Source organism: Enhydra lutris, unplaced genomic scaffold (genome assembly GCF_002288905.1).
Source record: "Enhydra lutris kenyoni isolate GAN:26980312 unplaced genomic scaffold, ASM228890v2 scaffoldscaffold59, whole genome shotgun sequence".
NCBI lineage: Eukaryota > Metazoa > Chordata > Mammalia > Carnivora > Mustelidae > Enhydra > Enhydra lutris.
Genome location: NW_019154143.1, coordinates 11,419,608 through 11,548,383, shown reverse-complemented (window position 1 = coordinate 11,548,383; position 128,776 = coordinate 11,419,608). Strand labels below are relative to the sequence as shown.

Sequence of the window (128,776 nt, the reverse complement as noted above, 5' to 3'; positions counted from 1 at the left end):
TCAAGAGTCCTTTATCTTTTAGAGATTTCCTTCCTTTGAGTTTGCCCAGAACCAGACCCTGAGGTAAAGATTTGAGAAGTAGTTCATTTGAGACATGCAAGAAACACCAGTAGGGGAGTGTTATGGACTGAATTTCCCCCCAAAATTCATATGCTAAAGTCTTAACCCCCAGTTCCTCAGAATGTGACTGTATTTGGAAATAGGGCCTTAAAACAGGTAATTAAGGTGAAAACGGGGGCACCTGGGTGGCTCAGTGGTTGGAGCCTCTGCCTTCGGCTCGGGTCATGATCCCAGGGTCCTGGGATTGAGCCCCGAATCGGGCTCTCTGCTCGGCGGGGAGCCTGCCTTCTCCTCTCTCTCTCTCTCTCTGCCTGCCTCTCTGCCTACTTGTGATCTGTCAAATAAATAAATAAAAATCTTTAAAAAAAAAAAAAAGGTGAAAACGAGGTTGTATATGTGGGCCCTACTCCAGCATGACTGGCATTCTTATAAGAAGAGGAAATTAAGATATGCGTGTGCGCGCACCTCTGCGCACGCAGGGGTGCGCACCCACACACAAAGACCGCGTGAAGACACAGGGAGAAGACAGTCATCTATCTATAAGCCAAGGAGAGAGGTTCAGAAGAGACCAACCCTGCTGACACCTTGAACTCTGACACCTTGATATCAGACATCTAGTTTCTACAATGATGAGAAAATAAATTATTTTAAGTCGCCCAGTCTGTGGTACTTTGTTATGGCAGCCCGGAAAAACTGATACAGGGAATGAGCAAATGGGACACAGAGATGATACAGATAATAAAGGGGGCATTATCACATCAGCTACTACTGTGGGCAAAGGGAATGTAATCTCATTGAGAAACTTAGGAAAAAGTGTGAAACGCATGCCTCGTAATCATCTCACAAGGGATGAAGGAGCTGAGATATCCATATCTTCATACCTGTTAGTCCTTGGTTATGATCTGTCCCTGTGGGGTCGGGGGTACACCAATGACACTGGCAATTCCAATCTACTATGAGCAGGACACAGTAGTTCTCCCCGCTTTTGAGGAAAGCCTTTAAGCAAAGAGATGCAGGCAATGAGAGCTAGAGTCAGTTCAGCCACACTGAAGTGAAAGAACAGGAGGAATATGGGCAGGGCACTGACAAGGACCCTGCAGAAACTCATCCTGAAATATTTATATGATTTATATATGATGTCTGGGATTTTTCTTTAAAATAATATAAGAAGGAGAGAAGTGAGTGGGGACACAGACAAAACAAGACTGGCCATGAGTTGAACATTTTCTAAGACCTGGAGATGGATACAGGGACATTTACATGACTATCCTGTTTATTTTTGTGTAAGTTTGAAATTTTCCGTAATAAAAAGTTTTTAGGGTGCTTGGGTGGTTCAGTCAGTTAAGTGGCTGCCTTCAGCTCAGGTCATGATCTCAGGGTCCTGGGATCCAGCCCCAGCCTGCTTCTCCCTTTCCTCCCTGCTCATGCTCTCTCTTGCTATCTCTCTCAAATAAATAAGTAAAATCTTAAAAAAAATTTATAAAAATTCGTTAGAGACTTCTGCTAGATGGAGCAGTAGGGACCAAGTTACCCTCCTGCCTAAAACAACAACAATAAACACCAAATATATGAAACAACAGTTTTCAAGACACTGGACAGCAGGTAATGGACAATTATCACATTCCATAAGAATTAAATAGATAGATAGATTAATTAAATCAGGCCCTCTTATTGGTCTAGCTTACTAGCTTAAGAAAGTTTCCAGATCAAAATATGGGAAGAGAAACCAAAGCAGACCTAGCAGATTCCCAGAGGGTAGAAGATGGGATCCAATGCTGGTTTGTAGGACTGAATATGGAGAGGAAAGAGCTGTACAATGAGGGAACCTTGGGATCTCTAGATGGTTCTCCTCAAATCTTCAGCAAGAACTGATCAGTTTCTACATGGGAAGAAACTGCCTGATGCCAAGAAAAGATTCGCCAAGAAGGAACAGTACCCGAAAGGCTGGGAATAGTGCCTGCTCTGATCAGCTAACCCAGGGCATTTCACAGATTTATAGGGCATTTTCTAGAGTTCTCAAAATTTTTTTGCCCCGACAATGGAGACTTAACAGTCCCAAATTAAATAAGGCTCTTAAACCCAATGAACAAATCTTAAAAGCAAGACCTAAAAGGTCAAATAGTTTCCAAGAAAGTGTGTCCAAGAACAGAACTTAAGGATATTTATAGGTATTATAAAAAATCTCCAGCACCCTAGAAGATCAAATCACAATGTTTGTCATCCTATTAAAAGTTACCAGGTAGGGGCACCTGGGTGGCTCAGTGGGTTGAGCCTCTGCCTTCAGCTCAGGTCATGGTCTCAGGGTCTTGGGATGGAGCCCCGCATCGGGCTCTCTGCTCGGCAGGGAGCCTGCTTCCCCCTCTCCCTCTGCCTGCCTCTCTGCCTACTTGTGATCTCTCTCTCTGTCAAATAAATAAATAAAATATTAAAAAGAAAAAAAGTTACCAGGTATGTGGGGTGCCTGGGTGGCTCAGTGGGTTAAGGCCTCCGCCATTGGCTCAGGTCATGGTCTCAGGGTCCTGGGATCGAGCCCTGCATTGGGCTCTCTTCTCACCAGAGAGCCTGCTTCCTCCTCTCTCTCTGCCTGCCTCTCTGCCAACTTGTGATCTCTGTCTGTCAAATAAATAAATAAAATGTTAAAAAAAAAAAAAGTTACCAGGTATGCAAAGAATCAGGAAAATATAAGACATAAGAAGAGGAAAAAAATTGAAACTGATCTAGAACTGACATGTCAAAATGAGCAGAAAAGAATATTAAAAATTATTGTAACTTTTTATTAAAGATTTTATCCATTTATTTGAGAGAGAGTGTGAGAGAGAGAGCACACAGCAGGGGCAGAAGAGAGGGAGAAGTGGACCTTCCTGCCAAGCAGGGAGCCCAATGCAGAACTCAGTCTCAGGACGCTGGGACCATGACCTAAACTGGAGGCAGACAACCAACCGACTGAGCCACCCAGGCTCCCCAAAAGTTATTGTAACTTAATTCCATATGTTCAAAAGTTAAGTAGAGACATGGAAAATAGAAAAAAGACCAAATTAAGTTTCTGGCAATGCAAAATACAATGCATGAGATAAAAAATATTCTGGATGGAATTAATGACAGATTGGCTACTGTAGAAGGAAACATTAGTGAACTTCAAGACATAGGAATAAAAACTAATCAAAATCTTAGAAAAGAAAAAAGAATGAAAAAATATTAAACATCAGTGAGCAGCGAGGATCAGTGTGTAGTCAAGTGGCCCAATATATGTGTAACTGGAATCCCAAAAGAAGGGAGGGTCAGAAAAAATTTTTGAATAAATAATGGCTGAAATTTTCTCAAACTTGATAAAAACTAAAAAATCACAGATCCAAGAAGATAATTAAAGGCAAACAGAAGAAATCCAAAGATTACACCAAAGCATATCATAAGCAAATGCATAAAATCAGTGATAAAGAAAAAGATTTTAAAAGCAAAGAAAAAGGGGGCACTTGGGTGGTTCAGTAAATTAAGTGGCGACTGTTGATTTTGGCTCAGGTCGTGATCTCAGGGTCCTGGGATCAAGCCCCACATCAGCCTCTGTACTCACTGAGTAGTCTGTTTGAGGATTCTATCTCTCCCTCTCCCTCTGCCTCTCCTTCTGATTGCACTCTCTCTGTCATTCTCTAAAATTAGTAAGTAAATCTTTTTTTTTTTAAGGAAAAAAAAAAAAAGAGGATGTGTTATATACCAAAAAACCCCCAAAGAGATAAGAATGACATAAATTTCTTGTCAGAAACAATACAAATAAGAAGACAATGGAGAAACATTTTTAGAAGTATTGAGAGAAAAATTTTTTTTCAATCTAGAAATCAATACTCAGCAGAAATACCTTTCAAAACAAATGAGAAACAGTCATTTTCAGGGACACCTGGGTGTCTCATTTGGTTAAATGTCTGCCTTCAGCTCAGGTTATGATCTCAGGGTCCTGGGATCAAGTCCCGCATTGGGCTCCTTGCTCAGTGATGAGCCTGCTTCTCCCTCTGCCTGCTGCTCCCTCTGCTTGTGTTCTCTCTCTCTCCGACAAATTAATAAATAAAACCTTTAAAAAAAAAGAATTGTTAAAAAAAAGTAGTCATTTTCAGATTTATAAAAGCCGAAGGAATTAATCATGAGAAGACCAGCCTTGAGAAGAAATGTCCAGAAGATGATTCTAGGTGGGAGACTGGATTCACACAAAGGAATAAAGAGCAGTGGAAATGGTAACAACATTATAAGATCTTATAATTGAAATATCTTTAAGAGATATTTTACTACTTAAACAAACATAATAACACTATTTTTGGGTTTATCACATGTGTGAAATAAAATCCATGCCTCAATAGCATAATGCCCAGGAGTGGAGAAGTGGAAATATACTATTATATGGTTTTTATACTATACATGATATATCACTTGAACAGAGACTGATAAGTTAAGTATATAACTATAAATCTTAAGATAATCACTAGAAGAACAAAAACTGATGGGAGGTGAAATGGAATTATAAAAAATATTTTATTATTCCAAAAGAAGGCAGAAAAAAATAGATAAAGGGAATAAAACACAGATAGGACAAATACAAAACAAATAGCAAGATGGTTGCTTGAAAATCAACCGTATCAATAATCATATTAGATGCCAGTGGTCTAATTAAGTAAAAGACAGCGACGTCAGATCGGTTGGGAAAAAAAAGAAAAACCTACTGTATGTTGCCTACATGGAAGGCACTTTAAATATAAAAATGCAAATAGGTTAAAATTGAAAAGCATGAAAAGTTGTATGAGAGGAAAGCTAGAATGACTATACTAACATCAGACAAAGTAGATTTCACAGCAGAGAATATTTTGAGGGATATAAGGAAGGTAATGTTATAATGTTAAAGGGATCACTTCATCTGAAGGAAACAATAATCCTATATACTTATGTACCTAATAACAGAGTTTAAAATGAGTGAAGGAAGAACTAGATGGAAATCTATAAACACCCATAATTATAGTCAACCCCAAAAGAAACCTTGAATCCATTAGCAGTCATTTTTTGTTCTCTCCTCTGCCAGCCCCAGGCAAACATTAATCTACTTACTGTCTCTATGGATTTGCCTGTTGTGGATATTTCACATAAATGGAATCACACAGTATGTGGTCCTTTGTGATTAGCTTCTTTCACTCAACTTATTTTCAGAGTTAATCCACATTGTATCATATATCAGTACATTATGGCTGAATAATCTTCCATGGTATAGATATCCCACATTTTGTTTATCCATTCGTCATCCACTGATGAGCATTCAGGTTGTTTCCACCTTTTGGTTATTATGAATAGCACTGCTATGAATATTTGTGTATAAAGTTACTGTGTGAACCTATTTTCACTTCTCTTGGATATACACCTAGGAATGCAACTGGTGGGGTAATGTAAATCTATATTTTAACTATTTGAGGAACTGCCAAGCTGTTTTTTAAAGCTGCTATAGTATTCTGTAATCTCATCAGCAATGTATGAGGGTTCCAATTTCTCCACATCCTTACCAACACTTTTCATTAACTGTCTTTCGGATTATAGCCATTCTAGTACCTGTGTGATGGTATGTTACCATTATTTCCTTTTTAAATATTTTATTTGTAAGTATTCTCTACACTCAGTGTGGGGCTTGAACTCACAACCCTGAGATCAAGAGTTGCATGCTCCACCAATGGAGCCAGCCAGGTGCCCCCTCACTGTGGTTTTGATTTACATTTTCCTAATGACTAATGATGTTGAATATGTTTTCATGTGTTCATTGGCTGTTATATATTTTCTTAGGAAAAGTATATATTCAAATCCTTTGCCCTTTTAAAAAGTGGGGTTTTTTCCCTTTTAAAAATTAGGTTATCTTTGTATTGTTGAGTTGTAAGAATTATTTATATTTCTAGATATAAGTCCCTTTTTATCCAGCCTAATGATCTCTGTCTTTTCAATTAGAATGTTTGTTTAATCCACTCACATTTAGTGAAGCACTTATCACTGGCTGAACAGGGAACACTGTGAATGCAGGGCAGACTTGTAAATTTCCTGAATTTGGGATATATTCTCCAAGCTGTAGACAGATCTATAAACAAATATTGTTTTATATATTTATATACATATTATATATATATAAACAAATACCTTTCTACAAAAGGTAGAGGCTTTATTGCCTCATGATGTTTAAGTACAGCAATGTTTAGTAATCTAAACCATGCTGACCCAGGGATGACATCCCTAAAAGCCAGACTTAAAAAATCTAAACAAGAATAACTTTTAAAAATTAACTAAGCAGAGGCATCAGTAGTCAAGCATTGGAGGAGAAACAGTCTATAGGATTAATTCAGGCAAGCCATTAAACAAATGAGAAAACACACAGTAATAACAACCACCTCTGGAAGGAGGAACAAATTAGAATCTATAGTTGCTGTTATATATAATCTGAAATATCCAGTTTCAACAAAAAATATGTGAAACATGCAAATGAACAAGTTAACTCATACACAGAAAAAAAAGTAGTCAGTAGGAATTGTCCCTGAAGAGGCCCAGATGACAGATTTGGTAGGCATTTTATTATTTTAAAAAGCATCTATTTATAAATATGTTCAAAGAACTAAAGAAAATTATGCTTAAAATTTTTAACTAGAGGGGCGCCTGGGTGGCTCAGTGAGTTAAAGCCTCTGCCTTCGGCTCAGGTCATGATCCCGGGATTCTGGGATGAGCCCCGCATTGGGCTCTCTGCTTGGCGGGGAGCCTGCTTCCCTTCCTCTCTCTCTCTCTGCCTGCTTGTGAATTCTTTCTGTCAAATGAATAAATAAAATCTTAAAAAAAATTTTTTTTTAAACTAGAAATCAAATAGAGAATACAAAGAAATACAAGTTATTAAAAGAAAAAGTGGCACATTTGGAGTTAAAAGTACAATTACTGAGGTGCACCTGGCTGGCCCAGCTGGTATAGCATGCAGCTCTTGATCTCGGAGTCGTGAGTTCAAGCCCCACACTGGGGGCAGAGTTAACATAAAAACAATTTTTTTTTAAAGGTACAATTACTGAGATGAAAAACTCTCCAGAAGGACTCAAGAGCAGATGTGAGCCAGCAGAAGAAAGAACAGGAGAATCTGAAGATAGATCAGTAGAGATACTCTAACATGAAGTATAGAAAGAAAAAGATTGGGAAAACTATGGATTTATGTAACAAGAAATGATTTTCTATCCTTGGAGAAACTATGTTAAAAGAAGCCATCAGGACTCGTGGAGTTTAAGTGGCAGTCTACATTCTCTTGAACTGCCCAGACCATTGTGGTATAATGGAACTTTGGTTTTCGAACTCCTGCAAATGGCCCTTTAATTTTAAGTTTGACAGGGCAGGGCCTGAGGGCCTGCTTCCAGCGAAAGCACGTGTTCTCTAGTTCTAAGGTTTGTTGGAGTCTAAACATCATCTGCGGGCTTGGCTTCAATAAAATGTGCAAGTCAGAGCATTCTGAGGAATATTTTTTAAAAGAAAGTATTCATCTAAAGCCCTGTGTTCCCTCCTCTAGACTGTTATTCAAGACAGCAAGGCTGTTCTTTGCAAATCCCAATGTCCAGAAAAAAGCCTTCTTCTCAGGGAATATTAGTAAATGGATGAATTGATTATATGTGGCCTCACAGGACTGTTGTTTGAAAACACTGCCTTGGTTAGAATTTATAACTGTGCAGTCTCAATAAGTCCACGAATTAATTTCATATTCTCGTGTCCTTAAAAGGTAGGAAGGGTTAATGTATAGAACAATCAAGTTGCTCTTTCAAGTATCTATACATGGAATCCCATTTCAGTAGAAGATGATGTACATGAAAATATTCTGAGGTAGTGGTCTTTGGGTTACAGCATCTAGAAATAATCATTACCCTTTATAAAAAAGGATTTTATTTATTTGACAGAGAGAGACACAGCAAGACAGAGAACACATGCTGGGGGAGTGGGAGAGGGAGAAGCAGGCTTCCCGCTGAGCAGGGAGCCCAATGCGGGGCTCAATCTCAGGACCCTGGGATCATGACCTGAGCCGAAGGCAGACGCTTAATGACTGAGCCACCCAGGCACTCCTAAACATTATTTATTTTTAAAGTTTTTGTTTTAAAGATTTTATTTATTTACTGGGGTAGGTGGAAAGGAGCAGAGGGAGGAGGGAGAGGGACAAATATGGTCTACACTGAGCGTGGAGCCCAACAATCCGAGGACACTGAGATCCCCACCTAAGCCGAAACCAAGTCCCACGCTTAATCAACTAAGCCACTCAGGCACCCCTCATTATATTTAAATATAATTAATTTAGGTAATTTAGACAGGCTTACATTAAACAGAGGGCAGTTTTACTTCTGTTCTGGGAGCTTTAAAAGAGAGGATAAAATCTACATGTAGAAACATCATGATTTACAGAAATGTTCATTAAAGAAAACAAAACTTCCCATTTTTTCATTTGTCACCTAAGGTAACTCCATGTCTTCAGAGAAGTTAAGTTGCTGTCATAGCTGGTTTATTTTTGGGTCCATTATTTTCCCATTGACTCAGCAGAAGTTCTCACTTGTTTTTGCCATTGACCAGGAGAAGTCACAAAGGTCCTGACTTTCATGAGTCAGGATTAGTCTGGCTACAGTCAATCTGACTTGCAAGATAAGAGACTGTGGTTTGGCCTGTTTCCTGAGCTGGAACTTCTGCTGGGTCTGGGGTCATGGAGGCAGAAGGAGAGTCCCTCCATCCTGGGAGGGCACTCAGACCCAACTCTGGTCCTACAATCTTGTCTAAAGGCCACTACTGCTTGCCAATACCCACACACGGGGATGGATGGGCACTGAGGCTCACCAGTAGTCAAATTCCAGGATGAGATGGATAGGAGAGGAACCGCTGGGCATCAGGGTATAGAGAGTTGCCTGCCTCTGAGCCCCGGAGTAATCTGGGGTGAGGGATGACAGCGAGTCTCCTTCACTCTGCCAACTTCCTCATCTCTGTGCATCCCTGGCAATGGTGAAATTCTTTTATTTTTGAGTTGGTGTCATCTTAGAGGGAGTTGATAACACATCAGGGAAAATATTTCTAAGATGACAACTGGTGAGTTTGTACAGCATAAAAAACAAAATTGGGAGAAGCTTCCATTTGGGAAAAGTCTCTAATAGACATAAAGTTCTTTCAAAGACCTTGCCTCCTTCCCTTCCTACAGAACCACCCAGGGGGTTGCAGGAGAAGGGATTGCGATTTGTGCTGTACACTTATGGAAACAAACTCGGGCTCCAGCAGGGCCAAGTGACCTGCCTAGACGGTCCAAGGAGCGTTCACATGACTGGTTCCTGTCCAGCGTCTGCCCCTGCCTGTGTGGCCCAGCTCAGGAGGCTCTTATCTTCACTTCTGCTTTCTACTTAGGAAAGGAAAAGAGAGGAAAGGAAGGACGTAGGGTGGGAGGAAGCAAGAAAAACCCTCCCAGGGCAGAGCTAGTCCCAACCTGTAGGTCACTAGTATTTCTGGTTATTTGTTTATTTCTCTTGCCCTCTTCCCCTCACCGAAGACAATGACCCAATTTGTTTCTGTTTTCTCTCCCCCCTTTTTGTCCATAAGAGCCACTTTACAAGAGTAGTTTGAGTTTTTACAAAAGGGAATTTAAAAGGCTATTTTCAGTTCATGTGCAGGAGTTTCCCAATGATGGCATTCTCCGAAACTTACTTCTTCCAGAACTTTCAAACATTTCTCAGTGAGATTTGAAATGTCGGAATAATGGTCGCGCATCTTCATTTCCCTCTGGGGATAAGGAAGTAGGGATGGGAAGGTGCTGCCCGTTGCATCCCATTTAATCAAGGGCCTGGTGCATCGCTGTGGGTTACGGACAAAGTGAGTTTCTCTGCTGTGTTTGTTGATGTCTCAAGAAAAGCCAGAAGCCATAGCTTGCTCACGTCTCCACGCTTTTCTGGAGCGGAACTGGTCCAGGCTTCTTGGCCCTTCTCAGGCCACACGGTAGAGACTGAGCAAACTGGACAGGATTTGGGGGGCCGTGGGCATTTGATGAGCTATTTATTATCTGTGTTTACACTGTACAATTATAGTCAGAAATAAAAAGCACAAAGTATATTAACTTAGGTATTTCATGTTAAATTTATATGAAACTTCCAAATAACAGTTTTTCAATTTATTTATCTTATGCATGTGAACATACCTTACTACAGTGGGTTTTTTTTGCTTGAACTAGCCACTCAGTTCCCCATCCAGGATTTAATGATGAACTATTCACATTCTTTTTTTTCCAGATTTTTATTTGTTTATTTTAAGAGAGAGAGAGAGAGAGAGACAGTGAGAGAGGGAACATATGCAGGCAGAGTAGGAGGGGGGAAGCAGGCTTCCCACTGAGCAGGGAGCCCAATGCGGGGCTCGATCCCAGGATCCTGGGATCATGACCTGAGCTGAAGGCAGACGCTTAACGACTGAACCACCCAGGCGCCCCAAACTATTCATATTCTTGATAGTCACCATCAATAAGAAATTTTGCACAAGTAGGTGATATAAAATTTTTTGTTGGATTTTTTCAACAACCATTCCAAAATTTCTAACAGCAGAAATTATCTATTATCTTTATAGGTTTTAACAGCCCCCCCCTTTTTTTTTTGCTTGTTCACTGATAAAATGTAATGCTAGCTTTTTCTACAATGCAGATCCTTTTCAAGCCCTCAGAACTTTCTTGTATGGAGCATTTCACAGCAACAGTGAAACGGGCTCCTGCTGGAGTCTGGGGCTCCTGGGTTGGCAGCCAAGACCAGGACCCAGGCTGTGGGGGCTACCCCTCTGGGCCCAGCGCCCACACAGATCCTCACAGCCTGCGGCGACTTGGGTGAGGTTGCTCCCAAGTGGGCAGCAACAGGCCCGAGGAATCAATGCTCACACTGCCGTCTATCTATTGCCTTCACCAGAAGAGTAAGTTAGGGTCTCCCTGCCTCAGCCTGCCCATCTGTGAAGTGGAGAGAACAGTAGTAGGTACCTGCTGGGGGTGTTATTAGGATGAAATGAGTGCTATGTGTGGCCACACAGTAAGTGCTACCTAGGTGTTTATTAGATACAATTAAAAGGTCAAGGGGCTCTGGAGCAAAGACCCGAATCATGTGCTGTACCAGCCAGAATCATATTACTTGGCTCTAGAATTCTGGCTGCACCGCTCCCTAGATGTGGCCCACAGCAGGTTACTCAGCGTCTCCAGCCTCGGATTCCTGGCCCATACGTGATGATGGCATCGGTACCCATGGTAGTGTTGTACAGATTAAATAGGGCAGTTCACGTAAAGTGCTCGAAACATAGCAAGTGCTCCAGGAACACTGGCTGCCAAGACACAGCAGAACCTGGATGTGAACTCAGAGGCACCGAGTTCCAAGCCGGGGTGGACCCTGTCCATGGCCCACGTCTACCTCCTACAAGTTGCGACTCTCCAACAGAAAAGCGCTCCACCTGTCCGACTCTCTTCTAACAAGTTATTTTAAATCTTTCCACCCAGATTGTACTTTTCCATATTTTTTGCTCTTCATCTTTGGACTCTGGAGTGGTTTTTCCATATCCTGATAGAACACTGCCAAGATCGGTCAAAGCGACTGCATAGAGGTCCAGGCATTAAAGGGAATTCCTTTTGCAAAGATACAGAGGCTGCTGGTCAGTGACCACTCTTTTTCCAAATAAGTACGACACATCCTTCCTCGTTCATATTTTATTAAGAAGTCCTATCAAAGAATTAATCAGTTATAAAACTTTAAATATTAAATAAATCATTCTTAGCAAATAGGTGATTCATGTAAGAATATCAGATTTTTCATAAGACCAGAAGCAAAGTCAAATACATCATTTCATTTTACCAATTATTTTTAACACTTAATGGTCATAAAAAAGAAAAGGACTTTAAAAAAATAACACTGACTCTGTGCTAATGTTAACACCAGGGAACAGCTGTAGAGATGAGGCTGTTAAAGTGTAAATTTTAGATCTGCAAGGGAAGCAACATGAAATAAGTCATCTTTTATTAAAATAGATCTTTTCTCTTTCCAGCATATACATATATACGTACTTTCTCTTTAAATAAATATATATTATGTATTTTTCACGATGACTTACTTGACAACATTCACCTGGTGCTTTAGGACCATGGCATTCAATTGGGAAAGGAAGACAGATTCCAAAAACATGGACTGTACAGGGATTCTCCCAAAGCAGAAGAAGAATTGCCTTGAGTTGGGAATGTCTCTCGGCTCTCCTCATATGAGGACTTCTGAGTCTTCTGAGGAGTTGTCGGCAAATAAAAGTCCATCTGGTGATGGGCTCCCCAAGGGCAGTGTGCTGGACTGGGACCAGGAGACTCCATTTTTTACAAGTCTGTCCTCTGGCAGAACACAGTTCTTTTCTGGGGCGGCAGAAGCCAGATCTCCCCATTCCTCATTGCCCCCGTTCAGGATGTACCTTTCCTCCTGAGGTCTGTTCTCGTGAACTTCTGCCGTCACGATGCTGACAGCCGCACTGGGAGTACAAGAACCAATAATAGAGTCAAGATCAATATTCATGTCTAGCTGAGCAAGGGCGGGGCCCTCTCCAGGGTCCTCACAGCTCTCGGGAAATTGTGTGTTGATATAAATGACATCAGCTTTGTCCTGAACTTCAGGCAAACTTTCCAAGAGCTTTTCTAGCTGCAGCCTCAACATGGAAAAGGTAGGTCGGTCCAAGGGCTCAGCTCTCCAGCAAGAATGCATTATTTCATACCTACAAGCATACAGAAGCGTGAGTTATTTCTCGGCCCAGCACCTGGAGCCCTGAGTGCAGTCCACACCTTGTTTTCACCTATTCTTTGATTCCGTCACATTTTAATCCACACTAATTCTACCTCTGGTAAATTTACTGTGGTTTGCTCATGGCAAAATATTTTTTCAGTTTTATAAATGTCCCACGGGTATGTAATAAGTGATTCTCTGGCCCCAGGAATATAGAACTTATGTGGCAATTATATCTAATGTTGTGAAACAGGACTATTTCAGGTCCTCCCTTCATGCTAGAGGTTGGCAAACCATATGGCCCACGGGCCAAGTCCAGCCCATTGTCTGTTTTGTAAATAAAGTTTTATTGGAACACAGCTACATTTATTTGTTGACATATTGTCTACAGCTGCTTCTGTTATCATGGCAGAGTCGAGTAGTTGTTACAGAACCACATGGGCTGCAAAACCAAAAATATGTATTATTTGGCACTTTATAGAGGAAGTATGCTGACCCCAGTTCTATACCATCAAACTGGGACTGCAGCCAGGAGAGCTGTGTTAGCTGGGCCCTGGGGCAGGGGCTAAAGTGGTGAAGGATGTCTACCTCACAGGGCTGGGCATTTTGTGTGTGTCACTACACTGAATCTTCTCAACAGCCCTGTCATTGTTATACTGCAGTGAAAATGAGAGCGGGCTCTGGGATGTTACAGATGCGACCACGGCTGTGTGGACGGTAGGGGAACCAGCCTCTGACTGGACAACTCCTACTCCCAGGAGCTCATGGCCCCTCTGCTGTGTTCTGTACAGACAACTGGCTCTTCCGGGTAGCTTCTTCATTCCCAGCGTCTGATAGAATTAAGAATTATGAGCACAACTGGGCGCCTGGGTGGCTCAGTGGGTTAAGCCTCTGCCTTCGGCTCAGGTCATGATCTCAGGATCCTGGGATCAAGCCCCGCATCAGGCTCTCTGCTCAGCAGGGAGCCTGCTTCCTCCTCTCTCCCTGTCTGCCTTTCTGCCTACTTGTAATCTCTGTCTGTCAAATAAATAAATAAAATCTTAAAAAAAAAAAAAAGGAATTATGAGCACAATAAAACAGATGGCCAAATTAGGAACTACTGGCCAGAGATGAAGAGTGAGTTATACCATCATTTCAGAAATTGATATTCGTGTCACTGGATATGAAAACAACCCAAATTTAAATCATCTGACACATGGAGTAGATGCGATCTTACGAACATAAATATGCAATTCCTGTATTTACACTGAACACGTCATGTAAATCCTTTGGCTAATTCTTTTTTTTTTTTTTTAAGATTTTATTTATTTATTTGACAGAGATCACAAGTAGGCAGAGAGCCAGGCAGAGGGAGAGGGGGAAGCAGGCTGCCCGCTGAGCAGAGAGCCTGATGCGGGGCTCAATCCCAGGACCCTGAGATCATGACCTGAGCAGAAGGCAGAGGATTAACCCACTGAGCCACTCAGTGGCTCCTTTGGCTAAAGAATAAAGCCCCCGCTTTGGCTAATTTTACTAGCATGTGGTCCTTCACACATGGGCAGATCTCATCTACGGACGTGTCTAACAATATTTTTTCACTTGTTTACTTTTGCAGCCTCTAACAATACTTGTGGATGCTTCTGGGAGGTGGAAATCTGCAAAGCACTATGCCTACAAAGGGGCCAGCCATGAAAACAGGACACTGAGGCACATTCCCCTGGCTGAGAACCCTGATTTTCCTTCACGGTGCTTTTGCCTCTCTCTGTCTTTATAAAACTTCAGTAGATGGCTACTTAGACTTGACAAACAGTTTTTGTTTCCATTTTCATGGTTTTTGTGGTATAAATCAATTTGCATGACTCCCCCCACCCCCCAACAAAGCCTTGACTGTTGGCATTCCGAGATGAGCTTTGAGGCATTCTGTCCTTAAGAGACACATTCTCCTTTCCATTACTTCATCAAGGGGCTGTGTTATCTAACTTACTTTCAATGTTTCCAGGTCTTAGGAGAAAGCATTTGAATAATCTATCATTTTTTTCATGTAGCAAAGTAGCAATATCATTTTGAAACTTATTTATTTTTGAGGATTTTAATTATTTGAGAGAGAGCTAGCGAGAGAGACAGCACAAATGGGGTGAGGGGCAGAGGGAGAAGCAGACTCCCTACTGAGCAGGAAGCCCAATGTGGGGCTTGATCATGGGACCCTGGGATCATGACCTGAGCCGAAGGCAGACACTTAACCGACTGAGCCATCCAGACACCCTGAAACTTACTTACAGTGCTTTGTGAAGTACTTAAAAATATGAACATGGGGGCACCTCAGTGTCTCGGTCATTAAGCGTCTGCCTTCAGCTCAGGTCAAGATCCCAGGGTCCTGGGATCAAGCCCTACCTCAGGCTCCCTGCTCAGTGAGGAGCCTGCCTCTCCCTCTCCTACTCTCCCTGCCTGTGTTCCCTCTCTCACTGTATCTCTCTCTGTCAAATAAATATAAAATTAAGGAAAAAAAAATAACACGGCTTTTACAGATGTGGGAGCATGTATATCATCTAAGCTGTTCCCCACAAAGGGCAATGCCACAGTAGTGGACCAAGAAGAGGAGCAAGAGGGCCTGGAGAGTAATGGGGGGCTGTGAGCTTTAGTAATTTCAGTTTTATGGGTGGAAAAAAAACAATAGGTTTGGTAGCTGCCCTTGTAAATGGTCATTTTTGTTTTTCTGTTAAGATTTTATAAGAGATAATCCAATCTTATCAGCTGCCAGGGGCTGAAGGCAGGAGAGGGGGAGCGTCTCATGGGTATAGATCTTCAGTTTCATAAGACGAATAGAGTCCTAGAGATGGAGGGTAGCGACAGTTGGATAACAAAGTGAAAGCCCTTAATGCTCCTGAACCTCACATTTACAAGCAGTTGTGTTACATCTCTTTTACCACTATTTTTTTTTTTAAAGATTTATTTATTTATTTGACAGACAGAGATCACAGGCAAGCAGAGAAGCAGGCAGAGAGAGGAGGAAGCAGGCTCCCCGCTGAGCAGAGAGCCTTATGCAGGGCTTGATCCCAGGGATCATGACCTGAGCCTAAGGCAGAGGCTTTAACCCACTGAGCCACCCAGGAGCCCCCTCTTTTACCACTATTTAAAAAGAGAATTTAGGGCGCCTGGGTGGCTCAGTGGGTTAAGCCTCTGCCTTCAGCTCAGGTCATGATCTCAGGGTCCCTGGATCGAGCCCTGCATCAGGCTCTCTGCTCAGCAGGGAGCCTGCTTCCCCCCCGCCCCCCGACTCTCTGCCTGCCTCTCTGCCTACTTGTGATCTCTCTCTCTGTGTCAAATAAGTAAAATAAAAATCTTGAAAAAAAAATAAAATAAAAAAAGAATTTAAAAAGATGCAATCATACGCAAGTACAACATTTATAAATGGATGAATTCACCCATATCTGTCAGGCACCTGCTTTGTCCCTGGCAAAGGAGTGTCTAACATCACGTACTTAGCCCTTCAGCCCCTCTGCCTGCCATGGGTCAGATCCCAGTGGTTTTGGGTTTTGCCCTATGGGCAATGGGGAGTATGTTTGGGGCATTCCATGATCAGACTAATTTCAGAAAGATCACTTTTGGTTGCCACCCAAAGGATGTGTTAGGAGCCTGGGGGCAAGGAGAAAAATGAGATGGGAGACAGAAGGGCCTGCGTTATTCCATGGGAAACAACAGTGACCCTGACCCGCTCATCACTCACATACACTGTGAGGTCACTGTGCCACTGTTTCCATATATGTGATGAGGAAGTGGAAGTCAATGGAAGTCAATGGCCCCAGGCCCCTCCAGGCCTGGGATTCCATGGTTTGAGGGTCCCAGGGGAGGGAATGGAGGGGAGGGGAACTCTGAAGGATATCTGCTGGCTGATAGCACTCAGCTGGATAAAGGAACAAGGTGGTTCCCTGGTGTCACACTGGACAATGAGGGCAATCAACACAAGTGCCGTGAACCACAGTGGCTGGGGTGGGTGGGGAGTCCTGAGGGCTGCAGCCAGGATGCCCTGAACTCAGCTAAGGAAACGTCCCACGTAGGTGACAGAGGCATCACAAAGCATGGCCTCTTGGGCAATGGGGAGCAGGGCACAGAGCGTTCTCTGCTCTTTACATTGTCATAGTGCTTAGAGTTGAGTTTAAAGAGACCAAAGGGCAACTCAACACAGGAATGAACTCATTTCGACTAAGTTTAGACAGCAGACATGGTGGGGAAGCTCAGAAGTATCTGTCTCACTTTTTAAAAGAAAATGCACAGATATGTAAACAGAGGCCTCTTTGGGATACACTGTTCTCCAGCATCCAGACTTAAGGGGAGATGTGGGAAGAGGGTCTGGTTCCCCAGAGCCCCTGTAAGCCCATAATGTGGGGACCACAGACCCGTCTGCTTTGCCTGACTTCCCCGACACACAGCATCTATATTGCTCTCACCTAAAACTTCTCACTGACTCAGCATTCCCTGCTTGGCTCTATGAGAAATATCTCAAAACCAGCGTGTGACACAGCTCAGACCTCACTAAAACCCCAGATAATCGCCAAATGCCAACTTCTGGAGCACAAGAGAAGCCAAGAAAGAAACGACAACAAAACTCTTCATTCAATATTGTTTGGCTGTAACTGCTTCCTCATTATCAGACGCAAACATGTCATTGACACGGTCCCTTTAAAAACTACCATAAAACCCCAAATCTAATCTAATTAGGATTTCATGATATTTTTAAGGACTTATGTTTTCTGTGTCTGTTCTTCATGTTATGTATTTACAACCACAATAACCACCACCAAACAGGGTGAGGCTCTGGTCAATAAAGTTTCCTTCTGCTTGGCTTGGACAGGATCTGGGAGGCCTGAATGCACACTGACCTAGGTCTTCTCACCCATGTGCAGAAGCAGGGCCAGAGAGAGAGAGAGAGAGAGAGAGAGAGAGAGTGTGTGTGTGTGTGTGTGTGTGTGTGTGTGTGTGTGTGTGTGTGTAGAGGGGTGTCCCCACGTGTGTCCTCATACCACAGCCCCATCATGGTGTTCCATGACAGCCACACAGGCCCACGATCCTAAAACGTTCTTGTTAAGCATGCTGAAAATGCCCTTTCCAAGCCCAAGACTCCCATGATTTCCATCAGGAAGGTTCAAATCACCAAGCTAGAGGCCAGTGCCACTAGAAATTTTTTTTTTAACATTAGCAAGGTATTGGGACGACATCGATCTGGAAGGATGCTACTAAACCCTGGTACCATTGTGTGACGTTCCCGCGAGCTGAGCATTCTACCTGTTCTCTTCTTTAACTTTTCTTCCCAAATCCATCTCTGAATACATGACTCTACTTTTTTGTGTGTGCCTAATAATGAGGCACAGAGAGGTCCAGTCAGTCGTGATGGCCTGTCTGATTGCAAGTCCTGGACCTCTTCCCGTACTGCCTGCCCCCAAGAGAGAGGGCCTGTGGCGACAGGTGTCCCTGTGGTCCGGCACGCTTGGAGCTGGGGGCTCTCATGCCTGGCTGAGCACCTGGTTGGTCTCCCAGGGAGGATTTTAATGCATACGTTTCTAGGCCCACTTTGGACCAACAGAGTGACAGTCTCTGCACAGGGCTGAGGAATCACGCTGTTAGAGTATCTCCCTAGCAATTCCGAGGACTGGGCTGACCTCAGTCACTGGCATAGACTTCCAGACTTCCTAACTGAGGGTATCATAGTGATTGGTCTGTCTGAAGTGTTGTATAGAAAAGGAACTATAGTGGTAAGAAGACAGGTAATCGTTCAAGACCTTCATGTACAAGAGAGTCAACCTGTTTGTCTATAGGGTAGGTCCCTAGAGGGGCTTACAGAACATCATGGCATGTGCCGGCTTGCTGGAGATGTGCACACACGAGCTCCCACACCAAGAAAGGCTCGTGGCCTGGGACGTCTACATGCCACCCTCCGCACATACCCATCTGGCTAAGCATGAGCCCTCCTGCTGAGCGGCCGTGCCTCCCCAGGTCTGTGCAGCCTGCCCCATGCAGAGCGCCCGGTGACACAGAGAAGCTCACTCACAGTTCATCCAGGCAGTCCTCGGGCTGCTTCAGCCTATGGCCGTGGAGAAGATAGTCATACATTTCGTGGTTCTGGACTCCCGGGTAGGGAGTCATTCCCCGCGTCGCTATCTCCCACATGGTCACACCAAAGGCCCACTGAGAACAAAGCAACAAGTTAGGACGCAAGTCTTTTCTGAAAGGCTGAATGGCCTTTTTCATGTAGAAAGGGCATTTCCTTAAAGCCCGAGGATGGTGCACAAAGCTGACAATTATGCCTGAGACATGCTGCTTTCCTAGCGCTGCAGTAACGCAAGGGTCAGAGAGCCACACTTCCCTGGTTGTACCAAGGCTGCTCTGGGAAATGTGGCAAAGGCGGAGAGCCCTCTCTCCGCACGTCAGTGCTCTGTGTAATGCTCTGTTCCCCTGCTGCTGGTACGTGTCTTTGTCTCCCAATCTCCGGGTAAGGGTTTAATTACACAGAATCTTGGATACAGAGCCACTAGACGAACTCATTCAATTTCATGTGAATATCTTAGGTGTGGGCAATAAGTCACTATATTGCAGAAAAAAAAAAGATGGGAATAAATTAAAGGCCTATGCAAAACAGATCTTCTGAATGTCAAGCGACGTCAACAGAATATAGTTTTCTACCTGATTTAAGGAATCTAGCACTAAACAAAAGGTGTGAACACGCTCCCAATCCTCAGTTTATCAGAGAGTAACATGTCTTAGAACACCAGCTCAAGTCAATGCTTCCTGCGCGCCGTCATCTTTGCAATGTGGGGCTCCGAATCAAAGCCCCGTACGTACCACATCACTTTTACTTGTGTACACTCGGTCCGCAAGACTCTCTATGGCGATCCACTTCACAGGCATCTTAGCGATGCGGCCTTGGCGGTAGTAATCACCACTGTAAATCTTTTTAGAGAGGCCGAAGTCTGCGACACAGACGGTCATATCATCTCGTAACCTGCAGAGGGCAAGTTCACGTCCTCAGCGACATTTAGAGGCAAAGCCTAAATCACAGGTCTGCATCAGACGCAGCTGGAAACATTCCTGGTAAGTGACTGAAAGAGATCCCAACAGCCTGTGAGGGTCCTGCTTTGGGACCGATGGCAGAGCAAGTGACAGGGAGTTATAACCTTGCACCCTGCGGTCCGTGTGGGGACGTGGAGCAACAAGGGCACCTGTGCACAGAGAGGAGAGCCACCTGGAGTGAAGGGATGCTTCACAGGAGGAGAAAGAGCAGTAGCCCAAATCCAGGGCCCTCCAGGGGACTCACCGAACGCCCAGCAGCCTTCCTGCCTGGTGTCTGCAAACAGCACTGGCTCCTGCCAGTTTGGGGGAGGTGAGGAAGTATAAGCTATGAGAGGGGGACCCTGGACTTCCCGTTACAATAGCCAGGGGGTACTTGAGGAATTAAGTGGAAAATGAAAGGGATACAACTGCATTTATAGCCCAGGCTGTTAAAGCAGATCCTAGACAAGAAGAAGGAGAGAGAAGGAGAAATGAGTGGTCTGGAGGTAGGATGACTGCTTTGTGCCTGTCTGACACTGGCTTTTAAAACCGCAAAGTCCCCCATCCTGGGAAATCCCTCAGTCCCAGGCAAAGTGGACAACTCGTCACCCTACCTGATGGGAAAAATATGAAGGAAAATATTCAGGGCAAAGAGAGGTGCCCTTTTCATGATTCTCCCTCCATGGTATAAAAATCACTTAAATAAACAAATAAGAGGTGCCTGGGTGGCTCAGTCGGCTAAGTGTCTGCCTTTGGCTCAGGTCATGATCCTGGGATCAGACCCACATCGGGCTCCCTGCTCAGGGGGAAGCCTGCTTCTCTCTCTCCCTCTGTCCCTCCCCCTGCTTATGCTCTCTCTCTCTCTGTCAAATAAAATAATAAAATCTTAAAAAAAAAAAAACAACAAACCACCACAACCACAACAACAACAAAAAAAACCATGAATAAGCAAACAAGACCCTTCTGGGTCTTAAAAATGTGGGACAAGTGGTAGGGGGCTGGTGGGAGGCTAGGTAAAGAATTGGGGGGGCAGACCCTATGGTCACATCCCCAACCAAGAAAAACAGTAACAATAATACATTTAAAGAATACTCTGTTTTCCTGGAATAATTAAACTTAAAAATCGAGAAACAGTTACTGTTTTTGAAGACTTAGAGCAGATAATGATGGTCCTACCGGAGCGGAATGCAGAGAGGGGGAAGCCTGAGGTCAGAATTCTTGTATAAGTCCTTGTCTCTCTGCTGCAAGAGGAAAGCCTCCATGTAGTTTCACAGCACATGTTCACAAGGCAGGATCTTGAAGCCTGACAGACAAAACCCTTACGATTTTCCTTACTGCCTCCATGAGTAGCTGGCTTACATAAAATTCTGGGTCCAAAGCGAGCCGATGGCAAAAGGGAAGGATCACAAAGGTCACACTCCAAGCTGAGAGGGTGAAAAAGTCACAGGAGAACATTCTGGAAACCAACCAGACTTGCAGAGGCAGACGTTGTGAAGAGACACAGTCATACGTACATCAGAGCCAGAGAAATCTCATCTCCAGAGCTAGCCAAACCTGCCTCTCTCCCATGTTTTAATAGCAACAGGCCAGCCCCCATTCCTACCCGGCCCCCCAATTATCTCACACGATGAGGTCTAGCCCTCCTGGGTTGGACCAGGACTCTTACATGCAATTTCTAGCAGCTAAATCCCGATGCAGAAAATTCCTGTTGCTCAGATACTCCATTCCCTGGGCGATGTCCACCATGAACTTCAGTAGTGTCTGCAGCGGAATATGCTGGGGAGAGGAGAAGCAAGAAGACAAAATATGTTTTAAAAGTTAAACTTATGGAGAGTTATTGCCGCCTGAGGGGAGAAAGAGAGTTTTTTTGTTTGTTTGTTTAGTGTTTGTATTTCTCAAAGGAAACAAACCTTTCACTTCCATATCACTCACCTCACAAATAAGTTTTTAAAAAAGGAATAAAAACAACAACAAACCACAAAATTTTTGGCAAATTTCACATTCTTCCTATCTTTAAAAATATTGATGGTGAGTATTTCTTTTTCCAAGTTACGAGGTCAAATGGGATCCTTTGTGTCCTTCAGAGTGGCAGGGGGACAGAACACCTGTGCCAGGAAAAGAGGGGAAAAGAAGGGCAGACTGCCTTCAATGGGGTACAGACAAAAAGCCCACTCAGCCCACTCCAGTCATACAAGAGTATGCAATCATCTTACTTTGAGACACTTGCAAAGATAAGTTTCTTTCAGACAGAAATTACGACCATCTTTGCCTCTTATCACAGGACCAAAGGACCACAAGGAGAGGTATTCAGGGATTTTGTTTTTGTTTCTCTAGAGTCCTCTGGGGAGTGTCAAGTCTACGCTGTACAGATCAGTCCAGAAGGCTCGGTGAGAAAACCTGTCCTGTCAGGACTGAAGATGAAGGTGATGACTGAGGAAGACCTCTGTGTAGTAACTAAACATCTTAGCACAACAAGGGCCCCGAGGAAGAGGGTTTACCACAAGTTCCTGGCAGTCATGAATGGGTCCATCCATGACAAACTCTCTTCAGGGCATTGGATTTGTCATGGCTTATTCTGTATGGAACATGAGTTTTCCAAAGTGGTGTTCATGAAGACACTGAATTTTTGAAGATATATATTTCCCAGCTAAGATATGTGTTAATTACATCCTGTCTATATAGCAAAATGCTTTAATTATCCTTTACCTTTATATACTGGAGTTGTTAAAAACAAGTAAACAAAAAAAAAGTAAACAAATCAGGCAGGAAATTCTTATGCTTCTCTTCTGTATAATTGAGGCATTTGAGTTTCCAGATGATAGTTTCCAGGAAAGGATTTGGGTGCTAAAGAATATGAAGTCCCGCTGGCATCATGAGTGTAGCACATATTAGGTACTAATCATTTGTGTTATTTTTCCCTAGAACACTTATGTTATTCTTGCAGACTGGGACCAAAAGTAATTTAAAAAGTAACTGTGTGGTAGAACTAAGAAATGAATTCAACAAGGTTCCAGGACATAAGATTGAGATACAAAAATTAGTTGTATTTGTATACACTAGCAATGATCGATCTGAAAATAAAATAGAAAATAATTTCATCCAAAAATAATTCAAAATAAAATACTTAAGAATAAATTTAACAGGAGAAATGCAAAACATACTCTGACAATGATGAAACCTTGACATTAAAGTAGATCAGAATAAATGGAAAGATATCCTATGTTCACAGATCAGAAGACTTAATATTATTATGATAGCAACACTCCCCAAATTGATCTACAGATTTAATATAAGCCCTATCAGAATCCCAGCTGGCTTCATTGTAGAAATTGACAAACTGATCCTAAAAGTCATATGAAAATTCAAGCACTCAGAATATCCAGAACAAGCTTGAGTAAGAAGACCAAAGTTGGAAACCTCACATTTACTGATTTCAAAATAAGAAAACAATGATAATCAAGATAACATGCTACTAGCGTAAGGACAGACTCACAGATTAATGAAACAGAATTGAGAGTCTGGAAATAAACCCACAAATCAATGTCAAATGACTTTGAACAGAGTGTCAAGATCATTCAGTGGGCGAAAGAACTGGACAAGAGAGTGGGATATGCAAGAGAATGAAACTGGACCCCAACCTGAACACATATACAAAATTAACTCAAAATGGATCAAAGACCTAATGTAAGAGCTCAAGTATAAAATTCTTAGAATTAGGGGCACCTGGGTGGCTCAGTGGGTTAAAGCCTCTGCCTTCGGCTCAGGTCATGGTCCCAGTGTCCTGGGATCGAGCCCCACATCGGGCTCTGTGCTCTGCGGGGAGCCTGCTTCCACCTCTCTCTATCTGTCTGCTTCTCTGCCTACTTGTGATCTCTGTCTGTCAAATAAATAAATAAAATCTTTGAAAAAAAAATTCTTAGAATTATTCCTGAAAGCCAAAAAGTGGAAACAACCCTAAGTCCATTAACAGATAAACAGACAAACGAAACATAATATAGCTAGACAATGGAGTATTATTTGGTCTCAAAAAGTACTGATAGAAGCTACAGTGTGGATGAACCCTGAAAACATGCTCTGGGAAGGAAGCCAGATATGAGAGACCACAGACTCTGATTCCATTGACCTGAAATATCTGAAATAGGTAACTAGAGAGAGACAGAAAGCAGGTTTCTGCTTCAACTGAGTGTTTCTGGAGGGGAGGTGGGTGGGGGGGATAGGGTAAGTGGGGGATGGGCATTAAGGAGGGCGCATGATGTGATGAGTACTGGGTGTCATCTAAGACTGATGAATCAATGACCTCTGAAACTAATAAAACACCATATGCTAACTAACTGAATTTAAATAAAATAAAATAAAATTTTTTTAAAAAGGTTGCTTAGAGTTGGGAACAAGGTGGGGAGGGGAGATCGGGAAGTGATTGCAAAAGAGTATGGGACTTTGTTAGGTGATGAAAATGCTCTACAATTATGCTACACAACTTGAGCATACCAAACACCTCTGAGTTGTACACTTTAAATGGCAGAAGTGTAGGGTGTTTGAATTATAGCTCAGTAAAGGTGTTATAAAAAAAAAAATTACTGTTCCAGGAGAAGAGAGGGAGGGGGAAGGGGAAAGAGAGCAGACTTCTCTTTTTGTCTCTGGAGGCTGGTGGGTGAGGACATCAGGCCTGGAGGAGCTGTCCCCATCAGAGACGTGGAGGGGCAGCTACAGCTGATACAGCTGAAAAAGCAGACAGGTCGAACAGTTGTGGACACGAGGTGATGTTGTTGAGGCAGAACTGACCAACACTGCAGCTGTCCTACCTCTGGGCTTCGCTGTGTGAGATCCCTCTGCTCCTGCTAGCGTGGACCAAGTTATGTAAATGAGCTCACCCTGCAGGGCTGGGGTGCTGGGCCCTATGTGCCACTCCATCTTCCATGGGAATAGTATGTCTGGAGGTGTGCAGGGCAGACAGGAGATGGCAGGACAGGACATGACCCTAGTTCTCATAGGGGTGGACACACCAAAGGGAGCAAGGACATCAAGCAGAGATAAAAGCAACCTGCTCTAGAACCTCAGCAAAGGGATTAATGCTCATGGAAAAATTTTAAAAATATTCTACACTGTCACTGTGACTATCCCCAAAAGAGGCGTAGGAGAAAATGGCAAATTAAGAGGAAGTACATGGCCACGATCAGAATGAGCAGACCTAGTGATCTGAGAGCACACATGTGTTTTAGGAAAAGGAGGCTGTCTCATGTGTCAAAAGCAAAGAGGCAGAGAGAATGGGGGTAATAAAACAGGAAAGATAAGTTGGAATCTGTAACAGATCAGATGGCTTCCTTTGTGTGTAGTATAAAGCCCAACTCAAATGCTCCAATGAAGCTATAGTATTCAAGACCATGTGGGAGGGGCGAAGAATGGGCACACAGTTTAACAGTACAGAATAGAGAACTCAGAAATAGACCCACACTAACACAGCCAATTCATTTCTGACAAAGATGCAAAAGCAATCAATTCAATAGCTTAATGATAGTCTTTTCACAAATGATACTGGTCATCTATATGAAAAATAAAAGCAAACCTTAAGCTAAATGTCATACCTTAGATAAAAATTAATTAAAAAAGGATCATAAACTTAAATGTAACACGTAAAATCACAAAGTTTTTAGAAGATAACATAGGAGAAAAATTTTTTATCTGGGTTTAGGCAAAGAGTTCTTAAACATGACAGCAAAAACATGATTGGCCAGCAAAAGTTAAATATTTTTACTCACATTAAGAGAATACAAAGACACACACAAAAAAGAGATAATACAAAGACAAGGTACCAACTAGGAGAATAATCTTTGCAAATTGCATATCCAAGAAAGGTACTATATCTAGAATATATAAAGAGCTCTGAAAACTCAACAATAAGAAAAACAACAACCCAGTTAAAAAATAAACAAAAGACATTAACAGACCCTCACCAAAGAGGATATAAAAATGGCATATAAACACAAGACAGGATGCTCAAGTCCTTAACCATTACAGAAATGTAAATAAAAGCCATGAGGAGATATCACTACCCATCTATCAGAGCAGCTAATAACCAAATCAAACCAAACCCGAAAACTACTGATAATACCAAGTGCTAACAAGAATGCAAAGCAAATGATCTCTCATACACTGCTGGTGGGAAAGTAAAAGTACAGCCACTCTGGAAAATCTAGAAGTTTCTTTTAAAATTAAACATACCCTTTCCTAGTATGACCTAGTATCTCACCTCTGGACTTTTTACCCTAGAGAAAAAAGAAGTTATGTTCACTCAAAAACCTGTACATGTTTTTTTTATAGCAACTTCGTTCATCCTTGCCCCCAACTGGGAACAACCCACGTGGGCCTCAACAGGTGAATGGATAAGCAAACTGGTCTGTCTATGCACTAGGAGATACACAGCAATCAAACAAGGAATGAACCACTGATCTCACTAACTTAAATGGATCTCGAAGGCATAATGCTGAGTAAAAGAAGCAAAAAATTACAGACTGTATGATTCCATTCTCAAAAAGACAAAACTATAGTCATGGAGAACAGATCAGTGGTTACCAGGAGTCCGCCATGGGCGCAGAGCATGACTACCAAGATGTCGCAGGAGGAGGTATTTTTGGGTTATGAAACTGTTCTGTATCTCAACTGTGATGACGGACACGTGAATCCATTTATGTGTTAACACTCAACAGAACTATACACCGGAAAGGGCAAAAGAGTCAATAACACTGTATGATAATTTAAAAAGGATTTTTATAAAGATTATAAATGATCCCTATCTCTTCCACAATGATTCAGGAAAAAAGTTCAGTAAGAGGCTACTCTATTTCCAAAGGGGCCATATGAGAGAGGAGGGTTGAATGTCACAAGTAAAAACAGACGACTGTTGGCCATCAAATAGCCCTGAATATGAGCCTGGATATTTCTACTGTAGAATTTACTCTTATGCAACATGAAATTCCCATGCCTCCAAAAATTATTAGAAAAATTCCACCACATACCAGAACACTGAATGGGAGTAAAATTGCTCATCAATGTGAAACGAAATCCATTCAAGGGGATGGCGTGTAGCCATTCACAGCCAACTGTCTGGAGGCTGCTCTGCCAGGGAGGGGTGCACACTGGGATGGGGCCATCAGAGAAGAGCCGAAAGCAGGGGCTCTGCAACCCGGGGGCCAGTCCTGCCTCCATCATTGCCCAATTTGTGTGTCAGTTTCCTCACCTGAGATTCTATTATTAGTAAGGACCTCCTATGGTTGCTGGGCCATTACTGCAACACTATATGCAAAATAAAGCCTCTGCAAAGCACTGGAGAAGAGTCAGCCCCGTGGATGGCCTGCGGGGAGGCACGTACCTCCTGAGCACCAGCCTGTGAAATATGGAGGCATGGAATGAACAGCTGGGATGGGAATGGCCGAAGATGCCAATGATTGGGTAAGATGTTGCCAATTGTTTTGTTTTGTTTTGTTTTGTTTGTTTTTCCTTTTCCAGGCTTCTTATAATGTTACATCTTTCTTTTGGGTGGAAAAAAGGAAGAAAGGGTGCCTGGGTGGCTCAGTTGGTTTAAGTGACTGCCTTCGGCACAGGTCACGATTCTAGAGTCCCAGGATCGAGTCCCGCATCGGGCTCCCTGCTTGGCGGGGAGTCTGTTTTTCCCTCTGACCCTCTCTCCTCTCATGCTCTCTTTCTCTCATTCACTCTATCAAATAAATAAATGAATAAAATCTTTAAAAACATAAAAATAAAACTAATAAGAAATAATAAAAACAAAAGAAAAAGAAAAAGGGAAGAGAAATATTCAGTCATGCTGAGTCCCCTATTTTGGATTAGGCCCTTCACCTCTTCGGAGAAGCCTCAGTGATTTTATAATAGTTATGAGATGTGGCTATAATTTCCTAACTCTGGCTAGTGACTGTGTGGGTGGAAGACTTAAAGAAGTCATGAGGAAGAGAACAAAAATCTGAGCATGAGACCAAGGGGAAGTGAAAGAAGAAAGATCACTTATACCTCCCTGGGAGTAATAAAACAAGTAAAAGAAAAAGAAAAGGAAGGCAAGAAATAACCTTTCACATCCATAACACACAGCGTCAGCAGGACATAGGACAGAAAGTTCCAGAATGTTTACCCTAAATTGGGTCTCAAGGTTTTGTTTGTTTTTCAAGTGCGTTGCCAAATTCAATAAATGGCTGTTCCTGCAGATCTGTCTGTCTCTTGGGATAATGACTTTCCTCATTATGCCCTGCAGTTGGGATGAGGACTTTCTCTCCCTTCTCGGGGACTCTGTGTGGGACCTGTGGCCACATGCCGGTGGGTATGGTGCCTCAGTTTAAGCTCCTGTTTCTGTCGCCTTCCCCTGTGCTGGGGATTCAGACAGTGTTTGCCTTGTGGGCTGGCAGCCCCTCTTAGGGGCAAGGTTGAAGGAAAGCATGCCAGCCTGCTGATTCACGACAGGCTTTCCAATCCGGAGGATGGAAGGGCTCTTGATAATCCAAAAGGTGGACGGGGTATATTCATGCTCAGTGTCTAGAAAAACAGCTCAGTGCAACTTCCTCTGGGAATGAAACGGATCCTGCTTCTAGTGATTTCAGAGTGAACGAGCTGGAAAGAGGAGACTTCAAAAGAAAGAGGCCACTCTGTCAGCATGTGGGGCCCACCCCTCTCCACAGCGATAAGGCTGGAGCCATGAGAACGAGCGCCCAGCTGGCTTCATCCCCCCATAAAATGGGAATTGTAAGACCTATGCACAGCCCTGCTGTGAGGACAAAAACCACATTTTAGCCCCAGGGTGCATAGCAAGCGCTGAACAGAGGCCACACGTCCTCTCCCTCCCTCCTTTATTTTCAGGGTTAGCTGCTGAGGTTTCCCAGGCCTTGTCACAGAAGCCTGGGGGCCGTTTAGAGGCAAGACGACTGAGTAATTACCTTGGGTCCTGTCTCCAGTCGGGAATAGAGTAAATACGTGTGCAGATCCCCATACTTCATGAAGGGTAAAATCACCATGGGCTTTGGGATGCCCTGAGAGCTCACTTCTATACATACACCTGAAATTAAAACCAGAGAAAGTTACAAAGAGCCCTTTGTTACCAGTAACCAGAAAAGCACGGCAGGAGCACAGGCCAAATTGAAACCATGTGCTCTCGAGCTAATAGTTAAAAACAAAATAAACATGGGGCGCCTCGGTGGCTCAGTCGGGTAAGCCTCTGACTCTTGATCTCGGTTCAGGTCTTGATCTCAGGGTCATGAGTTCAAGCCTGTGTTGGGGTCCATGCTGGGCATAGGGCCTCCTTAAAAAATTAACAAATGAACAAAATAAAATAAAATAAAAACCCATAAATCACAAACAAGCCGTATTAGAATGTGGAACACATGCTGGGTCCACTTCTTGGTAATTTTTTCTTTCTTTCAGATTAGTAACAATCTTTGCAGGAGAGGTCTCAAAAATTAATCAGTTAAGAAGCATAGTCATCTAGACACCTGTGGAGTTTTTGTTACACTGAGCCTAAGTGAGGGGTGACTGCGAAAGAATTCAAGGGCAAACTAGTTTCCTGGGATAGTTAATACCTGATCAGGTGAAAAAGCCTGGGGCCATCAAATGCTCACAACTATAAAAAGAATTTTGAGGGCCAGGAGGTAAAATTCACGTGTCTAAGTTTTAACAGTTATTCGCAGCCAACACCATTTATCCTTAAAAGTTGGAACTAGGGCCTGTCACCTGATGGCAGGCCGGCAAAGCTCTCCCACATCACAGCCCATCATCGCAAAGCACGATGGTTCTCAAAATGTAGCAAAAATCAATAGCTACAAAGGAGTAACAGTGGTTTCTTTGAAATGATTTGGTATCCAAGCATTATTTTTCATCTCTCTCTGCAGCTTCGATCGTAATAAAACTTTGAAAGTTCCCCAAAGAATTGAGCACGTATCCAGACACAGGAGAGAAAAAAAAGAAGTCAGCGGAATATTCAATTATTTTTAGGTCACTGTTCTGTCTCGGGATTGTAGCACCTATACAGCAAAGTCTTGATAGCTACAGGGCCACAAAACCAAATTCTATTAAATCATGTCCCGTGACGCTGGCAGTATTAGATCCCAGCAAACCATACTTGAAAATACGTTAAGAAATTGTTTCTCAAAGATTGATCTATGGAATTTGTCTACTTTGACAGGTTTACCCTACTGGTATTTGATTCACGGATAACTTTAAATCAATACAAATTATAACACAGTTTAACATAAGCTTTTGTCTTGCCTTGGAGTAAAGTGGGGGCCCCCGTTTTCACCCACAGTCACCTAGACCTCTGTGGACACTAAACGTTCCTGAGCCCTTGGGGTGGTCAAGACACGCAAGCCCATTTTTACCATCAGCCTCAGAAAATATAATTGTAAGAAGCCTTTGGGGTGAAAAACTCAATGTTATCAATTACTGTGGGGGTCATACAAAGTATAACCTTATCTGCCCCAAAGACTTTTCCTTTGGCGTGGAGTGGATTAGCCAAGCCCCGCTGCCCCCCAGTCCCACATTTCTCTGAGGTACCTAGGAGTCGGATGACATTGGGGTGGCTGAAGTCTTTCATGCATGCGGCCTCACTGAGGAACTCCTCAATCTCTCGCTGAGAAAAGTTGTCCACTAGGAGAGAGGATGGAAAATGGTAGACACCGATCATTTACTCAGTGAAGGAGAAGGAGGTAAGGGTAATTTTGTTCTATAAAAGTAAAATCAGGAAAAGGCAAAACTACAGTAACGATAAACAGATGAGCTGTTGTCACGCATGGATGGCTGGGGAGGCACAGAGAGAGGGCACACAGGAGAATGTAGGGCAGGGAAACTTGTGCATGGTATTGTAATGGTGCACACAGGATACCGTGTTTGTCAAAACCCAGAATGTTCGATACAAGGTGAAAGCTAACATAACCTATGGACCTTAGTTAATAATGTATCACATGGGTTACGGAAATTCAATTGTAAAAAATGCACCACAGGGATGCAAGATGTTACTGATAGGGAAGATTGTCAAGGGAGAAGGGCAGATGGCAACTCTGTATTTTCTGCCCAATTTTTCTAGAAACCTAAAACTGCTCTAAAAATTAAAGTATATTTGTTAAGACAAAAACAAAAAACAAAACAACCCAACAGGGGACGCCTGGGTGGCTCGGTGGGTTAAGCGTCTGCCTTTGGCTCAGGTCATGATCTCAGGGTCCTGGGATCGAGTCCCACACTGGGTTCCCAGCTTGGTAGGAAGCCTGCTTCCTGCTCTCTCTCTGCCTGCCTCTCTGCCTGCTTGTGATCTCTCTGTCAAATAAATAAATAAAATCTTAAAAAAAAAAAATAAAGCCAATAACCTTGAAAGTCAAATGCAACTGATCTGTTGCAATTATTTTTGCCATAAAGAAAGCCAGAATACATGCTTCTCTCTATCTTGCAAGGCTGATTGCTCAATCATGCCTTGTGCACTGGATACGCTGTCCTAACTTCCATGCCACACCATTTTGGGATTAAACCAACTCGAGAGAGACATCTTGAATTCTATATTATGTTAGGTGAAACAAGCCAGTCACAAGAGTGTAAGTACTGTGTGATTCCATTTTTACGAGGTAATTAGAGATGTCAAATTCACAGAGACAGAAAGGGGGATGGTGGTAGCCCAGGGCAAGTGGGGGCAGAGGAGATGGGAAGTTGACTGATGCCTATGGAGTTTCAGTTTTGCAAGATGAAAAAATTTTGGAGGTGGATGGGGGAGGGGATGGTTGCACAACAGTGTGAATGAACTCAATGCCACTGAATTATGCTCTTAAAAATGGTTAGGATTGGGGCGCCTGGGTGGCTCAGTCATTGGGTGTCTCCCTTCGGCTCAGGTCATGATCCCAGGACCCTGGGATCAAGCCCCGCACTGGACTCCCTGCTCAGCAGGGAGTCTGCTTCTCTCTCTCCCAATCCCCCTGCTGGTGTTCTCTCTCTCTCTCTTAAATAAATAAAATCTTTAAAAAAGAAAATGGTTAGGATGGTACATTTTATGTGATGTGTATTTTAAAAACAAAGAAATGAGAAAAACAAAGAAAAACAAACATAAGGCCGGGCATGCCTTAGGGAATTTGCTATAATACTAAGTCTAGACTGAAGTCATACATGCGTGTCGTGTCTCTAGCATAAGGTCTGGACATTCTATGGGCTTTGTATACATTAATCTTTTTCTTCTAAAATTAAGGCAAATTTAAGAAAAGTAAAAAAAAAAATTATAGAGATCTGCAAAATGTCTGCTACCTTTGCCCTCACCTATTACCTTTGCTAAGACAATGAGGTGGGTGGAACTGAAAGGATAGGATACACCTGCAAATGCCACCCATCCCACCCCTCCCCAAGGGACCAACATTCCCGGCAAATATGGGAGCCTGGGATGCAGAGGCCAGAGACCGTTCTTTCAATCTTTGGTAATTAGTACAGATGCAATTCTTATGCGAGTAATTCAAATCAGTCAAAGAAGAGCATAGCCAAGGCCAGAGAGGAAACAGGTTCCAGGCCTAGCCCCTTTTACAAGGTCCCCTACACCTTCCAGACCCTATGCTGGTAAATGGGGACAATGGAAAGAGCCTTCACATGGATCAGGTTCAAATAAAAACGCAAGGGGCAGGAACAGAGCTGAATGTGGCTCAGCCTCCTGACTTGGCCCTGTACTGGGTTCAGCTCCAAGGACCACTCTAACTTCATGCGTCTGGGTTTTCAGAGGGTAACACTTGAATCTACTTCTGAGTCATACTGATTTCCTCTTCCTGTCTTCCTGATGAAAGGTAAGAATGACTGCAACGTCCTTTGGCACACGGGGAGTATTCCATAAGTATTGGCCATTATTCTAGACATAAAAGGCTTTGGAAAGCAGAAAGCACCAGTCCATGTGGCTTGCTGGTTATTAGTGTTCCTTTTTGTCTCTGAAAGTAAAACTTCAGCCTCCAGTTCTGGTTAAAAAGTCAAGCTACATGCTTATAATCTAATTTGTGTTTTAAGGCCCAGGAGACAGTGAATTTAAATTTTAGGAAGGAACCGATTTTACTCCTTGATCCAAAATAATATTGAATGGATACAGGAAGTGAACAAGAAAGTAGTGTTAAAGACATTAACAAACGAAGCACCAAATAGTGTCTCTCCATATGAGTCGTGAGGACAACTGTGGGCAAAATGCCCCAAAATCACGGTCTATTCTGTGGGTGCTCAGCTGGACACCTGAAGAATAAAACACAATCCTGCCTCTCCAGGCCCTAGAAATGCCCTTCTTGGGAAAGGGCACGAGGGCAAATGCGGTCATGTTCAGCCATTGCAGCCTGGTCAACATGCGGTGATGAAAAGGTCCAGCACAACCTTCTCCCCTTCAAGCCATCTGACTTCGACAAGTCACCACATCTCTGAGCCTTGTTTTCTTATCGAGATCGGCATCTGCACAAATTCTGGAGCGCCCTAACTAGCATCTGTCTTTCCTTTTGTCAATGCTGTAATTCATTCTCCTCCACACTGCCACCAAAGTGAACTTTCTAGAATGTGATCTGCTTTTGTTCATTTGCTTAAGACTCTTACTGGTGTTCTGGTACTTGTAGGATAAAAGCAGATTGTTTGTGACCAGTTACAAGGCCCTTTCTGCAGGCTGCAGGCTCTCGTCCCAGCTTGTTTGGACGTTCCAGCTTGGGATCACTGCTCTTCATGTACCTTGATCCATAAATATCTATGCTCTCTTTGGGAAATGTCCCTTCCAGGCAGCCCACAACTTCCTGAGGACTGTGCAACCATCCTCAAGTGAGGAAGTGGTCCTGCCGAGCTGGCCAGATCAGCCAGACCAACCCCTGGGGTCAGAGGCTGCCACGAGATCAGCCTTGTCTTGGAAATCCATGCGTTATTTTATTTATTTATTTATTTATTTATTTATTTAAAGATTTTATTTATTTGACAGACAGAGATCACAAGTAGGCAGAGAGGCAGGCAGAGAGAGAGAGAGAGGAGGAAGTAAACTTCCTGCTGAGCAGAGAGCCCAATGCAGGGCTTGATCCCAGGACCCTGGGATCATTGACCTGAGCCGAAGGCAGAGGCTTTAACCCACTGAGCCCCCCAGGTGCCCCGAAATCCATGCTTTATTTTGGAGTCCTTCGCTCTACTGGGTGAGAGAGGGAGGAAGGGGGAGAGAGAGAGAGAACAAGACAGAGAGGAAGGCGTGGTGTAAATAACAAACATAACTTCTTTGAGTATAAAGTATATACCATGAAGATATGAAGAGCTCCTGACGGTCACTTTCCCTCTGTGACCACACAGTGTTCTGGACGGCCTCCGGACCCATCAGTGACTGAGAGCATGACACACGAACCCCCTCACTGGCCTTACACAGCACCAGGTTACTGCCCCAACTGCCCACACTGGCGGGAAGGTGTTTCATCAGAGGTAACTCACACTTCATGGTCTTCACGGCCACTTTCAGAGAGGTCCCATCTTGCTGCTTAAGATTTCCTTCCATCACAGACCCAAACTCTCCTGTGAAGACAGACGACATCTATACAGATCGTGGAGAATCTTCCCAGACCACAGAAACGCTACAGTTCTCCCGCTGCTGTTTTTACGTGACCGGACAGTGACCCATATGCGGCAGCCGGGCAGAGCCTGATGGGGTCACCCACACTCGCAAACCAGGGACACAGGCCATGCACAAGCTTGTCACAAGCCTGCTTGGCTCAGGCTTGGCTCAGCCCCTCATTTTATTAAGCATTATAACTGATCCAATGCACTTAGAGAACAATGTGGAAAATGTTACTGACATTTATAAAGTAGAAATTCTTAATACCATGATCATTCATCCTAGTATCAGTTTGACAAACTGACTACTATTTTCACTTTTGTTCCTATTTAACTAATTAGGAAAGTGCCCAAGACAGTAAACTTAAGAACCAGAGGTATTTAGAGTAAAGAGGAAACTGACCAATGAATTGCACGCTTTTTCAATGAAGGAAGGGAATTAATATTTTTCAAGGCCCTACTGTCTGTGCAAGGCACCGTAGAGGTCCTTTTCATACGCCTAATCTGAGTTTCAAAAACCACTATTTACTTTTTCATTTTAATAAATTATAAAATAGAACTATCTGCATTGTAAGTTAAAGTCACAAAATGGTGCTTTACATAATAAATATATATATAAAAAATACTGTAAATGGCTTATCCTCTTACCTCACATTTTAAAAGAAATTAACTGCTTACCTTCGCCCAGGATTTTTCCCAGAATTAACAGATTCCTGTCAATCACAACATCTTCTAGTTTATTTTGCAGTTCTTCGCTGACTCCCAAGCTACGCACTATAAAGGAGGGACAGAGTCTGTATTAAGAATTGTCAGTGTGCGCCCTTTCATTTGAACAGAATTAAAATGATATATACAGCCCTATCAAGGAGTTAAACATTTTCTTCATTTTGTACGCAGGGTTCTCCCCACAAAAAGCCTGTAATAAAACATCGCCCTTAATTCTGCTATGATTAAAGTGAGGAAAATGAATTCTTCAGGGCAAGATTAATTCTGAAGGATTACAAAAATCAGAATCATGTTTCTCTTCCCACCACACAGTAACGGCGGCCAGAAATCAGATTCGTGAGGGCATGGGGGGGTGGGGGAGGTGCCCTTGATTTAAAGGAGTAAGGAAGATAGTAGGTACTTTCTAGTGGAGTATTTGCTATTTTATCCCTAAGTACAGCATACAAAAGAGCCATTGGCTTACCTCCCCTGTCCTATGCCGGGGAAAGAGGCCCAGCAGCCATAAGAAACACTGACAGAACAAGCTACTGTTCTACCTATGGGATATGGAACCTCATTATAATGACATAAAAAGTACTAAACTGAGTACTTGCAAGAAAGTAGAGAATAAGATCTTCTACAATAAGGTATCAATATGCAGCACTGACAACAGGTGTTACTAATAAGACGAATTAAACAATTCAATAACATTGGCAAATGACTCAGTTTGTGCCATAGTTAAGAAAAGTAAAAAAATAAATAAAATAAAAATAGAAAATATTCTTCCTTGAACAAGTTTCTGTTTCAGAGCCCCCTTTTCTATCCTGCTTATATATTTGTTTTATTGTTTTTGCTTTTGGCAAGCATCCAGAAGCTCGAATTCGATAATATTTGCACCTACTTTCTACACTGTTTCTTAATTCATCAAGAACGCAGCTGTCCGTTTATTCTCACTCTTCAAACTAGAAGGCTCCATTGCGATTCAGCAAAACTCAAACCATAATTGTTATGAAGTATGTTGGCAAATTGTTCTCTGAATGGGTTGCCACAGAAAAGTGAGAAATAAACTCAGATATCATGTCAATTGCTTTGCTGTTTTCTTTAAAGCCCTGACCTCTGACCACATCTTCTCCTAACACTGTGGTGAGTTCCTGTTTGTGGTGTTAGGAGTCTTTAAACCCGGCCACTTTACCACAGGGCCCACTTGAGAGTTCCAGTAAACCGGGCAACAGTGGTGTACACAGCGACAACATCTGACTAGCTACTGCCGGTTTCTGGTTTCTGAAGACCTTTTGCATGTTAAAAATATCCATTCTTCGACTCCTTTGGCTTTTGTTAGAGATCTACTGATGAATTCGTTGTTCTTTCTTTGCTCTCAACTACTTTAACTTTTGCCAGAAAAGGGAAATGATGTTAACTTACAGGTGAGTTCGATGGCTCGCCGACAGAAGGATTTCTTTGCTATATAATTGACGACTAATTCTGAATCTTCCTCTGCAAAGGCGTTCCTGGGTGAACAGAAATGAAGACATCCCATATTGTAAGAAAAGGGCTCCCAGGACAGGGGCTGCTTTGACAAGGAAGTCATCAAGCCACTGCCTGTTCAAAATGCCTCTATAACAAAGACATTTCCCACTGGGAGAAAGAGGTTTCTTCCCATAGCTCTATTTCAGGTCTGTTTAGCAAAGTCAAAACAACTCTGTCCAAGGACCATCAACAACACAGAACAACTGAGAAGCTCCCAGTGGCCCAAGCTGTAACAGTCTGAGCAACAAAATAAAGTAGTATTAGATTATAATTCAAAGTATAAAATGAATACCCACAAGTCCATACTGGTATGTTTGTGACTGAATACATAAATGAGGTGTAGAGACAAACCTCTGCAGAAGAATTCCAGGTATTTTATGGAGATACTCTGCCCTTTAGAGGTGGAGGAAGTGTAACTCCTCATCCTGGTAAGCGTGAGCTGTGCACATTGACTTATTTCCAAAGAATATAGTAAGGGAAGGAAGAAAAATAACCACGTCTCATTTAAGTGACAGAATTAATGTTAGAACGCAAGCATCATGTCTTCTAGGGCAGTGCCTTCCTCTCCTTCCTCTCCATATGCCAGGCTCCTTGTCACCACAGGGCCTTTGCATGTGCTGCTATTGCTGGTTTTAACGATCCTTCCCTTTGTCTTTCACCAAATTAAGTCTTGTTCTTTCTTCATATTTTGGTTCAGGGATCACATCTGCAGGGAGGTCTTTTCTGACTTTTTTTTTTTTTTTTTTTAAAGATTTTATTTATTTATTTGTTAGAGAGAGAGAGAGAGAGAGCATGAGCACAGGCAGACAGAGTGGTAGGCAGAGGCAGAGGGAGAAGCAGGCTCCCCGCTGAGCAAGGAGCCCGATGTGGGACTCGATCCCAGGACGCTGGGATCATGACCTGAGCCGAAGGCAGCCGCTTAACCAACTGAGCCACCCAGGCGTCCCCTTTTCTGACTTTCTTAATGTAGTCAAATTCTCCCATTATACACTCTTACATATCCCTTTATATAGGATTTCACACAGTTGCCATTTTATATTTACTTGTGTGATTACTGCTTGATTCTCCATCATCTGTGAGCACCCATGAGGGCAGGAGCAATGCCTGTTTTTGTTCATTCTTGGAAAGCCCAGGTTCTCACCTACAAGGCCTTCACATATTACTGAGCTACTCTTAAAATTTCCGCAGAGGTTCTCTGCATCTGTTTCACAATGAGCTCACAAACAACGCCTAGACTCTGGGATGAATATCAGTCAATTACATGTTCAGGATTTAGATCAGAGTTCTTCATTTCTTTAAAATAGTCATTCTTGGGGGCGCCTGGGTGGCTCAGTGGGTTAAGCCTCTGCCTTCAGCTCAGGTCATGATCTCAGGATCCTGGGATCGAGCCCCACATCAGGCTCTCTGCTCGGGAGGGGGCCTGCTTCTCCCTTCTCACTGCCTGCCTCTCTGTCTACTTGTGATCTGTCCAAAAAAAAAAAAATTTAAAATAGTAATTCTTGGGACACCTGGGTGGCTCAGTGGGTTAAGCCTCTGCCTTTGGCTCAGGTCATGGCCTCAGGGTTCTGGGATGGAGCCCCGCATCCAGCTCTCTGCTCAGCGGGGAGCCTGCTTCCTCCTTTCTCTCTGCCTGCCTCTCTGCCTACTTGTGATCTCTCTCTGTCAAATAAATAAATAAAATCTTAAAAAAAAAATACAATAGTCATTCTTAGTGGGGCCTGGGTGCCTTTGTCAGTTAACCGTCTACCTTCTGGGCTCAACTCATGACCTCAGGGTCCCGGGATCAAGCCCTGCTCAGTGGGGAGTCTGTTTCTCTCTCTCCCTGTGCCCCTCCCACCTGGCTTGTGCTCTCTTTCTCTCACAAATAAAATTAAAAAAATTTTTAAATAGTCATTCTTAGAATTTACATACTAAGATATAATAATTATAAGGACAGAATTAATAAGTACTGAAGGATAGTATCCTGACTAGGATGGATACAAATAAAGGGCAGTTGAGCCTCTAGTCTCAAGCCCCCTCAAGCCAATGGAAAGGTTTGGAGTGGAATGTTCTAGGAGCATTGTTAAGATGCAGCAACGAACAAAGGTTGCTCAGCTCCCTTCAAAACACTCACCCTCCCTCACTATGTCCCATTCCAGGCTGTCAACAACCTGCCTCTTACAGAATACTTCCTCTGCTCCATGAGTGATAAACGGGATTTCATGGAAATCCAAACTCACTACAGAGGCACTGGAGTAGAAAACAGAGTCAGAAACAAATCTGCACACCTAGCCTTCTTCTCATAGGTTGCCCTAATATACCTGCCCAACTTTGCTGATACTTAACTACTGTTCTAAAAGTCAGATATATAGAAAATCAGAATAAGAGCCTCTTTTACACTTGAATGTGAAAATGTAAAGTTCTTCTCTCTTAGAAAAAATCACTGATCATTACAGAAAATGCATAAAATACAGCAAAAAAGGAAAACACAGAATCATCTTCACTTATACCATCCAGAATTGCTAATGCTTTGGTGAATTTCCTTCTGGTGTTTTTGCCTATACATACATTTCACTTGTTTTTAAAAAAATAACTAGGATTATTTTTAAGACTTCTAACAAAAATCCTCATTTTACAGCAATCAAGTTTGAGTACTGAAGGCCTAGTGATGCTCTTCTCCGTAAATGAGCCTCTTTCAAGGCTGGCTTCCATTGCTGGCTGCCTCTGTTGTACCAGCCTAAGCAAGGAAGCTGCCTGCCCCCAGGATGTACATAAGACAGGACCCCCAGCTGAGTACAGCGGTGAGGAGCTGAGCCAGCAGGAGAGGCATTATCCGTTGGCAGAACAAGCACATGATACCATCGAGCACAACATTTTAAACTGGGGAGACTTACCCAAACTTTGTCTCCTGGATTCTTTTTCTGATGATCAGAGAAATATATAAAACTGACCCGATAAAAACAAATCCACAAAAGCAACCAAGGATGATGAGCACAGGATCTGTGTTGCCAGGTGCTGGGGTTGATGAGGGAGCAAAATCTATCCAACCTAGTAAAAAACCAATAGGATCCATTGAAAACATCCCGTTGCGATCCAAAATATGTAAGAAACACCGGCTCGTAAAAGGGAAAGAAGATAGTCAAAACCTCTAGAACTTACTCCTTGCATATTCCGTGGTCTGCATACGTGGGTAGTCCTCACTCTGATGGTGAGAGAGGAGACCACACACAGCGATCTTAATAATTAAAGGGAGACTCTCACCATGTCAGTTTTTGAATGTGTAAGGAATTGGAAACAATGGTAAAACCCTTATTTATCTGGTCTACTGTAATTTAAAACACCAGAAATGTTGAGAATTCAAAGATTACATTTCTTTGTAGAAAAGCTTATCATGAGTAGTTTGAATAGTATCTCTCTTCTTCTGGTCCCATAACTAAGATATGGCAAGAGTATATTTTCTGCGCCCTGAAGAATTTTCATACTCCCTTCTGGGTTTGGGATCGTTCCCCACATCTTACCCTCAGTGCTTTCAAAGCTGTGAACTATCTCTGAGCATTCCTTTGTGTGAAGACTGTGGCTTGTATAACTTCCTTGGGGCCATCTTCCTCTTTTGGGTGCGGCCACTCGGCTCACGTCATAAAGTCACCTTCGCCGTATTCCCTGGCCACAGAGCTAGTCAGTCACATGGCAGCTGTGTCTGCATTCCCACAGCCAGCTGTGTCTTCCACGCTCCGCGTTCAATTCCAATTTCACTTCACACCGATACCCTTCCTTTCTTTTCCTCCCTTCGTCTTTGTTCACCGACTCCCTCTTTCAAGGACTTTTTTTTTTTTTTTAAAGATTTTATTTATTTATTTGACAGACAGAGATCACAAGCAGGCAGAGAGGCAGGCAGAGAGAGAGAGGGAAGCAGGCTCCCCGCTGAGCAGAGAGCCCAATGCAGGGCTCGATCCCAGGACCCTGGGATCATGACCCGAGCCGAAGGCAGAGGCCTTAACCCACTGAGCCACCCAGGCGCCCCTCAAGGACTTATTTTTATCAAATGTCAAGTGTCTTCCTAGATGCATGTGATTTGAATCATGGGAGTACAGTCTGCAACCACTGAGAGACTTTGAGACAAGTGACAAGACTGGTCATGATCATGATGCGCATCTGTTACTTATGTAGGGGTTTGTGGACAGGACAGCTGGCGGCGAAGTGCAGGCTTCGTGCAATTACAGAGACTACATGATGGTAACTCAAGTTCAGACCATGTCATTGGGGAACCAGTGTGATTTAACCCAACTGTGGTAGCTGAAATGCATGCATGTTGGAACTGTGCAAAGCAAGGACTGTCGGAAGGGCACAGCTTTGTAAGACGTTGGAGAGTTTCCCATGTATGAAGATAAGAGCTCTGTCCTCTTAAACTCTGATTTTTTTCAACCTATGCCCTTAGAATCAGAATCTCATTGTCTCTGAATTTCTACCAGGGAAACACACCTTGCTTGCCATCACCAGTTACTAATGTTCCCTAGATGCAGAGCCCATGGGCTGCAGAAACTGTAATATGGCTCCCTTTCAGCATGTTTGAGGGTCACCACAACACACATTCAGGAACTCAGGGGTCCACACACAAGTTCTATCTGCTGCGGGTACAAAGACCCAATTTGTAAATGTAAAAATCATATGGAAAGAGATGGCCGTGCATGAGCTTACGATAGCAGTTTAATATCAAGTGACCCATAGTAGTGAGAGTCAGAACAAAGGGGGCTCCCCTGGTCTAATGGAAACGTCTGGGGCCACACGGGGCAACACAGGGGCAGCTTGCCCAAGGGTTCTCCAACAACATGCAAGAGATGGCACACAGGCTGAGCATTCAGCTTGGTGAGCCCCATGCCGTGTAAGGACAGCTTCTGTAGGCAACGCTTTGTGTTCTGTACCGATCATGTCAGCAAGGCTTGGATAACCAGACTGCTTAAATAACACAGAAAATGAACACTAGCCCATAAACAAACAGTACCCATTATAGAGATCTAAGGACTGGCCATACTGCCTGTCCAACGACATCACTGAAACTAAACTCAACAGGGCAAGTCAAATTTGGTATTCCGAAAGGACTCCTCTCCTTCGTGACTAGTACTACCATCAGCAGTAATGGTACAGGGAGGACTCACAGGTAGCAGCACTCTGTGAAGTGTGTTAGCATATCTTTATACGATAAAACGATTTTTATCATTGACAACATTTCCTCCCATCTTTGTGTTTCATCCTTAAACCAGAGGCCCATCCCACATGTCAATCTCGCCATCTGTGCATCGCCGGGGCTGACACAGGCTATCAGCCGGCAAGGAACCTGGCTCTCACCGTGTGCAGGGATGAACATTTTCACTGGGTCACTGAAAGGCCCGACGCCCCCCCTGGTGATGGCGGCAATCTTCACTGTGCACGTGGCGTTGTGGACTTGAACAGAAATCTGAGCACGGCTGCCATTCCAGCCAACTTCTTCAGACAGCTCTTTCTGGGGACAGAAAAGGAAGGAAGGGGAATGAAATACTGAGGTGCCAGGGGCACGTCGCCAGCTTGCCCGCAGTTCCCCTCAGGGAAGTCATCCCACCTGCATCCCGGAGAGCAGTGGCCGTGTTTCCACCGCTTCCCTTCCTCATTCAGGCCACAGCTGATGGAACCAAAAGGTGGGTAGGGACCCAGAAGGGGCTGGCAGCAACCTCAGGGCTCGGGGCCTGAGTCAGCTAAGGCTGTGAGGGCATGGCACTTAGGATGGTCAGCAAAGAAGCCGCTGGACGGGAGGAGAATGTAGCAGAGGCAGCCGGATACCTCCTCGAGACCCCTGCCCTCAGAACCACCACAGCCTAACGCCCAAGAGCCACACTGTACCTTGACATTGACCTCCTGCCAACGTCCCTTGAGCCAGCATGAATGGGCTCCTGTTCTTGCAATTTTAAGTGTTCTGGCTAAAATCTACATTGAAGAGGCCACGGGCACTGTTTGCTTTTTTTTTTTCCCCCTCCAGTGTAATACATGCACAATTTTCTCAATTTTCAAAAATCTGGTTTCACTTTTACTTATTTTATTTTATAACCACTGCCACGCAACATGCGCCATGAAAACATAGGTAAAATGATTTTAGGGAAAAAAAAAAACCAAAAAACCAGACCTCAGTGCTTCTGTGACACTATCCCCTTTGTTTCCAAACCTGGACGATGCTGTTGTCCTCTGGCATAAGAAACTAATTTTAGGTTGGGGACTGGCTTTTCAAATGGGAACTGGAGGGCTGGTAAAGGCTGAAATGAGGCCCCAGGAACCGGTCTTTAATCTCTGCATTTTGGGAGATTTCTCTGATTTCACAGAGAGACCGAGAGAAATGTCACACCACGAGGGTGGGGTACAGATACCATGGGTCACAGAGAGCAGAGGCCTGGCTGGGGTGGCAGCTTTATTCCCTGGTCACCCTGTCTCATGCTAATCACTTTTTTTTTTCTTTTAAAGATTTTTATTTATTTATTAGAGAGAGAGAGAGATCACAAGTAGGCAGAGAGGCAGGTGGGGTGGGGGGAGCAGACTCTCTGCTGAGCAGAGAGCCCGATGTAGGGCTGGATCCCAGGGCCCTGAGATCTTGACCTGAGCCGAAGGCAGAGGCTTAACCCACTGAGCCACCCAGGTACCCCTCACGCTAATCACTTCTGACAGATGCAGGATGGGGATGGCTCAGCCCTTAGGGAGAGGGTAGTCCCAACACTGGCGAACAAGGGGGTACCTGGGTCAGCCACCCAGAGACTTGCTACATCTAAACAAGCAGTGTCCATCAGGACTCAGGAATAACCTCAGACAAGGGATGAAAGGGAAAAATAGAGCTTTAAGATATTTTTGTTTTTTCTACCCGCCAACCCCCAAGACTGGGTGCCAAGGAGATTTGTCATTGATTTTTTTTTTATTAATTAAGTAAACAAAATAATAAATTAACAATTTTTTTGGTATAATCAAGGAGTATTCCTTTTTTTTTTTTTTTAAAGATTTATTTATTTATTTGACAGACAGAGATCACAAGTAGGCAGAGAGGCAGGCAGAGAAAGAGGAAGGGAAACAGGCTCACTGCTTCACAGAGAGCCCGATGCGGGACTTGATCCCAGGACCCTGGGATCATGACCTGAGCCAAAAGCACAGGCTTTAACCCACTGAGCCACCCAGGCACCCCCCCCGCCTTTTTTTTTTAAAGAAACAGAGTGTTTTATTTATGGCAAACTCAGTTTTGCTTATGAGTCTGTTGGCATTCTCTATTGGGGGATGGAGATCATCAAATAGAACAACTCCATGGTCCAGACCCAAAGGCACAGAGCCCTGTAGTGAGTCCATCTAGCTGAGAAAAAAACATGTCTACTTCACTATTTATTACCTAACAGCTCCTGAAAGTGCAAAAAATGTCATGTCCAACGAGGGCCATCAGGCCTGCTTCCAGCTTCATGCTTTTCCATCTGCAAGGACTCAAATATATCTATTTGTGAGAATTATCTCAAAATTAGGGGACATGCATAACTATGAAAGAATTAAATCCCTAGAAGAGGAGAAATCCTAAATCAAAATTGTCCTTTTGGGGGGCGCCTGGGTGGCTCAGTGGGTTAAAGCCTCTGCCTTCGGCTCAGGTCATGATCCCAGGGTCCTGGGATCGAGCCCCACATCGGGCTCTCTGCTCAGCAGGGGGCCTGCTTACTCCTCTCTCTCTGCCTGCCTCTCTGCCTACTTGTGATCTCTGTCTGTCAAATAAATAAATAAAATCTTTTTTAAAAAATTGTCCTTTTGGAAATAAATGTAATAGTAGTTGATAATATCCATTTGCTAAGGGCCTACAACTCAAAATGAAAACCCAGAGAAGGAACTCTGAAATTTCCAGCTCCCGTTCCTTAAATGCATTAACAGTGGCAATCATCATGGTTGCTGCTTTGAAGATTCTGAATCGTGAAGTATGGAAATGATGCCAGCTACGCTTGCAGGTAATATATTTTGGAACTACATAAAGAATTTTCCCATTTTAGGGGTGGAGCTCTAATAAATGCTGGAGTAGTGATGAGAAAGATATATGATAAATATTTTAGTAGAGGTGTAACAATTTTCTCTAAGAATATCTTTAAACGATAGTTTAAAAATGCTCCATTTTTTAATTTTTTTTTTTGAGAGAGAGAGAGAGAGAGAAAGAGAGAGAGAACGAGAGTGTGTGCGTGTGTGTGCTTGAGTGGGACTGGGGAGGGAAGGAGCAGATGAAGAGAGAGAATCTCAAGCAGGTTCCACACTCAGCATGAAGCCCACGGTGGGGCTTGATCTCATGACCCTGAGATCATGACCTGAGCTGGAATCAAGAGTCAGATGCTTAACAGACTGAGCCACCCAGGCGCCCCAAAAATGATCTTTCTTAAAAATGCATGTAATTTATCCATATTCTATTGATGCCAAATATGTAAAGAGAGGTGTGACCATATACATATCCCCAAGTATTTATTTTGATTTTGATTTTGAAATCTAACAGAGAAATCCGTTTAAAATCACACATATAGGAGGCACCCCTGTGGGGATTATCTCTTTCACCATCAGAGTGCAGAAGGGGTGGCCATTTCCCTGGCATGAGGTGGTCCAGTTCTGGGGTACACGCCATGGGCTAACTGCACATTTCTCATTCCATGAGACTTCATCCTCACCCACAGAGCCCTGTATCCTTGAGGACTTAAAATCTAAGAGCCTTTTCAGGTAATAAATATGACACCTGATTACAACTACACAGAACACAAGTGGACCATGGCCGTTGGGGAAAGTGATAGCGTATCTTTGGAGACAATTTCTTTTTTTTCCCTGTGAGGCACTAGAGTCAGTCAGAGCTACTACAGTAAGTATTCGTTTCCAGTAATCCAAAGACTTTAATATCTCCCAACTCTGTAAGAATCCACAGCCCTGGAATTCATAACTGTAATTTAGAATAAGGGCCATCATGAGTGCCTGGGTGGCTCAGTCGGTTAAGGATCTGCCTTCAGCTCAGGTCATGATCCCAGGGTCCTGGGATCGAGTCCCACGTTGGGCTCCCTGCTCAGCGGGGAGACTGCTTCTCCCTCTCCCTCTCCTGCTCCCCCTGCTTGTGCTGTCCGTCATAAATAAATAAAATCTTTATTTAAAAAAAAAAAAAGGGGCCCGTCTTATTGCCTAAGAGAATAGTAACACTCAATGGGGGAGGAACCACTGGGTCAAAGCTTCTGTGCTGCTATGACAACAAAAGTGACTTGTTCAGCAGGCTTCCCGTTCACAGGTGTCCATGCAAAACTCAAATCTTACTCTTCAAACATGCTCTGTTCCTACTTCTTTTTGCTAAGAGGCAATGGAGTGGAATTTGAGTGAGACACACTATTATGTAGAAAGCCAAGGGCATGTGGGAAGGAATATTGGGCTCGGAAAAACACTGGCTCTGGAGTCAGTCCGGCCCGGGTTCTTACCCCACTGCTGCCAATTTCAAGCTCTGTGACTCTGCGTAAGTTACTCCACATCTCTGAGCTTCAGTTTCCTCAAATGAACATTGAAAGTAAGAGTATCTTTTTCACAGTGTTTTTGTAAGGAGTCAATGAATTCCTCTATGTGCCATAGTTAGCACACAGTCTGGCACACTGTAAGTAACCCATGGTGGTCATTATTACTCCTATATCACCTATGAGGTCCTATATGTGGATCATCTTTCCCTATAAATCGAAGGTCCTCTTACAGAAGTGACCTTCTGTAAGTATTTTCTTACTGCAAGATATCTTACTGCAAGATGCCTTGTAGTATCTTTCAAGTCTTGGTACATCAGAGAAAATAATCAAGGCTAGCTAGTCCCCCAAAAGAAGAAGTTTATTTGAACAATTCATGGAATTTACCACCATTGTCGGTTTCTTGTCCAGGCCACACGTACCATCCTGGATCAACCCTTGGGTTTTGTAAGTGTTCCAGACACCTGGCTGACCAATCCTACAAGAACCTCACCTATCCTCATACCTTCACAGGACATCGGCTCAAATGCTCTGCCCTCCTTTGACAGTGAGTGACAGGGAGCAATGAGGAAAGGAAGAGGCAGAGAGCACATGCCAGAATCCAGCCTGGCAGATTGTCAGGAAGCAGTGGTCTAGGCCTGAGGAAGGACTCCTTGAATGCACCGTGGCTCTTCTAGGTCTTTAAAAAGAAGTTGCTTCTATATGTCCTGTTCTCTCTAGGCCCCTCATAATCTGCTTTCAAACTCCCTTCTGATCTAATATCTCTACCCTTTCCAAACACAATTAAGCCAGCATTAGAGCCACAATCCCATAATAATGAGCTTTTTAAGAATAACACATATAAAAGTGAGCCTCTGTTTACCATATGGGCAATTCTGGGTCCAAGTTAAACAGACTTATTTACCATAAAACATCAAAGAGCCTTAAACTTGCCAGTACACACTGTGGATCTTCCAGAAAGGGGTATACTATGCAATATTTTATAAGCTTATTTGCTCGCTGAATTCTTTTCTCAGGGAAAAGAATGTTTTCTCGTGCTCTACTGACAATTTATAGGAGTGGGAATGGATGGGAAACACTAGTCCACACTCATCAAAAGGCTGTCCCATCAGAGAGAGAAACTCTCCAGCTGGTATAGGTGTCAGCCAGGTCTATGCCTCCAGCCCAGTGTCATAAATGCCTAGGAAACAAGTTCAAAGTCATCTGCTTAGATGGTACAAAGATGAGTGAGACGTGGACCCAACTTCAAGGAGACTAGATTGTACTTGCTCCTGACTTTTAGATTTTGAGCTTAGATTTGGAATGCAAGGGATGTAAAGAAAAACAGAACAAAAAAAGGTCGGTATCTTCATCCAGATCAAGTAACTGTGTACACAGTAAATATCAGGAGTTTCTTAGTCTGAAAGTGACATAACAGGTGGGATAACAAAGGTATAAACAATAACCCACCCAAGGATCACATCTTTTTTTTTTTTTAACATTTTAAAAATAAGATTGTATTTATTTATTTGTCAGAGAAAGAGAGAGAGAACAAGCAGGGAGAGTGGCAGACAGAGGCAGAGGGAGAAGCAGGCTCCCCGCTGAGCAGGGAGCCCAATGCAGGACTTGATCCCAGGACCCTGGGATCATGACCTGAGCCGAAGGCAGCTGCTTAGCCAACTGAGCCACCCAGGTGCCCCCCAAGGATCACTTCTAAGAAAGTTCTGAAATTGCATACAAAAAACCCACCCTTGTTAGAGTAAAACCTGGGAATACCTTCCAAAAATATCCGATTCCATTGTCTTGCATAGAGAAGATATACCTTTAGATAGAGTTTTCTAAAACTGGAAATGAAAGGACAATTTTGAGAGATGAAGTTGTGTCTAAGACTTGCCCTCCTGAAATGAAGGGAGTTCAGGAGACAGAGGTGACGGGGACAGAGGTCATTTCAAACTTCACTTCGGGCAGGGGTTTTTAGGGTCATCCCAGGGTTGGCTTTTCCCTCAGTGTTTTTCTTTGCTTCCAGTGGCGGCCCACAAGCCTGAAGCTAAGCTGCCATGGCTCAGTGGGTTAAGCCTCTACCTTTGGCTCAGGTCATGATCTCAAGGTCCTGGGATTGAGCCCTGCATTGGGCTCTCTGCTTGGCAGGGACCCTGCTTCCCCCTCACCCTCTGCCTGCCTCTCTGCCTACTTGTGATCTCTATCTGTCAAATGAATGAATAAATAAAATCTTAAAAAAAAAGAGAGAGAATGTCATCCTGAGGAAAGTGAGCCACTGAGTCTTTTGTATAGCTTGGGTACAATGCAAATGATGTTCTCACTGGGATGATCCAGCATCTCCCAGGAGGTAATGACTGGAAAGGTCACAGCCCTGACTGTGGCAGTATTGTTCTCACCACAGGGGGGACCATTCTGAATAAAGGGCAACAAGCATGAGCAGTGCAGCAGGCTGTGGGTGGCATTTAGGGGAGGCTCTCCACTGCGTCATCCACGAGGCTTCCTTCACTCTCGCCCTTCAGCACGCCTCAGCTCCAGACGTCCCCTCCAAACAAGCAGCCTTCACTCATGCCAGAAGTCAAAAGGATGACCTGCAGCTCTTTAAACAAAACTGTGTTTTTTTTTTTTTTTTTAGACCTCTCAAGTGTCTGCTGATAATGACTATCTTCTGCCAACCAGGGAAAAATAAAATCTTACTGAACCGAAATACAATGATTGGCCCTTCAGGGACTGTTCACAATTTAGCATTGTGAAAGGGGCTTATCTCTGAGAGAGGCACTTGATTCCCCTGATTCAGCCATTGTGGAAATACTGTTAATCAAAGAAGCACCCTGCACAGAGGTCTTAGGCCCAAAGACCAAGAGACGAGAGGCTTCTTTCGTGGCTGCAACACTCCCAACTTGTACAGACAACATTCTGTCATCACTCTGAGGCACAAAAAGTCATGGACTTCAAGCCTTCTTCTTTTTCCTATCTCCCATCATCTACTGCTTCCAAGAGTCTGCTTCCTGATAGGTAAACTGAGTCAGGAAAAGAAGGAGAAGAAGAAATTCCCACTGTGCTTTGGGGAAAGAACAGTTTCAGTAAAAGCTGGATGACGCATGGGGCGCCTGGGTGGCTCAGTGGGTTAAGCCTCTGCCTTCGGCTCAGGTCATGGTCTCAGGGTCTGGGATCGAGCCCCGCATCAGGCAGGGAGCCTGCTTCCTCCTCTCTCTCTGCCTACTTGTGATCTCTCCTCTCTCTCAAATAAATAAATAAAATCTTTAAAAAAAAATACTCTCTAAAGCTGGATGACGTGAGGTGGAAAATGACTGAAACAAAGCTTGGACGTCATCCGCGGGGACAGCTGTTGACTCTGTCCCTGTCTCCTGCTAAGCAGCCACAATACTTTCATGAGATGCCCCCCACAAGTGCCACAAGGATGCTAACATCTGCTCTATCTCCAGGACCAGGATGATCAGGCAAAAGTCGTCTTTGCATGATGGTGGTAAAGAGATGGTCCTGATGATGAAGTCAGTTCTTCTGCCTTTCCAAGGACACTGTGTCACAAAGAAGTCAGTGTCACCTCAATTCTCTTCATTTTCCCAAGTGGGAAGGGGGTCTGTCTGGGAGCTGCCTACCCACCCACATGCAGGCATCGTCCCTACTTCTGTGGAGCTGCATTAAGGCAGCCTGTTGCTGACTTAACCCTGTCCTCTGGAGTCTGGTTGCCCCTTGCCATTCTCTATGAGGCTGGGGCTCTTCCTTGACAATCTTCTTCAAAAAAGCATCTTCTGGAATTTCTAAGGGGCTATGAATGGCCGGACTGCTAAACCACACAGCTTTTTGACCTTCTACTACGGTTATCTGGGTGGTTCTCAACTATCTTCCTACAAGAGCCCAAGTTTCCAGAAGGCACGAACCAACTGATACAGAGATAGGTACTACACATATTTACTGAATACGTAAATGAATGGATGAGTGAGTGAGTGAGAAAAGCCCCAAATATTCCCTGGAATTTTATCTCTTCAGTGAAAGGTGGCCTCCTTCGATAATTCCTGGTCTTCTCACAACAGAATGAAAGCTTCTACAAGAGGATTAAATGAGGAAATCTAAGGAGACAAGTGAACTCCTTCAGAGTTCAGACTTACAGAAGTGTCTGCACTCTGCCACACGTGAGAGATCCGGTAGCCCAGCAGTTCCCCTTCCTGCCGCTTAATTGGAGGCTTGACCCATCTGACGTCCACCTTATGACTAGATTCATTCAGAAACATGGTGACATTCGAAGGTGCTGCTGAGGGGGCTACAAAAGAAAGAGAGAATAATGAGGGACCACAGAGAAAAGTACACAGAGGTACATTCTCTTCTTAGTTTCCAAATGTTTGGTTTTCAAATGTTCTATGGCAAGCATTCAAAATCTGAGATTAATAGCAGATTTTCACCCTCTTTTCACTTAAGAAGCATTGAATTACCACATGAGTTTTATTATTTTTTAAAGATCTATTTATTTATTATATATAGAAAGAGCACGGGAGAGTAAGTTGGGGGGAGGGCAGAGGGAGAGAGAAAATCCTACAGCAGATTCAGGGCTGAGTGTGGAGCCCAACACATGGCTGAATCCCAGGACCCCAAGATCATGACCTGAGCTGAAACCAACACTCAACCACTTAACCAACTGCACCACCCAGGTGCCCCTGAAATACCACAGAAGTTTTTAAAAAGTAAGCACTTTTCCAAACTAAAATCACAAAGACAAGGAACGGCAAGGAAGGAGGTTGTGGTGCTCCTGGTCTCCTCCTGGGGAAGCAACTTGAACAGGGTTCTCCAGTTCTCCACCTGTGAGGTGGAAGGTCAACCAGATGGACTGGAGATCAGTTCTGTGTCATGTGAGATGTACAAGGCAGGGAGCCACCATTTTAAAGTCCAAAGTTACTGATGGTCTGAGAACTGAGCTAATCGGTCAAAAAATTTAAAAAAAAAATGTGTGTGTGTGTGTGTATGTAAGACATCTCATTATTGAAGACCAGAAGATCAAATGGTAATGCCTGGATGTCAAAATATAAAATTTAACTCTGGTTTTCACTTTCTGGTTTATAGTAAGTTCTGCTTAAGTCACATACCCACTTATCTGTTATCTCTTGAGAGGATACAAGGATAAAAGTCATAGTGCTTAGGAAAAAAAGTATGTATTATATATATAATAGTAATTATATTTGGAAAAATTTGGAAAACAGGTCAAGGTCATTACCAGATTACTTTTTGGGAACAAGGAACTTGACTATTCTCTATTAAAACTGAAAATAACATGGGGCACCTGGGTGGCTCAGTTGGTTAAGTGTCTAACTCTTGGTTTCCCTTCAGGTCATGATCTCAGGGGTGTGAGACCAAGCCCTGCATAGAGCTCTGTGCTCAGTGCAGAGTCTGCTTCTGATTCTCTCCCTCTCCCTCCCTCTTACTCTCCCCATCCTTGTACTCGGTCTCTCTCTCTCTCAAATAAATAAATAATCTTTAGAAATAAATAATCTTAAAAAAAAAACCCCACCTGAAAATAATATGCTCTTTGACCATGTATTTTATTTAAAGGAATTTAATCTAAAAAATTCTCCTGTAGGAAGTATTATATTTACTGAAGCAAAACAATGAGAAAAAGGAATAAATGTAATGCTCAGTCAATAACTATGATGTAATAAATTTTGATACATTTTCCAATGGAATACTTGCTACCCAGCCACTGAAAAGAATTAGGTAGATCAGGTGTGTGGATATGAAAAAATATCTAATGGAGGGAAAAATCAAACTGAAAAAAGGTATGTAACAACAATCCACTATAGAAATAAAAAAATGTTTTATATAAATACAGAAAGAATAAAAATAACTGTAATACATGCCAAACCACTGCCTATAGTTGTATTTAGGGGAGATTAAGTTATATATTTCTGATATGCCTAAAAAGAAAACAAAAGGGTACTCTAACCTTTATTTCTACTTAGGAAATGTTATGTAGCTAAAGCTGTGTTATGAACTGAGTCATATAGTTTCAAATCAGCTGTAGAATTTCTGGATAAATGTGGCCAATTCAACATGTCATTTTTTTTTTTTAAGATTTTTTATTTGTTTATTTGACAGACAGAAAGAGAGCACACGCAGGAAGAGTAGCAGGGAGAGGGAGAGGGAGAGGCAGGCTTCCCTCAGAGCAGGGGGAGCCTGATGCAGGACTTGATCCCAGGACTCTGGGATCACGACCGGAACCGAAAGCAGTCTCCTAACCAGCTGAGCCACCCAGAGGCCCCTCAACATGTCTTTATGACTGCTCCTCATGAAACCCCTCTATGATGACAGTAAGGAATTTAAAACAGTATAAACTCATAAGGTACAGCAGAGTCAACAGTGGAAAAGAAACGTCAACATATACTTGAAAGCTGAAAAAGAGACATAGAAGGTGTAACTAATTCAGCAAGCCTGTACTCCCCAAAGGAAATGGAGAGGCTCAGACGCTGTGGGCCCCGGTACCAAAAGATTGAAAGTTTGACTGGGAAGTAGCTAGTCCTCAAGATGCCTCTAACCTACTCCCACACACCTGCCAGGGACTCCCTCCAAAGCCCCTGGAGACAGGAAGCTACCTTGGTCTCCAAACTGAAAAGCCTTTGGCCTTGGGGCACTGGCAGAATGAAGGCACAATGAGAGGCCAGACAGACAACTGGGGAAATAAGTGGAAGTTTGTACACTGAACAAGGAGGACTCTGCCTCACTCTTCTTCCTCACCCAGCTCCTAGAGCATCGGCAGCCATATTTACATTCCTAAGGTGGGAAACAGGGGACTTCTTTGCTAGAGAAAGTGAGTGGTCCCAGAGGGAAGAAAACCAATATTGACACTTTGGGGTATCCCAACCAAAACACTTGGATCACTGTGTGTTACACAGAAAGATACAAATAAATTAAAAATAAGGAGGAATTGGGGCACCTGGGTGGCTCAGTGGTTTAAGCCTCTGCCTTCGGCTTGGGTCATGATCTCAGGGTTCTGGGATCGAGCCCCGCATCGGGCTCTCTGCTCAGCAAGGAGCCTGCTTCCCTCTCTCTCTCTGCCTACTTGTGATCTCTCTCTGTCAAATAAATAAATTAAAAAAAAAAATAAGGAGGAATCAAAGATGTATCACATATTCAAAAGAAAGCTAAAATGGCTTACATTAATATCGAAGTAGATCTTACAGAAAATAATACTACCAAAGATAAAGGAAGCAATCTCATAATGAGAAGGTGGCCAATTATTAGGAGAGCATAGTAATATTAAACATCTATGCATAAAATAACAGAGCTTCAGAATGGTTGAGGCAAAACTGGCCAGAGTATCAAAAAGAAATGGATAAACCCAAAATTATAACTGTGGATTTCAATGTCTCTTTCTAAATAATTGATAGAAATGGGCAGAAAAGCGGTAAGAATGTAATTTGAAAAACGCTATCAACCAACTCAACCAAGCTGACATTTATGGACTATTCCATGTAATAAGAACGGAACACACATTCTCTCCAAGAGCACACCATACACTTATCAGGAAAGATGTGTTCTGGGCCATAGAAAGAGTCTCAATATATTTCAAAGTAAGTGATACAGATTATGTTCTTAAGCACCAGCAGAGTGAAATCAGAAATCAGGAATACAAAGATTTCGGGCAAAACCCCGAAATATTTGGAAACTAAGTTACATAGCTAAATAACTAATGGGTCAAAGAAGAAGTGGAAAGTATTTTTGAACTGAATGAAAATGAAACACAGCCTATAAAAACTGTTCTCAAAGGCTTTTCTTTATCATTTGAGACAAGAAGACATGTTATAATTTTGGCACCAGAGAGTCATTTTGTGCAAGGGTTACTGAAGATTTCTGATCTCGACCTGTCCACCCTCCTCCCCCATCTCTATTATGACTAGAGCACTGAGTAGGTGAGGCCCGAGTTAAGGGCAGGAAAGACGTTCTACAACCTAGAGCTCTAAATTGGGAAAGAACAGAAATTGTGGATCTTTATTTAACAGGAATACAATATTCATAGACGGTAACAAAAATCTCAGAAATCAAAAAAACAGCACAATGGGAAATTCTTTAAAGTTTAAAGATATAAATAAAATTTGCTATGAGCAAGACAACATAGAGAGAACCTACTTCATTGGGCTTCTCTGAGGAGCTAATAAAATAATTCATGCATAGCACCTAATGTGGGGCCGGGCACGTGGTGTTTGGTAAACATGAACCATCTTCACGTTCATTATTTCTTTTTTTTTTTTTTCTTTTTTAAAGATTTTGTTTATTTATTTGACAGAGAGAGATCACAAGTAGGCAGAGAAGCAAGCGGGGGTGGGGGGGGGGAAGCAGGCTCCCTGCTGAGCAGAGTACCCGATGAGGGACTCGATCCCAGGACCCTGAGATCATGACCTGAGCTGAAGGCAGAAGCTTAACCCACTGAGCCACCCAGGTGCCTCACGTTCGTTTTTTCTTGACCTTGACGCTACGATGAATAAGTTTTATATTATTATATTTTAACTTAAAATAATATATGCCATAAAGTGTGTTGTGATTATCTTCCTACGTAAAAGAACTTATTATCTGTTCATAGTAAGTGTAAGTTTTGTCACTAAAAAGAAGGAAATATCTTCTTCAGTGGCTACCGCAGTAAAATAAAATTGTCCAGAGACAAAGACCAAACAAAGCAAAGTTGAAACTCTAATTCAAGGCCACCGGGAAGGACTTGTTTAATCACATGCCGTTAGGGGCAATACTTATTCTGAACTCCAGGAATTACCTCCTTCGGTCGTGCTGGCCAGAATCCAAGGGCTCACTGCAGACCAGCCAATTTCATTCATGCAGGACACACCAATGCTGTAATTAGCCAGAGCTCGCAGCTGCTCGATTTGATACAGATGTGGTGAAGCCGAGGTGTTAAACATCATGACCGAGCCATTAGTCAGCGGATCAACTTCCTTGACCTAAGTGAGGAGTAAAAATGTGGACCAGGCATTAGTAAGGTGGTGGGAATGCGAGACCTGGAGCACTGCTGCATTCAGTGCACGTGGCCCTTCCTCTCCACTGAGGGGAAGTACCTGCTTCCTATCGGGCCACACACTAATTTCCCCACCAGCGTTACTGTGTGTTAGTCACGCTACTGGAGCACCCACCGAGGACATGTGTAAAACGCCTAAAACAAGCATTCTCACTGTGGCAGGTAACAGAGCAAATGACAACCTTTATAATATTATAATGATGGTAATATATAAGAGGAAATAAGATGAAATAGCCCTTCCTTTCTCAGGACCATCTCAGTTCTTGATTTCTTCTTCCAGCTGTTTCAGAGAACACACTGCAAAGACAACCGACATCCTGTGTGGGACCAAAACCTAAAATATTTACTATCTGGCCCTTTACAGAGAACATTTCCCAAATCCTACTTTAGGGGCTGGGATACAGGATTTCTGTTTTTATTTTGTATTTCTTTTTTTTTTTTTTAAAGATTTTATTTATTTATTTGACAGAGATATCACAAGTAGGCAGAGAGGCAGGCAGCGAGAGAGAGGGAAGCAGGCTCCCTGCTCAGCAGGGAGCCCGATGCGGGGCTTGATCCCAGGACCCTGGGATCATGACCTGAGCAGAAGGCAGAGGCTTTAACCCACTGAGCCACCCAGGCGCCCCATGTATTTCTTTTCATTATGCAACCTGATGAACTCTGCTCTTGCCTTGAGGTAAATTCTAGCATGTCCACTGTTTTTTTTTTAACCCCTACTCCAACCCCAATATAATTTCAAGTCCAAAAGCATATGCAGAGAATGTGCATTTTCTGACATTATTTGGTGCAAAGATATAGGGAAGGGCCATTTGCACCTCACCCAACAAACCTTTCTCCAGATCTCATTAAAGCATCTTAGCCCTTTCCTCTGAGTTATTTCCCTTCATCTTTCCCTCCGTAAGCTCTACCAGTCTCCCCGCATCCCTCTCCAGATGTCCTCTGTACACATAAGCAAAAAATCTAGGCCAAACTTCTACCTACCAAACTTCTACCTTAAGCATATTTCCTTTCTAGAAATGGGAATAAGTGAGAATGCTTTTTTTTTCCCCACTACATGTTTTTCAAAATCTCTACAATATATAAGTACTTATAAAATCAGAAAAGAGAAAATGATACTGAATAAAACACAAGTAACCAAAACTAACTGGGAGAAAAAAATCTTAAACCCTGTATATTCCTAATAATAATGGGCTTGCAGTCATGGGGCATGGATACACAAAGCTGTTATTTCAGGATATATGTGTTGAAATTTAGGCCAAGGGGCCATAAACAACATTTTGGAATTCTAAATCCCCTAGTGGATATTGTGAGGGGGGCCGTGGGGGCCAAGTCTCACCTCTGACTCAGACCCGCAGACTCCATTGGGTGACAAAAGTACCAGTTGGCCTGAGGAGCCACCAGAGGAGAAACAAAGAGTTACGTGCTTATCTTGGTGGTGGCCGCTGGCAGAACTTACTTTTTGTTTCTTCACTTTATAGAGTATGCACCTACTTCCTGGTGACCAACCCCTGAAACTAAGGTGGAGGAAACCTTTGGCTCTCCACCCCTGCCCCATTTCCGGAGCAATGCGTGGAGCATTTCCAAGCACAGCGATGCTCTTCCAGAACGCACTGCTGGAAGAAGACAGGGTTTTTGTAACAGTCCTTCTCAGTGGGTCCTAGGGGAAAAGAGGGCACGAAATAGCAAGAAGTACGTGGGAGAGTTAAAAATAGAAATGGTGTATGCAGCCCAAAAATGGGTGAAGAACGGAACTAACATCAGGACCAAAGGAAGTGAGAGGGTGTGTCTGCTAGTGCGCGGATCTGAATCTTGTCCAAAACATTCATTTGTTACCAAGTCAGAGTTTAAAATTGTAAGGGACTGGGGACATGCTACGAAACTATGCTTGGTTCCTTCAGAAATGGGAATACATTGTTAACGGGCAGAATAAAGAAGTCTCACTTCTACAGCCACTCCTGACTAACCCTGCTAGGACCGGTCAGAGAAAACAGGATAGCCAATTATATTTGAACTTCAGATAAACAACAAATAATTATATATACAGGTATGTCGCAACATCGCTCCTAGAATTAAACTTGTAAAATAACTGTATTCTTATGGGTGAAGGGAGATTGGTGGGAAAAAGACAGAATAACCATGTCTGGCACCACAGGATCCAAGGTGGGCAAGGACGGCCTGTAATGACCGGACTGGATGATCGTCCAGGGACTGGATGACTGTCGCTCATGCCGTGGCTGCCCAAAGCTGAGGCAAAAAGAGAGAAAGCAGATGTGTGTGACCATCTTCTACCTTCAGGGGTGACCTGATGTTTTCAGACCTTCCTACCACCCTACTCTACTTCCTGTCCACCCTGAGACCTACTCATTCAAGGCGGGGGCAGAAGTCGCCCTCAAAGTCTCCCCAAAGGCAACCATACTCATGTGAGCAGGAGCCTTGTGTCCTCTTGGACTCTTCATACAGCTCAGCAGCAGTTTTAGAAAGGGCTGGTCCATGCCTTGGTTATACATGTACAACTACAGATCTCTGGATCTCTAGATAGGTAGATAGTTATATCTATAGAGGGAAATTGGCCCTGGATGTTCCTAATAACAGAGCCCTGGAATACAAGAAGCAAAAACTGATGAGATTGAAGGGAGAAAGGCAACTCAAAAACAACAGCTGAGACCCTAATTCCCCAGTTTCAATAACAGATAAAACCACTTGATGGAGGATCAACAAGGAAATAGAAGAAGGAAACAAGACTATAAACTAACTAGATCTACAAGACGTATAAAACATTCTACCCAAACACAGCCAAATATACCTCCCCCTACACACGGAACATTCTCCAGGGCAGAACGAATGCTAGGCCATAAAACAAACTGTAGTTAATGTAAAAGACTGAAAATCAGTATAGCCTCCAAACGTGATGGAATAACATTAGAAATAAGCAAAAGAAGACGACTTGAGAAATTCACAAGTATGTGAAAATTAAACACAGTCCTGAATAACCAATAGAAAAAGAAAGAAAGAAAGAAAGAAATCACAAGGAAAATAACCAAAAAACTTGAGATGAATGGGAAAAAAAGCCCCAAATACCAAAACCTATGTGATGCAGCTAACACAGTGCTTAGAAGGAAATGTATGGTATAAATGCTTATATATATATTTTTTTTTTAAAGATTTTTTTTTTATTATTTGGCAGAGAGAGACGCAGAGAGACACAGTGAGAGAGGAAACACAAGCAGGGGAAGAGGGAGAAGCAGGCTTCCCACTGAGCAGGGAGCCTGATGCAGAGCTCGATCGCAGGACCCTGGGATCATGACCTGAGCCGAAGGCAGACACTTAACAACTGAGCCACCCAGGTGCCCCTATAAAAGCTTATATTAAAGAAGAAGAAATTTCAAATAAATTACCTAGCCTTCTACCTTAAGAAACTAAATAAATAAATAAATAAATAAATAAGGAGAGCAAATTAACTCAATGCACACAGAAGAAAAGAAGGGAAAACCCGTATTAAAATCAGGAATGAAAGGGGACATTACTACTAACCTCAAAGAAATAAAAAAGCTTATAATGGAATATTATAAGCAATTATACACCAACAAATTAGATAACCCAGAAGAAATGGACACACTCCTAGAAACACATAAACTATCAAAACTGACTCAGGAAGAAATAGAAAATCTAAGTAGATGCGTACCAAGTAAAAAGACTGAGTTAGTATTCAAAAAACTCTCCACAAAGAAAACCTCAGGACCAGACAGCTTCACTGGTGATTTCGACCAAATATTTAAGGAATTCACATCAATCTTCCACAAACTCTTCCAAGAAACAGAAGTCGAGGGAACACCTCCCAACTGATTCTGTAAGACGAGTATCACCCTGACACCAAAACCAGAAAAAGCGAACACAAGAAAACTATAGAATAGCTTTTATGAATATAGACACAATTAGACAATGGTGATGGCCGCACATTATACACTTTATTTTTTAAAGTGTATTTAAGTAATCTCTACACCCAACATGGGGCTCAAACTCACGACCCCAAAATCAAGATTGCATGCTCTTCCGACTGAACTGCACAGGCACCTCAACATTATACCCTTTAAATGGGTGAATATTATGGTCTGTGAAATAGATCTCAGAAAAAGCTGCCCAGAAAAAATGGATATCCCTGGTGAGGACTTTGTAGACACAATAATTCCTAACACTTACCAGCTCTTAGGAGGTTTACACATAAAATGGGGCAAGAATTAAGCAAAGCTAGAGCTGGTGAGGTGAGGGCGGAGGCTATTTCGGGGATAATAGAATGTTTTCACTTTCCAGAGAAGGAACAGCTGTTAGACAAGAGTGGGAGGCAGTAAAAACAGAGAAACTAATTCTGTTTGGTATTAAAAACATCTGGTTGTCAACATATAAAATTCTTCAGAAGTCACTGCTTCAAGTTGAGCTAGCATGAATGGCAGGTGTCAGGTTAACATGTTTTCAGCTAGTAAGGCCAGACATTTATGAAACTAAGAACAATTTCTGACCCTACTGTGTGACAACATGCAGGGCAGAAGACATTGATGTTTTCAGTGGACAATCCACACATGTTTGACTGCCTGCTCCCAGAAATAACATCTCTTCTAAGACATGGAAGAAGGGATGGTTTTGAGCACTGTTTTTTGCATCAGAACTTTCTGGCTTTGAATTCTGGCTTTGCCACTCATGGGTTCTGTGAGCATTCCGAGCCTGCAGTGCTGGTGTGGGTTTTAAGTAAGATAATGTCTGCAAAGTCCCTGGTTATCGTGAGCACTCAGTAAATGGTAGTGTTACTGCTACCCTTTCCATTTTGATGAAATTAACACTCAAAGCAGGGCCTACATCATGGCAAGGTACCATTTTAGGATGGCTGGCCTGTATTTCTTACAGCATTCTTTCACACCAATTTTGGGTAGTGGTTAAAAAAGGGGAAAGACTTTGCAAGGCCTGTAATGCCCAGGTTGTCCTGGGAGCCAGGGGCCAAGGTGCTACATTTGACAGCAAAAATGACCCATCTCATGCTTGCCTGTCCTTCACAGTCACTGGCCCAGGAGGAGTCAGGATGAGGAGTTCTTGGCCTCCCGGAACTCCTGATCACAAGCCAGTCCTAATTTAGGGATGTGTTTTTATATGTTAAAAATTAATTCCCCCTGGTCTCATGTTGTTCTATCCTGGAAACCTGTTTCCCTTCTGGTTGGGCCCTGCACCATGAGTAGAAGGGAAACAGCATCCTGGGGCAGAACACCACAAAATGGGGCGTGCGTGGCAGACACTGAGTGGGGAAGGGGTCAATGGACTTCTGAACAGAGGTGTTGGAGACCTCGGCACTAAGAAAGGCCAAGGAGGAAGAAAGATCAAGTAGAAAGGAGGAAGAAAGATCAAGTAGACCCTCAGAGCACCAAACAGCCAGTTCTTTCTTCGTCCTGCTGGTTTACCTGAACGCTGCAATTCTTGAATGGGGAGTATCCATCAAAACCCGGGACCCAGGAGATTAGCATGCTGTGTGCGGTGCTGTTGTAGACACTGACTTCAGTTGGTGGGGAGGGAATTGCTACACAGAAATAAAGACACACATACAAACACAGTTATAAACCACAGGTGGCCACAGCTACCAAGCAAACAAAATATCATGCTTGTTTCCATTTCTTAAAATTAGGAAAATTTGACCCAAGTTTGAAAAAGAAGCTGCATTAGGCCTGAGACTAAGCATATTAGCTTATAGACAGGTGTTCTGGTGATGGGACAGTGCTGCCTGGGCCAGAGGAGTGGAGCACAGACCTGCTTTCCTGCCCCCTGATGAAGTGAGACCTTAGCTGGAAAAGGATGAAGAGATGTCTGTTTCCTTCACTGAGCTCGTGGTCACTGCCCTCCTGCATGCGGGCACACTGCTGGGTGCTGGAGCTCTACATCCATCCCCCCCACTCTCCCAATCAGAGCCATGGCCCTATTCTTGTGCAGCTTTTGCTTGAGGAGTGGAGACCCACATTACCTGACAATGAGAGCCCCATGCCGGGACTAGAAGGGTGCTATGGGAGCATGAGTGTGGGTGTGTGGCAGAGCAGGGAGCAGCTATCCAGGCCAAGGAAACAGGTGAGAAATCCGTTCAAGCAAAAGAGCCAACTGTAACTGTTGGGACTGGAGGCATAAAGTGTGCAACGACTTTGGCCACGTGTGGGATGTGGCCACGTGTGGGACATGGTTACGTATCTTAATTTGAATCTAAGAAGGATCTGGAGTTTGGGGATCTTATTTTGGGCTAATTTTACTTCTCAATTAAGAGTCATAATCACATTCATAAGCAAAAATGATGACTGCTGTTTTCACATGCTTACAATGGGTCAGCCCGTTATGGACTTCGCTTTGTATCGTCATCACTAAAACCCTGTCAGAGAGGTGGTCTCACAATCCTCATTTATGGATGAGGATACTGAGAATCAGAGAAGGTAAAAATGTGCTGAAGATCACAGAGCTTGTAAGCAGCAGAACGGGGACTTGAACTCAAGTCTGTCTGAGCCTGGATCACACGTCCCTCAGTAGGACACTGAAGGCTGGTGGCAGGCGGTAGCAAGCACATTAGTTGTGAGCACCAGCAGGGACAGGGGAGTCTGGTTACTGCCTGGCTGGCTGTGTGGCCTGGGTCACAGTTAAATGACCTTTCTAAACTCCATTCCTTCTTCTGTTAGTGGGGATGGTAACACCACTGCTCCATGGGGCTGCAGGGAAGATTAAGAAGGTTAACACATGGAGGAGGGTTGGGGGAGGTGTGCTGGAGGGGAAGCAATGACAGCGTGAACAGAAGATCAGGGAAGGAGAGCTGGGACCATGAGAAGTACACCAGGTACCATATTCAGGAGTTTCTGTTTACTTGTAGACACATAGCTTGGTGAGTGGCAAAGAATCAGCATTTTGTTTGACTCACTTCCCTAAATAGATTACTTGCAGAATTGTACTAAAATGTATGCCTTTCCAGATCATAATTTGGCTACATATATTATAGTTAGTAACAGATTAGAAGAGGGAGTCTTGGTGGCTTTGACATAAATGTTTAAATAATGAAAAGCAAACATAAGTTTTCAAAAGAGAACTGATAAAAATAAAAGAAGAAAAAAAAGCTAAGTTCTGTGTGAAGCATAAAATTTTAAAAAGTGTCTCTCATTTTATAAATGTTTAAATTTTAAGGTGTTTACACTTCATGAAAATAGTCTTTATAAATTTACGCCTACCCATGAATTCCTGAAATTCCCAACATTGCTTTTGAAAACTGTAATAATGAGACTCATAATGAGGAAGGAAGTTATACAGTTCCTCCAGGAGTAAGTTTCAGTTTGCTCTTTTTTTTCTTCCAATGAACTTTTAGAGAATGTCCCCTCATCGCCTTCATCTAGTTGATGTGCCAAAAAGAAACGTCAGCATCTTATTATTTTTTAAATTTTATTTATTTACTTTTAAAAAAGTTGGCTCCATGCCCAGTGTGGAGCCCAATGTGAGGCCTGAATTCACAAGCCTGGGATCAAGACCCGAGCTGAGATCCAGCTAGATGTTAACCAACTGAGCCACCCAGGTGCCGCCATAGCATCTTTTTTTAAAAGTATAACTTCTTTTGTAATATTGAGTCCCCAGCAGTATATTACCTAACTTTTTTTTTAAAGATTTTATTTATTTATTTGACAGAGAGAGATCACAAGTAGACAGAGAGGCAGGCAGAGAGAGAGGAGGAAGCAGGCTCCCCACCAAGCAGAGAGCCCAATGTGGGGCTCGATCCCAGCACCCTGAGATCACCCTGAGCCGAAGGCAGAGGCTTAACCCACTGAGCCACCCAGGCACCCCAATATATTACCTAACCTTTAACACATTATTAAATACATTCTGCTTTTCCCTTGTGTTGTTCCCTCAAGATTAAGACCAAAAGAAATATGGAACCAGTATTTGCTTTTCAATATTTAAAGTAAGAACAAATAGGCATGCTTGGGTGGCTCCGTTGGCCAAGCATCTGCCTTCAGCTCAGGTCATGATCTTGGGGGTCCTGGGATCGAGGTGGGCTCTCTGTTCAGTGGGGAGTTTGCTTCTCTCACTCCCTCTGCCTTCCCCTTCCCCCACTCATGCTCTCTCACTCTCTCCAATAAATAAATAAATATTTTAAAAAAACACAAATACTAAAACATAAAATTCGCTTGAGTTTCTACGACAGAAAGTAAGAAAGATGATTTGAAAAGGGTTAAAATGACAGTATTTAGTTTCAAGTTTTGGGTTTAAATAATTTTGATCCCACAGAGGGAGGAGGAAGAGGCAGACAGTTGGATTGGAATGTCTCCACTAGCATGGGGACCTTCCAAGACAGGTCTCCCATTATGTTATGGCCCAGCTCAGAGGCAACAAGGACTTTGGAGGAAGAGACATAGAAGCTCTGGGCTCTTCTCTCCCTTCTCTCCTCTTAGGGCAGCAGCTAGGGGAGACTTGTGTCAGCCCCAGCTGCCCAGAGCCCATTCCTTCAATCAATGCCCTAAGCTGCCCCCACCCCTGGGAGCTCTTCAAGGGGTAACAGGGACTAATTCAAGGTGGGAGAGGGCAAGGTGAAAACAGGAGCAAAGAAGATGGAGGGTAGACATCTCAGCCTATTTTCTTAGACTAAGCAGAACTAAACGAGCTAATATTTATCAAAGACTTATGCACCAGGCACTGTTTTGGGTGCTTTTAACTTGCATTATCTCATTTAAGCCTCAAAAATATGTAGAAATATGTAATCATCCCTCTTTTATACTGAAGCCAGAGAGGTTAAGTGACTTGTCCAAGGTCACAAAGAAAGTCCCTGGGGAAGACAGGGTTCAAACTCAGGTATCTGGCTGCAGAGCTCCTGCTGCATCCCCTGACCAGCTCCCAGAACATGTTCAAGGGACTTGGCCACGGTGCTTACCTTTGATGTTGATCTGCACACCCTTGGACACGGTCAGCCCTTTGTCATTGTGAGCCTCACAACTGAAGACGGCTGTCTCCGTCAGACCTGGAACGGAAGCGGAGTCATGAGACCAGGCTCACAGAGAACAGGCTGCAGCTCACCAGAATCCGAGGGTTGTTTTAGCATTCTTTTACTTTTTGGTTAATGGCTTCAGGCCATAAATGCAAAGTTAATTTTAAAACTATGCTGGTGGCTGAAACACAAACTTGGGATTGAACCCTAGCTACCAGAAGCAAGTCAACCGTGGGCCTAAAGGCAGCTGTTCTTCATTTAAGTGTTTTATTTTTCCCGGGTGGTGAGATGATAGGTAACAAAAGCAATAATATTTAGACTTAAATTTCTGCTAATCACTGGCCCCAATGTCAAGAAGAGCGCTGCCTGAGGGTCATCTGGATGATCGCGTGCTGCTTAGCCACAAGTACATACGACATCACACACTAATGACATTTCAGGAGACCAGACATAGCAGGATGAAAGTCACAGTGCTTAATTTCAGGCGGTCTGTCGTAATGAATCCATTTTTAAAAGTGAAAATTAGGGGCGCCTGGGTGGCTCAGTCGGTGAAGTGTCTGCCTTCAGCTTGGGTCATGATCTCTGGTCCTGGAATCAAGCCCTGCTTCAGGCTCCCAGCTCAGCAGGAAGCCTGCTTCTTCCTCTCCCTCTACCCCTTCCCCCTGCTTCTGTTCTCTCTCTCTCCAATAAATAAATAAAATAGATTTTAAAAATTCTGAAAAAAGTAACAATTCATAAAGAATTATTACATAGGGACGCCTGGGTGGCTCAGTTGTTAAGCAGCTGCCTTCGGCTCAGGTCATGATCCCAGCGTCCTGGGATCGAGTCCCGCATCAGGCTCCTTGCTCATCAGGGAGCCTGCTTCTCCCTCTGCCTCTGCCTGCCATTCTGTCTGCCTGTGCTTGCTCTCTCTCCCTCTCTCTCTCTGACAAATAATTAAATAAAATCTTTAAAAAAAAAAAAAAGAATTATTACATAAACACAAGACATTATTATTACCTGAAGAGAAGACACTAGTGCTGAATGAAGAAAAACCCTATCATTTCAGAGGTTTGAAAACATCTTAGAAATTAAAAAAAAAAAACAAAACTAGTTGATTTATTAATTTTAAATAGAAAGGAGAGGTAATCCAGATATTGGTTTCTAATATTTGCCAATAAAAGGAACCTGAACTCATTGGAGAAATGGCTGATTTCTCAGATTGGAGTAGGAAACAGATGAGATGAGCCTGGAACAAATTTAACACAAACGTCATGTGGTGTGCATACACACACACACATGCATACAAGCACACACACACAGAGTGATGGGGGAATGACAGAGACATGAAACCAACGGAAAGAACTCCTCCTAGCAGCCAAAGCTGGAACAGTTTGAGCAAGAAACTAAATGCAGTAGCCTTGGATTGTAAACCAAAGTATAAAATAAATGTTCACAAGTGGATTCTCAGTATTTATACTGAGATAAATAAATGATTAAATAATGGGAAGGAACAAACAAGTTTCCTATGAAGAAGAATTCCAAATAATTTATGTGGATTCTCTGCCCTCAAGAGGGAGGATCATAATTCCCAACCCCTTAGGCATAGGCTAAACAAAGTGACTTCCTTCCGAAGAGGACAGTATGAAAAGGAAATAAAAGCAAAACTTTATTTATTTTTTTTAAACTTTCGAGTGGAGAAAATGATAAACGCTACCTTGGCCACACGACCAAGGTTAACACCACTAAGTCACGTTGACAGAATGTGTCCTTGATATGATGTAATGAAAATGGCACTTCCCCTCTACAATCTTCCTCCCAAAAACATACAACCCAAGTCTCATCAGGAGGAAAGTATCAGACAGTTCAAACGGTGAGGTGTTCTATAAGAAATCTGACCAGTATTCCTCAAAACTGTCAAGACGATTAAAAACAAGGAAAGTTTGAGAAACTGTCACAACCAAGAGGAGCCAAAGGAGACAAGACCACTAAATCCTGGATGAAATCATCGAACCATACAAGGGTATTAGGTAAAACTAAGGAAATCTGAATATAGACTTGAGTTAATAATGTTCATTGGTTCACTGATTATAGCAAATACATCACACTAATGTAAGATGTTACTAATGGGAGAACGTGTAAGTGGGGTTTATGGGAAAATCTGTATTATCTCCATGATTCCTAAAATCTAAGACTATTCTTTTTTTTTTTTAAAGGTTCATGTTGACATTTCTTTTTTTTTTTTTTTTTAAAGATTTTATTTATTTATTTGACAGACAGAGATCACAAGTAGGCAGAGAGGCAGGCAGAGAGAGAGAGGAGGAAGCAGGCTCCCTGCGGAGCAGAGAGCCCGATGTGGGACTCGATCCCAGAACCCTGAGATCATGACCTGAGCGGAAAGCAGAGGCTTAACCCACTGAGCCACCCAGGCACCCAATCTAAGACTATTCTAAAATTAAAAATTTTTGTTTTGTTTTTGTTTTTTTAAAGCACAGCCATATGTACCATCTAGTAGATTCTGGAAACTTCTCTGTCTCTGGCGCATAAAGGTGTCTTTGGCACAGAATTCACATCATGAACTAGAGAAAGAAAAACTTCTTGAAATTAGACCTCCATTCACTTCCTGCCTGAAAACCTTACTCTGTTTTCTTCTATCCACTGTATAGGAAATTCTCCAACTGATAATTTTAAAATTCAAAGCTTGTCACTAACGGTAATTAAAAATTTGAAAAATCAGGGAGGAACAAGCTGCCAAGGGAAGGCCAGCCCAAGGCTGGTCCAAGTGGCCAGAGAACCGCCTGGGAGAAGTTCTAAGAAATGCAAACCTGATCCCTATTTTTTGTTGGCTCTTCTCTTGAGGGTTAGAAGTGAACAAAAAAACCCAGCGCTGGTGGGGTTCTGTTCTTTTCCATCCAGATGGAAGTTAGTCCAGGCGCCTGAGTTCTGCTGACTAGACAGGGTCTCTCAAGAAAAAATGAAGCTGTGCGTCTCTGTCCTACAATTCTATGGTGACTTTTCACTTCTCTGAAATAATGTTCGGTCAGAATAGGACAGATACTTCAGGTATTTTCATTTTCTGAGGTGAGGAAATGGAGGAATGGAGGAAAATCCTCAGAATTCCTCAGAATGGAGGAAATCCTAACTAAACGGCTTTGATTTTGACAATTCCAAGAGCTAGGAAACTAAAATTTCAGATAGGAGCCATCACTTCACATTTTTGGTCCCTCCCTTTTGAGTGACAGATGAAACTGCTAACAGTTTGTGCGATGGCTTAAAAAAAATAGATTTGTTTCACTAAAGAGGAATATTTATCTCAAACCCAGTATCCACATCTATAAAAGGACACCCTTGAATACCCTGACTCAGGGGTCTTGTATGTTCTGCTTGTATTCCTCCCAAATAACTTTGAAAAATATATGTGGTCTCTCATAAAATTTTGAGGTTTGCACCTTAAATTTTTTATGATTTAAAGGGCTGCAAAGAATGTAATTTCAGGTTCTCTGACATTTTAAGTAAAATTCCTTTAAAGGCACTTATATAGTGTTCCCATGACTGGGATGGGAGACCCAGCATTATCCAATGAAACAATTTTCTCTCAGCAGCCAAAAGTGTTCCATCATGATTTTCTACTTCCCCTGCAGAATTTTATCCAGATGGCATAATTATGTGGGTTTGGAAGTCATGATTCATCACCCTACAACACTTCTTGGCAACGAAAATACACATACATGCTGAAATTGGAAAAAAGATTTCTTCTAGATCAATTATCTTCACAACTATTATTAGGGCACAACCCAACACGACAATATATATAATTATTTTTTTTTCTTTTTTTAAGTAGGCTCCGTGCCCAGCACAGTGTGGGGCTTGAACACATGGCCCTGAGATTAAGACCTAAGCCAAGATCAAGAGGTAGATGCTTAATTGGCTGAGCCACTCAGATGCTCTGACAATGTATATAATTCTTAAACATACACAGTAAAATTTTACCAGGAGGGCAAGTCCTTTGCTAAACAAAATTTGGAATCTTTTAGGTAGTGATCTGGAAATTTCTTAACCTTGAGCCAATACACTATAGAAGCCACTCTCAAACTGTGGTCTAGAGACTCCTAGAGAAAGGATCTCAGAGGCCCTCTTAGGACCCCTAATGATGAACACTATTTTTGTCATAATAATAAAAATAAAAACACTAACAATAATGATAAGAAAGTCCTTTCCACTTTCATGCTCTCAGGAACATGTGATGCAATGTTTCAGAATGTTCCAGAGGCTGTATGTTGTGTGATGATGTTAGTAGTTCTATCAGGTAACTGAGTACGTGCTTATGTATTTTTATGCTCTAAAAGTTTTGTTTTAGTTTCTAATTCAGTACTGATCAACAGAACTCACATAAACAAATCTCTCTGGTCCACAATAATTTCTAAGTCTGTAAAGGGATCTTGAGACCAAAGCATTTGAGAACTGGTGCCCTGTAGTGACTCCAGATAAGTCAGGGAGAAGTCCTTCTTCTTTTGCAAGGTGAGGGAGAGATTTGGATTCCCGGCACTTTGTCAGGCATTAACTTTACAAGGAAGACGGATACATTCCAGATGAGGATCAAGACCTCATCCCTCAAAGCCACTGCCTGGCATCCATGCTGGGGACCATTATTTCACAGTCCAACCTGTGACACTTTGGTTTTCATGCTGAAGAATCACCTTTAGCCTTCCAAGTCATAAGCTTTCAAATAAGACGCCTATTACACCAGTCTCCACGAATGCGCAAAATCTGGCTTATATTTAGAAAAACTGGCTTTGGCTCAATCAGAAAATACAGAGAGTCGTTATGCAACCTATATTTTTTATATAGTCAATCCAGACACAGTTATTTGACTTTAATGACTCTTGTCAAAACTCTTGGGAAACACTTGAGTACAAGATACAGATCACATTCCGGACCCGCCAGGAGCTGAAAAAAAAACAAGAGGACGGATTCATTTCGTGAGATCCGCTGACCAGCTATAGATCCCTAAGTAAGACAACTTGGGGCCCACTGTTCTTCAGAACTGCAAGGTTTGTCAATGCTGAAAGTGAAACTGCTTATCAGGAAAATGATGTTAAGAGGGAAGTCGCTGCTCCTTTTTGTGTTTCTTTTCAAAGTGGACACAAAGTCAGGAAGACAATCTCTAGCAAATTCTCTGGCAGGAGACACCAGCATTAGTAAGAATTCCCCAGAAGTAGCTAAACCACCTATTCCAGCAGTTCTGTCCATGCGCTGAAGTGGTTCATGTCCCCAGGCCAAACAGATGGCAGCAGCCAGAAGGCGAAACTGGTTCAAACCAAAGTTAACTTTCTCCCCAAGTGGATGGGCCAAAACTGAAGGCAAAATACAGTCTTCTTTGCTTAATGTATTCAGTTATATATATACTTCCTTGGTTTAATGGCACTAGCCTCCAGGCTAGAGACTCATGGAAGAGCCTGGGTTGGATATGGCAACTAGCATGTGCTGGGAAAGACTGTTGCCTTTCACTTTCCTTTCCACTTCTCTGTCTGGGTGAACAATATCCAGACTGGAACAGACCTTGAAGTTTTATAGCCCCAGCCCTTGTGGCTTTCCCGGGGGAAAAAAAGCCATCCACCCCCTTAAGTCCCCACCCTACTACCCACTCTCTCCGGAGTGACCCTGGTAACTGGAGCCTCCCGTCTTTCTGAGCCATGTCCTCCTCCAGCGGGCCACCCCCTCTGTGTACTCGGTCACATCCCACCCAACTCCTGACGTTCATGGCCCTCTTGCTTGGTCTGCTCGTTTAAAAAAAAAGCCTCTGAAACAGGGTCTGAAAGATATTTTTAAAGAACATTCAGTAACAGGATGTTCCCTTGAGGGAAGGACAATCAGAATTGCTAAGAAAGCAACTTCTAAGAGCACCAGTTGGGCCAATTCTTAAGTTCTGGATAAGCAGCCCTTTCTTTTTTTTTTCCCCCCTAGAGCAAAAGAGGCAAAGCAAGGGAAGGACATTTTGCATAAAGGAAGTTGCCTATTAACTTGGAACACACTCTCTGCCCTGAATTCATTCATTCAACACATATTTACTGAGTACTTACTAGGTGTCAGACATTTTCTCAGGCACTTGGAGTATATCGATGAATAAAAGAGATCCCTGCCTTTACAGAGCTCATATTCTCACAGAGGGTAGTGGGTAAGAAGGAATAACCTTGATAAATAAGTAAGCTACATGCTCTATGAGAAGGTGATTAATGCCATGGAAAAACAGAAAAGGATCAGAGGGCCAGGGATGGGTTGGGAAGTGGGCTGTAATTTTAAATATTCAGGACAGAGGTGGCTCAGGGTAATGTCCTCAGAGGAGTGACTCTGAGTGAGTGAATGGGCTAATGATGGGGGGAGGTGAACTTTGGGCAAAGGAAACGGCCTTTGCTTTGTTCTTTAAGTAGGATGGGAAACCCAGAGCTTTGAGCAGAAGACCAATATAATCCAACTTGTGTTTTATCAGGATACAGGATCATTGCAGTAGCCACATGGAGACTAAATCCTAAGCGAGCAGGTCCCATACTAGCTCCAAATTTTTTCCTGATCTGAAAATGGGTATTAAAAATGCCTTAACTGGGGCATGTGGGTGGCTTAGTCCGTTAAGCGTCCGCCTTCGGCTTGGGTCATGATCCCAGAGTCCTGGGATGGAGCCCTGCATCGGGCTCCCTGCTCAATGGGGAGACTTCTTCTCCCTCTGCCTGCTGCTCCCCCTGCTTGTGCTCTCTCTGACAAAAAAAATAAATAAAATCTTTAAAATTTTGAAATAAAAAAATAGAAACAAAACTGTGGGGTGCAGGGTGGCTCAGTCTGCTGAGCCTCCGACTCTTAATTTTGGCTTGGGTTATGATCTCGGGGTAGTGGGATCAGGCTCTGTGTTGGGTTCTGAGCTCAACATGGAGTATTCTTGTCCCTCTCTCCCTTTGCCCCTCCCTCCCTCAGCTCATGCTCTCTCTCTCAAATAAATAAATAAAATCTTATAAAAAATAAAACAAAATTTTGTTTTTGGAATAATTTTCAATTTACAAGAAACTGCAGAACTAGTAGAGTTCTTGTACATCCTTCACCAGCTTCCCTTAATGATAAGACCTTACATAATCATACAGATCTTACATAATCATACATGATCATACAGTGAACAAAACCAAAAGTCAGTACAATATTATTAACTCAAATACAGACCATATTCAGATTTTACCAATTTTTGTTCCCCCCTTTTTTGGGGGGGAGTGTGTGGGGGTGGTGTATAGCTCTATGAAATTTTATTTCAGGTAAGATTTGTACTACTTCAGCACAAAAAAAAAAAAAAAAAAAGCTCCCTCATATTTTAGGAACATCCTACCTAAGCTAAACCCTGATTAATCATCACCACTTTGTCATTTCTGAGAATGTTATATAAATTGAATCACACAGCATACAATCTTTGAGATTGGCTTTGTTGACTCAGAACAGTGCCCTTTAGACAAAGTATTGCTTTGCCTGTGTCTCTTAAAGACAGCTCTTATGTCACAGAGGGACAAAAAACCCAATTGGTATCAAGAGAAAAAAAGCATACAGCCTTCCTGTTCATAAATGTGCTTGCTCAAAGCAAGTTTCAACAATCAGGACTCTTTAAACCATGGTCCTACTTAGCACTCTCTTGGTAAAAGTGATCTCAGAAAAGTTTACTTCTTGGTTAATTTCAACATGGTTAATTTCAAGATGGGATGGCCTCTCCCTGCAAACACTCCCAGGTTTGCAGCAGCAGGTGAAGCATAAACCCCACCCCGGGCATATCCGGTCAGAATGGCACTTAGTTCCTCAACTGTGAACTTCTGAGGTGGGCTCAGGTCTCACTACCACATCCTCCAAATTAAACACAGATGTAAGTAAGAATAATGTAAATCTTTAACAGTGTTACAAAATTCAGGTGCCTGGGAATAGTCCACAGATCCCTGACTTGCTCTAACTTGGTGTGTCAGAAGTTTGCATGGTTGGCCCTTTCTCCACAGATCTCCTTAAGCCCTCTGTCTACAAAATGGGTGTGAAAAAACTGCTCTATTAATTTCATAGAACTGGTTAGAAATATAAATGAGAAGGAGTTTAAATGCAAAAGCAATTATGCAAATACAAGTTGCTTCACTCTCATTATGTTCCTTTGTCCCAGTCAAGGGACCTCTGACTCAGGTTCTGTTTATAATTCATTTGTTCATTAGTTCATTCATTCATTCCACAGTTCTGATGTGCCAGGCACTGTGCTGGGTGACAGGGCTGAGGTAATGAATAACTAATATGTAATAATCACACTGATCAATAATTCAGGGTGGGGAGACAGTAGATGGTTGTGCTTCCACATGGGGAGGAGGTACAAACTTGATGGAAGAGGCACTGTAGAAACACAGACAAGGACAGGGTGTCCAGAAAGGTTTTCAGAAAAGAAATACATATGGATACAAAGATGTCCACATAAGTAACAACAACCACCAAAATAAAACCACCTATATGCTCATCAACAAGGGGGTGGTTAAATAAATTATGGTCCATTCATGCAATGAGGTGATTATCATAATCAGTGAGAGGTCCATGAGTACCTACATAGAAAGAGCTACATGTCTTGGTCATCTATGTGTATATGTACATATGTGAGTACATTTAAAGGAGAAGAGCCTAGAAGGAAGTGAACCAGTGGCTCACACTGTGTGTTGTCACACACACTGTCTGTGACAACTATGTGGGGAGTGAATGCGTAGAGATTCAAGGGAGACTTGCCCATTTTGCTTTGGTATGTTGCTATGGTTTGAATGTTTTACAATGAAAATGTGTTCACGTATTATTTGGGTAATAAAAAGGCTGAAATAAGGGCGCCTGGGTGGCTCAGTTGGTTAAATGACTGATTTTTGGCTCAGGTCATGATCCCAGGGTTGTGAGATGGAGCCCCACATCAGGCTCTGCACTCAGCGTGGAGTGTGCCTGAGAGTCTCTCTCTCCCTCTCCCTCTGCCCCTCCCCTCAGTCACGCTTGTTCACATACTTGCTCTCTCTCTCTCAAGTAAATAAATAAAATCTTTTTTTTTTAAGATTTTTATTTATTGGACAGACAGAGATCACAAGTAGGCAGAGAGGCAGGCAGAGAGAGGAGGAAGCAGGCTCCCTGCTGAGCAGACAGCCCGATGCAGGGCTCAATCCCAGGACCCTGGGATCATGACCTTAGCTGAAGGCTGAGGCTTCAACCCACTGAGAGCCACCCAGGCGCCCCAGTAAATAAATAAAATCTTTAAAAAATAAAATTAAAAAGGCTGAAATTAGTCTGCATGTGTATTATCTATTCTAATTTGAAGGAAAATCACATAAAATATATATATATATATATATATATATATATATATATATATATACACACACACACACCCAAACAAATAGTTACAGAAAAAGTTTAAACAGAAACAAATCTGTGTTTTGTTGTAACTGTACATGTATAATAAGATGTAAAACTACATTTTCTAATTTTCTACATTTTAGATATGAAACCATTTAATAATTATGTGAAATAAAATTTTTTAAAAAACTGTTGTTTTGTTTTTTAAGAGAGTGGGGCAGAGGCAGAGGGAAAGGGAGAGAGAATCTTAAGCAGGTTCCACACCCAGCCTCATGACCTGGATCCCCCCAAATCGTTTTATTTTGAAATAATTATGGATTCACAGAAAGATATAAAGAAACATACAGGGCAGTTCAGTGTATCCTTCACCCTACCTCCCGAACATTAACGTCTTACATAACCACAGCACACTGTCAAAACCAGGAAACTGACATTGGTCCCGTCCACAGAACTTATTCAGATTTCATCAATTATACACGGACTTGTGTGTGTGTGTGTGTGTGTGTGTGTGTGCGCGCACGTGCGCACACGTCCATGCCCATGCATGTACCTCTATGTAAGTTAACCACATGTGTAGGTTTGTGTAAATATCATCACAATAAAAGTTTTTTAAAAACACACTGTTGTCGGGCGCTGGGTGGCTCAGTCAGTTAAGTATCCGACTCTTGATTTCAGCTCTGGTCATAACCTCAGGGTTCTCAGATCAAGCCCCCCACCCAGCTACACTCAGTGTGGAATCTCCTTGAGATTTTCTCTTTCCCTTTTCCTCTGCACCCCCACCCCTGGCTTACATGTGCTTGCACATGCTCTCTCTCTAATACATAAATACATAAATAAACAAAAAAACCACACTATTAGGCTCTAAACTGCTCTATTTCTATTTTATTTCTATCTTCTCTATCAAAGAAAAAAACTTCAAATTAAAAAAAAGTAAAATAAAAATTGTAATGAACTTGCAACCCAAAATAGGTTGTGGTTGTGAGAGTATATCACCATTTAGAAATACATCAGTTCTCCAAGCTGAGACAAATTATACATAGTCTTGGGGTATTAAGATCACAAATAGGCAGAGATCACAAGTAGGCAGAGAGGCAGGTAGAGAGAGAGGGGGAAGCCGACTTCCGGCTGAGCAGAGAGCCCGGTGTGGGGCTCGATCCCAGGACCCTGAGATCATGACCTGAGCTGAATTTGCAAATCTTATCACAGAAACACACTTTTACCTTCCTTTTTTTTTTTTTTTTTAACACTTTTACCTTCTAACAAAACATGCAATAGAGGAAAAGCTCCAGATGAACAGAGATTGACAAATTGTCCCTATTTAATTTGTTTGATTTAGAAAAGATTTTATTGGGGCGCCTCGGTGGCTCAGTGTAGGTTAAGCCTTGCCTTCGGCTCAGACTTTCTGTGATAGTTACCAGCCCGATGTAGTGATAACATCTCAGAAGATAAGAAAGAGAAATAAATGGAAGGAAAATGAAAGCAGGCAGATTTACAAATGGTTGAACAGTAGCCAAGAAAGTTGATTTAATGAGCTGATGTCAACTCAGTCTGCCTTTATCAGCAGGTCACGGGACTCTGCCCTTGGTTAGGATGGAATCTAGATTTTCATCAACAACTTGGACGAGACACAAAAGGCAGCTGGCACAGAGCAGGAGGCTGATTTGTTAATTGAAGGAGAGGATGGAGGTTCCAACTGGCCTCCGTGGGCTGGGACAATGGTTTACATTTTTATAAGGAAAAATGGTAGGCTGAACTTCCAAAAATAATTAAAGATACAAGAAACAGGAGAGCTTTGACTTTGCAGTAATTAATGAGAAAAAAGACCTGAGGATTTCAGTTAGCCTCAAAGTCAACATTAATCAACATGTTAACCTTCATCAAAAAAAGTAATGCAAACTATACTACCAGAAATATTGTGTCCCAACCATGATATTGGAGTGTTCACTGAAATTTATGCATGTCTTTTCAAAATAACACCAATGTTACTAAACTCTTTCAGAAAATAGAGGGGGTAGGGATACGTACTAACTAGTTTTATGAGGACAAAATACCCTGATACCAAAAACTGACATTCCAAGAACAAAATTACAGACCACTCCCCTCATGAGCACTGTTGTACAATAAAGAATTTAGCTTGTGTCCCTTATAACTGCCTGGTGACAGGAGTAGCTTTGTTACACTAATGAAGTGTAGAATAGCCCCTGGAAAACCTCAGGAGGAAGACAGATCACCAGAACGACCAGCCATGTGATGAGAGGGTTGAGGGGTCTGGAGACTGTTCAATCACATGGCCAATGATTTCTTTTCTTTTCTTTTTTTTCTTTTCTTTTCTCTCTCTCTCTTTTTTTTTTTTAAGATTTTCCATTTATTTACTTGAGAGACAGAGAGAATGAGAGAGAGAGCATAAGAGGGGACAGGTCAGAGGGAGAAACAGGTTCCCCGCTGAGCAGGGAGCCCGACTTAGGACTCAATCCCAGGACTCCAGGATCATGACTGGAGCCAAAGGCAGCTGCCCAACCAGCTGAGCCACCCAGTTCAGTATCAGAACTGAATTGCAGTACACCCAGTTGGTGTTACCCTAGTATGGCAGTGAAACAGTGAAACAGAGTAAACGTAAATGGGAAAGTCTTTAACTAAATATTAGTAAATATTAGTAAACTGAATCCACCACAATACATCATGACCAAGTAGAGTTTGTCCCAGGAACGCTGTCCCAGGAACGCACACTGGTTTAACATTTGAAAATCAAATCAGTGTAATTTGCTGCAGTAGGAAAATAATGGAGAAAAACTATGTAATCATATGATAAAAAAAAAATAAAATTTTTTTGCAAGCTGAGAATAGAAGAAAACTTCTTCAACCTGATGAAGGGCACTGACCAAAATCCAATTTCTGTCATAGTTGGTGATTGGGACAGAGATATTAACTCTTCCCACTTTTATTCATCATTGTATTAGAGTCTTGGTTAGTAAAATAAGTAAAGGGACAGGGATAAAAAGGCAAGATTGGACCACTATTTGCAGGTAACATTGCTTACAAAAAAATCTAAGGAATCTACAAAACAACAACAACAATAAAATACTCTTAGAAACTAACACATTAACAAGCAAGGTTGTAGGATGTAAGATCAACATACAAAAATTAACTTATTTCCTACATACTTATAGTAAGCAATTGGGAAATGAATTTAAATGTGCTACTTACCAGCATCAACAACATAAAATATTTACAAATAACTTTAACAAGTGACATATAAGACCTCTGCATTAAGGCCTACAAAAAATTGCTGAGAGAAACTAAAGAAGACCTAAATAAATGGACAGAGTGTGTTCTTGGATTGGAAGTCTCAATATTATTAAGATGTGATCCCCCCCTAAACTGATCTATAAATTCAATACAACTGCAAACAAAATCACAACAGACTCTTGCAAAAGCTGTCAAGCTGATTCTAAGATTTTTATAAGAACAGGCATAAGACCTGAAGTGATACTTCCATGAAAACAATATATGACTGGCTCACGAGCACAATTAAAAATGCTAAAATCTTGTTTTTTACTTTTTTAAGACTTCATTTATTTATTTATTTGAGAGACAGAGCACAAGCAGTGGGGAGGGGCAAAGGGAGAGGGAGAAATACTTTCTACTGAGCAGGGAGCCCAACACGGGGCTCAACGCCAGGACTTTGGGATCATGACCTGAACCGAAGTCAGACGCTTAACGACTGAGCCACCCAGGCACCCCACTCAAATCTTTCAAATCTTTTCTAAATCTAATTTAAAATTTGAGAGTAGGGAAATGAAATGCAAATTTAAAATTTACTGTTGCATATTCACTAGAATGTCTAAAATGGAAAAAAAACTCTCACCATATCAAATGTTGGCAATGACATGGGTAGAGCAACTGGAACACTCATCCACTGGGGCTAGGAATATAACTCGGCACAACTTAGAACACGGTTTGGTGGTTTTCTTAAAAGTTAAACTATATGCCCAGTATATGATCCAGAAGTTCTTCTCCCAGGTATTATCCAAGACAAAATAAAAACCTGTGTCTCCCCAAAGCCTTGCACACAAATATCTGTAGCTCCTTTATTTATCCATAAACATCTCAAATGTTTACCACACAAACAAAATGGCACACATCCATACCATAGAGCACTATTGGCAATAACAGCATACTACTCACACGTCAACATGAGGAGTCCCAAAAACATCACACTGAGGGAAAGAAGCCGGACCCAAAAGAATATACATACTTTACGATTCCACTTATTCAATGTTCAAGACCTAGCAAACTGATCTATGGTGACAGATATCAGAACACCAATGCCTATGAGAGGTGGAGGCTGATGGGAAGGGAGCATGAGGGCACATTCTGAGGTGATGGCAATGTTCTGGGTCTTGACTGAGGTGGTGGTTCCATGCGTGTCTACATTTTCAAAACTCACTGAGCTGTGCATTTAAGTTCCACACACCTAACTGTATATCAATTTTACCTCAATGAAAACAAGTCTTTATGGGACTTCAGAGCCACCATCCTAGAAAGGGTGGGGGTATAGTTTTCAAATGGACTTTGTTTGGGTTTTACAAATTACTTATTTATTTTTATTTTTTATTTAAAAATTTTTTTAAATTTAAATTTTAGGTAGTTAACATACAGTGCAATATTGGTTTCTGTAGTAGAATTCGGTGATTTTATCCCTTACACAAAACGTCTGGTGCTCATCATCACAAATGCCCTCCTTAATGCCCATCACCCATCTAGCCCATCCCCCACATCTCCCTCCAACAAGCCTCAATTTGATCTCTATCGTTAAGAGTCTCATATGGCTTATTTCCCTCTCTCCTTTTTTTCTCCTCCTCCTTCCCATGATGTTGACCTGTTTTCTTTCTTAAATTCCACATGAGTGAGATCATATGGTATTTATTGTACTCTGAATTATTCCACTTAGCATAATACACTCTAGCTCCATCCATGTCGTTGCAAATGGCAAGATTTCATTCTTTTTTTTTAAGATTTTATTTATTTATATGTGAGAGAGAGAGAGAGAGAGAGAGCTCAAGCAGGGGGAGGGGCAGAGGGAGAAGCAGACTCCCCACTGAGCAGCGAGCCCAAAAAGGGGCTCGATCCCAGGACCCTGAGATCGTGACCTGAGTAAGAGGCAGATGCTTAACTGATTGAGCCACCCAGGTCCCCCAAGATTTGTTCTTTTTGATGGTTGAGTAACATTCCTGTGTTTTTGTGTGTGTGTGTGTGTGTGTGTGTGTGTGTACACACACATTTTCTTTATCCATTCATCAATTGATGGACATATGGGCTCTCTCCATAGTTGATAACGTGGGAGAAGATATTCGCAAAGGACATATCTGATAAAGGGTTAGTATCCAAAATCTACAAAGAACTTATCAACCTCAACACCCAAAAGACAAATATCCCAGTTAAGAAAGGGGCAAAAACACGAATAGACACTTTTCCAAAAAAGACATCCAAATGTCTTTGGCCAACAGACACATGAAACATGCTCCATATCACTTGGTATCAAGGAAATACAAATCAAAACCATGATGAGACACCATCTCACATTAGTCAGGATGGCTAAAATCAACAACACAAGAAACAACAGATGTTAGTAAGGATGAAGAGAAAGGGGAACCCTCTTCCACTGTTGGTAGAAATGGCAAGCACTGGTGCAGCCACTCTGAAGAACAGTACAGAGGTTCCTCAAATTGACTTTGAACTAAGAAGGAGCTTGATTATCAACTCCTTGGGAGAAATTCGAAGACAATTCGGATGGAGGCAGAGAAAACCGTAATATTCCTTATGCAGTGAGGAGTGAGGAAAGTGATCCAGAGTTAAAACCGAGGGGCTGGCATTCACTTGCTGGTCTGTTGTCACCATGAATATTCAGTGAGTGCTACTGTGAGTCGGGCACTGCCTTGGGACAGACAAAGTCCTTGTTTGGACTGAGCATATAATTTCTGAGAAGACAGACAAGAGGCTAAACAAGTAAGTGGGTGATGATAGACGGTGACGAGTGCAACGATGGAGTCCACAGGAACACATGACTGGGAGTCAATAAAGAGGTGGGGAGGACCTAAAATAGCTGAATGACCAGGGAAGGCTTCCTGGAAGAAGTGCTACTGGAGTTGTGTCATGGGACAAAGGGTAAGTGGAAGAACACTGCAGGTAGACAGAAAAGAGAATGCAAAGGTCCTGAGGCAGGAAGGAGGGCCATGTGTGTGAGGAAATGACAGATAATCGGGATGACTGGTGCTTAATAAGCAAGGATAAGAAGGTCGGGTGGGTGGGGTTGGGTTGGAGAGTTGGGTGGTGGCCAAAGCACACAGGGCTGATGGCAGGGGCAGGAATAACTAACTCAAAGAGTGACAGTCTAAGACAACAGGGAGCCATGGAAGATGGATTAGAGTGAGGCCAAGGCTGGAAGCAGAGATCCCTTAGGGAGCTCCTGCACTGGTGTTGGCCAGAGCTGACAGTGATGTGGATGGGGTGCTGCAGCACGGAGGGAGAAAACACAGACTCGGTATGACATACAGTAGAAGCAGAATGGATAGAACTTGCTGATGCATTCAACATGAAAAATGAGAAAGAGGAAGGATGGGCCGCTGGCGGTGTCATTTACTAAGATGGGGAATTCTGGGGCAAAGCATCTGCGGAGGAGGTGGATCAAGAGTCTCATTTTAAGATGCATATGTACCAGCAAGTGAAACTACCAGGGAGGGAGTTGAGTACATGAGCCTGAAGGTCAGGAGACACAAAGCTCAAGGCCATTATCACACAGCCAGTAGAGAAGCCGGGGTCAGACAGGAACTCCTCCAGGGGGAAGCATGTCTCAGAGTGAAAAACTGTGGGTCCAGGATTGAGGCTGTGGAGGGCAGGGGAGGAGCCCTGGAGTGGGAAGGAAGCCAGGACGACTGTTTCCAGAAGTTTGCCCCCGTGTTTCCAGTACCGAGAACGGCCTGCAGGGCTCCTGCTGCCAGGGCTCAGGGGTCCTGGCCACTCTGCTCACTTAAGCACGGACACCCTTCACGGCATTCACCCACTTCCCACCTCAGCTCATGAACTCTCTCTCCTGAGATTCCCACCTCCCTCTACCCATCCCCAGCCCCTAACCCCAGCTGCCACCCCTGTGCTATCTTTGTCTTCTACTGCGCCAGCCTTATACTGTGTCAGCCACGGGCACCAAACTCTTGATCCCTTCCACTGTTCAAGAGCAAACATTAAAGAAATCACATGACTCGGACTTACCAGGAACAGTTAGAACAGAGGGGGACTTTTCCGGCTGTTCGTGAACACGGCTGCTGTTCTGAACCCAGAAAATGTGGATGGGCTCAGGAGGGCCCACGGCCTGACAGGTGAGGTTGAAGGCCGTGTTTCTTGTGACATTCATGCTCTCAGGCTGCCTAGTAAAGTGAGGGAGTCCTGCAGAGAAAGAGTTCAGGGAAAGAACGTTTTAGATCCACAAGCAAAGGCCGAGTCCCAAGGGAAGAGACTGTTCTGGAACTTGGCAATAGATTTCTTCATACACCTGGAATGGCCAGTTTTCTTTTTTCTTTTTTTAAGATTTTATTTATTTATTTGACAGAGAGAGAGAGAGATCACAAGTAGGAAGAGAAAGAGTGGGAAGCAGGCTCCCCGCTGAGCAGAGAGCCCAATGCGGGGCTCGATCCCAGGACTCTGGGATCATGACCTGAGCCGAAGGCAGAGGCTTAACCCACTGAGCCACCCAGATGCCCCTGGCCAGTTTTCATCTTCTGAAAGTTGGCTCAGGAAGAATAGAAGCTAAGGCCTCCCCAACTAGCTGCAGCCAGCTTTCTAGGATACTTTCCCAAACGGGTTGTAAAGGTGATTCAGAACTGGTTTTACCAGAGGGAAGCCTGCCCGTGTTGAAACCAGGTGTTGCTCAGACTCCTGGCACAGGCTGGCACGTGTTCAGTATTCCTTCCCAAAATACACACACAGTAAAAACAAAGCCACGTAACAGGTCCACCTGTTTTTGAGGACGATCTACTCTGTGTGACAATTTAAGAGGAGAGATAATGAATTTGAAAATCTGTCCACTGGTGCAGGGCTGGATGCTACTCAAAGTACATTCTCACCAGAACAGTATAGACACAGTCACATATTATAATCCTAAAGTCTTTGACTATAACTCAGAGAGACGGTAAGGAACGGAACTTTAGAAATACCTCAGAGAAAGCCAGCTCGTACTCATTTGGGGCATGTGCCAAAAATTTAACAAGGCAAGCTAACTGTTACTGGGGATTTAAACTGTGTTATTTTGGGATTGGGAACTGACATTCCTGGTCCCAGAAGGAATGATATGGGAATGGCAAAATGGGGTCCTTTTTGCCTGTTTGGAAGTTTTGCAGAACACCATTTGGACCTAACGTGTTCCTGCCCTGGGCATTTTGCTGGGATTCTGACAAGTTAAATGTCCTCTTGATATTTTTCCAAGATTAACAGCAAACACAGGAACACTACCAACCCATCTCCACCCGTGGGCTGATGTTGACATAATCCTGAGGAGGCTTAGCTGTCCAGCCTGGGATGGGCCTAGAACAAAGCTCTAAAGGAGACTTCTCTGAGGGGTCCCTCCCCCCAGGCCTCCTGCAGCATTAGTGGATATGAGGTTTAGGTTTGCAAAAGAATGGGGAGCAGAGCAGCCTTTCAGTGGGAGATGGTTCTAGCTGAACTTCCCTGAATAGCCAATCACCTGCTCTAAAGCCTGTGGGGGATGAGGGTCAGGAGAAAGCAGAAAAGAAAACTGTTTGGGTGCTTCTGCTGGCAGAGTTTCTCAGAAAGCTGGGATGCAGGGCCCTGGAGGCAGCCTGTGGGCTGGTAAGGAATGATCAGCTGTGGTGATAATAGAGATGCCTCCTCCTTGAAGCCTTCCTTGATAGGTCCTGCCACTGCAGAAACCAAGCATGCGTACCCGGAGACCCGGGGCCTCGGGACCTGGGCTCACCTAGGCATCAGCTCACACTCCCTACTGCAGTTCAAGTTCCTTGAGGGCAGAGACCACCCTCTCCTAGTCCATTATCTCACTTCGTGCTTCCACTGAGCCCATCTCATGTCACATCATGGAACTGCACTGAACCATGTACCTAATAAATCCTAGGGCCCCAAATGAGTCCTGATTTAGCTGCTGACCCAGTTCAGGAAAACCACTCACCCTCCAAGGCAAATCACCACTAGACCAGGTGAGCGGTCTCGGATGCCAGCCTTGAGAACTGGTGAGTGGAATGCATTTCACTTTGAAAAACAGTCTCCAGGTTTCTAAATTGTAAATAATCTGAGGACAGGAAGGTCCATAATCTGTTTTTATCTCAGCCCTATTGCCGAGGATAGAGCTAAAACTCTGAGAATCAAATTCATGTCATTCATCCATTATTACCTAAAGTCTCAAAAGAGGATCCCCTTGTAAAATTTCAGCGCTTACGCATTTGTAGAGTTTGCATACAGAGTTATAAATGGGTGTGCCCAAGTCTAGAGTTTTACATGCAAAGCAATTAATATAGCCACCCTGTGGCTTCTGGACTTACCTTGCACCTCGATGTAGATGGGGTCAGACACAATCTCTTCATTGTTTATTTTCATCTTACAAATATATGACCCGTTGTCTGAACGCTGCACACTGGTTATGCTACAAAGAAAACAAATAAAGATGTTTACAGTGACTACCCCTTGGGTTCCTGTTAAAGGAACAGAACATTCTTCAACTTCCTTGTCATATGCTGTATTAACCTTGTATGTCAACATGGTTAGGTCATGGTACCTAGATATTTGGTCAAACATTACTCTAGATGTACTTTTCGGATGTGATTAACATTAATATCAGCAGACTCTGAGTAAAGATTTCCCTTCATAATATGGGTAGGTCTCATCCGGTCAACTGAGGGCCTTATGAGCAAAGATGGAGGTCTCCAAGGAAAAGGGAATTCTGCCTCCAATCTGCCTTCAGATCCAAGACTGCAACACCAACTCTTCCCTGGGTCTCTAGCTGATGCCCTGCACATTTCGGATTTGCTAGCACCCACAATCACATTAGTCAGTTCCTTAAAATAACTTTCTCTCGTTCCCTCTTTGGTTCTGTTTCTCTGAAGAACCACAACTAATGTGTGTTCTGTCACTCGTCCTGCCCTCAATGGTAGGCTATACACCAGGGTTCTCTATACTGGGCAGTATTGCCCCATCAAGGCATTCTGCAAATTGGTAGGGTGGGCACAGAAACTAGGGGGCACCATGGCTTTTAGGGGCCAAGGGCAACTTTCAGGGGTCAGGGGCAACTGTTCCATATCCTAGATGACTTTCTGAGTTTAGAACCCAGGTCCATTTACATACACACGAAGAATTTTGTCTGGTTTTAACAGCCACCTAATTTCCCAGGGCTGCAATTACCTGAACATGGTGACTACCATCCCTTTGTGGTGTCTGGAACTTGGCCGTGACTCAGATCACTGACAGCACCTCTCCACCTGCAGCTGCCCTGTGTGTGCAGGAGTGCCAGGATGCCAGTCCCTGTGTACTCTATCCTCTCTCCTGGAGTGGTCATGCCTGGCATTTGTATGTTTGCATTCATATTTATTTTTTAATTTTTTAAAAATATTTTTTAAAAGATTTTATTTTTTTATTAGAGAGATGGAGAGAGAGCACAAGTAGGCAGAGCAGCAGGCAGAGGGAGAGGAGAAGCAGGCTCTCCACTGAGCAGAGAGTCCAATGTGGGGCTCAATCCCAGGACCCTGGGATCATGGCCTGAGCCGAAGGCAGCCGCTTAACTGACTGAGCCACCCAGGTGCCCCGTTTGCATTCATATTATTTGATTACAGATCACCTTTATTTTGTTTCCTTATACTACAGTTTGAACATGACATGTTGTAAAGTATCTGCTATAAATAGGTGGCCTTGGCTCTACGAGCTTGAGAATCCTGCTTTCCACCCTTCCAGCATGTTACAAGCAGGAAGTTACACCACAGCAGTCCTTAGCTAGAGGTGGGAAGGGGTGAGGGAATGAGGAACTCTTTGAAATGCTCGTAGAGACCCTCCAAGGAACGACACCTTCCCTGGCCCAAAGACGCTGATTTCTTCTACTGGGCTCACCAGACAGAGGAAAGGTCATGGCGAGAGAAGAAAAGTGAAAAAAGAAAACCATGGAGGGGTCCATTTTCTTTTCCAGCAGCTTGCTCCCTGATACAATTTATTTATCCCAAAGCAAAATAAAGTCCTTGTTGAGGACGGAGACCTAACGCTTAAAAGAGATCAGGAAGCTGGCAAGGTGTAAGGAGACACCATTTTGGCCCATGGGTCCCATAGGCAACAGGCGGCAGCTGCCAGGATAAACACAGCACAGGGCGTCAGGAGCCAAGCTGCCACAGTAAGGCGCCTAGGCCTGGAGGTTGAACACACGTTTTTAGAATAAACAAGGAACATTTTTTTTTTAAAAGTTTATTTATTTATTTGACAGAGAGCGAAAGAGAGCACAGCTGGGGGAGCAGCAGGCAGAGGGAGAAGCAGGCCCCCCCGCTGAGTGGAGAGCCTGATGGTCGAATGGGGCTCGACCTGAGCAGAAGGCAGATGCTTCACTGACTGAGCCACCCAGGTGCCCCAGGAATTTTAAATTACAACTTCTCCCCAATAATGCCATTTTGCAGATCCCTTTTCACTTCTGATCAGCAGAGTAACTAAAATATATGTCAAGAGTGGTGTCAATTAGGGGCACCTGGGTGGCTCAGTTGGTGAAGCATCTGCCTTCAGCTCAGGTCATGATCCCAGGGTCCTGGGACTGAGCCCCACATTGGGCTCTCTGCTCAGTGAGGAGTCTGCTTTTCCCCCTTCCTCTGCAGCTTCCCCTGCTTGTGCCCTCTTGTTCATGCTTTCTCTCCCTCTCTTTCTCTCAAATAAGTAAATAAAATCTTAAAACAACAACAACAATGATGTCACTCGGAACCAGGGGAACCAGAGCTGCCTGGGTTAACATTACCGCTGTATTAGTTCCAAGACCGAATAAAGTGACTCTCACCTGTTACCTGCATTTCCTGATGTGCCAACCTGAGCAGCGCCCCGACTGACTTAGAATACTGTCTTCACCTTTCCCCTCATTCCCGTGTAGGAGTGGTATAATTTTGGAATTGCCCCTGATGAATGAATGTTGCACTTAGGAAAGACTCAAGGGCAAAGAAAGGCCAGGTCTCTCCATGCTTGAGGGCAGGAACCAAGGTCACGATGTCTATAGGTCACCAGGAGAACATGGGAGGAGACCTCACAGCTCCAGATAAGGGCCTAGCCGACACTCTTCTGGTAAACTTCCATGAATGTCATGGTGGCAGGAAGAGAAAAGAAGAGAAGCATGTGTCTAGGATGGGGCACTGTCCATCATGAGTATCAGCTGGTAGCTGAATGGTGCACCCTGCTCTTGGAAGCTCCTGAAGATCCTATGTGGCTGACCAGTCTAGTCTTCTCTGCGGTTCCAAAAAAATACCAAGGTCATGGCTACTGAAGAGGGGGGTCTTTTCAACATATTTCACAAGTTCATTTATAAGAGGAATTCTTTTCTTGAGGCAAGACCCAGGGGCCGGACTGATGATGAGATCTGACGGGATGAGGACAGCCATACCTTTGAAGACCTGGCTCTGGGTTGGGGTCTGGGACCCTGGTGTTGTAGCAGGTTTGCCACGTACTTAGGAAGCCAGGGACCAGAGGGAGAGTGAAGGCCACAGAGGCATGCAGGGCAGAGCCTCAGGAAAGCAGCCCGAGGATGCAAAATACATCTGTGCAGAGGCCCCAGAGAATTGAGAGAAAACATTAGGCGTAAGTTAATTATTTTAACAGCCCAACCTGGGCTGCAGAAGTCAGACACAAAAGGCACAAAAAGTCTAGGAGTACCTTAAGCCAATCAGCAAAGAAGGAAAATCCAGGCCAGGAGTAGAAAAGGAGAGTGCAAAGAGAACATGATCAAAACTTGAGTCATTCATTATCAGGAAAAGGTGACCAATCCTCTGGGGGGAAGGGCTATGTGCCTGCGTTAATTAGCAAGTCAGGAGCCATCTTACTTACAGTGCAGGAAAGATTTTCTAAGATAGCTCTAATTTTTACCTCCTAGACAAGTAAGTAAAGGCTGCTGAGCTGAAGGCAGGGAGGGGGGAGGTGGACACAGGAGCGGTTGTCCCTGAGCTCCTCCCTCTCCCTAAAGGAAACAGCAGGCAGGCTCTGGAGGCTCCCTAGTGAAGGCTCTGAGCTCAGAATAGCAATCTAGGCGTTCCAACAACTGAGTAAGAGGAGTTCCAGAAAGAACACAGGAAGGGGAGCATAACTGAAGAAAATGCCCCAGAACTGGAGATCTGGGTCTTTCCTAATCAGGCCCCTAGGTGGGCAGCACACTGGGAGAGAAAAGACCCACTAAGGGGCTTCACCAGGGAATGTCACCGCTCCAAGATAAAGTGGAGATCCCAGAAGCTTCCAGAGAGAAGTAAAGCAGCACAACCCATTAATCAGAACAGCACCATACTTGTCAAGAAAAAATCTGTGAGCGAAAAGGAGATAAATCAATGACTTCCAAACGACAACAGGAAATTATTTTCCTTTTGAATTCTGTATCCAGCCAAACTACCTCAAGGTGAAGGCAGAAAAAACAATGACATTTTCAGACATGCAAAATCCACGCTAGTAGAGGGTGGGCTCTGTGCCAAAGTTTGGGAGTCAAAGCCAAGAGGTGGGGTTGGGGGTCAGGGTATGTGGAACCTGGAGCTCCTGGTGGAAACGGGAGCCACAAGGGCCCCCACGATGGTAGCATGACTGAGCTGTACCCCAGAGCTGGGGGGCAAGCTGCCCTGACTGGAGCAGGAGGAGGGACATTTCCAGGATAGGCAACTCCTAGGAAAAAAAATCAAGCCTAGTAATTTCATCACTTTGCGAGAAGATGCCTAGTAATTTCATCACTTTGCGAGAAGATGCTTTTAGAGTTTAGGGACAAATGAGAGATTGATACTTAAGAAAGTTAAGCAAACTAACCAATAAGGAAGCTCTTAAATTGAGGAAAATCAAAAAGCTATAAAGAAGTAAGATGTAATCAGAACCTACTACGTGACTCAACTGAAAACAGTATTTACAGAGCCACAAAAAACGTTGACTCCTGGGTATTGATTTAACCAGAGCTGGAATATTTTAACAGATGAACTCTGGGGCCAGGAGCGCGCACACAACACACACACACACACACACACACACACACACACGACTCATATGAACTGAATATCTCCGAAAGATACCAAAGACATGGATAACCACAGCTCTTTGCTGGGGAACGGCTGGAGGCTGGAGTGGAAGAGAGGATTTTTGAACTGTTGGAATATTTTATTTACCATGTGTATGCATCGCTTCCAAGAAGGTATAAAAATCGTGTCAGATTTTGGTCAAATACAAACATCTGAATCAGGGAAAAACCAAAGCCACCACACGGACTCAGCCACCGCGTCTAGACAGGAACCACCTGGACAGAGCCCCAGGGCCAGCTGCAAGGACACACAGAGCCTCCCTGTCCCGCAGACCTCTCACAGCTAGACGGCCTTGCTCTGGAATGGCTCTTCAGGAGCAGCTAAGTGCTACCGTGTTCTTAAAAGAAACAGAAAAAGAGCAAATATTACACGATTCCCCTTATATGAGGTACCTAGAGTAAGTTGCAGAGAAAGAAAGTAGAAAAGAAAGGACTGGGGGAAAAGAGGATGTGGATTAGGCTTTAATGGGCATGGAGTTTCCCTCTGAGGGGATGAGAAAGTTCTGGACAGGGTTGGTGGTGAGGGCTGCGTAACAGAGTGAATGCACTTAGTGCCGCTGAACGGTACGCTCGGAACGGATTAAAACAGTACATTGTAGCTTATGTATATTTTACCACAAGAAAAAAATTAAAAATGGAAAAAAATTTTTAAAGAACCCCAACTTTTAGAAACCAATAAAGTCCTTCCAGCTTTAGCTCCTGACAACTAAGCTAGAATTTCATTCCCAGTGGAGAATCCTGAGGCTACACAGAAAACATATCAAATCCTTTCCCTTGGCCACAAATTACCCCAATAAACTAAATCTGCAGGCGCTGGCTGCCTACAGGAACAGCGGCTTTTGTTTTTACTTGAGAGCTGGTCTCCCCAGTCTTCTGGTCTGATGGCTGGTGATGGCCTGGAACGCTTTACCGGACCGTTGGGTGTTTCCGCAAAAGCCAGAGTGTACCCCCAACTTACACCCTCTTTGAGAGACTCCAGGGAAAGACCCTGGCTATGCAGCATCTTGGGATCTGCACAAATGGTTGAGCTACAGTTTCAAGTTGGTATCAAGTTGATATGCAAATGAGGCACCATATGGTCGGTGGGAGAGCCAAAGGGGTGGCCCAGCCCTCTGACTTAAAGTCCTGCAAAGGACAAAAGCAAGGAGCTCTGGAGAAAAGCGGCCTGAGCTTCACACCATTCAGGATGAGGTCAGGAACATGGGGTATGCAGGGTGGGGGTGCAATTTTTAGGATTAATCCCCAAGCCATCAATTAGGAATACCACAACCCGCTAGCGGACACCAAGCATTTCCTACACCTATAATAGACATTCAAGTGAAAGAGGGCATCTAGACTTGAAGTACCATATCAGTTATTTCTTCCCCTGTATGTGCCCGGAGTGTTGGCATTTTGAAAATAATCTTTAAGGTTTTCCCTTTACAATTTCATTTACATTCTTCTACATGTGTTTCCATTTTACCACAGCAGGGCACAGTGCTGTATAGAACCACTGAAATATTCTGAAGACTTTTAATTATACAGGAAGACATAACGTTAGATGAGAGAAACGAGTGTCATGAAATGCCAATTTCATTTCAGGAATACTAAATTTATATGTGGTTGGAAAAGATTCCTCGGGGTTGTGGGCCACAGTTTCTCTGTATGTGTATAGTATTTTCTAAGTATTTAACAAAGTACATATATCACTATTAAAATAACTTGAGGGGCACCTGGGTGGGTGGCTCAGTGGGTTAAAGCCTCTGCCTTCAGCTCCGGTCATGATCCTGGGGTCCTGGGATCAAGCCCTACATCGGGCTCCCTGCTCGGCGGGGAGCCTGCTTCCACCTCTCTCTCTGCCTGCCTTTCTGCCTACTTGTGATCTCTGTCTGTTGAATAAATAAATTAAAAAAAATTAAAAAAAAATTAAAAAAAATAACTTGAAAATATATACCTACAGGAACTAAGACCAAGCAGTTTCTAAAATCTTTCAGGAACATTCTCCCTCATGATGTTACATCTCCTTTAGTCTTGCCCAAGTAGGGGGGACTTGTACTTAATGCATGTGAACATCTGTCATTTCTACCCTCTCACCCATCCCCCAGTTTCAGTCAACTGAGGTATGACTGAAAGATGAATTGACTCCTGGGAGATGCCACGTCCTTTCCCCTGATTTCCCCTTCAAGGCCAAGTCTATAATCTGAAGGAAACACCACCTTAACATATTAACACTATCTTAGTACTTCTGCTCCTGACCTCAGGTTCTCTCTTTCCCTCTATACTGTTCACAGGTCCAGGCAGGACACAGACCAGCTCTACCCTCCTTACCCCAACGTCCAGATGTTCATTCAGGCAGTTGTTCTTCCAGTAAGGTGCCTGTAAACACTTTCATGAGCAAGGCTGGCCGTTTTTATAACTGGTGAGCAGCTGCCTGTGTGGTGATTTGGGGGAAAAACAGATCTCTACTCTCGTGTCTAAAATGACGTCACCAGTGATGTGAACACTTTCCTTAGTGTAAATTACTTTATCATGGTTTTTTCTTCCTTTGGAAGGGAGAGGGCGCCATGATGGCATTGGGCCACCATGGGAAAGGGGGGGGGGTGTGTGTGGAAGCAATGGAAGAAATAAGAGGGGAAAACTCCACTGCCTTAAGTGCGCACACACCTTCATGTACACCTTCAATCAGAACAGGTCTTGTTTTAGGGTCAAAGACCAGACACTTGACTAACACTTGTTTTCAGAATGGAGCTTTTGGGAGTGTAAGTGTAGGGTCTGCCTGATATAGAAGAGGAAATGTGGAACCGAGAAAGACTAAGAAAGTTAAATCACATCCACAATCTTGTCAGTCTCCAGCAACCCCCAACTGCTTCTTAATTAAAGGATATATGTTGGTACAAAGTGCTGTGGGGGCCTCAATTTGGAGAGCCCGTCATTTTCAAAATTCATGTGAATTCCAGCCTTTCTTATAACACCTTATACAATAATGGCTCCATGTCCTGACTCGAAATACTTTATGTTTCTCTCCATAATTCCTCTGACCTCTGCCAATATACACACATCTGTATTTTGTCCATTCCCTTAAATACCTGTGGTCCATACAGGTATTATTAATGGCAACTCCAATAAAACTACAGGCTAATGAATTTTTGATTAAATTCCACACATGGAAAGCCTCACACTAATCTTTAACTCTTTACTGGAAACCAGAGTAGATTTGTTTTAGGGCCCATGCTACGTGAGAACAGAAGACACCGCAGGTATGCAAATCAAGCCCCCTGCTTAAGGGTGACAGCTTACTCCCTAGTGACCCTGGAAAAGTCACCCTGCTCGTAGGGACTTCAGGGTCCTCATCTATAAGATATCAAATTCAGGGTCTCCAACATCCTTCTCTCCTGCCAAGAAATTACACAAATATTTATAATCTTGATTAATTCACGATAATGAATCACTATACAGTTCCTGGGTCACCTGAACATGACTTTAATACAGTTGAAAGATATTAGACTCGGTATTGTCCCCCAAGCTACTCAATTCAGCACAGCGTCCAACATTTATAAGAATTCTGAGCACTATATCTGTTTTACGGCTTAGTTTGGAAGTCTGATAAGATTTTTTCCCCTTCAGAATGAGTTTATGAAAATGAAGCTGAATCTGTGCAAAAGTATAACCTTTTTTCTAAAGTTCTAAAGATATGACCCAGGTCCCCTTCTGAACTCTGAAGACACAAATCCCAAGATACGCCACTATCTACTTTAAGTTTAAAAACTCTCCAGTTTAGGGTATTTACCCTAAAGATACAAACGTAGTGATCCGAAGGGGCACGTGCACCCGAATGTTTACAGCAGCAATGTCCACAATAGCCAAACTATGGAAAGAGCCTAGATGTCCATCAACAGATGAATGGATAAAGAAGATGTGGTATATATATACAATGGAATACTATGCAGCCATCAAAAGAAATGAAATCTTGCCATTTGTGATGACGTGGATGGAACTAGAGGGTATTATGCTTAGCGAAATAAGTCAATCAGAGAAAGACAACTATCATATGATCTCCCTGATATGAGGATGTGGAGATGCAACATGGAGGGTTTGGGGGGTAGGAAAAGAATAAATGAAACAAGATGGGATCAGGAGGGAGACAAACCATAAGAGACTCAATCTCACAAAACAAACTGAGGGTTGCTGGCGGGAGGGGGGTCAGGAGAGGGTGGTGGGGTTATGGACATTGGGGAGGGTATGTGCTATGGTGAGTGCTGTGAAGTGTGTAAACCTGGTGATTCACAGACCTGTATCCCTGGGGCTAATAATACATCATATATTTATAAGAAATTTAAAAATTAAAAAAAAAAAAAACCTCCAGTTTATGTCCTTTGGTATCATTTCATGGCCTCTTTGAACACACCTGAAGCTGCTGGTCATGGAGTCCAAACTCATCTTTTTGGCAAGAAGGCAGCTCACCCATCGTCTTCTGGCTGGCCAGTGGCAGGACCCCTATTCAGGACTCCCAACCCAGAGAGTCAGCAGGGTAGTGCTTTCTTCCTAATGATACCTGATGAACACAATGTGTCAGCTTTCTATTTCTTTAAGCCTTTAAACTGTTCCTTAGGGGCACCTGGGTGGCTCAGTGGGTTAAGCGCCTGCCTTCGGCTCAGGTCACGATCCCGGAGTCTCAGGATAGAGCCCTGCACGGCTCCCTGCTCAGTGGGGAGTCTGCTTCTCCCTCTGCCCCTCCCCCTGCTCATGCTTACTCACTATCTCTCTCTCACTCACTCTCTCTCAAATAAATAAAATCTTTAAGAAAAAATAACCTGCTCCTTATTCATTATTAAATGGTGATCTCTCATCAGAAGCTGTGTCCATAGCATGGTAAAACATCTGTGTTTTGTAGTTGATGGAGAAAAGTATGTAGTCAAGTCTCTTGAGTGGTCTCAGCCACTGGCTGAGAATGGCAGCCCGAGAGACCCAGCCCGAGTTTATATCAACCGGTGGAAAATATGAGAGCTGTGTTCTTTGCCTTGATGCTAACCAAGCCTATAACTTAGAAAAAACACACACACACACACACAAAAAGGGGGGTGTATCTCGTGGAAGTATGGACACACTCAACTCGAACTGGAGTTGTCAGCCTTGTGGCATCTCTGAGGCAGTTTTCTGAAAAGGAAACAAAATGATTCACCAGAAGACATGACATTGTCTCGGACAGCCACGAGTATCAGGCCAGAGAAAGTGAAAATGTCCCAGATCAAAGAGGGCTCTGCTTGAAGTGGAGGAATCCCATGGAAAAAGGCACTTGCTCCAGCTGTGTGCCTCTGACCTCGTTTGGAGCTTTCTAGGACCACAGGTCCACTGAACTCCCAAGCTGTACACGCAAGGAGACTCTGACTCAAAACCAAACAAAACAAAACACCCAAACCCGTCCTAGCGAAAGAGGAGAGAGTAGAAAATAAAACAGGGAGGGTGGAGAGGAGAAGCAGCTGGTTGTCTGCAGGATGCTGAAAATACAATGACGCAATCCTCGGGACAACAGATTCTTCCAGATGTACGTGCTGACTTGGCTTTGCCCTGCCAACCCTCCCCCCACCAACACATTCGGCTGGCCCTTGCCAAAACAGAGTGGAACACGGAGACAGTGACCCAGGTGGCTTAAGGTTTTCTCATTTCCCCAGCCTTTATAGACTTTCCAGCTTTTCCCCACCCCAACAGGCATGAGGGCTACGTCAGCACCATGATCTGCAGAAGCAGGGGATGCTGGGGACAGGTGGAAGAGAGAGGGGGGATAAGGCCAATGAAAGGGATGGGAATGTGTTCAAAGCTCCATGCCCATGGGGTAATTTAGATGTCTCTTTACACCAGGAAGGAAACAGTGTTCCTGGGGTGCCTGGGTGGCTCAGTTGTTAAGAAGCTGCCTTCAGCTCAGGTCATGATCCCGGGGTCCTGGGATCGACCCCCACATTGGGCTGCCTGCTCAGCGGGAAGTCTGCTTCTTCCTCTCCCATTCCCCCTGCTTGCGTTCCCTCTCTCACTGTGTCTCTCTCTGTGTCAAATAAATAAATAAAATCTTAAAAAAAAAAAACAAAAAACCAACAGTGTTCCCACTCACTGGGAAAGCTCTTGAGTCAAGTGGGAGCTTGACATGACTTGCACATCGGGGTGGGGGGAGTGGTTCCCCAGAAGGCAGAGCCTCTGATAATCCAGTTTGAATGGGGCCAAGATCCACATAAAAGAGATCAACCACACAGACTGTCTGCTGTGAATCTGTACTCTAATGGCACCCGGAAGGCTGCTCACACAGAAACCAAAAAACCGTCTTTCAACTTAGGAGGTTTTTACTTTTGAATCACAAATAACATAACAACATTCAAAAAGGAAAGGAAGAAAGAACACTTACCTGAAGGAAGCGATTATTGCTGTAACTTCGTCATCTGGATAAAACTGAGTAATGGCATGATGGGCCCCGACCAACTCCTTCCCATCCTTCCACCAAGAAATAACTGCAATGTCCTGGTACGTAGTAGGTATATTGATGGAGCAATTAAATTTGACATCCTTATGTTCAGAGAGTATTATGTGGCCGATTGTATGATTAAATGCCAGAGGCGGTAGGAGCTTTGACCCAGCAGAGGTCACCCTGGCATGGGCTGCACTCCCTGTAGGCGGTCGTCCAGGCTGGGTTGGTGAAGACATCGTGATAGGCTGGTACCCACTGGTGTGAGGAAGGGATAATGGCACGTGGTTAGCCTGCAGGCCTCCTGGCAATGGGAGGTCAGGCTTGGTTTCTTCCCTCACCTCTGCCACAGCTGCAAAACAGAAATCTGACTTTTAGCCTTTTTTTTTTTTTAAAGATTTTATTTATTTATTGAGCAGACAGAGAGAGATCACAAGCAGAGAGCCCAATGCGAGGCTCGATCCCAGGACCCTGAGACCATGACCTGAGCCGAAGGCAGAGGCTTAACCCACTGAGCCACCCAGGCGGCCCTGACTTTAAGCCTTTTAAATAATGGGGTTTTCCAAATCGGTTCCCAATCTCTAAGGCCATGATGGGAGAGAATTGGGGTATCCTCAGTGTCCTTAGAAAACATGAGCAGAACGTATTTAACACACGTCTGGATGTATATTCTCATTCACAAGTTCATTCATCAGTTTACTTATCTCCTAAAGAATGTTTAAGAACTAGAACTCCCCCCATCAAAAATTGTTTCCTTTTTTTAATTTAATTTTTATTTTTTTTAGAGAGAGAGCACGTGTAAGCATAAGAGAGGCAGGTGTGGGGAGGAGCAGAGGGAGAGGGAGAGAATCTTAAGTAGGTTACATGCTCAGCATGGAGCCTGATGCGGGTTCGATCTCACAAGCCTGAGATCATAATCTGAGCTGAAATCAAGAGTCAGACACTTAACCGACTGAGCCACCCAGGTACCCATTCAAAAATTTACTTTTCTTTTTTTTTTTTAATTGAGATACAACTGACATATTATATTAGTTTCAGGTATACAACATAATGATTTGATATTTATATATATTGCAAAATGTTTATCTAGTTAGTTTAGCTGACTACCATCACAACAGTTATAAAATTTTTTTTCTTGTGATGAGAACTTTAAAGACCTACTCTCTTAGGCAGAGAGCATACAATACAGTATTTTGGCTTTTTTACAATACAATACTGTTAACAATAGTCACCCTACTGTATATTACATCACCAGGACTTACTTATTTTATAACTGGACCTTTGCACCTTTTGACCATTTTTACCCATTTTTTAAAAATGGATAAAGTCCTTCATACCCAACTCAACAGCATGGCAGGAAGGTGATGGCCCCTGAGATCACTTTTCTCACTGTGCTCCCGTCACAGACTATGCCACAAATCCAACCGTGATCTTGCAAAGGCTACTACCTGTCACAAAGACAGGAGCTTACGATTCTTGTGCCTCAACGTGACCCATCTATAGATATGGGGGAAAACATCAGTCATTCATGACAGTCATTCATGACTATGGAATGACTTGGAGCTTCCAGTAAAATGCTTGCCCGCTAGAATGGACCTGGAAATGTTGATTTCATCTGGCCCATGAGTATTTCTAAAAATACTGGCCCACAATAGTAATTGTTCTGTTTTTTTTTTCGTAGCACTTCTGGAGCACACATTCTCTGCTGGTGATTATGGATTCGAATATGTTGGCCTCAAGTGCTTGAGACAGGCAAAGAATGGGAGATTCACAGGCATTTTGTGAGTAAGTGACTGGGGGTACCCACTCAGTGGCTGTCCCTCTGCCACACTCAGAATGTCACACCCTCCTGGGCTCCTGTGTGCGTGTGTGTGTGTGTGTGTGTGTGTGTGTGTGTGTGTGTGTGTGAGTAGGGTGGTCTCTGCTTAGAGCTGTGCCAGATTTAGCAAATAGGAACACAGGACGCTTAGTTAAGCTCGAATTTCAAATAAACAACAAGTAATGTTTAGGATAAGAAGTCAACTAAGCACTTATCTGGCCAATGGAGATACAAAGAGGAGATTTGGGGGGCAGAAGACAGGATCTGAGAATTTGCTCCTCTGGCTTCCTCCCTGCCAAGTCACTCTGGCCTGCACATCTTCCTCAGCTGAAGGTCACAGCTCCTGTTAGGAAGTCTTCTCTACGTACTCTTTCAACCCAGGTCGGCTCTCATAGTTGATGCATTTGAGAACTACCTCTAAGGTGAATGCCAGGTTGGAGAAGAAGAGATTTCACTGAAAGAAACTGGGGAAAGCTCACTGCTTCCCTTTAGCCTGAGGTTTCAGTGGTTGTGGGAGAGCAGGGGCCCTCTGCAAGCTTTGCAGGAGGCTATGTGGGTCAGCCATAGGCTGGCCTTGAGCCCAGCCATCCAGATGGATGAGTGTGCTGTGATGGGAGCGTTCATTTATTCCAGGGAGTGGAGGTCAGGGCGACTCTGCAGAGAGGGGCCCCTGCCTCTCCTCTCGCCCCCATGCCAGGCAAATCTTATGCATGAGTGTAGGCCTGGGCTCTTAGCAGGGAACAGCAAAGCTCTGCCTGGGTCCCATCCAGTTCCACTATCTCCTCTGAATTTGGGGACACTTTCTGCAGTTATGAATGCTCTGGCCGTTTCTTTTATGCCTTCAGACCGTTCACAAGAATGCTCTTTTTCTTGAGGCTTTGAAGCACTTACAATTCACCTTTGCCTCTTAGGTCAGCAAACTTGTCTATGGTCCTTATTCACTGACATCCATGGGAATGGGAAGTCAGCGGTACGTCTGGATAACTTTGTTTTTCTTGAAATAGAAAGCAAACAAGTGGAGTGGGAGAAGCAAATAATTCTTTGGTTTGTTTAATTTACTTGAAGACATTTAAAATGCTAAATGATAAAGGTAACCCAAGTTGGTAGTGGAAAATTCAAATATTTATAGAAACACAAAAAATATAAAATGAAAACCTGTTTTGTAATCCCAACCCTGCAAAATAACCCCTGATTACAGTTGGATACAGTCTTCAGTTTTCTATGAGCTAAGCAGCTCACCGAACAAACTAAAGGGCCAGCCACCCACTCAGATGATGTCAGGAGAGCAAACCTACCCTGTAATCACTACGATGGCTGAAAAGATAGCTAAGCTCCATGAGTTGAATTGCCAGGAGTGGGCACAATGATTCAATTCCCAACCAGTACTTACATAGCATTGGGTCTAAGATTTGCTGTGATAGTCTAATGGGGGACAGAAAGGCACTTGCCCCAGAGGGGGAGCAGCAGAGGGACCCAGGAGTTACAGGGGAAATGGGATATAGCTAACTGGGGTCGGGGGGGGGGTGGTTTTGATAGTGTCAGAGAGGCCTTCCCTGGTCCCTCCCCACCCCTGACTACTTAGCCCTCCTCCATCAGGTGCTGGGGCCCTCCCCTTTGTAACACCTCCTATGATTTCTCATTCAGTTCTTTCTCTCCTATTGGACTGAGAGCCCCAAGAGGCCTTGTACCCGCCCTGTAGCCAGTTCATCGATGATGCTCAAAGTAGGTGTGTTGAATGAATAAGTAAAGGCATGAATTAGAGGAGGGAGGGGAAGTGGACAGGGTTTCAAGCGGCAGGAGTGGTGGGAAACTGAAGAGAAAGAGGAGGCCCTAATAGTTTGGGAACACGAATGCAGCCATAGGGTGGCGTTCCCATGTTCGGACCAAAGTGATCAAGAGAGTAAATACAGGCTGACCGTGGAGAGCCCCGAGTCCTGTCTGAAGCAGCAACCATTCCTGGAAGGTTTCTGAGCAGGGGAGGGGGAAGGTCATAGCCATACTTGACCCTGGCACTGACATCCGGCTGAGTGGGAGCAAGAGGAGCAGGAAGGAGGAGGCCAGGAGGTGGGGAACCTGCCAGGAAGATAGCGAAGACCTAACCAGCAGAGCGGCCAGGAAGCAGGAAGGATGGGGGTAGGCGAGGGGCCAAACTCACTACCGCCACCATCCTGCAACAGAAAGGTCAGTCTGACACGAGTTCTTAGGAAGGATGTAATCTCAGAACACAGGGGAGTTCTCTGGAGTGGTCATGATTCTGGCTGTTACAAGAACAGTACAGGCCAGGGGGGGCTTCTGGTTCAGCTTCCTCACAGCGGGGTGGCAATAATGGTGCCCCACAGAGTTGCTGTTAGCAAGAAAGGACGAATTCCTATGTTGGGCTCATAGTCAGCACTCAGTAACTGTTAGCTATTGGTCTTTTTTTTAAAGATTTTATTTATTTACTTGAAAGAGAGAGAGAGAACAAAGGGAGAGGGAGAAGCAGACCCCCCCGCTAAGCCAGAGCCTGATGCAAGGATTGATCCCAGGATCCTGGGATTGATCATGACTTGAGCTAAGGCAGCTGCTTAAGTAACTGATCCATCCAGCCATCCGTCCAACCATCCCTATTTCTTTCTTTCTTTCTCTCTCTCTTTTTAAAGATTTTTACCCATCATTTATTTGAGAGAGAGAGAAGAGAGCACAAGCATGGGAGGAAAAGAGGGAGATGGACAAATAGACTTTGCACAGAGCAGGGAGCCCCGCACAGGGCTCCATCTCAGGACCCCGAGATCACAACCTGAGCCAAAATCAAGAGTCAGACACTCAAACAACACAGCCACCCAGGCGCCTCTGTTTCTTACTATTTTCTTATTTTATTGTGAATCAGTAAAAACCTGCCACTCTCCAATACCTGAGAGGGGCTGATTTATAGGGGTTGAGTGCAAGGGCTGAACAACTCCTCACGGATGGTGAGGATGGTGAGGTTCCCACTGCACAACTATGGGGGGCGCTGGCGGGGTTGCCATTCATTTAACGGTCTGTGTCAATGGTGCTTTAGAATTCTGCAGTGCAGACAGGGGGCCCTGAGTGATTACAAATAATGTGAAAAAAAGGCAAAATAACCAATCCCAGGTTTTGGACCCAAGGGCCAAGGCAATGACCAGTCAGAGATCACGTGTTAAGTTGCTAACTTTTCACTGTTTTGACTACTTCCATGTATAACGCCCCTCCCCCTGTTTTTCCCTACAGAAGTGGACCACTTTAAAATTATTGGGGAGGGAGGGAGTTATGACAGGAGGAGGAGACTAGGCCAACAAGGCTTGCTTATACAACCAACCTTTTAGTTCTCACCAACTGTGCTCCTGTTAACTCATCCTTAAGACAGCGAAAGGCAACATGACAGCGGGTTAGATGGACACACACTGGAGACAATGTTTAGTAAGTGTGAGAGATTATTAAAGCCCACAGAGACTGAATGACAGTTTGGTCCACTCTACTGCAGCTGCACAGGGAAAAGCCGGCTGCTTCCTGCTATAATCTGGGTGTAATTCACAAGAAACTTCACCCTCTGCTCCTCCCCTTTCCAGACTGTTTCCTTCTGTGCACTGGATAAGCCAATGAAGTGGGAAGTTCAACCATACCTAAATAACTGCTACTAAGTAGCCTTGGATAACTGGCCTCCCAGCCAGGTGGGAGAGTCGCTGTCCAGCTATTCCCACAGCTTGCGCTGTCAGCTGCAGGGGGCCACGCCCATCCAGCCCTGCAGCTGCTGATGGAGCATCCCTGCCGGATCCTCATCACCACTCAGCCCTTGACCAGATTCCGACACCAGCTTTGTACAGACAGGGATCGTGTCTCCCTCATGGACGTCCAGTGCCGAGCGCAGGGACGGCTTATGGGACATGATTAGCAAATATGCAACAAATAAACTGGGTAGATACAATGTCCACTGTTTCATGCAGGTTCACCTTGTTTTTCTTAACAAATTTACAGCTTCCTCAGAAGCTGGAAGTGACATCGCCGGAACCCAGCAGGATGTATGACACGGACTCAATGCGCAGTGAACTTCCATGGACTAAATGAGTGTGATGTGGGCAAAGTTCTGAAGGCTGAGCAGGGAAGAGAGGTGGCCCAGGCAGGGACACTCCTGTGGCTGGGAGTGGGACAGAGATGGGATGCTGGCATGCCTCTGAAGCAGCACCTTTCCACCAGCCACAGTGGGCCAGACATTTAGGGACCTTAGTCCGGTAGACTCACAATCGGTCAGTTGGGGAATGCTAGCGAGCAGTCTACTTTCTGTGTCATCAACTAACACATCCCACCTTTAAGTCCACGAATAGTGGCTGCATACTTGCTGAGTGTGTGTGATGGTAAGTGGGATGGTTGGTGGTTAGTACTGTTCAGTGGATGCCCAGGAAAGACACCTGCTGCCTGAGACAAGACCTCAGAAGAGCTCTTTAGCCTCTCTGATCCCTTGCAAAGAGTGCCTCGGTGGTAGGACATGACCAGATGTCCAGAGTCTGCTAGAACATTCTACAGATTTTGGCTGACGTTGTTGTCATTGGCTAGCATCTGCACCTGGGGCCTGCTGGCCACCTGAAGTAGGATGTCTGAGGCCAGGCCTGGGCCTTGTAGGACTGAGTGCTGGGACTAATCAGAGAGGTCAGTGCATAGGGAACAGCAACACTGGAAGGACATAATTGGCACTTGCAAACAAGAGGAGAAAAGAAACTTTTGGCTTGTGATGGCCAGAAGGCTCTGGGCTCAAAGGTATCTTTGTAGGGCTGGCTGGTCTCCATAATGCTTTCATAATATGAGCTCCCTTCCTCCTCTCCAAGCCTTGGGACTACAACCCCAGGTGGATATAGGAAGCGGAAGGCGCTAAAATTGCAGGTCTGGGGTAGTGGGTGGAATGGGTACACTGGGCAGCATCCGGGCCTTGGAGGCCCTCTAAACCATGGGAGGATGACTGGGCAGGGGGTGGGCAGGCCTTTGGGAGGAAGAGTACAGGTTGGCCAGCCCTATTTAATTCAACCCTGCCTTGGGTGTCCAGTGCCATCAATCTTCTTTACAATCCTGGGTGCCTGGAAAGGGAGAGCGGTAGCACCTTGGCCTGGATGTCAAAATAAGCAGAGGACTCAAGTGCCAGCCTGTGGGACCCACTGTCTGGCTCTTTCTATACTTCCTCAAACAACAAAACAGAGGCCTCAAGTGAGCTCCCTGAAGCTCAGCCTCAGAATCAGGAAGCCCAGAGGAGGAGGCAAGAGTGAGGGCTTAGCCTGGAACTCCTGTGGGTTCTTTGCTTCCCACCTGCAAAGCATATGTGGTCCAGGGGAGCAGCGACAGACAGAGGGGAGGATGCCCTTTGCCCAGGAACTAAGGCCGTCTATCTGACCTGGCTGTCTGTTGTGGCTTTGCTATCAAGTGGCCACGCGACAGCTGGAAGAAAGGCCTCCTTCAGCGGTGCGTTTGCAGTTTACAAAAAGGCTTTTGGGGCCCACACTCCCTCCCCTCCACCGCAGTGCCCTGTGTCCCCCTCCAAGAGAAAGGGCCATACCTGGACTGTCTCCCTTCCCCCACCCCCATCCTTCTGGCTGATATCTGAACCATGACCCTGGGCAGCTTGCCTGTCATCTAGTTTAAGAGCTCTTTCCCCATCCCTGCGACTGGCTGAGGCCAAACACAGAACAAATAGAAACTTTCTACTTTGTTTTGTTTCATTTTACGTAAACATGAAGGTTTCTCAATTGATAAAGAGCAGCAGCAGCAATACTTAATGAGGGAAAAATTTAAAAACCTTTACCCCGAAATCACTGGACTCAATTGTTCCCAAGCTGTAAATGGTAAACGTTAGCTTTGCTGGGGTGAATGCACTCCACCACTTGGGAAAAGTGACACACACAAAAAAAGACCATTCATGGGATGACACTGACTCCTGAACAGTCCCTTTTGTACCAAGTGCAGCAAAACCCGGCTAGCAGAAACTGGGTAGCTGACCGGGGCAGAATGGCCTCTAGCAGGGGCTTCACTAGAAAGCAAGGGGAGTACATGGTTTGGCTGCTTGTGCACGGAGGGGTCACAGCTGTGGTGTGACAGCAGAAAAGATGGAATGCCAGCAAAAACCCACTGGCATGCCTGCCCAGAGGGAAGAAAGCAAAGTTGGGTATAAAACATGGTGTGGGCAGATCAGATTTTCCACACGCATCCCAACAGGCATAGTGTTGCCAGATAAAAAACAAGACGTTCCAGTTACACTTGAATTTCAGATAAGCAATGGATATGCCAGTACACAGAGATCTACTCAGTCAAATATATGTAACTTAGTATCCTTTAGCTCAAACTAGCTGGAGCCAGAGTGCCAGGGAGTGAGTTCCTGGTTGCCCTCCCATAGGCTGGCCTGCTGGGATGCGTGAACAGTGGGTCTGGAAGGGGCAAACAGGGACCCCAGCACATCAAGCAAACTATTCAACCTCTCTGAGCCCCAGCTTGGAGGGTGTAGAGGAGCTCAGACCTCTCGGCAACAATGCTGATACCCAGGATCCCTTCCCCACTCTCCCTGGTATTCCTTCTGGCTTAAGAAAAAAAGCAGAGCCCCGTCTGCACCCTTCCTTCTCGTGCACGCACTTCTGCAATGAAGTTCCAAGGGCCTCAAAGGCCTTTAAGCAGCTCCTCGTGATCTCCTTTAGCCTGTACCCCACTTCCTGAATTGGGCGTTTAACTTTTTTTTGGTAGAAGTGCTTTGTAAATGAAGCTTCCCAAGCAGACGGCACCCCTCAAATCCTTTCTGCAGAGGAACACCAGTTCAACCAGAAAAGAGTTCCAGAATCTGACTATGACTCCTTATCATTGCCTTCTAACTCTCCAGCATGCCTTCCAAACTAGCAGAACATCGGAATCTCCACAGCAGGTTTTAAAGTTCTGATGCCTGCTTTTCCTCCAGAGCTTGAGTTTAATGGTCAGGGGTACAAATCAGGTATCCGGACTTAAAAAAAAAAACATATCTTCTAGTGATTCTAATGTGTAGCCCCGGTCAGACCCCCCCTGCTCTAAGGGAATGGATCCAGTAGCCCAAATCACCTTGGGGAAACGGGCCCTTAAGGGTTCCACCTGAGAACCCCACCCAGAAGGCTCAGGTTTTAATGCCTGTGGTTGGGGAGCATGGTACCTAGAACTCTGGAGTCAAAGAAGCAATGTTTAGCCCCACCCAGCTCAGCCACTCAGAGACCAGATGACCTTGTGCAAGTCACTTGTCCAAGTGAGATTCAGTCTCCTCATCTTTAACACCTCCTTCTGAAAGAATAGCAGAATACTGCACATAAAATTCCGTGCAGTGCCTGGCACACACAGACATGCAATAAATGGCAGTTAAGATTTTCTTTTTTTTAAGATTTTATTTATTAATCTGAGAGAGAGAGAGAGAGAGTACGACGAGCAGGGAGAAGAGCACAGAGAGAGAGCAGAGGGAGAGGGAGAAGCAAACTCCCTGTTGGGCAGGAAGCCCGACATGGGGCTCAATCCCAGGACCCTGAGATCACGACCTGAGCTGAAGGCAGATGCTGAGCCACCAGCTCACCCCCAGTTAAGACTTTCATAACATGAAACAAATGATCTGTCATTTCGAAGGTGCAACTAGTCATGTCTGAACCATCAATGCTGAACATATGGGACCAGTTAGCTAACTTAGACCATTCAACCTCTCGCAGGGAAATATGAAGATATGTTTACTTAACTGAGGGTTTTCCTTCTCCTTCCCCTTGGGCAGCACAACAAGTGTCACAGAAGACTGAAGGAACACTTTCTGGCCAAAGTGGTGAAGCAGTTTGTCCCCCGGGGTATCTGAGGTTGGTTCTCCCCAAGGGCCAGATGTGGTGGCTTTTAGGAGATCTAGCAGAGACTCTCAGGCTCCTAAATTCCTCCACCACGCCACTCCCAACATACACTCTCCAGCCCAACAATACCTTAATGCCTAGTAGTAAAAAGCCATTTTCAGGGCGCCTGGGTGGCTTAGTCAGTTGAGTGTCAGACTCTTGATTTTGGCTAGGGTCATGATCTTGGGACCATGGGTGTTGGACTCTGCAGAAGCATGGGAGTCTCCTTGGGATTCTCTCTCTCCCTCTGTCCCTCCTGCTCACAGGCACGTACACACACACACTCTCTCAAATAAATAAAATCTTAAAAAGAAAATAAAAAACCATTCTTTAAAAAAAAATTATTTCCTTTTAAAATGTGACTTTCTGGGCGCCTGGGTGGCTCAGTAGGTTAAAGCCTCTGCCTTTGGCTCGGGTCATGATCCCAGGGTTCTGGGATCGAGCCCCGCATGGGCTCTCTGCTCAGCAGGGAGCCTGCTTCCCCCTCTCTCTCTGCCTGCCTCTCTGCCTACTTGTGATCTCTCTCTCTGTCAAATTAAAAAAAAAAAAAAAAAAAAAAACTTTAAAATGTGACTTTCTGGAACACCAAACAAGTTTGTCAAAGAGAACTCTGTCCAAAACAGATATACTTTTCCTTACTCCTCCAACTAAGTACACATAAAAACATCAGAAACAAACATTAAACAAACAAACAACAGCAACAACAACTACTACTCTGAAAAGTGGAGAGAAGGCAGATGACCCCAGCCAGGACTTCAGGATGCTAGCCCACCATGATGATAAATTCTCTGGGTTTCCCTCTGGCTCCATATGTCTCCATTTGGAAATGTTATCAGGCAAAGAACATCACCACCAACCAACCAACCAAACAAAAGCAAAACCCTCAAAAAGCCTTTTTTCCTGAGTCAAAAGACCAGGAAAGGGAGAGCCTATCCATACAGAAGATTTTTTAGAAAATAAACTGTTCTCCTGGGTGCCTCAATCGGTTAAGTGTCTGCCTTCAGCTCAGGTCATATTCCCAGCGTCCTGGGAATAAGTCCCACATTGGGTTCCACATTCAGTGGGGTGCCTGCTTCTCCCTGTGCCCCTCCCCCTGCTCATGTGCACTCTCTCACTCTCAAATAAATAAATAAAATATTTTTTAAAAAATTGTTCTCTTCCAGGTAAACCACCCAGAAAAACCTATGGTCCCATCCCCACCCATGCTATCAAAGGTTAGGTGGAGAGCCTAGACTTCTACTCCCACCAGGCATTAATGAGGCATCCCTCCCCATCCCCATTAAGGTGGCAGCAGAGAAGGCCTAGTAGATAATCAGGGCTTTCACTGCTGCCAGCGAGGCCATCCCTCTTCTTCCCCTAGTGTCAGTGGAGGTAAGGTGGGGCACAGTCAGGAAGTACTAAGGCACCACATCCCCTCCCAGACAGGAGGTGTCAGTGGAAACCTAACGGGCAGCCAGAACTCCCATCCCACCTCTGACCAGCAGTAACTTACACTCAGATGCCAGTGCAGGCTGAACAGAAAACCTAGAATTCTACCTCCAGCAGGCAGTGAAGAGGCAGCATACCTCTTCGCCAGCCAGAGCAGCTGAGAGGAAACCCAGTGTAACAAAAGATAAAAGTAAGAGCCAGAGTCTCATAATATAACACCCCTAAATGTCTAGGTTTCAATAAAACATTCAATCTCAAACGGAAATACCAACGGCAAGGTGACAGAATTATCTGAAAGGTTTTATTATTTTTTTAGAAGATTTTATTTATTTATTTGACAGAGAGAGATACAGGGAGAGAGGGAACACAAGGAGGGGAAGCGGGACTGGGAGGAGCAGGCTTCCCGCTCGATCCCAGCTTGATCCCAATCGCTGGATCCCAATGACCTGAGGGGAAGGCAAACACTTAACCACTGAGCCACCCAGGCGCCCTAAAAAAGGAATCATGAAAATACTTCAATGAGCAAGTATGAACAAGAAACATACGAAAATAGAAGCCTTGACAAGGAAATAAAGTCACAATGAAGAAATAAAAGATATATGTTTTTAAAAATGTAACTTTTTGAACTGAAAAATACAACAACCAAAATTAGAAACTCAATGAGTGGTCTCAATAACGGAAGGGAGGGGCAGATGAAAGAATCAGTGAACTGGGGCACCAGGGTGGCTCAGTGGGTTACACCTTTGCCTTGGCTCAGGTCATGATCTTGGGGATCCTGGGATCGACCCCCGCATCAGGCTCTCTGCTCAGGGGGGAGCCTGCTTCCCCCTCCCTCTCTGCCTGCTTCTCTGCCTGCTTTTGATCTCTCTCAATCAAATAAATAAATAAATAAAATCTTAAAAAAAAAAAAGAATCAGTGAACTGGAAGACAGAACCATAGAAAATTATCTAATCTGAACAATAGAAAGAAATGAGACTGGGGAAAAAAATGAACTGAGACTCTGGAACCCACAGGACTATTACAAAAGATCTCACATTTGTATTATCAGAGTCCTGGAAGGAGTGGAGAAAGAAGAGAGCAAGAATGAAAAAGAACTTGAAGAAATAATGCTAAAAGCTTCCTAAACCTTACAAAAAAATATAAACCTACAAAATCAAACATCTGAGTGAAACTAACATAGAATAAACCCAAAAAATATCCACACTAAGATACATCATAGTCAAACTTCTGAATAGTAAAGACAAAGAGAACTTTTTCAAAGCATTGAGATAGACAGATGGTGTCTCTCCTATAGGGGAAACACAATTCAACTGGCAGTATAATTCATATAAGGAACCACTGAGGACAAAAGGAAGTGGCACATTTCATAAGTGCTGAAAGGAAAGAACTGTCAACTCAGAATTTTTCAGAAATGAAGAGGAAACCAAAATATTCCAGATGAAGGAAAACTAAGAATTTGTCATCAGCAGACCTACTCTTAAAAAATAGCTAGAGGAAATTCTCTAAACAGAAAGAAAACAATAAAAGAAGGAAACCTGAATCACAGGAAGCAAGGAAAAAACAGAAAGCAAAAATATTGGTCAATACAATAGACTTTCCTCTTCTTGAGTTTTCTAAATTATGCCTGATGGTTGAAGAATAATTGTAACACCATCTGATATAGTTCTATATATGAGGAAGAAATATAGTTAAGATAATTATGTTTTAAATGGGGAAATAAAGGAACTTAAAAGGAGGTAGGGATTTTATAATTACCTTGAACTGATGAAAGAGCAATGCCTAATATATAATTACATTAAATGTAAATGATCTAAGTATATTAAAATACCAAGATTGGCACAGCAGATTAAAAAACCTTAACCAGCTATCTGTTGTTTATAAGAAATTCACAGCAAATATAATGATACAGGCAAGTTGAACACAAAGATAGAAAAAAATGTACCATGCAACTATTAATCAAAAGAAAGAAGGATAGCTACATTGATATCAGATAAAGTAGATTTCAAAGCAGAGAAAATTACCAGACAGAAAGGCAAATTATATAATGATAAAGACTCAATCTACCAAGAAGATATAGAAGTCATAAAGGAGTGTGTACCAAACAAAGCAAAATAAGTGAAACAAAAACTGATACAACTGAAAGGAGAAAAAGCAAATTAACAATTGTAGTTGGAGACTTCACCATCTCTCTCTCTCTCTCTCAAGAACTGATCAAAGAGGGGCACCTTGGTGGCTCAGTTGTTAAGCAACTGCCTTCACTCAGGTCATGATCCCTGCTCAGTGGGGAGTCTGCTTCTCCTTCTCCCATTTCTGCTTATGTTCCCTCTCTTGCTGTCTCTCTCTGTCAAATAAATAAATAAAATCTTAAAAAATAAAAGATCAAAAAACTGAACAAAGAACAAGGCAGAAAATAAGCAAGACTATAGAAGAACTGGATGACATTGCCAATGGAAAGAATCTAGTCTCTACATTTACAGAACATTCCATCCAACAACAGCAGAATCCACATTCTTTCCAAATGACGATGGGACATAAACCAAGATAAACCATATCCTGTGCCATAAAGCAAATCTCAAGAAATGTAAAAGAATTAAAATCATACAGTTTGTGTCTCTGACCACAGTGGAAATAATTAGAAATAACAGAAAGGTAATAGGAAATTTTTCAAATACTTGCAAACTAAACTTCCATATAATCTATGGATCAAAGAGGGTATCTCAAGGGAAATACGAAAATAGACTGAACTGAATAAAAATAAAGATAAAACATACCAAAATTTGTGGGATACAACATAGTGCCAAGGGCAAATTTATTCAGTAATCTAACCTCAGAACACAGAAAAAGAAGAGCAAAACAAAAAATAATGTACTTATAGGAAATGAAATTGAAAAAAGAAAAGCATTAGAGAAAAATCAATGAAACGAAGAACTGGTTGTTTGAAAATAACCACTGAAACTGACAGATCTCTAGCAAGACTACAAAGAAAAAGAGAGGACACAAATTACTACTATCAGGAATGAAACAAGGAAAATTACTATTCATTGTACAGACATCGAAAGATTAATAATTAAATACTAGGAAGAACTCTCACACAAATCTGACAACATAGAGGAAATGGACTAATTCCACAAAAGACACAAACTACTATAACTCACCCAATATGAAACAGATAATCTGAATATCCCTGTAACTACAAAGGACATTAAAGTCATCATCTAGAAAACTTGCCAAAAAATAAATTTCCAGGCCAAAATGGTTTCACTGGATAATTATACCAAATGCTTAAAGAAGAATTAGCACACAGTCTATATAATATTTTCCAGAAAATATGAGAGGACAAAAGCCAATATATTTTATGAAGCTGGTGTCTTGATACCAAAACTAGACACAGTACAGAAAAAAAGTACAGATCAACATCCTTGAATATAGATGCAAAAACTTCTCAATAAAATATCAGGAAATAGAATTCAACAACATATAAAGAGAATTATATACCAAGATCAAGTGGAATTTATTCCATGGATAGAAAGTTGGTTCAGTATATGAAATCAATGAAAATCAATCAATATCATCCACCACATTAATAGGTTAAAGAAGAAAATCACATAATCATACCAATCATTTAACAAAGTCCCACAACCATTCAATACCCATTCACAGTTTTTAAGAAAATAGAGACAGAAAACTTGCTGAACTTGATAAAGAGCATCAACAAAAACCCAATGGCTGTCATTTTACTTTATGGTGAAAAACTTCATTCTTTTCCTCTTAGATTAGAAACAAAGCAAAACTTCTGCTTACTCCATTTTTTGTTTGTTTGTTTTCAAGTAGACTCCATGCCCAGCATGGAGCCCAACAAAGGGCTTGAACTCATGACCCTGAGATCGAGTCAGATGCTTAACTGACTGAGCCACCCAGGTGCCCCTGCATTCCCCATTCTTAGTCAACATAGTGCTGAAAGTTCTAACCAAGGCAGTAAAGCAAAAAAAAAAATAAAAAGCATCAGAATGAAAAGATCAGAAAGGAAGAAATAAAATAGTCACTATTTTGCAGATATGATTGTCTACATAGCAAATCTCACAGAATCACAAAAAAATGTCCTTAGGCCTAATAACTGATTTCATCAAGGTCATAGGATACAAGATAAATATACAAAAGTTATTTTACTTCTATATACTAAGTAATGAACACACAGACATCAAAATTATATAGTACCATTTATAATTACTCCCAAATGATGAAATACTTAGGTATAAATCTAACAAAGCACATTGAGAACTCACATCCTGAAAACTACAAAGCACTGATAGGAGAAATGAAAAAAAAGTTCTAAATAAATGGAGAGACACACTGGGCTCATAAATTGGAAGTCTTAACAAAGTAAAGATACGAATTCTCCTCAAGGTAATGCACAGATTGTGGTATAATAAAAATACATTTATCTGGGGCGCCTGGGTGGCTCAGTGGGTTAAGCCGCTGCCTTCGGCTCAGGTCATGATCTCAGGGTCCTAGGATCGAGTCCCGCATCGGGCTCTCTGCTCAGCAGGGAGCCTGCTTCCCTCTCTCTCTCTGCCTGCCTCTCTGTCTACTTGTGATCTCTCTCTGTCAAATAAATAAATAAAATCTTTAAAAAAAAATACATTTATCTGGTGCTTGTCCCCAGTTTCTGGCACAGAGCTCCTAAAATCCCTAGAATTTACTGAGTGATAGAAATATCTTTTGTTATATATAAAGAACACATCTGAGTTCATGCTAATGAGGTGACTTAGGGTGGGGCCCCTAGATTGCTTCGGGATAGGAGCTGGTCATCAGAAAAACATGGGATTAGAGGGTTAGAATATTCTGCCCCACACCCAACCTCAAGGTTGGAAAAAGGGGCTGGAAATTGAGTTTAGTCACTAATGGCCGATGATTTAAACAATCACGCTCATGTAATGGAACTCCATGTCAAACTCCTAAAACAACAAGGCTTGGGGAACTTCTGAGTTAGTGAACACATCAACGTGCTGGGAGGGAGGTACACCCAGAGAAGGCATGGAAGCTCGGAACCTCTTCCCCTACAGGTTGCCCAATATATCTCTTCCATTTGGCTATTCCTGAATTGTATCATTTCTAATAAAGCTGTAATTATAAGAACAGTGCTTTTCTGAGTTCTGTAGGTCCATCTAGTGTATTACCAAATGGGAAAGGATGGCATGGGCACCCCTGAATTTGTATCAGCTGGGCAGAAGGTAGGTAGCCTAGTTCCTCTGAGCTGGTGTCTTAAGTGGAAGGCAGTCCTATGAGATTGAGCCTCTAACCTGTGAGGTCTAGGCTAACTCTAGGTAGGTAGTGTCAGAACTGAACTGAACTATAGGGCATCCAGTTGAGGTCAGAGAACTGGAGAATTTGTTGTTCAATCTACATATTTGATGTCAGAAAAAAAAGCACATAAAGATTTAACACAACTCTTAAGATGCCAGGAAGATTTTTTTTTTTTTTTTGGTAGATAAAAACAATGTACTTCTAAAATTTGTGTGGAAAAGTAAAGTATCTAGAATAGCTAAAATGGTTTTGAAAAAGAAGAATAAAATGAGAGGAATCAGTCTCCCCAATTTCAAAACTTATTACATAGCTGTAATAATCAAACTGGATAGTAATAGCAGAGGTACAGACACATGGATCAATGGAACACAAGAAAACCAGAAACAGACCCACATAAATTCATCCAACTGCTTTTTTAAAATCTTTTTTTAAAAAAGATTTTATTTATTTATTTGACAGAGGGATCACACACAAGTAGGCAGAGAGGCAGACAGAGAGAGAGGGGGAAGCAGGCTCCCCGCTGAGCAGAGAGCCCAATACGGGGCTTGATCCCAGGACCCTGAGATCATGACCTGAGCGGAAGGCAGAGGCTTTAACCCACTGAGCCACCCAGGTGCCCCTATCCAACTGCTTTTTGGCAAAGGTCGGAAGCAATTCAATGGAGGAAAGATAGCTTTTTAAACAAATGATGCTGGAGCAGGCAGATATCCATAGGCAAAAAAAAATTAAACTTGACCTAAGTCTTACAGTTTATTCAAAATGAACTATAATATCTAATACATGAGATAGAAATGTAAAACGTAAAACTTTTAGAAAAAAAATAAAGGAGAATATCTTTAGGATCTAGAGCTAGGCAAAGAGTCTTATACTTGCCACCAAAGTATGATACATAAAAAGAAAATGTAGGGGCGCCTGGGTGACTCTGGGGGTTAAAGCCTCTGCCTTTGGCTCGGGTCATGATCCCAGGGTCCTGGGATCGAGCCCCACATGGGGGGGGGGTCTCTGCTCAGCGGGGAGCCTGCTTCCCACTCTCTCTCTGCCTGTCTCTCTGCCTACTTGTGATCTCTGTCAAATAAATAAATTTTTTTAAAAATCTTTAAAAAAAAAGCAATAGATTGAATTTCATCAAAACTAAAAATGTCTGCTCTGCAAAAGACCCCATTAAGAAAAAACAAAAATAAAAACAAAACCAACAACTACAGACATGGAGAAATTATTTGCAAACCACCTATCTGACAAAGCACTAGTATCTAGATTATTAAAGAACCCTCCAAACTCAATAAGAAACAAACAAATCCAATTAGAAGAGGGCAAAGCCATGAAGAAGGCTGTGGTCAAAGAGTATATATGGATGACAAATATGCTCATGAGAATGGGTTCAACATCGTAAACCATTAGGGAAATTCAAAATAAGACCACAGTGTGGTATTACTTCATACCTGTCGGGATGGCTAAAATTAAAAACGGTGACATCACCAAATGCTATCGAGAATGTGTAATTTCAAGGGCCTATAAAAGTAGAAAGGGAGGCAGAAGACTTGGGGTCAGTGTTGCAATGCCAGAAGGGCACAACCCATGCTTGCTGGCTTTGAAGATGGAGGAAGGGGCCAGGAGCAAAGGACTATGGGTGGGCCCTGGAAGTTAGAAAAGGCAAGGACACAGCCTTTCCCTACAGATTCCAGAAAGGAAGGACGTCCTGCTGTCCGCCTGATGTTAGTGCCAGTGAGATTCATGTCAGACTTCTGACTTACTGAACTGTAAGATATGATATTTTGTTGTTTCGAGCAGCTAAGTTTGTGGTAATTTGTCATGGCAGCAAAATAAAGCTAATACAGTCTGATTCCATTTTTGTGGCATTTCTGAAATGACAAAGTTACAGAAATGGAAAACCGATCATTAACTGCCAGGGGTTAAGGAGGTGAGAGGGCAGAGGGCTACGGGTAGGCTCTAAGAGGGCACCACGGGGGTTTCTGCGCTGGTGGAGTGAATCCATGTCAGTTTCTGGCCTGTGATACTGTTAGTTTCCTAAGATGCTACCCTTTGGCAGAAACTAGGTAAAGGGTACGTGGGAGCTTCTGCATATTATTTCTTATTAGAAACAGCATGAGAATCTAAAGTTATCCCAAAAATTTAATTTAAAAAATCCAACTATGTTTAGTATCTTCTATTGGGGAAGAGGGAAAAGCTGTAGCACCTGTTTTATCTCCAGTCACTCACACTCTGCCAGTCTTTTCACCTACACGATCCTCTCTGATCCCCGGCAGGGACTACCACTGCCCCCAGTTTGTTGCGAGTAGCCTGAAGCTCACAGGTGCTAAGCAGCTTGTGCAGATCATCACAGGTGGGAAGGAGTGAAGGGACTTCTCCCGGTCCCACCCACCCTCGCTTCACCAGCCGCATTCAGGCTCCAGCTCCCAAGCCCCTACTTGTGGTTGGTTCTGAGGGCTAGACAGAACGGGGCTCCGGTGTGCCTGGTGCAGGCAAGGGCAGGGGTGGGGTGATGGGCGGTGAGCCTGGAAGACCAGTGGGTGCTGCTAAGATGGTCTCAGCCTGCTTTGCAACCCAGCTACAACCAGCCCTGAGCAGCATTACCACACCTATCTGGAATTATTCTTGCGGTATTGAAGAAATGCCTCAGTTGAGATCTTACACAGCAATAACCTACCTGTAAGATGTGCAGAAGAAAGGTTTTTCTCTACTCTAATAACAATTTGGCAATATACGATGAGAATACATATTCCTCTTACCTACAACCTACAACCCACAACTCAGCATTTCCACCGCTAAGGACTCACACATGTTCATGGTAAGACACACACACACAAGGTTACGGCTATCTTAACTTGGGTAGTGGTTTTGACACATATTTGTCAGAACTCATCAAACTCAACACTTATAATCTGTGCCTTTTATTACAGCAAATTAAACCTCTCTAAGGAAAAGATTAAAAACAAGAATGCTCATGGCACTGATGTGGGGAACAGAGGCCAAAGAAAAAATTAAATGTCCTTACTACTTACAGCCCATTTACAAGTCCTTAAAACAGGCAGAGTGACTTTCCTCTGGGAGCTCAGCCTTGATGTTGACACTTGGCTAAGGTTAAAAGGCAATCTCAGCCTGACCCCCCCAGGATCCTGTGAGTCTACTTTAAACAAATGGAAATTCCTTTGGAAACTTCTTCTTCTCTACCCCAAGATATACGTTGGCAGTCATCCCACAAGCCTACAACCCACTGATACACATCTGAAGGGTCTCATGACTGAGGTTTTTACTAAACAGAAATAAAAGACCTTTTCCTAACAGTAATGAGCCCCCTCAGGGTCCTGGAAACCTTGTTCCCAAAACCTGGGAAGCTTGTATTGTCCCTAACCCCCTCCCAATTTGAAAGTATAGAATGGATCACTCCTCAGGACCTCAGTGCAACTCTTCTTGCCCAGGGACCCTGTCCCTGTGCTTTACTAAGACCAGTTTTGCACCGAAGACATCTCAAGAATGCTTTCTCTACTGTCTGCTCTGAACCCCATTTCCACACCAGCAACATTGCTTGTAACAGAAAAATGTAGAAAAGTCTAAATGCCCAATAGAAGGAGCCCAGATAAATAAACTACGGTGTATCCACATAGTCGCCTTATGAAGATAAGTATACCAGGGCACTGTTCAACCTAGATGAGTCTAGGAAACTTAACACAGAATGAGAAAGCAAGCTGCAAGAAAGCACACTATTCATATAAAATTTTATCACAAGTGCATAGCAACAGCTGCTGGTGTCCTATTCAATGCTCAGTCTTCCTCTTCCTACAAATGGGACCTGATCTCATTCAGGGAGCCACTTCCTAACACGCCTGATTTGTCACTCTTCTTTGCAGCTTGGCACAGCCAAGGAAACTCAAGCAGAAGTGAGTTGGGGCTTTGCATAAAGCTATCACCTTCTTATGGCCTAAAAAGAGCAGACTCAGCTGGTATGAAACTGGCTGTATAATGTCCTTCCCAATTCCTTCTTCTTGGAATGCAAATGAAATGCCCAGAGATGCAGCATCCATTTGGAGGCCATAAGCTCTAAAACGAAAAACACGTAGTATGTCATCATACTACAGATGACAGAATAAAGAGCCAGGAAGAGCCAGGCCCCTGACCACATCATGGGGCCTCTGTCCCAACCCCAGCCTACCTACCCTCAGACTGCCCGTTAGAGGAGAGAAATTACCTTCCTTTTGGCCGAGCCACTGAAGTGAAGTTTTCTGTTACATGCAACCAAAAGTAGACCCTACCTGCCACGGTGTCAAACAACACTGTGAAGTGTCACCAATACAATTAGGCGTTGTCAAAGGGTAGAGAGATGCGTGAGAATTAAAACACCTAGCGTTGGGGGAGTGACTTTCTCTGGAGGAGGTGAGACAAGGCGAGGAGACTGGAGTGGGGAGCAATGGGGGACCTCAATGGGAGAAGGTGTGAGGCATCCCAGTCCTCCTCAAGAGTCAGATGCATTGCATTGGTGGGGTGTCACCAGAAGTGAGCTCAGAATGGCTTGGACTCCTGGTGGTTAGGGCTGTACCCTAAAGACGGAGTCCATATGCCCTGGGTGGGGCTTGGGTTTCTGTATTTTGAAACAGCTTCCTAGGGGTTTGTCCTTGTTGTCCTAGCCAATATGCTTACGAGCTTTACATCCTACAATTCACATTATAAAATACTTATTTAATTTCCAAATATAAAATTATATTGATACTAAATGAACAGACTTTATAAAAAAAATTTTTATTAACATATAATGTATTATTAGCCCCAGGGGTACAGGTCTGTGAATCGTCAGGCTTACACACTTCACAGCACTCACCATAGCACATACCTTCCCCAGTGTCCATAATCCAACCACCCTCTCCCTACCCTCCTCCCGTCAGCAACCTTCAGTTTGTTTTGTGAGATTAAAAGTCTCTTATGCTTTGTCATGAACAGACTTTTTAAAATGATGTAATTCCCCCCTGGACCCTGGGGATTCTGCTGTGCACCATGGAGACATGCCCTACTCTGATCAGCCCTTCTAGAAAGACTGTATAACCATCCCCATGTCTTCCAGAATCCAAGAGTCCATACTCCCTGCTGATTTGATCATAAGAAGCCATAACTTGTTTGGGCAGGTCCAGTATTCTCAGAAATACACATCTGCGTAGCTGGAGGGGCTACCTGATGGGGGCACAGACAGCTCAGTCGTCAGGGAATGGCAGCCGCCCACAGGACAGAACCCACTGGTATGAGTCATTTTTAAAAAAGACTCTGTGTTGCCTCTGGTGCCATTTCTAGGCTGATGTCTGAGGACACACAGCCAGAGTCAGGCACCGGGCTGGGAGGTTCATTCACCCTCCTGCTAAGACACTGCGTCGGGAACCACACAGAGAACGTGTCCCCACCCCACCTCATCTCTTCAGACAGAATCTGTTTTCTGCCCAGAAGGGGAGCCAGAATCACCCATCTGCCCTTCCATTTGAAAGGTGGGGATGTGGAGTTTCCAAAAGGGGGCGCACCATACCCCAGATGTCCCTGCAAGTTAGTATCAAAACTGGGATGAGAACATCTCTCTCTAGATTCCCAGAGGTTATATTTTTCAATGAATGCTTTAGACGGAATGCTAAATCTAATGAGCTTCCTTTTTTCTTTGCCCCCAAACTTTCAAAGAGCATTGTTTTCATCAACAAATCTTCAGATCATGAGGCAGAATTGTAAAAAGGCTCAAGGGCGGGTTTCACTTCCTGTGTGGAGGCAGCCTGCCCTGTACTAGAGCCAGTGGAAAACCAACCCCCCAAACAGGCAGCACTCGGGAGCCCATGAATATTCATGACTTCACTGTGCATTCACTAAGTAGTGCGGGGACGGAAAACAACTTCCAGCAACTTGGAGTCCATGTTCTAATATTCTCCACTAAGACAGCTTGTTCTGACTTGTTTAAAAAAAAAAAAAAAAAAAAAAAAAGAAGATACCATTTTCAAAAACCATAATGAGGCCAGTCTACTCAGGAGCTAGAACAAGCCCTAAAGCTTAAAATAGCAAAACAATCGCTTCTCCAAGATAAACAAGGCTTTCCTTTGTGTGTCTAATGAGAGGCAAGACCACAGAGAAGGCAGATTCTAAGACGTTTACTGTCCCCGACCCTGAATGTTGAGGTAAATGGAGCTCCGCCACCCCTCCAAAAAAGCAGATTATACAAAAAGAGATCTGTCTGAGAGCATCTGCCTGATTGTCAAATGCCAACCTGAGACCTATGTCCTGAGGGCAAGCCCCCTTACCGAGTGAGCTAGGGCGGGATACCAATAGTGTGAAGATCAGATCTAGCTGGGGCCTTGGCTCACTCTACAGGCGCCAGACAGCACCTTTGAAGGAACCGACTGAGAAATATCCAGAAGACACAGTAATGACTGGGTACAAGGAGACACAGGAGTATAGAATTTGCTGTCATGAAAGTCTATAAATTGAGATGAAATGAAATGGGTTTCCCCCAAGCGTAAGTTTCTCCAACATTGTTAGTTTTTGGTGTAAAACTTCTGTAAGATTTTGGTCCAAACATAACATCAACATCTGTCCCCTCTCTCTCTTTCTCTCTCCCCAGCTGGTCCTCCCCAACCACCCCCAAGACGCATGGAAAATCCATTTTACCATTAAGTGAAAGAACTCTGTAGGTTTTTCTATGACATGTATAAGACATAATCACTCTTTCTCCATTTATCAATTTTTTAAAAAAGATTTTATTAATTTATTTGACAGAGAGAGAGACAGCATGCGCACGGGAGCACACAGGTAGGGGGCAGCAGAGGCAGAGGGAGAAGCGGGTTCCTCGTTGAGCAGAGAGCCCATGAGGAGCTCGATCCCATAACCCTGGGATCTTGACCTGAGCTGAAGGCAGCCACTTAACAAAAGGAGCTACCCAGGTGCCCCATTTATCACTCCGAAACACCAGAAACTTGGGGGGCCTGGGTGGCTCAGTCAGTTAAGCATCTGCCTTAGACTCAGGTGATCCCAGGGTCCTGGGATCGAGCCCCTCTGCATAGGGCTCTCTGCTCTGCAGGGAGTCTGCTTCTCCCATATTCTCTCTCTCTCTTTCTCCTCTCTTTCAAGAGCTCTATCACTCAAGTAAATAAATAAAACACCAGAAATAGTGCTTCCCTAGCAGGTCACAGCCACAGATCCTAATGGAATTCTCAACCCCGGCCAGGAGGCATTTTCAGCCCTCAGCTGGAGGCAGAAGGTCTAAAACACAGATGAAGAGACAGAGTAAGTGACAGAGTAAGTTACTTCCCAGTTGGGGGTCAGCACATGCCCAGAGTAGATGATGTGGAGAAGTCAGGGCTTCCCTCAGGGTACCTGGGTGCTGGCTCACACCTGCCACCAAACAGGAAGTGTCTGGGAGCCGGGAGTGCCTCGGGAGCTCCCGGCGGGTTCCCTGTGTTCACAGGGCCACCCACAGGCACACACATTCAGACCGTCCACAGTTAATCCAAGAGACAAAGCCTCATTTTGTATCCGGTGCAGCCAGAGGGCTTCACTGGGGAAACCTAGTTTCAGCTGATAAAAGGGAAAGGGATTATCTGGATACTTTACATTCAAAACCAAGAAAACCAAAACAAATGCCACAACAACAACAAACCACACCCACTCTGGAGTAGTGTTCTGTGGGAAAAGTTGAGCAGAATTGGACTGCATTTTTATACCTTCCTGAGAGGCACATGACAGGAAGCTATTCCCGTAGTATGTTAAGTCTGAAGTCAACAAGCGAAGGTAATGGGGTGAAGGGGGGTGAGGGGAGAGGTGGCAAGGCAGGCCCTGCCTCACCGGACAAGCCACAAGTGACAGGCGTTAGGTTTTGCAAGCAAGGACGAGGAACAAAGCCCTAAAACACAGCAATGAGGGGGTGGCCAATAGCTCTGTTCTCGTATTTCAGGCTGCAATTTAGGATACATTTCAGCGAGAAAAGAACCTTTCCCCCCAACACTTTTTTGTCTGGGAGAAACATTACCCCAAAGTTTGAGTTCAGAAGAATGGAGAACCAAAAGCAATGATGGCTAATATTTTTGGAGCATTTACCACGTGCCCTTAGCTCATTTCATCCTCCTGCCAGTTCTGTGACTAGTGAAGAGACCCACGGTACCAGAGAGGAAACTGAGGTTCCGAGCTACCCATGGCCCTCAGGGCTCCCCAAAGATCAGCCAGCAGGGTGGGACAAGGAGCCCGGCTTGCTGCCTACCCAGCCCCCACCCCACCTTAACATTTCCATCCCAGTCCCAAGAAACTCCTGTGGTGAACCTGCTTTTCCCCCATTTTTATAATCATTAACCTCCTGCTGAGATGCATACCAACCCAGAGCCACGCAGTTTGGGTAATATCAAACCAGTGACAATGGGCCAAAGGCAAGGCACTCAGGGTCACAACTAACAGGTATCAGGCAACCCACGTCTGGCAGGGAGCTGCTATCCTGTGTTAACATGAAAAATCAGCTTTAGACCTGTTTTTTTTCCCCTCTATCTGGAACAGTTAAGAAAATATAAAATGTCAATATTGTTTTATTGGGTTAGTACAGTCCAAAAATTGATCTTCTATCAATGCCCTAAGTTTCCTAGTGACAAAATCACTTTGGCATCACAGCAAATATAAGACTATTTTCTATCAACCAAGCCCCAAGCACAAGGGCATGGGAGCTGCAGCAATTCTGTGTCTGGGTGAGCCAGCAGGAGCAGTAAAGGGGGAGGGGCACATGGTGAGACCCAAAGGGGCCTGGCCCTCTGACACCAGCCAGATACTCACTGAGCATTTACGTGGGTGAAAGCACTGTGCCATCTCACTGTCAGGTATTGAAAAGTGTTCTTGGGAAATTAAATTCAATGGAGAGAGAGAGAGTAGGTGTGTGTTGTGTAACTCTGATTGGGGTGCGAGTGAGGGAAGGCCTCTTCTGGACATCTGAGCTGAAACCCAAGAAGAAGCCAGCATGCAGAGATCTTGGGGGAAAAGATTCCATTCAGAGGGAACTCCACTGCAAACGTGCTAGACAGATGCTTGTGGCTGGAGCAGTGTGAACATTAGAACAGGTGGAAATGGGGCAAAAAGAGTGGGAAGGCTCTTCACATCCCTGCAAACCCTGGGAGGAGTGGGAAGCTGCTGCAGAATTTTAAAGAAGGGGACAACACAAACACAACCCAACTCATCTCTCTAATTTCATTCTGGGTATTATGTAGGAAGCCGCGGTTACACACATGTGTTCATTTATAGGTAAGGGGAATCAATATCCTGGCTCAGCTTTTCTACCTGGTAACATGTTCCCAATTCAAGGGGAACTAAAGATTCAACCTGTTCATAACCAGCTCTGACTGGTAACTTACTGGCCCTGCTCCTTTGATTATCTGGAAATTATTTCTAAAAATAAAACTGAGAAGTTATTATTAATTTTAAACATATCTGTGTTCCAGTCATCACTTTCAAAAAGAGGATCAGAATGACCTCTTTAAAACTATTTATTTTTAAAATGTGTCCTGCTTACTTCTAAAAAGCATTTGAGCCCATTGTCATAAAGCTTGTAAGCAGCGGGAAGACTTAAAGTTCTCTGGGGGGAAAATACTTACAATACGTTGTAATATGGGTTCCTGCATCCCATAAGCTTGGGAGGGAAATGCTAATGTTGAAGGGTTTTAACCTTTAACTTTTAACCAATTTGTTCTAAGGACTGAGTTCAGCTGTAGGTACTGCTTCACGATGGGCTGAGTCCTTCACTTTTATCCACTTTTATATTTTTCTTCCTCTATCCTCTCCCTGGCCCTCTAGACAGCCAACCTTTGCCTGGTTTCCCTGCTCACGGGCTCCCCCATCCAGAGACTGAGCAGAAAGGACATACTGGGAAGTCTGATGACAATGGTTCAGCAGTTTCAGTTCTCTGTGTATGTGTTTTTCTTCATGGGATGGTGTTTGTGTGTATGCATCTGTGTGTGTGTTGGGGAGGGGGGAGTCCAGGGTTAAAGTGATATGTAAATTTTAATTATTTATCCATTCCCCTCCATTGCATATACACACATCCTTCACCTTGTCCGTCTTTCTCTCTCCCACTTCCGCTAAAATCTTAATTAAAACTGGACAAAGGGTCTAATTTCGATTTTTAGTCTCTACCCATAGCATTCTTACTTCTGTTCTAATTCTGCCACTGAGAATCCCAACCTTTGAGCTTTCACAAGGTAAGATATAACACTGTCAGACATCTCACTGATAAATTCAAGATAAAAACCAGAAGGTAGGGTGCCTGGGTGGCTTATTTGATTAAGGGGTGGACTCTCTATTTTGGCTCAGGTCATGATCTGATATGGACCCCTGCAACAGGGTGGACATGGAGTCTGCTTAAGATTCTCTCTCTTGGGCACCTGGGTGACCCAGTCAATTAAGCATCTCCCTTTAGCTCAGGTCAGAATCCCAAAGTCATAGGATTGAGCCCTGCATCAGCCTCCTTGCTCAGTGGGGAGTCTGCTTCTCCCTCTGCCTCTCTCCTTGCTCATGCTCTCTCACTCTTTCTCTCTCAAATAAACTTAAAAAAAAAAAAAATCTCTCTCCTCCCTCTGCCCCACCCCCCAGCTCTCTCTCTTTCTCTTATTTAAAAAAAAAAAAAAAAAAAAAGGCAAAAGGTAGAAGAACTGGAGAAAATTTTTATTTTTCCTGCTTGGTGGGTTCAGCAGACCTTTTAGGATTATCTGACTAAAGCTTATTGTCTGCTACAAAAGGTTTTTGATAATTGGTTTTTTAAAAATTTAGAGAAACACACCATTTTAAAATATCTTTTTTTTTTAAGATTTTATTTATTTTATTTGACAGACAGAGATCACAAGTAGGCAGAGAGGCAGGTAGAGAGAGAGAGGAGGAAGCAGGCTCCCCGCTGAGCAGAGAGCCCGATGTGGGGCTTGATCCCAGGACCCTGGGATCATGACCTGAGCGGAAGGCAGAGGCTTTAACCCACTGAGCCACCCAGGTGCCCCCATTTTAAAATATCTTATAAGCACCAAAACTTTCTCTTTTGTTGCTTTTCCCATAATTTTCACATTCACGATACCTCCAAGACTATTCATGGTCAGTCCTGAGTAGTAACAAAATAGAATAGATTTGCAGCAGATTATGAAAAATGGGATCTGGCAGAAATGCTGAAGAATTTTTTAGGGTTTGGTGGGGGTGGAGAATGGAATTGTTTTGGTTCTTTGATTGGTTTGGCTTTTGATGTTTGCTTCAAATTACTATGTGGCCCCAAATTATAAATTGCATATGTAATTTAATGTGTAACAAGAGGGTTCACTGCTTAAGAATTTTTTATTTGAGCAACTGAGTTTTCAAACGAAAATCTCAAAGAAAAACATTTAAGTAAATTGCTTAACTATAAATTGAACTTTCCAAGTATTCTTAAAAAATACTTTGACTGTTATTAGGTAAAAGCTATTCAGCCATGTTCATGGTCAAGAGACAAAAACCACATGATGCTGAATGGAAATAGAAAACTTTTAACTAAGAATGTGTTTATTCAAAATACCACCCCCCCCCCATTTCTTTTTTCTTTTTGGCAAAACCTGGTTAGGTTTCTCCCAGCTTCCTCAAGAAATGCATCAGCGATCAAACTTTTAACTTGTTACTTAGCCTCCAAACAGGTTGTTCATGCAGAATGGAACCCTCCTTACCTGGCCTCCACTTACCAATCTAGAACCTTATATTGGAATGTGACCGAATCGGGACAAACCTAGATGCTGTCCAAGCACATTAGAACCCTAACCCCTAAGTCCAGGGTACCCACACTCACAGGGTGTCCTTGCAAAGAGGTACTAACATTACCTATAAGGACCCAGTGGGAGCAGACTGGACCGCTGTTCCTCCCTGGCAGACTCCCGTCCTTGGTCGATCGCAGCACCGGGAATACGATCCCAACTTCCCCAAGCTGCTAGTCTCCCTCGGGAGATGGGGCCCGCGGCTCCCAGAACTACTGCCGGAGCCGCGGTCCAACCACGCAACGGTTTCTAGGGGAAAGTTTTCAGCGCATTCCCGACCAAATCTGCGACCAACATTCCCCTGGAGCGAAAACTTCGGGACCTGCAGCGGGTCGGGCCGAGCTCGATTTCCTCCTCTGCGGTAAAGGGGAGCCCTCGGTGCCCACCCCTACCTGACTCCACCGGGACGCGCACCCACGACCCATACTGGGTGCTCCGTTAGTGGGTTGCTGGGGTCCCTGCGCTCCACTCTCTGGCACTCCTGGGGCGTGCGGAGGTGTCTGCAAACTTGCGGAGCAGTCCGGCGCGTCCCCGTTGGCGCGCACCCTTCCCCGAGCTCCGAGGCGCCAGCCCCCGGCCCTCAGCGCCTGGCCCTGGGCCCCGCGCACTCGTCCCCGCGCACTCACCTCCGCTCCAGAACGCAGGGAGGAAGAACCACAGCAGTAGCGGCAGCAGGGCCCGCCCCATCCCGGGGCTGCACGTCTGGGAATTCTCTCCCAATCGAGGGACAGACAGACGTCCTAAACCTGGCCCGTCCCAGATCCAGCGCGCCACCAAAGAAGCCCAACGCCGCCGCCGGGACAACTAACCCCGAAGTGCCCGGCCGAGCCGCGGGCAGGAGGTGCCTAGGGCCGAAAGGGGCGGGCCGGGGGCCGAGTCCAAGCGGACCCGAGCCAGTTGGGGTGGGGAGGGGGCGGGAAGGAGGGCGGGCGGAGAGGCGGGCAGCCAAGGGGAAGGAAGGGGACCGGGCTGGACAGTAGGGGCGGGCAGGGGCGGGCCATGAGCCGAGCCTGGGCGGCCCGGGATGGGGGGCGGGAGTGGAGAGAAAGGGAGGGGACTGGAAAAGAGGGGAGGGGCGGCCGGAGGTGTGGAGGAGAAAGAGCCCAGGCCGCTGGGAGGGCCCGGAGCCCAACACTTGTGGATGGGAGAGAGAGAGCAAGAGGGGAATATGTTGGAGGGGAGTGGAAGGCTCCCGAGGCCTTAGCCAGACCCAAGAGGAGGGTGCAGCACCTTGGGGCCGCGGCGATCCCGCAGTCCAGACGTGCAAGACACAGAAGACCCTGGCGGCGACGTTCCCAGAGGCGAAGGCGACCGTGGCACCGCTTTCCACTGAGCGCCTCCCCCTGGGTACCTGGCCGGAGGTGTGAGACTCGGCCCTGGCGTCGAGGAGCGCACTGCCTCCGGGACGAATCCTTTACTGCGCCCCCGTGAGGAGTCAAAGAGAGATGAGGCTCAGGAAAGGAGATGAACATCAAGGGAAAAGCGCACAGCAGGAGTGGAAAAGCAGCTGGAAGCTATAAAGTGTGGAGGGACCAAGAGGGAAGCCGCAAAGAAAGTTCATTATAAAAGAGATCTAAGCCACTTTTACTAATAATTGCAACAGGAGCTTACATTTACATATTTTCTCTAAGGAATCATTTATAGGATTATCTTATTTTTAAAGATTTATTTATTTTTTTGAGAGAGGGCGAGGGGCAGCAGGAGCCAGAATAGAGAATCTTAAGCAGATTCAGAGCCTCATGGCTCCATCCCATGGCTCTGCTGAGATCACCACCCGAGCTGAAACCAAGAGTGGGAGGCTTAATTGTGCCACCCAGGTGCCCCAAGATTATTTTTGACAACGTTAGCCAGATTATTGTCATTTCTCTGTTCAAAACTCTACAGTGTTTCCTGCTTTTTTGCTGCGTAATGGCTGAAGGCTTACAAAGTCCTAGGGGATCTGGTCCCCTCTCCCCTCTGACCTCATCTCCTTGCTCCAGTTCTATTTATGCTGGTTTGCTGTCAAACAGTCCCTGAACCTTAGGCTGGCTGGCCTCTTTGGATAGATTTGGTTGTAAACAGACAACAAATCCAAATGGATTTAGGCAGGTGGTTATACTGACAGCAAAAGCAAAATCAGCATGGTATCAGCTCCTTGTGTCCCTACCCCATAGGAGGACACCAAAACAGAGGGGCCAGACGTACACACTCGAGCAGTGGGGGACTCTAGAGCAGCGGACTCTAAACTATTGCCAAGCGGTTATATGGACTTCCACTGGGGCCTGCAGTTGTATCCTTCACGGGAGGGGGAGGCATGGAGGGAAGAAGATGAAAAGTCCGGTGCTCAGCTAGAACTATGGAGAAGAAAGAAAAAAGGCTTGCCACAACGTCCCTGCCTTCCAAGAGCTGCTCACCAGACTTCCCTGCTCTTGTTCCAGGAGGAATCATACAACCATCTGTCAAGACTTGGGTAACACTACAGTCAAGCCCTGCCTACATGCCTATGTGGAAATATGCAGGGTCACCAGGGCATCTCAGCAGGATCGTTCTAGAATTTTCCTACTGTGGTTCATATACAGTAGACACTCTGCCAGCGCAGGGTATTACACCGACTGTTTGCTCAGAATGCTCTTCCTCCAGACTCACACCCTCTTGGTTAACTCTACTCCTTCAAGTTTGCTCAAACCTCTCTTTCTTGGTGAGGCCTACCTTGCATATAACATTCCAATATCTATTTCTATGTGACATATCACCTCAAAGATACTGGGGATAAAACAATAGCCATTATATTAGAGTCATGGATTCTGTGGGTCAGAGATTTGGACAGAGTACAGGGAAGATAGTTTATCCCTGCTCTCCCGTCTCTGCTGGGATCTTAGCCTCAAATGGCTGGGGACTAGAATCATCTAGAACAGGGGTCAGCAAACCAACAGCCAGCCAACCTATCGCCTGTTTTTGCAAATAAGCGTTCTTGGAATACAGCCATTTGTGCTGCTTTTGTACTATGACAGCAGAGTTGAGTCGTTGTGACAGAGATCATATGACCTTGTGATCTGGCCCTTTAAGAAAAACTTGGCCAACCTCTGATCTAAAGGCTTGTGCTGGGACTTGCACTGAGATGACCTGAAGACTAAGGACACAGACCAGAGCACTTAACGCGGCTTCTCTATGATGGCCTCAGTGTAGTTGGGAGTCTTGCATGGTGGTTTGGGCCACCAAGAGCAGGCATTCGCTCTGGTGAACAAGGTAGAAGCTGTAAGGCCTTTTAAGACCTATAGCCTCAGAAGTCATCTGGTTCTACTTCACTAGACTCTCTTGATGGGAGCAGGTACAGCCCCATTCTCACAGGGAAGAGCCGTAAACCCCCTTTCACCTCTTGATGGTGGAAGTGTCAAAGAATTTGCAACTATGTTTTGTAACTTCCACAAATAGGAAAACATAGCTAAAATGTGGGATATCAGCTCTATTGTATTAATTTCACACATGCCATGCATCTAAAAGACATCAGAATTTATTTATTTATTTAAATATTTGAGTTTTTAAAATTTAAATCAATTAATTAACATATGGTGTATTATTAGTTTCAGAGGTAGAGATCAGTGATTCATCATTCTTACATAAAACCCAGTGCTCACTGCATAACGTGCCCTCCTTAAGGTCCATCACCCAGTTACCCCATCCCCCACTCCAGTTCCCTCCAGTAACCCTCAGTTTCTTTCCTATGTTTAAGAGTCTTTTATGGGGGTGCCTGGGTGGCTTAGTCAGTTAAGCATTTTCCTTTGGTGCAGGTCATGATCCCAGGGTCCTGGGATTGAGCCCTGTGTCGGGCTCAATCCTGTGTCGGGCTCCCTGCTCAGAGGGGAGCCTGCTTCTCCCTCTCTCTCTGCCTGCCGCTCCCCCTGTTTGTGCTCTCTCTCTGTCAAATAAATAAATAAAATCTTTTAAAAAAAAGAGAGAGAGTCTCTTTTGGTTTGTCTCCCTCCCTGATTTCATCTTGTTTTATTTTTCCCTCTCCTCCCCTATGATCCTCTGTTTTGTTTCTTAAATTTCACATATGAGTGAGATCATATAACTGTCTTTCCCTGATTGACTTATTTCACTTAGCCTAATATCTTCTAGTTCCATCTATGCTATTGCAAATGGCAAGATTTCATTTCTTTTGCTGGCTGAGTAGTATTCCATTTATATATACCACTTCTTATTTATCCATTCATCTGTTGATGAACATCTGGGCTTTTTCCATAGTTTGGCTATTATAGACATTGCTGCTATAAACACTGGGGTGCAGGTGCCCCTTAAATCAATATGTTTGTAGAAGAGTATTCTAGAATATGTATGTTTTGTAAACTTAGGTCTTAGTAATTTAAAAATAAAAAATAAATAAAACCTCCAAAAAATAATCGATGTATTTGTATCCTTTGGATAAATACCTAGTAGTGCAATTGCTGGGTCATAGGGTAGCTCTATTTTCAACTTTTTGAGGAACCTCCATATGGTTTTCCAGAGCGTCTGCACCAGCTTGCATTCCCACCAGCAGTGTAAGAGGGTTCCCTTTCTGCGCATCCTCGCCAACATCTGTCATTTCCTGACTTGTTCATTTTAGCCATTCTGACTGGTGTAAGGTTGTAACTCCTTATGGTTTTAATTTGCATTTCCCTGATGCCAACCAATGTTGAGTATTTTTTCATGTGTCTGTTGGCCATTTGGATGTCTTCTTTGGAGAAATGTCTGTTCATGTCTTCTGCCCATTTTTTTTAAAAGAGTTTATTTGTTTATTTGACAGAGACAGTGAGAGAGGGAACACAAACAGGGGGAGTGGGAGAGGGAGAAGCAGGCCTCCCACTGAGCAGGGAGCCTGATACGGGGGCTTGACCCTGGGATCATGACCTGAGTTGAAGGCAGACACTTAACAACTGAGCCACCCAGGCACCCCTCTTCTGCCCATTTCTTGATTGGATTAATGGATTGTTCTTTGGGTGTTGAGTTTGGTAAGTTTTTTATAGATTTTGGATACTAGCCCTTTATCTGACAGGATATTTGCAAATATCTTCTCCTATTCTGTCGGTTGTCTGTTGGTTTTTTCGACTGTTTCCTTCCCTGGGCAAAAGCTTTTTATCTTGATGTAGCCCTGATAGTTCATTTTTGCCTTTGTTTACCTTGCCTTTGGAGACATGTCTAGCAAGAAGTTGCTGCGGCCAAAGTCACAGAGGTTGCTGCCTGTGTTCTCCTCTAGGATTTTGATGGATTCCTGACTCACATTTAAGTCTTTCATCCATTTTGAGTCTATTTTTGTGTGTGGCATAAGGAAATGGTCCAGTTTCATTTTTCTGCATGTGGCTGTCCAATTTTCCCAACACCATTTGTTGAAGAGATTGTCTTTCTTCCATTGGATAGTCTTTCCTGCTTTGTTGAAGATTAGTTGACCATAGTGTTGAAGGTCCTGACTTCTCTATTCTGTTCATTGGTCTATGTGTCTGTTTTTGTGCCAGTACCACACTGTCTTGTTGATTACAGCATTGCAATAGAGCTTGAAGTCAGGGATTGTGATGCCACCAGCTTTGGTTTTCTTTTTCAACATTCTTTTTGCTATTCGGGGTCTCTTCTAGTTTCATACAAATTTTAGGATTGTTTGTTCCAGCTCTGTGAAAAAAGTTGTTGGTATTTTGATAGGATTGCTTTGAATGTGTAGATTGCTCTAGGGAGCATAGACATTTTAACAATATTTGTTCTTCAAATCTATGAGCATGGAATGTTTTTCCATTTCTTTATGTCTGCTTCAATTTCTTTCATGCATATTCTACAGTTTTCTGATTAAAGATCTTTGCCTCCTTGGTTGGGTTTATTCCTACGTATCTTATGGGTTTTGGTGCAATTGTAGAATGGGATGGACTCCTTAATTTCTCTTGTGTCTGTCTCCTTATTAGTATATAGAAATGCAACTGATTTCTGTGCATTGATTTTATATCCTGGGACACTGCTGAATTCCTATATGAATTCTAGCAATTTGGGGTTGGAGTGTTTTGGGTTTTCCACATAAAGTATCATGTCATCTGTGAAGAGTGAGGGTTTGACTTCTTGTTTGCTGATTTGGATGCCTTTTATTTCTTTTTGTTGTCTGATTACTGAGGATAAGACTTCTAATACTATATTGAACAACAAGGGTGATAGTGGACATCCCTGCAGTGTTCCTGAGCTTAGGAGGAAAGCTCTCAGTTTTTCCCCATTGAGAAGCTGTGGGCTTTTTGTACTTGGCCTTTATGATATTGAGGTATGCTCCTTCTATCCCTAGACAGTGAGGAGGTTTAATCAAGAAAGGATGCTGTACTTTGTCAAATGCTATTTCTGCATCTCTTGACAGGATGATATAGTTCTTGTCCTTTCTTTTATTAATGTAGTGTATCATTGATTGATTGATTTGTGGATATTGAACCACCCTTGCATCCCAGAGATAAATTCCACTTGGTGGTGGTAAATAATCCTTTTAATGTACTGTTGGGTTCCAT

At 43.7% G+C, this 128,776-nt stretch overlaps 1 protein-coding gene across 1 annotated transcript; it reads right to left on the bottom strand.

Annotated features, from left to right (window-relative positions):
• Nucleotides 1–11,646: 11,646 nt before the first annotated feature.
• LOC111158416 (MER proto-oncogene, tyrosine kinase) lies at nt 11,647–123,067 on the bottom strand. Its single transcript, XM_022520418.1, has 19 exons — nt 122,921–123,067; nt 94,080–94,488; nt 82,986–83,086; nt 80,689–80,862; nt 64,015–64,101; nt 60,539–60,654; nt 54,840–55,023; nt 50,200–50,351; nt 41,943–42,096; nt 39,494–39,647; nt 36,516–36,601; nt 35,067–35,162; nt 34,269–34,349; nt 30,381–30,473; nt 28,772–28,890; nt 21,505–21,614; nt 19,632–19,791; nt 18,841–18,977; nt 11,647–12,810 (listed from the first exon to the last, which is right to left on the bottom strand). Exons 1-19 carry the CDS (start codon nt 122,979–122,981, stop codon nt 12,312–12,314), a joined length of 2,973 nt encoding a protein of 990 aa, XP_022376126.1. The 5' UTR covers nt 122,982–123,067; the 3' UTR covers nt 11,647–12,311.
• Nucleotides 123,068–128,776: the final 5,709 nt, after the last annotated feature.

Excerpts from the sequence above, each read along its gene's own strand:
- LOC111158416 (XM_022520418.1), bottom strand. The coding sequence starts at position 122,981 with ATGGGGCGGGCCCTGCTGCCGCTACTGCTGTGGTTCTTCCTCCCTGCG. Across the intron at positions 35,163-36,515 it reads GCGAGCCATCGAACTCACCT|TGCGTAGCTTGGGAGTCAGC; the intron begins GTAAGTTAACAT and ends CCTCCTTTATAG. Across the intron at positions 30,474-34,268 it reads GGCCGTGAAGACCATGAAGT|TGGACAACTTTTCTCAGCGA; the intron begins GTGAGTTACCTC and ends CCTCTCTCCTAG.